Here is a 144,179-nt window from a genome sequence, read left to right on the forward strand (position 1 = left end):
CTTTTACTTTCATTTATTTCTCTAGGAAATAGATCAAAATGCATTTTGTGCATGTATGATATTACTTGTCACTGACATATAAAAACATGGCATGCTTTCAACAACTTGCTTCCAAGTCTCCCATACCCTCCATAATTGCTACAAGAAAAACCCCTCAGTATTTTGTCGTTAACCTTCATGGTATGGTAACATGACAAATTGCCCCTTTGGTAAGCTTGTTCACTGCATCCAGGCCTCATTTTCTGAGATGTTTTGGGGGGGTCTCATTTTTCCTCATGATAAAATGTTTTTATCCTTCTCTACCTTTGACTGCATTAGTGCTTGGAGGGAAAAATCTATAATTAAGAGACAGAAAATACTCTCACTGATTATCTGAGAAATGAGTAAACATTTTTTTCTCCAGGCAGAAGAGGTTTCTGTCTCTCAAGAGCCCTCACAGCACAAGAAAACATATTTTGAGTAACCCCAGAAGAAAGAGCTAGAAGCTCTGGGTGAGAGTTATAGGGATCCATTTTGGGTTAGATGTAAGGAAGAGCTTCCTAAAAATAGAGGTATGCAATAAAGGAATGGGGCAGCTAGGTGATACAGTGGATAGGATTCTGAGTCTGGAATCAGGAAGACTTACCTTCCTAAGTTCAAATATAGCCTCAGATACTTACTAGCTGCATGACCCTGGGCAAGTCACTTAACCCTGTTTGCCTCAGTCCCCTCAAAATTATCTAGAGAAGCAAATGGCAAACCACTCCAGTATCTTTGCCAGGAAAACCCCAAGTGGGGTCATAAAGAGTCCAACATGACTGAAACAAATGAATAGCACCTACATATGAATAGTCTGCTATATTTAGTACTAAGATCCCGTCACTAATTATTCCATCAAAGACTAGATGACTGGCATTGATATAGTAGCTCTAATTTCTGTATGGGGAGGAGATTGGACTAGATGGATCTAAGTTATGTTTATATAGCATTTTAAGATTTACAGTGCACTTTGCATACATTATCTCACTTTATCCTTATACTATCCCAGTGAGGAGGATTATCCCTATTATAGATGAGGAAACTCATTTCAGTCTCAAAGAGATTAAGTAGCTTACCCAAGGTGGTATAGGTAGTAAGTATTTAAGGGGAGATTTAAATTGAAGTTTTCCTGACTTCAAGTCCAGTGCATAATCTGCCCTGCAACCCTGTCTCAGTTCTCTTCTAACTCCAACATCCTATGATTCCCTGAATACTGGAACCAAGAGCTTCAGATGTGGCCAAGAGTAACCAATAGAACTGCCGCAATAAGAAGCAATACTTCTCTGGCATAACAACTGGTAGGGGAGCATTTCCCAGGGAGTTACTTTACTTAGGACTAGTCTGACAATTCAGTAAACAGCCTTATGATATGATTAAAAAATGGGAAGACTTTCCCACCAGCTTCCCATGCTGCCCCAAAATGTCATTGTTTCCTGTTTATGTGACTCTATGGTAGAATCAGGAGAACAAATTATACAACAGCATTATAAAGACATATACTTTTGAAATACTTGAAGAACTCTGATCAATGCATTGACCAACTAGGATTCCAGAGGCACCATGTTACCCAACTGCTGTCAGAGAAGTGATGGACTCAGGCTAAAGAATGAGACATACATTTTTGGTCATGGTCAATGTGGGCATGTGTTTTGCTTGACTATGAATACTTTGTACAAAAGATTTTTTCCCCCAATTTTTTCTTTGAATTTGGGGAGAGAAGTTGGGAAGCAGGGCAGAAGGAGCTATTAGAGATTGGGCAACCAGAAGAAGAAAAGAGGGTCTTTGAAGCATTATTTTAAAGTGCATGGAAGAAAACAAGATGGAGGACAGAAAGAATTACAGACAAGTAGGATGGTATTGAAAGTTACATATTAAATTTATTATATACTTAAAAAGAAAAGCAAGCTGTGCATAATAGAGTTTCATGTACAAAACAGTTTCACATAAAAGTCTCTTTTTACATTCTACCATGTTTATGGAAATGTCTATTTTATTTTGGTGTTAAGTGCAGAATTAAATTTTTTTTTAAAATATATCTATGTCCCTGTGAGAGATAACACATTAAGATATGTATTGACCATTAATAAATCAGAGTATAAGACCTTAAGAAAATAGGAGAAAAGACAGACAAATTTTAATGATGAGAGAGTATAATTGACTGACTTGACTCTTCTCTGGCATTCCTTTAGCTAGGGCCATGTTGACGATGCAAAGTATGGGTTTCAGGGCTCCTGCAGGTTTCTGGGGCAACAAGAGTCATAACATAGAAGCAAAAAGTATATTATTAGATAATAGAAACCTAAGCTCTCCCCCCTCCCATTAATTTTTTTTAACAACAAAGGAATGACCCCATCAAATGCCTACCTAGCTGCATGAGAAGTTCCTAAATCATGAGTCTAATGTGTATAGAAGCCTTTCTAAGGCAATAATTTTCATGGGATATTGAGTTCATTTTCTAGGAACAGGTTTAGCAATTAGATTTTCCACAGCCAGTCTATTGCCCATTGGTTCAATTTTATTATTGTTCAATCATTTTTAGTCATGTACAATGCTTCATAACCCCATTTGGGATTTTCATGGCAAATATATTGGAGCTGTTTGCCATTTCCTCCTCTAGCTCATTTTATAGATGAGGCAACTGTTTTGTCTCAAAACAGGGTTAAGTTATTTGTTCATGGTCATATAGTTAATGTCTGAGGCTAGATTTGAACTCAAGAGGATGAGTCTCCCTAAATCCAGGCCCAGTACTCTATCTATGTGCTACCTAATTGCCTGTTGGTTCAATATTTAGGGGTTATATAACACACAGGGATAAACAAAGGCTTTCTGTTGGCCAGGTTCAGGCAGAGACATGTTTTGTTCAACCTTCTGTAAAGTGACCTAAAGGCCACTTTAGTCTTAGCTCTGCCTCAGGTTCTGAGACCAATGTGGCTCCTAGGCAGAGGAGATATATTGATGCAAAGCTATATGGATCAATTGGATTAGGATCTAGTCATCCTAGATCATGGTTCTCCTTTGGACCTGAGGCATGGGAGAGTGAGGATAGGGTCCCAGGGACTTGTACTCAGTGAACAAGTTAGAGACTCTTTTGCTAGAACTAGGGAACAAAGTCCATCTCGGTATCCTCTCCTGGGAGACAATTCCTCTAGGATTTGGTCTTTTTCTCGTTGATCATTCTATAAATCACATCTCTGCTTCAATCTTCATCTTCCTTCAACTTTAATATTAATCTACTCAGACCTTAACCTTCCATCTTTCTCTAGATGACTCTGGCATCATATCTCCTCCTACCTGCTGGGAGACTTGTCCCAATAAATCTTACTGGGTCTTCCTGATCCTGACCACTTGCTTGGACCTCAATCTAGATGCCCCTACCACTCCGTGTTCTTGATCAGATTTTCTCTTAGCACTCTCTGTTGTCACTTTCTCAGGCTGCCTTCTCTGTCTTCCCTTCCTTAGCTGGCTTTTCTCCTTCCTATCTTTGGGTTCCAGTCAGACTATTAACAGAGAGAGAATAAAGAGAACTTCAGAGTATAGAGCCTTGCCAAAAGAGAGAGGAGTGGGCTTGAAATCTGCAGTTTTTCAGAGTGAGGGAAGGTAACCAGAAGTTAGCATGGGAACTCTGAAACCCTACAAGTAGGCAGTACCAACAGATGAGAGAAAGATAATGAAAATGAAAAGAGAAGTATGTCAAGGATAAATGTCACTGATTTTACAGTTTAGCTCCAGGATAGTCCAGGTTATAATTACCAGTACCCGGGACACAGGAGATAGTCAGTAAATGTCTGCTGATTGCTCCAACATTGAACTTCACAGTCTGAGAAGAGGGAAAGTGAGATAAAAATAACATAAAAACCAAGAAGGAATGTCCTTGTGAGCCCCAATAGGGAAAATAAAACTAAGGAGGTCACAGCAGATACTGAGCGCCCCATACCAGTGTCTATACTGAAGAACCCTGAATACCTACCTAATAAGACTTTTTTTCCCCTCATGAAATCTTTTGTGATCAAAATCAGAAGTCAACAGGTTTGTACACCAGATTTATGTTCAGTATTCTTCTGAAGCCTCAATTCATATCTTGACATCTAGAATCCTTTTACTTTTCAAGATGAGAATTAATCATTTAAATAGCAAACTACTTAGCTCCAGAGGCTACCTACTTCTTACTGCATTTGCAAATAGACACTCAACTTCATTTTCTCTGAAATTGGCCACAAGGGAAAATTAGACACTACTAGAAAAATTAATGTTATTTGCCATCAAAGTGTTTTCCCCAACAGACACACACAGCACTTCTACTTCTTTTTTTCCTCTACAACCACCAATTTATAGACTTTATGGATACTTTTGATGCTGAGATTATATTCATCTGCAGTCTTATTAGCCAGTATCAGTGATTTTTCTACATTTCCACAGAAAATGATTTCTACCTCAGATATACAGTCTCAAGTGTCTTGTTGCCTTTCAATCCCTCCATTACTTGACACTTTTCTTTTCTCTTGCAGATTAGATCATCTAGATCTTGGGAAGAGGTATATTTTAAGCAGTTACCGTCCTATGCACACAACTGTCCACAGACACTATTCAGAAATTTAGACAAATGCTTAATTATAGGATGACACTCAACAAATATTTCCTAAGTGACATCCCCTTAATAAAAGGATTCGTTCTGTAAAACTTGAGCTCCATCAAAGGGCCAAACTTGAGGACCTAGAGGGTCACATGTGGCCTCAAGGCTGCAGGTTCCCCACCCCTGAATATGGTTTGGACTTTCATTGCTATAGGATCTCATTTAGGTGAGAAACATTACAAAGACTTGAATAATCAGGAAAACTCAGAAAGGGGGTGAAGCTTGAACTAGACTTTGAAGGATAGATGGGATTTAGATGGATGGAAGCAAGAAGGGTGGCATTCCAAAGGAAAAGAATAACAAAAGCTAAGAGATTCCCCCCAATTATATTTTATTGGCATTTTGATATGAATTTCAAAGTCAAAAAAGAATTTTTGAAATATTGTCACAGGAAGAATTTGAACAAAGCAAGGATATGTTCCTGCTTGGAACACAGAACCATAGAATATTAAAGGTGAAAGGGAAATAAAGGCTGGATGACCACTTGAATGTATGCATGGGGGAGGGGTGGTGCTAAAGATGATTCTATAGGGTGGTTTATGTGGCCTCTGGGATTACTTTCAGCTCTAAGACTGTGTGAAATTCTAACCTTAGAAATAAAGTTTAACTCCCTCATTTTATAGATGAAGTGTGACTTGCTTAAATTTTCACAGTTACCAAGTGTAAAAAATTGATATCCTGACTCCCGATAAAACATTCATTTTATTTCACCTTGCTGTCTCCAAGGATATTGACAGGTAGCATTTGCCCTTTACCTTCCTCCCCACTCAAACTCACACCTTGGGTACCCCAGACAAGACTTCCCTAAGTTCAAAGTATTCAATGGTTCCTTATCCAATTAAAATAACAGCTCATGAACCCTCATCCATGTGTTTATCTTTGTTGTGTTTATCCTTCATTCTTGAAGAGGACCATGACAATAAGATGCTGACATGACTTGCAGTTGACTTTGAGTTGAGTGAGGGAGGGCTGTGCAAGGCCACCAGCCTCACTTTCTTCTTCTGAGCCATCTGGGTCCAGTAGCCTGATATTCATCAGAATGACTAGAGATGGCCCAGGATGCAATGGGAGACCCTGGCCCTTTCAGGCTAAGGTCATATAGCATTCTCACTTTGAGTGAATACTAAATAGTAATTGTTTCTCCTTTACTCAGGAACCCTGAGGGTCTTCTCCTCCCAGTTTGATTTATTTTATTTTTTGATTAAAGGTGCCATCCCTTGAGCAAGTACCTAAAGAAAGAAGTCTATTCATTGAATGGGTGTTTCTCACTCAAAGTGAGAATGCTTATCTTTATTAATCAACCAGAGGACATAATCCAAATGAAAGTCATTTAATGAAATAGAATAGTGAGAAAAATAGTAATAAAATAATTCCCCTATGAACCAAAGATACACATTCCTACAAATACATACATTATCAGTGGAAATAATGGAAACATACAAGAAGCATGGCCTTACAGACACTCACATAATGAACATATATGGCCAGGGCGCATGCATGGAAAGGCAGCTTTGCTTCTGATGCTGTAGAACCACTAATGTCTTCTGGTGATACCATCACACAGCTCCTCTTGAGCTGACTTCCTGCTCATATATAATTTCTTCCTTGCTACTCTACTGACCATGATAGGGTATATGGGATGTTCAGGGAGTACTAGCACCTCTCGTGTGAGGGCTTGCTGAGCCTTTTTAAGGGCTGCTCGTCCACCTTTGTTATCTATCTGGCACTAAACTCTCACCTGTGGCTCCAAGAAGCTGTAGCATGTACGATGAATTTGAGGGTAACCTAAAGGCCTCAAAACTGTCTGTGAGTTAGGGGAGTGTCTACCTTAAGCATGTGAAGACTTCCTCTGGTGGAAATTAGAACATTTTATTCTAATGGCTAGGAAAGTGGCTGAAAAGGGCTGTAGAGCACTTAGAACTTGGTTAGATATGGAAAATGCCAAGGTGATCTGCTGCATCCCGAGTCACTGCCAGTAGTCCTGACTTTTGTCTTGTCACTGGACTTGGATGACTTTGGAATAGAGAGTGAGGACAGGGACTTTGTGCAGCTTTATCTTAAATCCAGTTACCCATGAGTGGAGACATCACCCCATAATGTCATTGGTTTTCTTTGAAAATGAAGATAAATTATAACTCTCTCATCAAAACTGCCAAGGATTAAAGCTATCTATAGTCATATGAAAAAATGTTCTAAATCACTATGGATTAGAGAGATGCAAATCAAAACAGCTCTGAGGTATTGTAATAGTAAGCACCCCAACATATACAGACAGACCTGCTGTCACAGGTTTTTAGATCTGCATTCATAAAAGGAAAGCAACTTTCAAGGAGTTAACAATCTCCTTTAATCAAGCACATGTAAATCAAAGATCAACACACATGACTTCTAACTGTCTGGCCATAGCCAATACATATATCACAATTCAACAGGCAGGTCCAACTGTCTGATCATAGCTGCCAGAAAGGGAAGCACCAATATCTGGGTTTTCAAAGCTGGGGGGCTCCTTAGTGTCTTCCCAGAGTCTCATCTGGAAACAAAACACTTCCAGTCAGTAAGCCCCAAAGTAAAACCTTAACTCAGAGTATTTATACCTTTTTTAGAGCCAGAGGGCATCACAATTCTTGAGAACCAGTGCCTTATTAACAAAAGGCATAGTCTTTCTCACAAATCTTCCCTAATCAAGCTCTTCTTAATGGTCAGGCCCATTAATGGTCGGAGAAGATCTCTAATCACATAAAATAATTAACATTACATATACTATTTCTAGTTAAAGAAACTCTTGTTTCTGTACTTTACTCCTATTAAAGACTAGTGATTGATAAAGGCAAGATTCAATCCAAGGCACTTGATTATACTAAAACAAAAACAGCAAAAGATCCTGTTTTGCTTGCTATCACAGGTACCATATCACACCTATCAGATTGGCTAACATGACAAAACAGGAAAATTATAAATGTTGGAGAAGAGGTGGGAAAGTTGGAACACTAATTCATTGTTGGTGGTGCTGTGAGCTGATCCAAACACTCTGGAGAGCAATTTGGAAGTATGCCCAAAGGGCTATAAAAATGTGCATACCCTTTGACCTAGCAATATCGCTTTTAGGTATGTATCAGAAAGAGATCATAAAAATGGGAAAAGGACCCACATGTACAAAAGTATTTATAGCAGCTCTTTTTGTGATGGCCAAGAACTGGAAATTGAGGGGATGCCCATCAATTGGGGAATGGCTAAGCAAGTTGTGGTACATGAATGTAATGGAATATTATTGTACTATAAGAAATTATGAGCAGGAGAACTTCAGGAAAACCTGAAAAGACTTACATGAACTGATGGTGAGTGAAATGAGCAGAACCAGGAGAACACTGTACACAGTAACAGCCACAATGCGTGAGGGCTGATTTTGCTAGACTTAGTAATCCTTCTCAGCAATGCAACGACTTAAAACTTTTCCAAAGCACTCATGATGGAAAATACCATGCACATCCAGAGAAAGAAATCCAACTATAGAGTTGGATTGCTGAGTGAGGCAGACTCTTTTCTCTTTTGTTTTATTTTGTTTTGTTTTTTTTCTTATGCTTTTCTCCATTCATTATAATTCTTCTATGCAACATGACTAATGTGAAAATGTGTTTAATAGGAATGTGTAGAGCACATATAGGATTTCATGCCATCTTGGGGAGGGAGGAGAGATGGGGGGGGAGAAAATTTAAAACTTATGGAAGTGAAAGTTAAAAACTAAAAATAAATAAATAAATAAATTTTTTAAAAAAAAACTGCCAAGGACTCCCAAAATCTAGAATCCCTCTAATTAATTTCAAAACTCATTTTCTCATGCTAATGAATGGGAACAGAAGGCAAATTTAATAAAACAGACTCAAGGGTGAAGGTCATTTGCCTTTCCCCAGCCTTTCTGAAATCCCAGCCTTTCATATGTACATACATGGCTAGCAGAGACCATCACCACTGATCCTGACCTTTGCTTGCCACTGGACTTTGTGACTCTGGAGGAAAAAGTAAGGCTGTTGATTTTGTGCAGCTCTATTCCTTCCACTGGTATCCAATTTACTCAAAAGTCAAGACATGACCCTGATGACATCATTAGTTCTCTTTGCCAACAAAGGATGACCAACAACAACATGGCTGGCAGATCTTTACAGCCTTTGAGTCTGCCTTCCTGTATTTCTATTTCTAAATCACATAGAGTGGCTGTTGTTATACGTAGCGATTTTCTTCCTAGCAGCTTCTGGGGTCATTGTTTTGTATTTCTTCCAGAGACAGGGAGACAGTAAAAGCAGCTTCTAGCAGCCACAGGACAAAGTTTGTGTGCCCTAGACAAGGTTTGAAAAAATTTCTCCACTCACCATGCAACAAAAAATTGTGCCTCCTGTGGATTTCTGCCATATGCCTTTCTTCACTCCCTCCTCCTTTGAGCTTTAACTGGAATACATGCAATTTGATTTAGCAGATCAGAGAACAGACATCAAAAATAAATATCAGCATGCCATGGAAGTGGAAATTTCTGTCACTGAAAATATGTGCTAGTGTACAGCAGAGAACAAAAGAAAACTTACAAGGAAGCAAAGAAAAGATAGACAGCTTTGAGCATAATGCACAGTATTTAATATATAGGCTTTCTTGAAATGATAAGTTATTGCTATATATTTTGAATCTTCTCCTATATTCTGCTGTGCACATGACATGTTTTTTCTTTTCTTACTTTATATTTAAGTTTAATATTTGTTTACACTGTTTCTTTTTCTTTTCTTACTGTATATTTAAGTTTTAGTATTTGTCTAAAATTTAAAAAAAGAAAAAGTGTGCTTCTGTAAAAAGTCATACTAAATCATGTCTTTCCTCGCATCACTGTGTGTGTTATACCCTTAAAGATTTCTGTGTGTTACACCCTTAAAGATTTCCCTCCCTTGACTATGCCAAGGTCTATCTCTGGCTTGAAGGCAGATTTGGATCTGTTATGAAATTAGGATCGTTTAACTGGAGATGATAACCTCAGGTCTACACCAATAAACACTGATGGGGTTAGGAGGAGGAGAGGGAACAAGTATTTATTAAGCATCTTTTAAGCTAATCACTTTACAGATATTATCTTTTTGGTCCTTACAAAACCTGTGAGACAGGTACTGCTAGGAGCCATATTTATTTACAGGTGATAAAACTGAAGCAGACAGTTTCTCAGCTAGTAAGTAGGTGAGGCTGAATTTGAATTCAGATGTTCCTAAGTCCAAGACTAGCATTGGATCCACTGTTTCCCTAGTTCCTTCTATACTACTACTAATAATAACTTTTACGTAGGGAGCTAGGTGGCATGGTGGATACAGTGCCAGGCCTAGAGTCAAGAAGACTCATCTTTCCAAGTTCAAGCCTGGCCTCAGATATTTACTCACTGTGTGACCCTGGGCAAGTCACTTAACCCTGTTTGCCTGAGTTTCCTCATCTATAAAATGAGTTGGAGAAGGGAATAGTAAACCATTCCAGTCTCTTTGCCAAGAAAATGCCCGAAGGGGTCAAGAAGAATTGGACATGACTGAAAAACAACTGAACAACTGCAACAAATGTGCTAAATGTTTTATAATGATTATCCCATTTATCTGTAGACTTGATGCTAGAGTACGAAGATGAGGAGAGGAAAACGTCACTCTTCAAGAAGGTTAGAATCTAGGGGTTTGGGTGGAGGGGAGGAAGGAAATGGTTGTTGTCCCGGAAAAGAGTCTTGTGACTGGGCCACTGTCTTGGAAGTTGAGTTTGACTAGGGAGCACAGGAGGAAAAAGTCTCTCCATCATGAGATTTCCTGAGTGAAGACATCTCATTTAGTGTATGGGAGTAGAAATTATTTTAGGAATAAGAGGTACAGGAATTGAGAGTGAGCCTCAGAGCTAGAAGGATGAAGATGATTCTAGACTTCCAGTTGAATCTGGAACCAGGGGATGCTATAAACCTACAAGTGGGAGGCCACAGACCTTCATATACTCACCAGGGCTACCATCACCAAGTGACCAGTAACACCTCAATGGCTTGATATCTGGATTGTATATGGTAACTCTGGGAATCAGTAATTAGTACATGATAGTTCTTCTGGTACAAGATGGTCCTGTTCATACAAGGGAAATTCTACAGAGGTCAGCTTGTTCTTGTACCCAGGAGAGAGAGTTTGCCTCACTGGGGTCCACTCATGAGTTATTGCCAGGATCTTTGGACCGAGAAGACTCATGATCCCAGGGCTGAGGTGTGAGCCCCCATCACCTGCTACGGCTTCTGTCTTTATGTTTGTTCTTGCTGCTTTTAGCAAAGAGTATTAGAGATGATGATGACTTTCTGAGCTTCAAAAGGTCAGAATGAATGGTAAACTACCAGAGATTTCAGAGCTGGAGAACACTGGATTTTATGACTAGCCTAGACGCTGAGTAGTAAAATCCCAATTGATCTATTTGACCCAGTTAAGTCAATAAGCATTTATTAAGTGTTTACTATACTCCAAGCACTAGGCTAAGTATTGGGGATAAAAATAAAGGGGACAAAGCAAAAAACAGTAGTGCCTTGTCTCAAAGAACTCACGATCAAAGGGAGATAATATTCAAAAAGCTACATACAAACAAGAAACAGGATGGTTTAATTTGGAGGTAATCGGAGAAAAGGCAAGATCATCAAGAGGGATGAGGAAAACTTTTATGCAGAAGGTGGGAATTTAGTTGGGACCTGAAGGAATGCAGGGAAGCTAGAAGGCAGAGAGGAACAGGTAGGATTCCAGGTATGAGGGACAACCAGTGAGAATGCAGTCAGGAGTTGGGTTTTGTATGAGGAACAAAGCAAGGAGGCCAGTATTGCTGCAAAGTTTGGGGGAGCAAGATGTAAGATGACTGGAATAGAAGGAAGGGGTCATCTTATGAAGGGATTTCAAAATTACACAGAGGATTTTATAGTTGCTCCTGTTTCAAAGGTAGCCAAGAGAACTATAGCAATTCACCCAGCGGCTATGCCAAAGGCAGAGGCACATCGGTCATAGAAACTACTTTAAGTCTAGCAAACAAAGATAATATAGAGGTGGAGGGAAATGTTTGTAACTTCCATGCTGGTGCTATATCCTCTCAGTGAATAGCTCATTTTAAAAGAAAAGAAACTTCCATAATATACTGCATACATATCCTGGTCAAAGGACAGCCAGTGAAAACTTGACAGTTAAACTCTAAACCCTTCTCTGACTTCTTGACTAATCGAGGGTGAACACTTCAAAAAGGGAAAAATAGCTTAATTTTATAATTAGCAGAAGCAAAATGAAAGCAGAGTCAGTGGAATAATTCGTTGATCTCTGAGGTTCTTTCTTCACTGAACATTTTAGAAGATGTGTTTAATTCTGTTCTTAAAGATGTCTGGGGTGCAGTATCTTAATAATATGGCAAAAGAATTCTTCAGATTTAGACGAATGGCTTGTAATCTGTAAAATGGGAATAATAATCCGTCTACCTTGCAGAATTGCTGCATCTTTATAACTAAGTGTTAGAGAGTTGCCTACAGCATGGAGAGATCGGTGGCTTCCCTAGGGTCACACAGCCTGTATGTGTTAGATGTAAGACTTGAACCCAGGTCTCCCCAGTTCTTAGACCTGTTCTCTAACCTATTACTTAATCTTATACATACATATACATATCAATGTACATATATTACAAAGAGAGAGTTTGAAGTGAAATAGAAATCTGATTCTGACAAGCATTTGGTAGCAGGTTGGTTTTTTCTAACTGATTCAATTAGAGGCTTTTGCGACTGCCATATTCTAACTTTGACCAACTGCAGAGTTCCACCAGTAATTATAAATTTACACACTTGACTGGAATCTCAGCCCACTCCTCTTGGTGACTTTTCCTATTGAATACACAGGGTCTTCTATTGCTTGGTGGGGCAGGAAGGCATCTATTCCAATTAGTATTGAGTGACTTTGTAGGAGAGTAATCCTTTTGTTTCTTTTTCTGCCTTCCCCGGGCGTTGAATTCTTGTTGATGGATGATGCCAGTGCCTTTTCTTCTCATCCTTCTAGCAGAAGGGCACTGCATGATTCCAATCAGCTTCATTGTTCTTGAGGAAGCAACTTTCAGCACTCCTACGGAGAAGGAAAAATTGGACATGAAAATAGAGCTGCCTACATCCATTCTGCACCAAGAAGAGAACGGAAAGACCAATCCCCAGGTAAAAGACATGCTACTTACATGTCATACTTTGAAGAGTGGTCCATGACCCTAAATACCCTGGCAAAAGGTATGGTTAGAGACTTTGCATCTTCCAGGGAAGCAGTGACTACGATAGGAAAAAGTTCCAACTTTGGATTCAGAAACATGGGTTTGAACCTATTCTGTCATTTCCTATCTGAGATCCACGGACAAGTCACTTACGAGCTATTGTATGAACCCTGGATCTATTAGGTTGTCTAGATGAAAGAAATCTGAGACTTCATTTTCCCATCTATAAAATAGATTATTGTATTAACTCCTACTAAGGGTTGAGAGACTCAAATGAGATTAAGAATATGAAAGCACTTAAAGGAACTCATGCACAAGTAAGTAATATACACTATGAAAGCAATATAAAAAGGGAAACACCATCTCTAATAGCTCTAACAACACAACAGAAAAAACAACAAAAGGAAACTAGAAGTGATTGAATTTTGATCCAGCTTGGATTCTTTCATGACTCTTCCTTGTTTGCAGAGACACAGGATTATTGCATACTCCATCAGACTCAGTTAATGTGCTAGCTAATTTTGCTGAATTGTCTTTTTCCCCATTTTAAAAAAAAAACTTTTATAAATAATGACTCAATGAGTTGGGATGGAAGGAAGGGTTATAGTTGGAAATGAAGGTTTTATGAAAACAAAAAATAACAATACTTTTTCCATAGAAAAACATTACATGAAACAGATCATTTTCTCTTGTTATGTTTTGTTTTCATGGTTTCTCCAAGATGAAAATGTATTTAATAAGAATATATGTGTAGAACCTATATATGATTGCATACCATCTCAGGGAGGGAGGGGGGTAGGAAAGGGAGTGAGGGGGAAAATCTAAGATATATAGAAGTGATTGTAGAAAACTGAAAACTAATTTTTAAAATTTTATATATGTATATATATATATATATATATATGAAAGCATTACATATGAATGAATGACCATTTATTAAATGCTGCTGTGTTTCAAGCACTACAGTTGATGAGGAGGGATGTTCTGGTTCTCTGTCTTTTGCTGCTATTTTTATCTCTCTCCCCCACTGCCTTCTCCCTGATTTGAAAGTATGACAGATCAAAACCTGAAAAACTTTGTCTCTTTGTCTCCACTGCTCTCCTCTCTTGGTCTCTTCTCTTTTCTCCCCCTTCCTTCACTCTAGTTTTCTCTAATTACCAGGCCTATTTCCTGGCTGAGTTTTGAGGTCTCCAGCATGCATGATCTCCAGCTGGCACTGACCTTTTAAGTCAGCAGTGAGGAAAGGAAGATCTCAACTATGGTTAGACCAGCAATAGGACAGGGATAGGGGCCTCTTTGAGGAGGAAACTCTACCAATCCAGAGACAGAGAAGTTTAAAGCACTGAGAAGTTAAATATTTGCCCTGTTCCACATAGCCAGAATATATCAAAGCAGCACCTGAGCTTGGGTCTTTTTGGGGGAAACTGGGAGGGGAAGTCACCTCATGGCTCTCTTTAAAGCATGCCATGGTAGTGGCCACCTCTTTCACCAGCTCAAGAAACAAATCCTACTTTTCACCTTCTCTTTCCTGCTCAGGAAGAATCTCCAAAAAGGCTGTCCCTCCCCAGAACCAAATGTCACCCAGAAAGTAGCCAAATGAAAAGAGAAACATGGTTTCTCACTCCACTTGGATAAACTGAGAGTCACCAACTACAATTCTTCAAGTGCAATGGAGGACCACCAGTCCTTACAATCTAGAGACACACCTCAGCAATATTGTGGATTCAGTTGCAGACCACCGCAATTAAGTGAATATTGCAATAAAACAAGTGACATGAAAGTTTTGGTTGCTCAGTGCATATAAAAGTTATATTTACACCATACTATAGTCTATTAATTGTACAATAGTATTACATCTAAAAATGTACATATCTTAATTCTAAAATTCAAATTCAGTCATTTTCAGTAATTTCCAACTCTTTGTGACAGCATTTGGGGTTTTCTTCGCAAAGACATTGGAGCTGTATTCTGTTTCCTTCTCCAACTCATTTTATAGATGAGAAACTGAGGCAAACAGGGTTAAGTAATTTGCCCAGGGTCACACAAGTTAATAAGTATCTGGGGTCAGATTTGAACTCAGGAAGATGAGTCTTCTGGACTCCAGGCCTGGCAGTCTATCCACCATGCCACCTAGTTGCCCTAATTTCTTTATGCTAAAAAATCCTAACCATCACCTGAATCTTCAGCAAGTCATAATCTTTTAAGGAAGGATCTGGCCTCCATTTTGATGGCTGCTGACTGATCAGGATGGTGGTTGCTGAAGGCTGGAGTAGTCGCAACAATTTCTTAAAATAAGACAGCAATGAAGTTTGATGCATTGATCTACTCATCCCTTCATGAAAGGTTTCTCTGTAGCATATGGTGCTATTTGATAGTATGTTACCCACAATAGAATTCTTTTCCAAAGTCAGGGTCAGTCTTCCCAACCCCTGATTCTGCTTTATTAACTAAATTTATGTAATATTTTTCAATACTTTTGTGTCTCAGAGAATAGAGAGGTCTCAGGAAAGGAAGAGAGACAGGGAATGGCTTGGTCAGTGGAACAGTCAAAACATATATACAACATTTATTGTTTAATCTATTTTAATCTAATTTATTATTTAATTCCATCTTATGTGGCGGTGGTTTGTGGTGTTCCACAAAAATTAGAATAGTAACACCAAAGATCACTGATCACAAGTCACCACAATAGACTTCATAATAATGAAAAACTTTAAAATATCATGAGAATGACCAAAATATCACACAGAGACATGATGCAAGCACGTGCTGATGGAAAAATAGGCAATAACTGATAGACTTGCTTGATGCAAGGTTTCCACAAACTTCCAATTTGTTAAAAAAAAAAACCAGTATCTGTGAAGTGCAATAAAACAAGGTATGCCCATACCTTACCACTACATCTGAAGGCTTTCCAAGCTTTACCTATTCCCTATCAAGACTTCCTTAAGATATCTGAGCATTATTGTCTATCCTGGTGATGTACCCTAAGGACTTTGGATGTATACGTACATACATACAAGCAAACATACCTATACACATATACCTATATACACACATGTATACGTATATATTTACAAACATGTGTGTATACTAATTGTATATAGTATATAGTATATAGAGTATATACAATCATTGTGTATTGTGTGTGTGTGTATATACACATATGTATGTATGTATATATACATACTAACTGTATGTAGATTTATGGGGTGTTCAGGGAGGACTATTAACTGTGGTAAGAGGGCTTGCTGAGTTCTTTTTAGGGTTGCTCACCTATCTTTGGTGTCTGCCTGTCATCTGGCTCTGTATCATGAAGCTGTATCATGAGGAAGGACCATCCCCCAGAAAACCATCTCAGAGGACCAACATACAAGGTTGAGAGCAGCCAACAGGCCTGAAACCCATTGGTGAGTTAGGGAGATGCCTACCCCAAGCTTGTGAAGACTTGTCCCAACGAAATGGGTTAGATGAGAACAATTTGCTCCAAGGGCCATGAAGGCGGCTGAAGAAGATGCTGTGGAACCCTTAGAGTTTGGTCACACATCGAAGATGCCGAGGCCATCCATACATCATGGGCCATTGCCAGTTTTCTTAACATTTGTCCTGCCATTGGACTTTGATGACTCTGGAAGAGAAAGTGAGGCTGATGACTTTATGAAACTGCCTCACTTAAATCCAGTTCGTGCATAGGTCAAGGCAATCACCCATCATGATGTCATTGGTCTTCTCTGAAAATGTAGGATGAAAACAACACCAACAACATCTATACACTAATTGGGGCAATAATTCCCCAATTAGTCCTTGTTCTCAAGTCTGTCTCATTTTTTTTTAATTTTACCCCCAGTACTTGGCACACAGTGTTCAATAAAATGCTTTTTTTCATTCATTCTTGGCTTGAAGAATCACTGTACCACATGGTCTCTGTATACCATACATATTTATATTTCTAAATGTATTTTATATAACATAATGTATTTATAAATATTTATATAATATGTTTATATAATACTGTATATATTTGTATAATACTCTATATTTGTTTATTTTGTATCTATATTATATATAAAGTATGTATTTAGTTTGTATAACACTTTAATCTTTCTCAAATTGCTTAAAGGGGTTCTGCAAGATAATATTAAATTAGCATTTCGTCCTATTTGAACTGTGGAATAGTCATTATGTAGTATTATCTACATTATACAGATTAAAAATTAAGTGACTTGCCTGCACCACACATCTAGTTAGGGTCAGGGCTAGGACGAGGACCCTGGTAGCTCAGGTCCTGAATCGGGATACCACTCTGTTTCTCTACTTTGAATCAATTTATCAAAATGATTGCCTTTGGGACAAGAGGCTCAAAGGTGGGATGAAAACTCTGGGTGCTGGTGGAAGTGAGGCTTGAGAAACTAGTACAAAGAGTGCAGGTGGGTATAGAGAAAGCAAACTTTGTGTAACACTGGCCCTGGAAAGTCACTCAGACTGTTTTCTTCAGTTTCATCTACTGTAAAATGAGAATAACTTGTTTCCAAGACTTACTGTGCCTATCAAGTGAGATATTTGTAAAGTGTTTAGCATAGTGGCTGGCACATAGTTGGTGCTTAATAAATTTTTGCTCCCTTCCTCTCTCCCCTCCACCTGGACAGGTCTTCATGTTGTGTAGTGATGAGATTTAAATGATCTGTCCATCACAGGACCCAGTAAGCTCTTCACATTTCTGTCAGTTGCATCATTCAATAGTTCAATGAAAGTAAGAGCAAAACAGTTATTGCATGGAACACCTCGAGAAGCAGGCACTTTTTAGATAAAAATAAAAGATTTCAAACCAGATTCTCTGATTACAAAGCTAGCATTCTTTCCTGTATTGTCATAGTGGATGAAGACCTGGGTTCAAGTCCTACCTTTGATATATATTGACCCTGACAAGTGACTTAACCTTTCAGACCTCCTTTAAGACTAAAAGTTGGAGGAATGGTATGGATTTCTACTGGAAGAAGGAATTTTGTTATTGAGAGCTCCATTGAAATCCCTGGTCCAATTTTTATAAAGGAAAACACCACTAGCCAAATAGTACTTCCCTAGAAAATGAGGAGAAGGTACTGACTTCTTCTAAGTATAGATATTAGCCCTCCATCATCTGAACTATGAGGATACATAATGCAAAGCAAAATTTCCCCTAGGCCATAGTTTAGATTGGTGCCCAGAAGAGGGCTTGTCAACTGTGCCTAAGAAGTAGGTATTTGCCATTTGATAAGCATTTTATAGCATTTTCACAAAATCAGTCACACTGTGTTCAAGGGGAACTTTAACGGATCCATTATCAGATCAATGCCTTCATTTTGAATTCTTCCTCCTCCCCAGAAGATAAGAGTTTCAAGATGATGCCCATAAGGATTAGTTCATTCACATCAACAAGCATTTCTCAGACCTTATTGTGTGCCAGGCACTGTACCAGGTACTAGAGATATAAAGACACAAACAAAACAACCTCGTCCTCAAAGAACTTCCTATCATTCTAAGGAAATGGGGATTTGGAGCTTAGAGAGGAGAAGACTTGGGGATATAATCGTTGTCTTCATGTATTTATTTGAAGGGTTGACACAGGAAGGAGAACCATGAGCTCTGTAGGTAGATGTTACAGTGAGGCAGATGTAGCCTTCATGTATGAAATCTCCCTGCTATCCATTCATGGAATAACTTCCTGAGAGAGATAGGTGGATTTCCCCTCCCTGGAAGTCTTTGGGCAAGACTGAAAGACCGTTTGTCAGGAATTATGTAGGGTTTATGTACTGGTTGGGCCAGGTGGTCTCTAGGGTCCCTTCCAACTCTGAGATTGCTTCTTTTTGCAACATTCAAAGAATTTTAAACTCAGTTTACTATCTGAAACAAAATATTTTATTTGAAAGAAATTGATATATCCACTAATTGTCTTGAAAGCATAATATACATGTGGCATCTGTCAGTCTACGATGGGAAGAGCTCAGGTTTCAGCCCCCTGCTACCTTCCACTTCAACCCTGCTTTGGGTAAATGTCTCCATGAATTTTTCTTATAAAATTATTTTCACAGAGGTACAAGTCAAAGTTGGTCTTAATAAGATCCCCAGGGCTGGCCACAAGAATGAAAAGTGAGTGTTTCCAGGCCTGTAGGATTGTGGGTCACCTACAAGGATTGCTTTGACATCTCTGACATGTCTACTGCCTGTATTCAAAAGCATTCCTTCCATTCTGGGTTTTCACTCTGAACAGACTGGTTCCCTTACTTGCTGATTGCCCTCACAGTTAGCTCCCTAATTTCTAGGTCACTTCTGCCATGCCCAAGTCATAAACACAGCTGTTAACTCCACCTTGATGGAACTATTGAGAGGCAGTACAGTTTAATTTGTGGTTCGTTACACCTAAGGTCACAAAGACCTGAGTTTGAATCCTGCCTAGGATACTTTTTAGCTATCTGACCTTGAGCAAGTCATAGTCTTGTATGAGCTCCAGTTCCCTTATCTGTAAAATAAGGAATTTGGACTAGTATGATTCTATGATCCTTCCTGGGAATTCAGTTCTGTGTTCCATCTAAACTGGGGCTGTCATATATAGTTCTAGAAGTCATCTGCACCAAGATGTTAGATTATGCTAATTTAGAACTATGAGTCAGGACTAGTCATACAGGTTAGTAGAATAAATAGTGGTCTGAGGGTGTGATTTAAAAGATCTTTTCAATCCCAGTGTCCCCAGACATCTAGCCTATCCCTAGTGAAATTGTCTGAAATCCACTCCCAGCAACGAATTCATTTGGTCTCTCTTACCACTAAAATGCAAATATTCCTGGGAGGAGTAATCCTTTAAATTAATTCTCACTGGAGCATTAGTGACCCATCAGAAAAAAAAAATGTTCTACTAACAAGAGAGACTTAGGTATTAGGGAAGAAGGGAATTGGAAGGCAAAGTCTTTGAAAGGTTGTAGGGAGGAGGGAGATACCAAAACCAGTTTTTATCGGCTTCATAGTCTGCCTGTTTCTCATCCGCAATTAGCTAGAGGACAAGACCAGGTCTGCTAAAGCCCATTCTGACTAGCCCTGCCCTTAGCTTGCATTAGACACTTAATGAAAAGTGTAAGTGTTTCCATGCATTTTTCTCTAACCTTTAAGTGTCCTTATAAGTAGATTTCTTTTTCTAAACCAATATTTTCCTCTTCTATTGCAGCAAAATTCCTCATAATATCTTGATCCTTATGAAAGCACTTGATAGCCCAAGGAAATGCATAAAAATGCAGCAATTCTATTTTCTTAATGGTTAAAGTCAGGGTTAAAAGTACACATTAAATCGAATTGTTCCATCTAATCTAAGACCTCTCACATCTTACAGAATTAGTTCCTCAAATCCAATTTCAATTTAAATCTGTTTTCTTCTGTGCTCTATTGATTGAATGTACCCTCTGAGTTAAATGGTACTGGTACAATGTGTTTCCTGGGTGACCACAATAATCAAAATTACTAGCGATTCTTAACACTTTTATTTCTGTGTGGTAGTTACAAGACAGAGAAGTGTAATGGACAATATGAAGTTCATAAGATTATAAGGAAGAAAACAAGCATTTGTAAAGCCTCTACTATGTGCAGGACTTTACAAATATCTCATTTGATTCTCACAACCTTGTGAGGAAAGTGCTATTATGACTCCCATTTTATAGTTGAGAAAACTGAGGCAAATAGGAGTTAAGTGATTTGCCCATGTTCACATAGCTAGTAAGTACTTGAGGCCAGATTTGAACTCAGATCTTCCTACTCTAAGCTCAACACTGTCCATTGAGCCACCTAGCTGTCTCATAAGATTTAGATCTAAAGGTGACTTTGGCTCCAGTCAATAACATTTGCCCTATATAACTAAGAACCTAGATTTGCTTTCCTCTCTAATGTTTGCTGCCTATATAACCTTAGGCAAGTCACTTAGCCTCTCTATATCTCAATTTCCTCAAGTAAGAGATTTGAATGGATATTCCTTCAGTGGAAAGAACAGTGGCTCTGGAGTCAGAGAATCTGGATTCAAATTCTACTTCTGTGTGATTTTGGACAAGTCACTTAACTTCTATGAGACTCAATTCGCTTTTTAGTAAAATGAGGTGCTAGATGGTTTCTGAGGTCCTTTCCAGATCTAAATCTATAATCCTAAAATAATGATATCAAAAGAAACTTCAGTGACCATCTGGTTCAACTTGTACCTGATTTAGAATCCTCTCTGCAACACACCAAGCAAGTGGTTAGCCAGTCTCTGCCTAATGACCTCAGAAAGAACCCATTACCTCTCCAAAGGTATCCATCTTTATTTTCAAATAACTCTAATTAAAAGAGAGTTTGAGAGTTACACAAGGTAATATAGCTCGTTAAAATGGTCAGTTCTTCCTGACCCTAAGTCTAATGCTCTATCCTCCATGCCAGTTGCTTATTAATTCTTTCAGTTTTTCAACACATCCTGATATGGCAGAATCTTCACCATTCTGATTGCCTTTCTTTGGATATTCTCCATTGTATCAATGTCCTTCCCATAACTTGGCTTCAAGAACTGAATACAGTACTCCAGAAGTGGTCTGACCAGGAAAGAGTACAGTGGGATAATTAATTCTTTCTCCCTAGAAGGTATGTCTCTCTTAATGTAGCCTACGATCTCATTAGCTTTCTTGGCATATCACACTGTTGATTCATATTAAGCTTACAATGCACTAAAATCCCTAAACATTTTTCAGATAGCCTGCTATCTAATCATGCCTCTCCCATCTTACATTAGATTCAAAAACTGAGCTTCACAAGTATAAGACTTTACCCTTATCCACAATAGATTTTATCTTACTTGATTCAGTTCAATGCTCTAGCCTTTCAAGATGTTTTTGAAAACTGACTCTCATAGAGTGTAATAAGTATTTGTGTATCCTCCTGATTTCGTAAGCATCCTAACCACACCTTTATCCAGCTCATTGATTAAAAGATTGAATAGCACAGAGCCAGACCTCCAGAAAATTCCCTCCAGGTTGACATTGAGTAATTAACAACTACCCTTTAGTTTTAGTCATTCAACTAATAAGAAAGTGTGCTATCATCTAACCCAGGGGTTCTTAATCTAGAATCCGTGCAGACATTTCAGGGGGTCCATTAACTTTAATGGGAAAAATTACAATTTCATTTTCACTAACCTCTAACTGAAAATGTGCATTTCCTTCAATTATGAATATGGGCAACAAAACATAATGAGAAAAGGATTTACCAGACTACCAAGGGCGGCTCCAATTCAAAAAAGTTAAGAACCTCTTATCTACCCTGAATCCCTCCATCTTCTCCACCAGAATAGCAAACCTATTTTGTTAAATGCTTTGCTAAAACCTAGGGAAGCTGTTTCTGTATCATTATCCTGATCTACGAGCTTATCAACCCTACAAAAAAGAAAAGAAAGTGAGTCTGGCACATTCTCCATAAACCTATGCTCAGCCTTTGGAACCCCTGCTTCCTTTTTAAAATACTCATTAACCATCTTTTTGAGAATACATGATAAAACTTGTCCAGGAATCGAAATTAAGCTCTTTGGCCTGTTGTTGGTAGATACTGCTCTCTTGCCTTTAAAAAAATAGGACATTTGCCCTTCTCATGTAATACCCTTCCCCTTTTCCACGACATTTCAGAGTTCAGTGACAGTGGCCGAGTAATTATCTACCATTTCTTTCAGTACTCAAGAAGGCAGTTCATTTGAGTCAGATGATTTGAATTCATCAAAGAGAGCTTGGTACTCTCATATGTAACCCATCCTGGTCTGGTCAGTTAACAGGGATTCAATCCTGATTCAATCCTGACTCCAATATCAGATGGTTCAAGCCCCCTGTCCTGTGAGAATCACCTCTAGTACTGAAAACTGAAGAAAAACAACACAGACCAGAAACAAGCACCCCAAGCTTTGTGTCATTTCTTGGTGTCATGATGAAATAGAAGGAGGGTCCTTCCCCTCTCCTTGGTTCGGTTCATAATGTACATGCTGGACACAACAGGTAAGAGTTGTCCAAAAGAATGTAGCAGAGTGGCAGAAATGATTGCAACTGAGAAAAGAGTGAATGGATCAGGGTCAATGATTTTAAAGACAAAGGTAAAAAAATAAAACTACACCCATCCATGTGGTGGGGGACACAGGTCTCCATGTTACCCAAACTGGGCATGTTCAGACCGTCTTGGGTTATACATATTATCTCCTTATTTATCTTGTGAATCAACTCCCTATGGCCTATCTTGATCTTTGTCTTTTCTGCCATCTAGTTCTCAATGTCCAACATGTAATTGGCAATGTGGGACCGGGGCTAGGTAAGGAAATCTGGCAATCACCTGCATACACACACACACTCACCTGCTAATTGAATCCATTTTATATATATATACACATATGTATATGATATATATATACACATATGTATATGATATATCTATATATATACACATATATGTGTGTGTGTATGTATATACATATAATCACTTGCTAATTGGATCCATGAGATGTAATAAGAGTACCAAATGAGAGGGTAAAGAGAGAAAGAAAGGGCCCATCATCCACAGCGATTGGGCATGACAAAAATGAAGAGTCAGCAAAGCAGATGCACATTGATGCACATGAATATTGTGTCTATACAGATCATTCTGGGATAAGTCATGGCACCAGTGGCACCAATTCATATATCATCATCAATTTCCTCAAGCAGTGAGAGCTATTGATAATTACTGAATTCAGCTATATTCTCAACATTTTATAGGAATTGGAAATCAAGTTTCTGTCCTAATGTTTCAGAATTCAGATTAACTAGACAGGGTCATTATCTGCAGAGCTACTTCCAACTAAATTATTTACTATTCGTCTCTTTTGAACTTTTTTCTAACCTATCACTGATTTCAGAGCAATAATCTTCCTTCTTCTCTGGGGCCTCTGCCCCTCCCATCCTGCTTGAATATTTCTGGGTTTGACACTTAAGAGCCATTAATTCTTTTAATGTATTAATTAATTCATCCCAATACACTGCAAGGTTCATCTAAATTATTAACCACAAGTAGGAAATGTAATGAAGTTTGTAACTAACAAATCAATTCAGTTTGTAGATCTTTGCATTCTAAGTCTTTTGGGGAAATGAACTTGAACATGTTGTACTTAATTAGAGCATAAATATTTGGGTTTAATAGCACTAGCAATGAAGCTAATGGAAAAGAAGAAGCTGTCTCTTTTATGGATCTAATAGAGGAGCATCTCATTGATCTAGAACAATAACCCTAAATATAACGTCTTACTATCAGACCTAAAAGAAAAGGATTTTTCCCCCATCAAATCATGTTTATTAATTGCTTAATAGAAAAGTCCAGTGAGGGAGTTGACATTTTAATTACTGAATTGTGAAAATAAGATTTCCAATTATTGGAACATTACATTTTATCTTGATAGTCTGTCCCCATTAGCAGAACTAAATCACTCATGGTAGACAAATTAACCATGGGTAGCAAAAGTTTAACTGCTAATGAATTTTTGGCCTTTCTCTAGAAAACCCTGAAAATGCAATCAATCACCCATCAGCATCAAAATGAAATTAGACACATATCCACCAATATCTCAGAAGGATAGGATTTCACCACCTATTGGCATTATAAATAGAGATCTCCCAGAATCTTTGGAAGAAAAAGGAATTTCTAGAGATCATCTAGTCCACTGAAGAAAATAAACATAGCTAGGGAAATATAAACTTGATTTTAGCTTTTGTAAATCCAAAGGTAAACAAAATTTAAAACTACAAAAACAGAGCACAACTCCAGGCCCCTTGAGCTAGCAATGGAAAAATAGGGCAATGAATGGTGCAAATGTAGACGTAATGGAAGGAACCCATTCAGGAGTCAGAGGACATGAATTCAGATCCCACTTCTGATGCTCATCATCTATGTGGCCTTGGACAAATCACTTAATTTCCTTGGGCTTTAATTTCTTCATTTGTAAAGTGACAGGGGCTAGACTAGATCTTCTCTTGAGTTCTTTCCAATGCTACAGATAGGATCCTAAGATCCTACGGCAGATATATGTGGTCCCACACTATAAGTATCTCAATAAGGTTGAATGTCATCCAATATCCGTGATAGGTCTGTGACTGATACTGCCACTACATCCTTACTAATGTATTTGATAAAGAGATGATTTTCATCTAGAAGATGCATGTTCCACAGTGCAACTGTTCTAGTTGGTCAAAATTTCAAAGAAGCTCCTCTTAGCCATGGTACTACCATCCTGCTCTGCCTGGTGCCATAAGTATATCAACAGCCAGTCCTTTAGGGACTGAAGAAAGGGCTTGTAGGGGTTGGCCATGCCTATTTGGCTGTCTCCCTGTACCTCAGGAGTACCTCTAGTGGTATGCCTATCAACAAGGTGTCCTCAGGAGTGACCTGTAAGACATGAATGATCTGCTGCTATACTGAAAGATTGACTTTGTTCTTGTATAAGTTCTAATATATGTTCTCATAAAAGTATAGCCCTTGTCCGTGGGACAACATCACTTTATCACAATTGAATGTGCAGATGTCACACAAACTGCCAGTGTGAAGATCACTGACATGAAGGTAATAGTCCTCCAAAGGGGAGTAGGGATTTGGTAGCACTGACTTATTGTTGTGATATGCTTCACAAAAAGGAGGGTAAGGCTCTTCAGGGAAGTAAGTGGCTGAACCCACAATGACACAATGGTAGTCATCTGTGAAGAGGCTATAGTCACAATTTAGGTGTTCACCATTGGCAGCTACATTGGTAATACACAACAGGACAAAAAAATGTTCAAATAGTTGACCTCAGATGTTGACTGATCTCTGGTCATTGCTATTGATCAAAATTTCACCATCATAACCTTGAAGTAGGTCTTCTGCTGCATGGCAAACCTGGTACTCATAACTCTCCAGCCAAGTCTGGTCTGAAGAAAAGGCAATAAAATAGCACCCATCAGGTGAAAATTTTTTCAGGAAGCCAGGTGGTTTTTCCATGTTAACCATGGTAAAGTTGGGAAGGACATTCTGGTGGAAGACTCAAACCTGGTGCTAATGGGTACCAGTCTTGCCTGATATGCAGATGCTCTAAGTGGTAGATAACATTTTGGTTCTGAATTCTTTGAGGTTTGATGGTTGGAACATCATGATCCATCATCACAGCTTCTTATTTCCAATTGTCCCATGTCCCTAATTGTGCCAGAATCATGGGGCTGGGGTGAGGGGATCCACAGGCTGACATCTCCATGTTAGTCACATATCTTTGAAGGAAAACTGTTGTACCAGTAGAAGACATTGCATTCAATCAGAAGCAAAAACATACACATATATACTCTGGACAGACACAGATACAGCAAGAGAGTCAAGTGAGGGAGGAAGCAGTTCTAAGGAGCTTGTCTTGGCAATGAGTCATCCTGTGCTCCAGACCCTGGAACAACTCACTGAGTAGAGATGGGACAGCTGAGGGGAGCCTTGTGAATATTTTGCCATTAAAGTTTTCCAGGCTCCAAAATACCAGCAATTGTTCATTGCCTTTGCTGTGTGTGTCTTACACATGTGACTCACTCCCATTCTATGCTAAGCTTATGCCCACTCTTCCCATGGGTGTTGGGTATATTTGTGGTTAAGTTCATGCCAGATTTATTGGGGAAAGGTTTTCTGTCAAATATTCTTGCTACTATTTGAGTAAATGCCTATGCCAGGAGCTAATTGAGTCTACCAGCTGACAATTACTAGAAAGCATACCTGTAGTGGGGTAGGAAAGAATGAATTGTAGTGTTAGAAATGCAGAAACCAAGGTAGCAGCCATGGTCTGGGGAGCAAACCTACGAATCTCCAAGTACAATTTGGGAGGAAGTCACCAAAGAGATAGGGAAAAATATATGACTTTAGGCACATCTAAGATAAAAACACTTTCTATGATAAACTCTATAAGAATCGTAGCAGATAAACCTGTTGGCTGATAATCAGAGCTGGATACTTGCTTCTACTCAAAATGAGACATTGAGAAACTTGGTTCACAAATTTCATGAACACTCCAATTGTGTGATTATGGAAGCCCCTTTCCTCCCATCACATTGGAAATCTCTCCCTTTGGGTCATTTATTTTGGTTTTTGTCTCTCTCTTGGAGCTTGCCCAGTTTGTGCTAGAATGGGGGAGCAGTGTACACATGTGTTTCTCCAGTTATCTGAGATTCTTCATACTCCCAGCTTTGTAGTATCTACAAGTTTGATAAACATACTATTTATGCATCACTCTTCCAAATCACCCTATTATTGTTCCACCAGCCTTTCAGTCACCCAAGTTTACATGTTAGTATCACCTTTGACCACTCACTCTCCTTCATCCCACAAATCCCAATCATTTGCCAAATCTTGTGGTTTCTACCTCCAAAGAGATATGCATCTCTTTCTTTTTACTCATACAATCATGACCTTGGTTCAATCACTCATCATCTCTCATCCAGACTGCTTTGCTCCCCACTCCAATCCCTCCTCTATACAGCATCCAAAGTGATTTCACAAAGCATTGACTAGGTCACTTCCCTACTCAAATGCCAATGGTTCCAAATTCACTCTAGGAGCAATTTTTTTTTATCTTTATCTTGCTTTTAAAATTTATATTTTATTTTATGCACATTTTGCAATGTATGTAATATTAGTACAGTAACACACAAACAGAACAATGTATAAATAAGTAATGAATACACAAATTGAGGGGAGGGTACATGTTCAAAAATATTACCAATAAGGGTGTGTGATTTAAAAAATTTGGAGATCACTACTATCAACCTTCAATTTAGAACTGAGAGACTTTAAAGGGGAAAAGGGCAGATAAACAGATAATACACAATATTGACCTCAAATAATTCAGTCTCCCAAACTTCTCTTTTCTCTCGTGAATCTCTACTGACTATTGGTTTTCTATCCCCATTCATTGCGGTGCTAATGCTGGCTGGGCAATGAGGCTGAATGAATTCATTTCAGTAACAGATACTTTTGAATGACTGGGCAGGACTGACTTGCTTTACATGTCTGGTAAAGTAGGGAGTGCAGGGTTGGAGCTGAACAATTCTTCTTGCAGAGGAGGAAGTAGAAATAGAGATTATTGATTCCAAATGAACTGATGAGCTCGAGGGGAAGTTGATCAAAGGTTAATGTACCTTGAGATCTCTGCAAAACCCTACTCAAGTACTTCATGCTATCATGAAGGCACCTTTAGCTTCCTGGAGGCTTGAAAGTGTCTGAGGCCAGATTCGAACTTTGGAAGATTAGTTTTCCTGACTCCGTGCCCAGAACTCTATCTGCAGCACTACCTAGCTGCTCATTGATTTTTTTTTTTTACCTTTTTCCTAAATTAAAGATGAGAATAATGCCTTTTTCCCCTTCCATTTCCCTTGTTGTAGCATTGACAGCTTACATAAGTCAAGATTGTGAATGTAGGTGATTAGAAGGATGGTGATGTTCATGACAAGAAAACCTGTGGGACTAGGTTGAAAAGGAAAAAAAATGATGACTTTATTTCTAACATCTGTTTGCTTTTTAATATGTGTGATCTGCCTTTCTTTCTGTTTGTTGAAGAAAGAGCAATGATAATTTGCGTTATCTGTTATCCTAATTTTATTTTTTGTCTCATCATGACTCTTTTCTATGGGAGATGACATTAATTAATTCTGGTTTCATCTATCATGTACTTCAATTCCCAATTCATATCTATAAGTCAAATAAAAATATTATGCATCTAATTTTGGAATACTTATCTGAAGTGATAAAGGAGGCCACAAGTCTAACTAAAGTAGCTTCTTTTGTATATTTATTGTACCTTTCAGTAATAATAATAGCAAGCATTTTTATAGCACTTCAAAGTTTCAAAGCACTTTCCAAATATTAATCCATTTCATCCTCACAACAACCCTGGAAGGTAGGTTTAACCAATATTTTTGATGGCTCTCCACTTTAGAATTCTGAGTCAAGATATTCTGGGCATTTCTCTGCAGCAGGAGATATCTTCTCATTCGATAATAGAGACAGAGGTAGTCAGGTAGCATAGTGAACAGAGTCAGGATGATTTAAGTTCAAATTCCATATCTGATACTAACTCTGTAATCCTGGGCAAATCACTTAAGCTCTGTCTGGGTCAATTTCCTGTCTTGTAAAATGGGAATAATTTCAGGCATGGGGGATAGCTGATGAAAATGCAACTAACAAGCTACCCAGTGTGAGGTGATGAGGGTCTGCCTCAAGTGGTGACAGCATCAGATGAAATGTTTTATATAAATACATATATATATATGTATATATACATATGTGTATATATTTTCTATCTTTATCTCTACATTTGGTCAGGAGAAACATGATGCAAGTTGATGCTTTCCTTACAAGCCTGTGAGGGGGTAGTAAAAGCCCTTCTATCCCAAGACTGAATCTCTCTCAGACTTAGTTTCTTCTTTTTAAAAATGAGTATCTTATCTGTGGTCACGTAGCTAATAAGAATTGGAGACCATGTGTGCTTCCCATATATCAAAAAACTTTCTGAGATCTTTGGTTATAGGAGCTAAAATGTAATATCTTCTTTTTTCTTTCCTTTCAAGCTGTTCAGTTTGTAAGGTATCATCTTTTCCAAGACATATCCTAACTTGAACTAAATCTAACAAAATACAAAGCTTAAAAATGTATTTTAAATGTTATTTTTCTCTTTCTGATTTTTTCTTTTTTTTGTGACTTTTCAAGTTATAATTTTTTCATGGAAATTTTATCATGAGAAATGACATTCCAGGAGTTATTTTAAGAGCAAATGAATGACACTAATATCTGTACTGAATATGAATTTTTAGTTCATAAAAGTCACTCTTCAATACTCTGAAATGCTCACAGTCTCAGAATCATAGAATCAAAAAAAAAATTAAATTAGAAGAGATCTCAGTGACCATCTACTCTAATGCATACCCAGAAAGGAATACCCACTCTGACATATCAGACAAATGGTTACTCAACCTTTACGTGGAATTCTCTAAAGAAAAAGAAACTGCTACAACTCAAAGCAGCCAACTGGATGCCTGAGGATGTTCTAAAGAATGTATTATAAATTCTGTAAGCAGACAAGAGGGTTGGACTATCAGGGGTGGGGAACCTGCGGTCTTGAGGCCACATGTGGCCCCCTGGGTCCTCAAGTGCAGCCCTTTGACTGAATCCAAACTTTTGGGGGGGTACCACATCGAGGACTTAGAGGACTACATGTGGCCTTGAGACCACATGTTCCCCACCTCTGTACTAGACTATCTCAACTCTAAGATTTCCCCTTTATTTTCCATCCTTTTTCCACTATAGAGATAGCCTCACTTAGTAGATAGAGAACTAGCTTTGAATTTAGGAAGACCTGATTTCATGTCCAGCCTCTGACACATTCTTGCTATACGACCCTGAGCAAGTCACAACCTCTCAGAACTCTTTATGAATCTCTAAGACTATCAAGTTGCAAAGAAGGGGCCAACCTCCACAATGAAAAGGAGTTTTCTTGTCCACATCAAGTGAAAAATCCTCTCTGGCATTTAGAGTTGCTTTAACCTGGTCTTCTCCCACATTTCCAGTCTTTTTGCACTTTACTCCCCACCAAGTACACTACAATCCAGTAACATTGGTCTCGCATTCCTCACTTAAGACAATTCATCTCCCCAGTTTTCCATTTTCCATTTTCCTGGAATTCTCTCCTCCTCCTTTCTGCCTCTTGGCTTACTTCAAGTCCCAACTAAAGTCCTTCCTTCTATAAGAAACCTTACTTGATCCCCCTTAATACATTGCCTTTCCTATTGATTATCTCTAAATTATCCTATATTTGTACATAGCTTGGTGCATAACTTGGCCTGATGTCAGGTACATGAATCCTACTGAGAGCATCTTTAACAGGTAGTCACAGAGTATTCACTCTAAGTCAATCAATTGTTTATTAAGAATATTTATCAAGTATTAACTATGTGCCATGCACTATGCTAAGCAGTGGAAATAAAAATATGAAAAAGAAAACAATTCCTGCCCTCAAGGATCTAATGGGTAAAGATCACACATAAAAGGGAGCTAAAGCAGACAATATGGTGATGTACTTTGAAAACCCTGAAGATTCAACTAAAAAATTAGTCAAAACAATTAACCACTTTAGAAAAGTAGCAGGATATAGAATAAAGCAAATCCACACAAATCATTAGTATTTCCATATATTACCAACAAAACCCTGCAAGAGATAGTAAGTAATATTTTATTTAAAATAGTCACAGATAATGTAAAATACCTGGCAGTATACCTGCCAAGACAAACTCAGGAAGAATAGGAACATAATTATAAAACATTTTTATAAATTAAAGTCATTCAAATAATTAGAAAAATATTAATTGTTCAGGGGTGGGCTGAGCCAATACAATAAAAATTACATTTCTACCTAATGTACTTATTCAGTGACATCTCAATTAAACTAGGAAAAATTATTTTACTGAGCTAGAAAAAAATGACAAAATTAATTTAGAAGAACAAAAGGCCATGAATAGCCAAGAAATTAGTGAAAAATGAACTCTATAAACAAAAGAGGTCTATTAGTGCCAGAATTTAAACTATGCTATAAGGTCATAATTCAAAACTATCTGGTACTGGCTAAGAAACAGAATGGTGGATCAGTGGAACAGGGTAAATATATGATACACAGTAGTAAATGACTATGGTAATGTTATGTTTGATAAATGTAAAGATAAAAGCTTTCGGGATAAGACCTTGGGTTAAGAATTGCTAGGAAAACTGGAAAGCAGTCTAAAAGAAACTAGGTATTGATCAATATATTATACTGTTTACCAAAATAAGGTGAAAGTGGATACATGGCCTAGACTTAAAGAGAAATATCATAAGTAAATTAGAGAAGCATGGAACATATTACCTCTTAGATTTATGAACAGGAGAATAATTTATGAATAAACAAGAGATATAGAGCATTGTGAGATGTAAAATAGATAATTCTGATTACATTAAATTAAAAGAGTTTGTACAAATAAAGCCGTGATAGCTAAGATTAGAAGGAAAGTAGAAAATTGTGGGTAAGGATGGGGACAGATTTTACAACCAATTTGTCAGATAAAGGCTTCATATCTCAAATATATAGAGAATTGAGTTTAATTAATAAGAATATGAGTCAGAGTCATTCCCTAATTGATACATGGTTGAAGGATATGAACAGGCAATTTGTGGGAGAAGAAACCAAACTATAATCTTATGAAAAAATGCTCTAAATCATTATTAATTAGAGAAATGAAAATTTAAATAACTGTGAAATACCATCTCATACCTATTAGATTGACTAAAATCTGAAGGGGAAAATGACAAATGCTAGCAGAGATGTGAAAAACTGGGAGACTAGTATACTGTTGATGGAATTGTGAACCGATCCAACAATTTTGGAAGCAATTTTGATGCCCCAAAAGTTATAATACTGTGTATACTCTTTGACCCAACAATACCACTATTAGGTCTGCTTCCCAAGGTGATCAGGGATAAAGGCAATTTATATATGTTCTAAAATATTTATAGTACCTCTAACGTGGTGCAAAGAATTGGAAAGTGAGGTGATGCCCATCAATTGGGGAACAGATGGATAAGTTATAATATATGATAGTAATGGAATATTACTGTTCTGTAAGAAATGATGATCAGGCTGGTTTTAGAAAAACATGGAAAGACGCATAAAATAATGCAGAGTGAAATGAGCAGAACCAAGGGGACATTATATACAGTAACACCATTGTCTGAAGAGTAACTGAATGACTAAGCTAATCTGGGTGATATGATCATTCAAATCCACTACAGAGGATTTATGAAAAGAGATGCTATCCACTTCCAGGAAAGAACTGATATATATGAAAGTATGTGTTGTGTAGCTCCACATGTGTATATCAAATATATACTTTTCTAATGTGGGGTTGGGAGGGAGGGAGAGACACAACTTGGAATTCAAAATTAACAAAAAAATTTATAGGGAGCTAAAGGGGAGGAAAGGAAGGTGCTTGCAGGGTTTGGGAGTGATGGAGAAATCCAAAGGAGGGCAGCCAGGTGGGTGACAAAGAGATGGCTAACCTAAGTACACTCTTTAAATGGAGGCTCTCAAAGGAGTTCTCCACCCTCTGAGATTCAGAGGGAAGAATCCTAGGGAAGAGGGTAATTAATGATTTAAGTCCCAGAGGGATAGGATCTTGCAGAATGAAGAGGTTCCTGAGGCATGGTGGAGAAATCCAGAGGACGGCAGCCAGGTGGGACGTGAAGAACATTTTGGAATTAAATGTCCTACAATTAGAAAGTTAGGGAAAAGAAATGTGCATTTGCATGTGAAATCCAAAGACAGTTTAAAATGTGTTTCCCTTTGACCTTTCAAAACCAGCTACAGAAACAATAAGCATAATTAGTTTTTCTTTTAACTAAAGGGGCTGAGGTGCCTATTTAGACATTCACACTCCTCCTCCCAAGTCAAAAGATTAAGTAGTTTGCTTACTTTCTCTTCAAATGGAATTAATGATGGTTCATAATCTTCCAGAGGAAAAGTAATTAGTCCATGATGTATTACTGATGGCTTATTAAGAAGCTTTTGTTTGAAATGGGGCCAAACCCATTTTCTAGGCAACAGAGAGATGTGACTTTAATAGCAGTCTGGATGCTGAGACAGAAGTGCAATCAGTCTCTAAGGAAAAACTTGGAGAGTTCTTGGAATGGGGGAGGTTTTTTTTGACTCTAGGCAAAAGCTCTTAGGCTAACCTATTGTCAGTCAGGAAGAAGAAAAGACCAGAGATGGATATTATACAATTTTTAGCCTTAGGTTCACATCTGACCTGTTAATAAATGATTTTCCTTGAAAAATTCAATGAATAGTATGAATCCACCATAATAAGTAGAATATTGGACTCGGGATCAAGAAGATCAGGGAAACTTTAAAATTGCGCCCCCTACACTTACTGTGTGAATCTGGGCAAATCCAAGGCAGCTAGGTAGCACAACAGATAGAGCATTGGGCCTGGAGTCAGGCAGACCCAAGAATACAGCCTCAGGCACTTACTACATGTGTGATACTGGGCAAGTCACTCAATCTATCTGCCTTAGTTTGCTCATCTGTAAAATGGGAATATGTAGTAGCACCTATCTCCAGGGTTGATGGGAGGAGATAATGACAATAATAATAAATGAGATATTAATGATCTAGGGATAATAATATCTACCCCTCATAGCTGTAAGGATCAAATAAGATAGTGCATAGAAATCACTTGGTAAATTTGAAGTTCTATATAAATATTTTATTATTTCTTAAGCATTTGTATAGAACAGAATTGTCAAACATGGGATTTCATTCTTTAGTACAGCTGGAACCAAGCTAAAATGTAATTGGGAAATATTTAACACAATAAATAAAAATACAATAGAATACAGAAAATGTTAATATGTGGTTTTCTAAGTCAAAATACACCTAACAATCTGTGACTCCATTACTATTTGGGTTCAACAAACTTATGCCACTGGATGTGAATGTGGTTAAGGAAGGTCCACATATGGTAGAATTGGCCAATGATATCAAGGAGATGGGACACCTCATTCCACCCACTACCAATCCATCCATGCTCACTAATGTGTATAATACCTATTATTTTGAATAAAGACTTTGGAAGGAACATTGGAGGAGACCCGAGTTCTAGTCTGAGCTTTGTTATTAACTATTTGTATTATCTTGAGAAAACTGATACCCAGAGAGATATGGCAATTTGCCCATCTATAACATTTGGGTCAAGGATTATTTGGTTTGCTTCCAGTAATATTTGGAGCCTTTTCCAGGTCCAAATTTCTAGGATTCTGTGGTTTAACTTGAGATAAAACTTAAAAGACAAATTCTCATAGAAAATCTTACGTAATATAACTCCTGCTTTGACTTACTCCTTTAAGCTTATACTTACATTCCAGGATTGAGTCCCCCAAAGGCAATAACTAGGTTCTAGGATCTAGGGGTAGTTCTCTAGATCTGAAGTTTTAGACACTTGTCCATGACCTATCATCAGCATATTTCCCATTAATAATAAGCCAGTAGACTCAAATACTTCTTAACAAAGACTTTCATTCAAGTGGCATCATAAGAACAGTAGGTACAAAACATTCTGCCCCTCAACCTCCACTTTCTCACCAATACATGCAGCATCCATGGGAAAAGTGAGTTCAAACTGAGAGCACAATAGTAGAGATACATGTGTAGCAAAGGCAATTCACTCTTTCTAGTGCTACAGGACCTGGAAGTCCTTTCTTTCATTAAAATCCTTGGAAAGTTCCCCTTAGATCCTGTATGCGCTGGGTGAGTTGCTCAGGTAGATTCCCAGGAGGTACTCCTTTCCATGATCTAACTCTACTAGCAGGATTTGGGTTTCTTGAAGCTGTTTCCTCCCTCTGATATTCATCATCATCACCTGTATTCATCATCATCACCATCAGCAAACAGCAAGCAGCAAGCATTTATTAAATGCCTCCCGACACTCCATGCCACTAGCTCCCCTTCAAAGCTATATAGCTAATGGGCAGAGAGGAAAGAAAAAATCTCCTCCTCACTCCTCACTTCCCCCTAACCTTCACTCCCAACTCCTTACAGAAAGAATTGGTTTATAATATCTCCAAGTCTTTAACTCAAACTCTGAAATCTATATAGGGCTTAGTGATTAAAGTCCTCAGAGGTGTGGCTCATTTCTTTGCTCAGTTGATTAAGTTGTTCCTTTCTTGATTCAGTCTTAGAAGTATCTCTTCTCCCCACCCCCAATTCCCAAACAAACCTCCTCCATTAAGAGATCAGGAAGTGGCTGCATCTCTGTAGCATCAAGCACCCTGGCATACACAGGAGAGCCTGCTGCACAGGTTCTTAGATCTGCTTTTCTAAGGAAAGCAACCTTAAAAGGGGATCAACTATCTACTGTAATTACATTCACCAACAGAGAAAATAGAAGCAGAGAAAGAAAGACCAACTGACAGGGCTTCTAACTGTCTGACCATAAGTAATACATAAATCACAAATCAACAGACAAATCCAACTGTCTGCTTATTATGTACATACAGAGTTACCGGAGAGAGAAGCACCTACATCTGGTTTTCAAAGGGGTTTGGGGGGAAGGCTAACCAGAGTCTCACCTGGCACCGGAACTTTCTTCTAAGCCCCTAAAGCAAAACCTCACCTCAGAGTATATATATATACTTTTCAGAGGAGGGAGGCCCTCTTGACCCAGTGCCTCATAATTAACAAAAGGTGTGGGCGTTCCTACTAAACAAGCCCCCTAACCAAGCTTCCCTTAATTGGCTCCAGGTGAGCACTATTAATGAATGGGGAAGATCTTTAACTCTAATTCACATTACAGTCTCCCTAATCATTTTCAATTCATTAACTTCTTGTGACTTCTTGTAATTACATTCTGGGTATTTTCCTAATAAATAGTCTGAGGATCTTTCCTTATACAATGACTGAGATTCATACTAAGATTTAAATGATAGATAGGAAAAGAGTTTTTGACAATGTGGAAAGTTGTGCTTGTGCATGCAGTCAGACCACCCTGAACCATTAGGGATAGCATCAGAATTAGTAATAAGCAAGAAGAAAGAATAAAAATGAGAAAAAGATATGGCATCCAGTTAAAACTACTTAATCCTGTACTATTTATATAAGCAGCTGACAATCAAAAATAAAAATGAGTTCTTGAATGTTGTGACAATAGAAATCATCCTATTCAACAGCCTTCTGATAATAGACATCAGGAGAGGCACAAAAAAGGTGCTCACAATAGAGGTGATGTGACATAGTAGATGAGCTGGCCTTGAATTCAGACAGATTCAAGTTCAAGTCTTACCACTGATGTAACTCTCTTAGAACAGGGGTGGGGAACCTGTGACCTCAAAGTCACATGTAGCCTTCTAGGTCCTTGGGTGCAACCTTTAGACTTAGTCCAAGTATAATAGAACAGATCCTTTTATTAAGGGGATTTGTTCTGTCAAGTTTGGATTCAGTCAAAGGGCTGCACCTGAGAGACTAGAGGGTTATATGTGGCCTTGAGGCTGCTAGTAGACTATAAGATGTATGGACTATTTCGTCAGTCAACAAGCATTTATTAAGCTGCTACTTACTAAGCACCAGACATGGCACTTAGCACTGAGGTTGTAAAGAAAGGCAAAAAACAGACCTCCAAGGGACTCTTCAGGACCTCACAGTGTAATGGGGGAGATGTCATGAAAAGGCATTGATCTCATTGGAAGAAGACCTTGAGGTCCTTTCACCAAGTATATCACAGGTCCAGTTTTTATCCAACTCTATGTTTGTAAAAGGCGTTCAACACTGTGATGAAGGAAATTTAGCACAAAGTCCAAATTGAAGAGAGATTCCTCGTTCATCAAGGGGTCCTTGAGATGCTTCTGTTTGCAGATGACTCTGTGCTAGTTACATTGAGTTCCAGTTCACGACAGTCTCCTGGGAGAGATGCTTGATCACTCAGAAGAGTTTGGTATAACCAGTCACACAGGAAAGAATAAGTGGGTAAAGCATATCTATTGCTTAGGTTATGACATGAACTTTGATGGACAACCTATAAGACTCATCCATTACTATATATATCTGGGACAGAGAGTACAGATAGACCAAAAAAGGTGTGGGTGGGCAGGCATAGTTGAACAGGAGAAGAGTGTGCTAAATTGTCTTCAGGAAATTGTTGAATTCCTTTATTGACTCAGGAAATTGCTGAATTCCTTTAGTGACTGACTCACTCTCAAGTTTCCCGGAGGAGCAAAGGCTTTTTTTTTTTTTTAATATCAGTTAGAGCGATAGCTGTCATATAATAGTACAGATAGAATATTGGTATTTAAAAGATCTCTCTCTCTCTCTGATACATATGTATACACATACTTACATATGCATGTGCATATTTACATATAGTACTACAGTCTCCAAAATTTTTAAAATTGATGTCACACAGAGGGCACTGGTGAGATGCTTGGCAAGAGTGATCAAGCTATAACATATAACCAATGAGAAACTCTGAAACATAAGAGCAAAAGACATCTTCAAGGAACTGTAGGATAAGAAGTCACATGACAAGATGACAGGCAGACAAGACATCTAGAGTGTTCCACTGATACTCTTGGGATGTCAGGAGAAATCTAGGAAGACTTGCTAGCACATTTGATGACCATGGATAAGAGTCCCCCATGATGGACAGGCACAGACAGGCTACAATTTGCACCGATGGAGGGAACACCTAAATCAGTGAGATTATAGATTCATTTGGCTGTTATGTATATTTTCTTGTTTTAAAGAATGGGGACACTTCTTTTCTCAAGGTATTGTTGTGAGGGAAGGATTTTGTAAATCTCTTTGTATTTGGGAGGTCTAGACCTAGAATTTTGCTCATGTAGGGAATTCCTGGTATGGAAGATCCCTCTACTGATGCAGCAACTCAATCTTAAATTATAATTTTAGAGTTACTTGGGGCAGTTTGTACCTGAAGTTACAAGTCTCTGTTACATACAACTTGTTTTCCTTTATAAATGTATAAATTCAGCCACTAACTTTCAAAGCTCTTCTGCATGTCTGTGATTCTTTCTGACCTTCTTTCCATTCTCTTCTCTGCATTTTAAAAAGTAAGCCTCAATAACCCTCTTTTTTCCTTCCTTCCTTCCTTTCTTTTTTTTCTTTCTTCACTATTCCTAATTCCCTCTCCTCCTGAAGACTCCTCCTCTTGGGGAAAAGAAAAAGAAAAACTATCTCTTGTGACAAATATACATTATTAAGCAAAATAATGTCCCACTTTGGCCATGCCTAAAAATATGTTTTCTTCTGCATCCTGAGACTATCACCTCTCTGTCAGGAAGTGGATAGCATGCTTCATCAAGTAAAGGTCCAAGATGATAGTGAAATATCTATTCATCAATCCCACAAAGGATTTTTAACATGGGGGGTGGAAGAGGGAATATAATGATTATAATGAACTATATGACTTTTTGTTTCCTATGTTTGTTCATGTTCCTCTATGAGTTTTTTGCATCTTGAGAATTTCCTGTGATGAAGAAAAAAATAGCTGTCCTCTAGCTGTACATTTAGTTTACACCCATTTTGTACACTGAGCCCTTTTGCATGAGGGGATCCTGTTACCTTTAGGAAGATCCTAGGCTTATTCCACCTAAGGCAGCTAGGTGGTATAATGGAAAAAGTGAGGGACTTGAGGTCAAGAAGACTGATTTTAAATTCTGCCTCAGACATTTACTAGCTGTATGACCCTGGACAAGTCACTTAACCTCCATTTGTCTCAGTTTCCTCATCAGTAAAGTGGGGAAAATAAAAGCACCTACCTCCTAGGGTTGCTGTAAGAGTCAGATGAGTTACCATATGTAACATGCTTTGCAAGTCTTAAAGTTTGCAAGATAAAGCTTGCCAAAGAGCTATACAATGCTGTCATTATCATCAGTATTACTATGTCATAGATGTTCCCCTGTAGTTTTACACTAAGGTGAGGATAGAATTAAAGGGAGAACCTATCCCTTCCAGGGGAAGAGGAGTCAGGCACTCCAGAACAGATCTGGTTTGGTATAAGCCACGAGACTAGATTCCCATTAATGGAGAGGACATGATCTACCACATACATTGGGATTTAGAGAATAGGTCTGAACCTACAGAAGAAAAAGGCAAAGACTTGCTCTCTCTTCCCCATTGTTCCTTTACCTGTGCTCTCATTCTGCCTCTGATGCTTACTACTCTGTGACTATGGACAAGTCATGGAACCACCCAGGACCTCAGTTTCATCTGTACAATGAGAGGTTTGGGTTGATTGAGAAGAGGACTTCACCAAGACCAAAGAGGTTCATGAGAGCAAACAAAACAAAAACCTTGGTTTAGAGCATATAAGTAAGCCACTGTGGGACCTCTCAGAGGGACATTTCCATGTGAGTCCCAGTTCTTCGCTGAAGAACAAAAGCTTTTTCTCCAGTTTAAAAGGTATCAGTTAACTGGATAGGGATGGCAAGAGACCAGTCACTGGCACAACTTTCTTTAGTCGACTGTTAAGGTTACTTGAGAATTAGACCAGTTGTTAAGAAATGTTAAGGAGACCCCTGAATTTGTCTTTTCGAATTTCCGTATTTTACAGAAACACCAGACCCAGGGTATACAGAAGGCCCTGAATGTGTCAAGAACAAAGCGTCACTGCATTAATATAATATGTTGTTTGTATTCCAAGCTGGACTCCCTGTTTGTCCTCAGAAGTCAAGACAGACACTAGACAGTCTGCTCTAGGCTTGTGCAGCTGGGACCCTTGTAGATAAGAAGATCCTCCTATTTTCATGGTTCCCAAGGGAAAAGAATGAGAGTTTTTGCAGTCACGTTGCTCCTTCCCTTCTATAAGGGTTTTGTCCTTTTCCCACCTTTATTGAGCCTTACTCTTCCCATGCCATGCCTCTTTAGTTGGAGATTTGTGTTTCCTCCTTTGTTCTAGTGTCTATAAATACGTGAACTTCTGTATGAATTGTGAACTCTTTGGGTCCCACACACATGTTCATTTCTCTTGGAATAAGTCTAATTTTCATGTAAGCTTTGTGAAATTATGATTTACCTGTTGTACCTTCTAACATACCTTCTAATCAGTCCTAAGGAGCAGCAGAAAGCATGTCCCCTAGACTCCTGCCAGTAACTTGCTCAACAGGACGGAAACCACGCAGTCTTTCTGTTGAAGACTTGGAAATAATTTTTTAAAAGCCTCAATTTCTAGCCTGAGACATAGGGCCTAGGCCAAATCAAAAAAAAAGGTGACTGACTCTCGGCTCTCAGTTCTTACAGTTTGAAACATGTCAGAGTCCTACAGCCTGGGAAGTGATGGCAGATACTCCCCCACCTCCACCCCCAGCTCTCCAGCCTCCTCTACTTTTCTACCATAACACATTTGAGTCTTCTCAGAAGTTGCCTTGAGTTACAAACCTGAAAGGCTCAGCAATTGGGCTGCTTAGGAGCTTTTGAAGAAGAACATCCATTCACATTGAAATTATGTTGAAAAGGGCTTTTTCCCCTCTGCAGCACTCTCTCTGAAGGACCATTCTTCTCCAGGCAGACAGCAATTACACAGTTTCAAAAAGTAGAAGCAAAGCTCACAGTCAAGAAGGGACAAAGGCAATAATTCCCCACTTAGGTGGAGGTCAACTTTCTGACGCCCTCAACTCTCCAGGATGTGATCCCCAACCAAGAAAAAGTAGAAAAATTTCCAAAATAGTTGCCACAAATTCCTCAGCATGACAGCTGCCTGTTAGACCATAGGAGAAGCCTTTAGGCTCTCACTCAGTGCATATTTATTCTTATATAAAACACAAAGGTAAACAAACTTGGCTACTTTGGGAGGCAGTATGATCTAGGGCACATCATTCAGGACTCAGACAATGGAAGACCAGGTTTCAAATCTTGACTCAGACTTGTATTCACTGCATGACCCTGGGTGAGTCACTTCACCTCCCTATGCCTCAGTTTCCTCACCAATAAAAAGAGATAATAGTACGTACCTCCTGATCAATGTGAGTGAAGTATTTTGCAAATCTTAAATCACTATATCAATGCTAGTTACCATTATTGCAGCATGGTTTCCCTGCCTGATACAGCCCAAAAGCAGCAGGGTAGGAAGACGTGGGTGGCTGTGAAAGGTTGGCATGGTGACAGCAGCAAGAAGAGGGAGTTGACAGTCTGACATGGAAAGAGGAGATGTGAAGTGGAAACTGAAAAGCAGACACAGGACTTTGCTGATGAATGTTAACAATCATGTTTGAGAAGGTTTGTTGTTTTTTTTTTAAGATATTCAACTGAGCACAGAATATTCTGTTTATAAAAGTGGGAATGCATACATTTTAAAAATATTTCCATTTAAATAGTTAAAATAAAGCAAAATTGTTGGCACTTGCAGTAGTAAAGTTTTAGTTTTCTGGAAGATTCACTTCCATTGGACTCCTTGTTCCAAAACAATCCAGGAAAATTAAGAGTTATTATTTTGCCCTCCTTTCCATCGGGAAGAATTTGCACATAACTGGAGAGCCTGGACAAGTGAGATCCCCTTAAGAGAGACCTCAAAGGAGAATTGGAACTGTGCCCAAAGGGTTGTAACACTGTGCATACCCATTGATCAATATCACTAGTAGGTCTGTATCCTGAAGAGATCAAAGAAGAAGGAAAAGGACCTATATACAAATGGTGTGTGTGTGTATCAGCTATTTTATTCTGGTGAACAATTGGAAATTGAGGGGATCCCCATCAATTGGGGAATGGCTGAACAAGTTATGGTATATGAATGGAAAGGAAAACTATTGTTGTATAAGAAATGACAAGCAGGATGATTTCAGAAAAACCTGGGAAGACTTGTAGGAACTCATGCAAAGTGAGCTGAGCAGAACTCAGAGAACATTGTTCTCAGTGAGAGTAATGATGTGGAGTAACAATCTTTCATAAATGATCAAGATCAAGATGATCAAGATAATGATCCAAGACAACTTCAAAGGACACATGATGAAAAATGCTGTCTACCTCCAGAGAGAGAACTGATGAATCTGAATGCAGATTAAAACATATTTTGTTTTATTTTATCTCTATTGTATTTTCTTTGGCTACATGACTAAAATGGAAATATGTTTTGCATGACTACATACGTATAAACAATATTATACTGCTTGCCTTCTCAAGGGGTAGGAGAGAGAGAATTTGGAACTCGAAATTTTTTTAAATGAATGCTAAAATTTTTTAAAGTATAATTAGAAAATATTTAATGAAATAAAAAAAAATTTTTTTAAAAGAGAAAGGCTTCAAAGTCTATCATTTGCACCAGGTAAAACAGGTTAAATTCTCACTAACCTCAAGTTTTCTAAAGTTATCATTGGATTTGATTGTAGCACCCAAAATAAATAACTCCAGCTGGGCTCTCATTATTGCCCAGTATTACAAAATCTCACAACTTTAAAATTGGGAAGAACCTTAGTGACTGTCTGATTCAACTGATACCTGACAGAAATTCCTAGACAAGAGGTCATTCATCCTACCCTGGAAGTCCTCCAAAGAGAGGGAACTCTCTACCCGCCTCAGACCAGTTGTGAGGTCAGGTTAGACTTGATGTCAAACAAAATATTCAGTTTTCTGTTTCTACCCTTTACTCTTGGTTTTGCCTTCAGAGGCCAAACAGCACAAACTTCATTTCTTTTATATATGATAATCCTTTAAATACTTGATCATGTTGTCACATTCCCCAGTATCTTATCTTCTCCAGATTGAACTTGCCCATTTCTTTTAACTGCACCCTATATGGCACCCACTCAACATTTTTTACCATTACATTGTCCTATCGATTCTTATCCAAATTTCAGACTTGCATTATCCCCACTATCTGCCACCTTCGTGTCTATTCCTTCGCTGCTGAACAGAGCTGAAAAAAACCTTGAAACCATGCCACCTAAGTTCACTGCAAACATATATGAAATAGTCTCATCCAGTCTCTCACTGTAGCAAGGCAATATTTTTACACCTGCCTAATCAGTTTATTATCTTATTCACCACAAGGACTACTCTTTCAATCAACAAATATTTCATATATATTCCAGTAAATATTTCCTAATTATATGTTAAAAATGAACATTCATTTTACAAAATTTTGAGGTCCAGATTGTATCTCTCCTCTCCTCCACTCCTTGAGAAGATAAGCATTATGATCTTGATCATACATGTGAAATAATGTAAAACATATTTTTAAATTAGCCAAATTATAGAAAAATGCAAATAAGGAAGAAAAATAAAATTTAAAAAGTATGATTCAATCTGTACTCAGAATGCATCAGTTGCCTCTTTGGAGTTGGATAGCATTTTTCATTGTGGATCATCACCTGGATTAGAGTAGCTAAGTTTATCACATTTGCCCATTGAGACAATATTGTTGTCACTGAGTACAATGTCATCCTGGTTTTGCTCCCTTTATTTTGCATGTGTTCACACAAGACTTTCCAGATTTTTCTGAAAGCATACTGCTCACCATTTTTAATGGCACAATAGTATTTCATCACAATCATACACCAAAACTTGTTCAGCCCTTTCCCAACTGATGGGCATTTCCTCAATTTCCGATTCTTTGCCACCACAAAAAAATTGCTATAAATATTTTTGTACATATAAGGTTCTTTTTCATTTTCTGATCTCTTTGGGATATAGACCTAGTAGTGGTATTGTTGGGTCAAAAGGTACGTAAAGTTTTATAGCCCTTTGGACATAGTCCCAAACTGCTCTCCAGAATATATGAATCAGTACACCACTCCACTATTAGTGCATGAGTACACCAGTTTTCCCATATTTCTTCCAATATTTGTCATTTTTCTTTTCTGTCAAACTAGCCAGTCTGATAGGTGTGAAGTGGTACCTCAGACTTGTTTCAATATGCATTTCTCTAATCAAGTGATTTAGAGCATTTTTTCATGTGACTATCGATAGCTTTGATTGCTTCTTCTGAAAATTGCCTTTGACCATTTATTAATTTATATCCTTTGACCATTTATCAATTGAGGAATGAGTTTAATTCAATTCTCTATATATTTGAGAAATGTAGCCTTTAACAGAGGAACTTGCTATAATTTTTTTCCAGTTTCCTGCTTTCCCTGTAATCTTGGCAGCACCAGTTTTTTGTGTGCAAAAGCTTTTTAATGTAATGTAATCAAAATAATCCATTTTACATCCCATAATACTCTCTCATTTAGTCATAAATTTTTACTTTATCCATAGATCTGACAGGTAAAATTTTTCATGATCCCCTAATGTTTATGATATCACTCTTTATGTCTAGATCATGTACTCATTTTGACCTTTTCTTAGTCGACAGTGTGAGATGTTGGTCTCTACCTAGTTTCTGCCAAACTGCTTTCCAATTTTCCTAGCAATTTTTGACAAATGTTGAGTTCTTGCCCCAAAAGCTTGGATCTTTAGGCTTGTCAAACACTAGATTACTATGGTCGTTTAGTACTGTGTATTGTATACCTGATCTATTCAACTAATCGACCACTTGATCTCTTAGCCAGGACCAAATTGTTTTGATGATTAACACTTTGTAATACAATTTAAGATCTGGTGCTGTTAAGTCACCTGCCTTCACATTTATTTTCACTGAGTTTCTTAATGTTCTTGACCTTTTGTTCTTCTAGGTGAATTTTGTTATTGTTTTTTCTAACTCGATAGAATAATTTTTGGTAGTTTCAATTCTTTTAAGGATGATAAGTTTACATATGCTTAATACATTATTTCCCAATTACATATAAAAACAAGTTTAAGCATATTTTTTTAATTTGAGTTCCAAAGTTTTGAGTGTCCTACCCTACATGATCACTGAGAAGGCAACCAATGTGTAATCAATAAATTTTTTTAAAAAATTCCAGAGGATCAATCATACAGTTTGCCACCCACCTCCTGATAAAGGATGGACTCAGGGGCCAAATGAGACATAGATCTTCTTGGGCATGGCCAATGAAAGGACTGGTTTTGCTTGATTAGGCATATTTATTTCAAGAGTTTTGTTTTTCTTTCTCTGTGTGTGTGTGCGTGTGTGTATGTGAAAAGGGAAAGTAGAAGGGAGAGGAAAAATGTTTGCAGGTTGAAAGGAAAACAAAGAAACTTTACTTTTAAGAGAGAGAGAGAGAGAGAGAGAGAGAGAGAGAGAGAGAGAGAGAGAGAGAGAATGCCACTGTGGAAGCCATAGTAGAATTACAAGATTGTAAATTTAGTGATGGAAGGGATATTAGAGTTAATCTAGCCCCACAACTCTCATTTTAGTCTTTCTGGGCTAGCTGCCTTGCATAAGGTCCAACAGCCATTAAGTGGTAGAGATGTGATTATAATCAAGATCCTCTTATTAATACTCTTTCCGCTTTCTGATGCATCCCCTAGGATGTGAGGCTCATGCTGCAGCTCCCAAGCAGCCTGTGTTCTTGGGGACCAGCAAGAGACCTGAAGACCTTAGAGCTATAACCCCCAGGAATCCTGACATGGAACCACAAGAGAGAGAGCCAGTAGTGCCAGCACCAGTGGCAGAGACCAACTACTAGACCCCTGAAACTAATGCTCCCTGATGATCTTCAACCTAGCAGGGGCTGCACACATCCTCCACTTACTATAACTATTGACTGTCTTTTTTCCTGAGGAGATCTGATACAAAAGAAAAGTTCTCTGTCATACCAATAAAACTAACAAATAAAATTTCTTATGAAGCTAGAAAAAATAACAAAATTCATCTGGAAGAACAAACAGTTAAGAATATCAAGGGAATTTTTTAAAAATACCAAGAAAGGTAGCCTAAGAATATCAGATCTCAAGCTATACAATAAAGCAGTAATCATCAAAACTATCTTTTACTGGCTAAGAAATAGAGCGGTAGATCGATAGAACAGATTATGGACACAAGACACAGTAGTAAATAACCATAGTAACCTAGCATTTGATAAATTCAAAGGTCCCAGTCTTTGGGATAAGAACTCACTACTTGACAAAAACTGCTGGAAAAAATGGAAAACAACAGGGAACAAAGTAGGTATAGACTAACATCTCACACCATATATTAAGATAAGGTCAAAATGGGAAAATGATTTAGGAATAAATGGCAACATCACAAGGAAAATAGAAGAACCATGAATAGTCTACCTATTAGATCTGCAGGGAAAGGAAGGACTCATGACCAGACAAAAGATAGAGAGCATCACAAAACATAAAATGGATAATTTTGATTATATTAAATTAAAAAGCTTTTTCACAAACAAAATCAATGCTACTAAGATTAGAAGGAAAGTGAAAGCTAGGAAATGATCTTTACAGCAAGTGTCTCTGATAAAGAATTTATTTCCCCAAATATACAGAGAAATGAGTCAAATTATAAGACTACAATTCTTATAATTTAGAAAGACTACAAGACTCTTTGACCCAGCAATATTATTTCTAGGACTGTATCTCAAAGACATCTTAAAAATAGGAAAAGGTCTCACATGTACAGAAATATTTATAGCAGCTCTCTTTGTGGTGGCCAAGAATTGGAAATTGAGGGGATACCCATCAATTGAGGAATGGTTGAACAAGCTGTGGTATATGAATGAAATGAAATACTATTGTGCTATAAGAAATGATGAACAGGAGGACTTTAGAGAGGCCTGGAAGGACTTATATGAACTGATGCTGAGTGAAAGGAGCAGAACCAGGAGAACATTGTACACAGTAATAGCCACAGTGTGCAAGGACAGTTTCTGATAGACTTAGCCCTTCACAGTAAAGCAAGGACCTAAAACATTCCCAAAGGACTCCTGAGGCAAAATGCCATCTACATCCAAAGAAAGAACTATGAAATCAGAACACAGAATGAAGCAGACTACTTTCTCATGTCATGTTTTGTTTTTTTCATGGTTTCTCCCATTTATTTTAATTTTTCTATGCAACATGACTAATGTGAAAATATTAAGAATGCATGTGTAGAACCCATATAAGATTGCATGTCTTCTCAGGGAGGGAGGAGGGAGGGGAGGGAAGAAAATTTAAGACTTATGGAAGTAATTTTTGAAAACTGAAAACTAATTATAAAAAAGAATACAGGTGATTCCCCTTTGAAAAATGGTCAAAGGATACTAACAGGCAGTTTTTCAGATGAAGAAATCAAAGCTATCTATAGGCATATGAAGAGGTGTTCTAAATCACTTTTGATTAGAGAAATGCAAATTAAAACAATTCTGAGGTACCACTTCACACTTATCAGATTGGTTAATTTGACAGAAAAGGAAAATGGTACATGTTAGAGAGGATGTGGGAAAATTGGGACACTAATGCATTGTTGATTGAGTTGTGAACTGATTCAACCATTCTGAAGGACAATTTTGAACTGTGACCAAAAGGCTACAAAACTGTGTATACCTTTTGGTCTAGCAAAACCACTATTATATCCCAAAAAGATCATAAAAAAGGAAAAAGGATATACATGGGCAAAAATATTTATAGTAGCCCTTTTTGCAGTAGTAAAATAATGGAATTTGAGAGGATGCCCATCAGTTGGAGAATGGCTGAGCATGCAGTGGTATATGAATGTAATGGAATACTATTGTGCTATAGGAAATGATGAGTAGGCAAATTTCTTTTTTTTTAATAACTTATTTATTTTTCAGTTCTCAATATTCCACAAGAATTTGAATTCAAAATTTTCTCCCCATCTCTCTCTGCCCCCACCCCAGAATAGCATGCACCCTATCCACCCCTTCTCTCTTCTATTACCCCCCTTCTTCCATCCCCTTACCCTCTATTTTCCTGTAGGGCAAAATAGACTTCTATACCCATTGTCTGTATATATTATTTTCCAGTTGCATGCTAAGACAATTCTTTAACACTCATTATTAAAGCTTTGAGTTCCATAATTTCTGCTTTCTTCCCTCCCTACCCATTTTCATTGAGAAAACAAGCAATTCAATGTAGGTCATACATGTGTGACAATGCAAAACACTTCCATAATAATTATTTTGTGAAGGACTAATCACGTTTCCCTCTGTCCTATCCTGCTGTCCATTTATTCCATTCTCTCCCTTGACCTGTCCTCCCACAATAATGTTGCTTCTGATTATCCCTTTCTTCAATTTGCTGCCCTTTCTATTATCTTCCCTCTCCTATCCCCTTCCCCTTTGCCTTCCTGCAGGGTAAAATAGATTTCCATATCCAATTGATTGTGTGTTATTCCCTCCTTAAGCCAAATACCATGAGAGTAGGGCTCACTTATTTTCTTTCATCTCCCCCCACTTCCCCTCCATTGTAAAAGCTCTTTCTTGCCTCTTTTATATAAGATGATTTGCTACATTCTACCTCTCCCCTTTGCTTACCCCTAGTACATTCCATTCAATAGTAAATTTTATTTTTTAGGTATTCTCATATTAAGCTCACCCTGTACCCTCTATCTATGTATATTTATGTACATACACACATATACCCATGTACACATACAAACCTACATCTATATAAATCTACATATATACACATACATACCCATAGATACCTAAATATATGTGTGTGTACAGATACATACATGTATATATATATATATATATATATATATATATATATATATATATATATATATATATATATATATATTCCTTCTAACTACCCTAATACTGGAAAAGGTCTCATGAGTTACGAATAACATCTTTCCATGTAGGAATGCAAACAGTTCAACTTTAATGAGTTCCTTAATGATTCTCTTTCCTGTTTACTTTTTCACATATCTCTTGATTCTTGTATTTGGGAATCAAATTTTCTATTCAGTTCTGGTCTTTTCAAAAAGAATGAAAATTGGAAATCCTCTGTTTCATTGAAATTCCATTTTTTCCCCTGAAGTATTATACTCAGTTTTACTGGACAGGTGATTCTTGGTTTTAATCCTGTCTCCTTTGACCTCTGGAATATGATATTCCAAGCCCTTCATTCCCTTAGTATAGAAGCTGCTAAATCTTGTTTTATCCTGACTGTATTTCCACAATACTTGAATAGTTTCTTTCTGGCTACTGGTAATATTTTCTCCTTGACTTGTAAACTCTGGAATTTGGCTGTAATATTTCTAGGAGTTTTCCTTTTGGTATCTCTTTCAGGAGGTGATCAGTAAATTCTTTCCATTTCTATTTTACCCTCCATTTGTAGAATATGAGGGCAGCTTTCCTTGATAATTTCTTGGAAGATGATGTCTAGGCTCTTTGTTTGATCAAGGTTTTCAGGTAGACCAATAATTTTTAAATGATCTCTCCTGGATCTATTTTCCAGGTCAGTTGTTTTTCCAATGAGGCATTTCATATTTTTTTCTAACTTTTCATTCTTTTGGTTTTGTTTTATAATTTCTTAGTTTCTCATTAGCTTCCATCTGCTCCATTCTTGTTTTTAAAGAACTGTTTTCTTCAGTAAGCTTTTGAACTTCCTTTTCCATTTGGCCAATTCACCTTTTTAAAGAATTCTTCTTCTCATTAGCTTTTTGGACCTCTTTTGCCATTTGAGTTAGTCTATTTTTAAAGGTATTATTTTCTTCAGCATTTTTTTGGGTCTCCTTTAGCAAGCCATTGACTTGCTTTTCATGATTTTCTTGCATCACTCTCATTTCTCTTCCCAATTTTTGCTCTATTTCTCTTACTTGATTTTCAAAATCCTCTTTGAGCTCTTCCATGGCCTGAGACCACTGCTTACTTTTTTTGGAGGTTTTGAATGGAGAAACTGTTACCTTACTGTTTTCTTCTGATGGTAAGCTTTACTCTTCCTTATCCGAAAGGATCAGAGAAAATACCATTTTACCAAGAAAGTAACCTTCTATAGTCTTATTTTTCCCCCTTTTTCAGGCATTTTCCCATCCAGTTACTTGACTTTTGAGTCCTTTGTCAAGTGGAGAGTATATCACCTTAGGCTTCAGAGGTTTTGTGCAGCTGTTCTCTGAGATATCTCCAGGGACCTGTAAGTTCTCAGTTCCTCCAAGGTGGCAGATTTAAGGGAGAGGAGTTTACTCCTCTCCTGGCTTGTGCTCTGGTCTATAAACAACCACAAGTACTCTTTTCTGCCCTTGAACTGCCAGTAGGATTCCCTCTCCACATCAGCCACCAACTCTGCCATGGCAGCGCTTGTCCTCACCCCAGGATCGTCATTCAGGACTGAGACTCAGATCAGCCTCTCAGTTCACCCAGGGTCTTTAGGCTGAGGGCTACAAAAGTGGAAACTGCTGCTGCAGTGGCTGCTGCTGCTGCCCTGTGGCCAAGGCTGGGGCCAGACCTCACTCCTCTCTCACCCAGCTGAAAGAGCTTTCTTACTGACATTTGAAGCTGTCTTTGGTATTTGTGGGTTGAGAAATTTGGGAACCCACAGCTGCTACTCATGATTCCATGCCCTGAAGCCTGCTCCAGTCATGTCCTTGTGGTGTCTCAAAGCCAAGACTGGGCTGCACTCTGCTCCAAGCCTGCCAGTCTGTCTTGGGTTGGAAATCTGTTTCAGTCTGTCATTTTCTGTCTTCTGCTGCTCTAGAATTTGTTTAGAGTCATTTTTACAGGTATTTTATGGGATATGGGGGGAGAGCTATAGGAGGTCTGTCCTACTCTGCCATCTTGGCTCCACTCCCTCATCTTGACTCCACCCCCCTGAGTAGGCAGATTTGTAGTAACTGATGCAAAATGAAATGAGAAGAATTGGAAAACATCATACACATTATCAGCAACATTGTGTGATGATCAACTATAAATAACTTAATTCTTCTCAGTAATACCATGATCCAAGGCAATTATGAAGAACTCATGAAAGAGAATGCAATGCTAATGGACTCTGAATGCAGATGAAACATACTTTTTTCACTTACTTTATTCCTTTTAATGGTTTTTTACCTTTTTTTAATCTATTTCTTCTTTCTCAATTGTGACTAATATGGAAACATATTTTACACTATGACACACATATAACCTGTATCAAATTGCCCACCATTTTCAGAAGAGGAGTGGGGAGAAAAGGAGGAAGAAAAATTTTAAACTCAAAATCTGGCAAAAAATGAATGCCAAAAATTGTCTTGGCATGTAATGGGGAAAAAAAATACCATTCATAAGAAGAAAACACCCTCTCTACTCTTAGTTTTGCTCACTGATTTTAAACCTGGTGTTTCTGGAAAGGTTTCTTGCTACTGATTGTAACTAAGGTCATTAATATCAAAACTGAAATCCATCCATAACACATCCATTAAGAAGCAACCTGCTCCAGTCTTGAAGTATTAGCCAAGCTGACCAAATACCAGTAGGTTGACAAGACTCCCTTGTAAACAAGTGAAAGTTTTTTGTTGTTGCTGTTTTCTGACTGAGGGCAGCTGGATGCCCCAACGGATAGAGTACCTGGCCAGGAATCAGGAAGAGTTCAAATCTGGCCTCAGACACTTAAGGCAAGTCACTGAATCTCTGTTTCAGTTTCTTCAAGTATAATATGGAAATTATAAAAGCACCTACCTCTCAGGATCAAACGAGATAATATTTGTAAAGCACCTAGCACAGTGCCTAGTGCATAGTAAGAAATTTATAAATGTTAGTTACTACTACTGTTATTATTAAAGAAAGTATAAGTCTGAGAGAAATGATTGTTAACAACCAATGATTTGGAGAAAGCCAGAGCTCTCTCCCTTTTTCTAGTCCTCACTTCATGACTCAGTAAGAAAGGACTGATCACAGCAGACAGGATTATCATTCCCCTCAATCTAAGTATTGTTACTGCACCCAACCTTTTAAATATATTTCAATAACTTCATTTGAAAATCATTGGCTACCTTTGTAATCTTAAATATTTTATTTTAAGTACTTAAAAATATTGTTCAGAGAAGGGATGCAGTTCATCAGATTGCCAAAGGAGTTCATGACACACAAAAGGCTAAGAACCTTTACCTTAAGATATCAGATTCTGAATGGATCTTTATTCACTCTCTAACTGTCCCTCTCAGAGTTATTTCCAGGATCAGAAGACTTCATCTATGGGAATGTGCTTTCTAAGAATATGAAGTGGTAAGGAATTCAGGTCTAGCTCAATATCAGGAAAACTATTAGCATAGTTGACCATATAAGTAACAAAGCCAACAGAAATCATATAATCATTTCAATAGTCTCAGAAAAATTTTGACAGAATGCAGCACGCATTCCTATTAAAAACACTACAGAGCACAGGAAGAAATGAATCTTTCCTTAAAAAATGATAAGTAGTATCTGTTTAAAAGATTTAAAAGTTTAAATCTACTAGCATTATCTGTAATGAGGATAAGCTAGAAGGCATACCAATAAGATCAGGATGAAATAACAATGCCTATTGTCACCACTATTATAGACAAACATCTCATACCATATACCAAGATAAGGTCAAAATTAGTACATTAGTTAGACATAAAGGGTGATATCATGAGCAAATTGGGAGAACAAGAAATAGCTTACCTTTCAGATCTATGGAGAAGGGAAGAATTTATGAACAAACAAGAGACAGAGGACATTGTGAAATGTAAAATGGATAATTTTGATGATATTAAATCATAAAGTTTTTACACAAATAAAAGCAACACAACAAAGATTAGAAGGAAAGCAGAAAGATAGGAAATAATTTGTACAGCAAGTGTCTCTTATAAAGGCCTCATTTCTCAAATATATAGAGAATGGAGTCAAATTTATAAGAATACAAGCCATTTCCCAATTAATTGAGAAATGGTCAAAGGATATGAATAGGTACTTTTTAGATGAAGAAATTAAAGCTATCTATAGGCATATGAAGAAATACTCAAATCATTTTTGATCAGAGAAATGCAAATTAAAATAATTCTGAGGTTCTATCTCACACCTATCAGACTGGCTAACATGACAGAAAGGGAAAATGATAAATATTGGAGAGGATGTGGGGGAAATGGGACACTAATGCACTGTTGCTGGAGTTGTGAACTGATCCAACCATTCTGGAGAGCAATTTGGAACTATGCTCAGAGGGTAATCAAACTATGCATACCCTTTGATCCGGTAATACCACTAATAGGTAGGCACCCCAAAGAGATCATAAAAAAGGGAACAGGGCCTACGTATACAAAATTATTTGTAGCAGCTCTTTTGGGGGGAGCAAAGAATTGGAAATTGAGGGAATTCCCATCAATTGGGGAATGGCTGAACAAATTGCAGTATATGAATGTAATAGAATACCATTGTGTTATAAGAAGTGATGAGTAGGTGGATTTCAGAAAAACCTGGAAAGACTCTTATGAATTGATGCCGCATGAAATGAACAGAACCAGAAGAACATTTTTACGCAGTAACAGTAACACTGTGTGACGATTAACTATGAATGACTTAGCTTTTTCTCAGCAAGACAATGACAACAATTCCAAAAGACTCATGAAGGAAAATGCTATCCATGTCCAAAGAAAGAACTATGGACTCTGAATGTAGATTGAAGCATATTATTTTCACTTTTTGGTTTGGTTTTTGTGGCTTTTCCTTTTCATTCTGTTTTTTCTTTTACAACATGACTATTGTGGTAATATGTTTCCATGATGGCACATGTATAACCTATTTTGCTTGCCGTCTTGGGGACAGGGGAGGAAAGGGAGAGAGGGGAAACATTTGGAACTTAAAATTTTATAAAAATGAATGTTGAAAATTATCTTTACATGGACTTGGAAAAAATAAAATACTATTTACAAAAAAATGAATATGAAGTGGTGTACAAATGTATGTGTATAGTTATTATTATGACAATCTTTAAGAATCACATAGAAAAAAAAAAAGAATCACATAGAAAAGTGAGTGGAGTACTATGGGGAAGGAAAGCAACCAGCATACATGTGAGACAGGAGGCAGAAAAAATGTGGGTAAAGATAAGTTCTTGTTTCCCCGTTGGGGAAACAATTCCAGGCAAGAGAGTTTAAGGCAAAATTTTCTTTATTGAGAGTCAAATTCTGTAGCTTGAAACAACCCCTGTGTGTGTATGCACACACATATAAACAAACATACAGGTACAAATACATATGTGTGAGAATATATCAAGATGTCCCATCTTGCCCCATTTTCATCCCTTTCCCCAGCCTCCAGGCCCAACAGCAGGAACCTACGGGAAAAAGTGAAGAGGTTTGGGTTAGTGAATTATAACAAATATTAGGCAACACCTGAGTGACAAGGTAAACAAAAGGGACTGTGTGCAAAGGACAAATTATTCAGAAATCTGTCTGTCTCTCTCCTCTCTGTTTTTTCTGTGTCTCTCTGTCTCTCTCTTTCACACACACACACACACACACACACAAACACACAAAATCACACTGCCCTCACAATGGTCTTCCACTTCTAAAGGTAAGAAACAGATCTAGAAAACAGATCCCCCCTGGATATCCATTATGCTACTGGCTTGCAATGTAAGGTGTGTAGGGAGGAGGAGATGGCAAGAGATGAATTCAGTCCAACCATTACTTTGGTAGCTTCCTATTACAACTAGTCATCTTTGCTAGGCAGTACTTCTATATTACTGAAGGATTATAAGTGCTGTACTAAATTTCATGCACTGGGACAAATCCCCAGTTGTCTCACTCTAGTTAAGACTTTGTCCCAGGTTGCATTTCAAAGCTGTTTACTTCATAGTTTCCTCCCCTCCACTCTCCTTTGTGTTCCCCTATCCCTAGCCTTACTCAATTTCCTGCCTCTCTCAATCAATCAAGAAACATTTATTGAGAAACTGCTATGTGCCAGGCATTGTGTTGGACACCAAAGATTGAAAAAATTGAAATAGTTCTTCCCCCAACCTTCACAGTTCCTTCTTTCTGCGTGTGTATGTGTGTGTGTGTGTGTGTGTGTGTGTGTGTATGTGTGTGTGTGTATGATTCCACAGTTCTTCTGTGGCATGAAGTTCTTTGTGCATAGACTCTAGTGTTTGTAGCTAGGTCAGAGGTGAATGTGAAGGTCATGGCTGTGAAAGTTTAAAATATGGGCATTTGACACATGGTCCTGATCTCTCCCCCCAGGAATGTGATGAAATGTAAATATGCAATGATTGGCTGGGAGAGAGGGGAATTTGTATCCATGACACAATTTTAAGCTTAATATACATTATTAACATTTTCTCCATCACTTTCTTAAATCTGGAGAATAAAAAAAACAAGACCAACAATTAATCAAACCCTGATCTGTAGCTTGTATGATTTCCAATGTGTACTCACAATGAAAATTTAACAATCAGCTCTCCAGAGCTGGTTCTAGTACTCCCACACCACAATTCTCTCTTCCTCTTCCTTCCTTACTGACATCAGGGAGATGATCATGACATAACTAGAACAGCCTACATAAATGGAACATGCCTCCTACATTTATTTCTGCAACCATGGAAGGATGGAATAGATTCAGGATCCATTAAATCAGGTCGATCAGCCCAAACTTTGGAAATCCTCCAGGGACTGACAAGAACTGAACAATCAATGACTTATGGAAAGATCAGGGGAGGAGGTGACTTTCTAGTGGTACTTAAAAAAAAATAAAAAGACCTGAGGCTCTTTCATACATATCAAGAATTGACACACACACACACACACACACACACACTCACAAGTAAAAGCAAAAGGTAGGACATTATTTCTCCCCTTTTCTACTTCCATTATCCACCCTTTGGCTGTCTTTGCATGGCCCTTTTCCATCCCCTCAATGACTTCCCTAGCTATCTATTTTCACCTGTTTTCACCTAAATAATGAAGATGGAGGGGAGATATGAGATATTTACTAACTTTGCTAAGGATCCTTTTTCAGAGGGACTTCCTTGATTGGATGACTGACCTTCCCCAATGTGAGACTTGACACCATTTTAGGAAGGAAGGTCTTCTTTTTGTCTCTCGATGGAGCAGTGAGAACACAGCACCAAGAGGTCAAAATGTCAGTACAGTCAGAATCCCACATGGGGAGGTGTTGGAAACCAGAAATCAGACCCTCTTTGCTTTATGCAGCTCCTTAGTTTTTCCTCAGATGCAAATACCCAGGGCTACAATACAGAAAATGAAAGAGACCCGTGTCAGGGTGCAAAGGGACAGTGAACCCATGAGTTAACCATGGTGCTCCTGTACAGGTCCACTGAGAGTCTTGTCCAAAAATGATCATATGAAAGATGAGGTTCCACAAGTCAACTACTGCTTTAAAAAATAAAATAAGGATCCCAGAGCCCACTTGCTCCAAACACTCCACCAGTCGTTTCCTCGCTCTGCCAGAGAACTCATCCCAGATGCAGTGATTCCTTCTCTGTGGTCTGTCGAAAGACTACAAGGTCTTGGTCTCTGTTGGGTAGTTCTTGTTTAAAGCAGTAGGCTTCTTCCTTTGACTGTCAGTCCCATCTTTGGAATTACCCTGAAAGAAGAGCCTTGGTATCCATAGAAACAAAAGAATTTTTTTGTATTCCTTCCGAAAATTTCGGTTGAGAAGACCATATATAATGGCATTCAGGCAGCTGTTGAAATAGGCCAGGAAGTAGCTGGTGGCAAACAGGCCATCAGGGACCCGAGGAGCCATGTCCAAAGGGTTGATGGCCACAACAAGACCGATAAAGTTCAGTGGAGCCCAGCAAATGGCAAAAATCACAAAGACCACAAACATGGTGAGGAAATTTCTGACCTCACTTGGTTTCAGCCTGGGCTTCATTGTCAACTTGACCTTTCTCCTGGACTGAATCACCAGCACCCAGATCCGCAGGTAGCAGTAAGTGACAATGGTGATGGGGACAAGGAAATGGATCACCACCACCACAATGGTGTAGTAGGCACTGGTTGCCTGGTTAAAGGTGCAGGAATAGATGCGGGGATCATATTGTAAGGAGCCCACAAAAAAATTGGGCACCAGGGCAATAACCGTGAAGAACCAGATGAGGCAGAGGTAGAGGAAAGTGTTCCAGGCCCCATAGATCTTTTTGTAGCCAAGGCTGTGGCAGATGCAGCAGTACCGATTAATGGCAATTGCAGTGATGTTGAAAACAGAACCAATGACACTGAGGCCCATCACAAATCCACTGGCTTTACAGTGTATCTCTCCCAAGGCCCAGCCATTGTGGAGAATGGCCATGAGGATCAGGGGGTAGGGGTACAAAGCAACCACCAGGTCTGCCAAAGCCAGATTCACCAAGAACATATTACCTAAGGCAGGAGAGAAAAGAGATGACAGTCACTTGAGACTGAAACTATAATTAACACGTGGTAGACACTCGATCAATGTGGGTACTTAAGTGTCAAATCAGTGATTAACCCAACTCTCCCCTCCTCCAGCACATCAGTCATATAAAATTATGTTCTATAACCAAAGAATTTACTCATTTATTCAAAAAATATATCTTCAAGTCCTATATTGAATCTGCAAGACACTTAGTTTCTTTGTTGCTCTCTCTACTTTAGATCTAAGAAATTCCCATAAGAGGATTTAATTTCGTCTTAATTGAACAAACTACTTTCTGCTTCCATTTACTCTTAGGGGAAAGAATAGGGACTGCTCTTGTGATGTCATTGGCATAGGAAACTCCCAGATGAAGAAACTCTTTCTACCAATGCAGGTTGGAGCCTTTTCTACAACTAATGATCTTGGAGAATTGCTTAGAGTGCTGAGGGATTAAGGGACTTGCCTGGGGTCCCACAATCAGTACGTCTCAGATGTAGGGTGTGCTGATTCAGAGGAGCCATATATCATGCTGATTGATCACAAATGGTGATAGTGGGACTGGGATTAGCAAGAAGTGGTGGAAGTAGAAAAAGATGGGGCAAGGGTAGGGGGAAAAGCAAAAAGGAAAAGAGGAACTATGGGATATTAAAACTGGATGGGACAGTAGAAATCATCTGATTCAACTTCATCATTTTATGTATGGGGAAATTAAGGATCAGAGAGGTAATTACTCCTACCCAAAGCTAGACCTATACTTTAGGAAAACCACTTTGGTGCATGTGGAATATGGTTTGGAATGGGGAGAGACTTAAGGGATACCAATTAGGAAGCTATTGAAATGTTGCTGTGTTCATCCTTCATTTTCAAAGAGGACCATGACATCAGAGGAATGATGATAAGACTTGCACTTGGCTTTGTTTTTAGTGAGGGAGGGCTGTGCAGGTCACCAGTGTCACTTTCTCCTTCTGAGCCATTTGGATCTAGTGACTAGATATTCATCAGGATGACTAGAGACAGCCCAGGATACAATGGGAGACCTTGGCCTTTTAGGCTAAGATCTTTTCAGGTACTCACCTAGAGGGAGGTAATGCCCATTCAGTGAATAGGCCTCTTTAAAAAGGAGTCAGGTGGATGGCCCCTTTAATAGAAAAGAGAAAAACTAGTTAAATCATGGTAGGACGGGAAGGAAATTCAGGGAGAAACTGTTACCTTTGGCATTCACTGTAGGAAGGAAGGAAAAGAAGGAAGGAAGGAAAGAAGGAAGGAAGGAAGGAAGGAAGGAAGGAAGGAAGGAAGGAAGGAAGGAAGGAAGGAAGGAAGGAAGGAAGAAGCTATGGAAATAGTCCAAATATGATATGAAGAGGGTCTGAAATATAACGATGGCTAAGTGATTAGAAAGAAGGAAATGGTTGCAAGATGTGTATAGGTAGAAATGACAGGATTTGGCAACTGAATAGATATGTGGGATGCAGGAGAGTAAGGTGCTGACTATGATGCCAATCACTGGCAAAATAATTTCCTCTGGTGAACTGGATGATAAAAATGTCCAGGTCACTGGCCCCTTCAACTCTTCAAGAAGCTTTAGGGTCCTCTCCTGCTTTGACCTCAGGTGTTTCTTCTCACAGATTTCAAGTTCTTTAAAATAAAAGAATGAATGACTAGAATACTGTCTCACTCATCATATATGCCTTTCCTAGTGGAATGGTGGTAATTGACTGACCTTTCCCCTTTTCCCCCCTCTTTACTGCAACCTTCATCCACTCTTTAAGATAGACTTTTAAGGAGTAGATATCTCAAGAGTTCAGGAGTTACTAAATCCCTCAGTGAGTGTACAATAGGAGGTGTTCTCTGCAGTTTCTTGGAGAAAACTACTAGAGGAAAGGGAAGAGCCCCAACTTCTGACCTGACCCATCAGAAGACATTCCCTTGAGATAGCTATTCAGGCTGCCATACTTGGAGAAAGAAACACAAAGCAGAAGGAGAGGGCAGAGGCTCTAGGTTGCCTAGGAGGCACAAATGTTCAAACCTGACACAAAGGAGGGGAGGAGGAAGGTGCCCTCATTCCACCCCTCACTAAAGTTCCAGAGATTAGCATGTTCTACTGTAAGGGAGGAAGGAAGAATGTAGGCCGTGAATTGGAGTCAATTTCTTTTAAAGTCTACTAAGTAAGTGGCTTTCCTCTTTCCGCACAATCTGCGTTGACACAAGCAGGCTTTACTGACATAGCTGGACCATGTTGCTTCTGAGTCATTCTGAAGCATCAAGTACTTCAGCAATTGGAGGTGGCAGGAGGAGAGGGACTATGTCTCAATTGATTGCCCCATCTTAAAATAAAATCCAAGAATTTTAAGAATTTCTTTAATCTTAGAACTTTTGCTATTTGATTGATAAAATATTTACTATATACTTACTGTGTACCAGGTACTTACTTCCCCATTCATGTTCCATTGGTCATACATGCCTTCTTGGTATTAGTAATATAGGGCATTAGCAATTATCTAGTACTGAGGTTATGAAACAGAGATTATAAGAAAGTAGTATCTTTGACATAGATATGGAAATTTAGAAGGGGTAGGTTAAGCAGGAAGGGGAGAAAGTAATGAATTTTTGCTATGGATATGTTGAGTATGAGATATCTCTGGGACATCCAGTTTGAAATATGCACTAGGTAATTTGTGATGTGGGACTAGGTCTCAAGAGAGACTGGGGCTAGATATAGAGATCTCAAATCATCCGAATAACGATAATTAAACCCATGGGAGCTCTTATCAAGAGAGACACTATAAAGAGAGAAGAGAAGAAGCCCCAGAATGGAGCCTTAGGGGACTCCCCTAATTAGAGAGCATGATATTAATGATGAGCTAGCAATGGAGACTGAGGAGAGGTCTGAGAGATTGAAGTAGGGGTCGAACCAGGAGAAAATCACATCATGAAAACCAAGAGGGAAGAGAGTTTCCAAGAGGAAAGGCTGGTCAATAGCATTAAATGTAACAGACACATCATCAAGGAAGAGAAAGAAAAAGATACCTCCCCATGTGTGCCTTTTGGGCTGACCTAAATGTCAGGTCTACTTTAGTAGATATTTAACAATAAATTCATATGGGGTCAATAACAAACTTACGTAAGTTAGCCCTTGAACCACCCTCATCTTCTGAAATGTTTTTCCCCCAAAGCACTAGTGACCTACAGTGGGACTATCTTCTAATTTCACTCTTCTTTCATTAAATTCCGCTGTCAGATCCACACTTTCTGCACAGTGACTATAAGGTCAAAGGCTCTCTCCTGATCTCTTCAACAAGTTAAAAGCAAAGCCCCTACCGGATCTTTGATGGGAACTTTGTTTGCAGACAACATGAAGAGTTATATAACAGCAGCTTTATAGCAGCAATATTCCAAAGGTCAATGGAATAAAACAGACTTTCCTTGAGTAAAGTCATCAACTCTGTTAATGATAACTATAGATCTTTACTGCCACCATGTGTCTGAGAGGCTCAAGGAAGTCAGGAAATGGGAGAAAAGTTTGTCATAAAGGGAAGAAAGCAAACTTTAGCTGGGAAAGAGTTTCTTTGTGAGGAATATAAATTCATGAGTATTAATAGGTAGGTCCTTACCATTTAATAACAGTCACTTGGCAATCCTCTCTGCACTTGAATTTTTACGCATGGAATGCTCATATAGTAGAGAAACTACCTACTCATTTTAACGAAGTCAAGGATGGATGTGGCTCATTGTATCCATGAGATGCATAGTGAATACAGAATTAGTCTTTGAGTCAGGATGACCTGGGTTTGAATCATGCCACTGACATTCTAAATGCATTATCTTGGCCAATTCACTTAGCCTCTCAATGTCCTGGACAACTCTCTAACCACTAAAAGTTGTAGAAAAAGCCGAGTTACTTTGGTAAAGAAGAGAACTCCCTATTAGTGATGAAATCACAAAGTGGTAAAAGAAAAAAATCATGAAGATAAAAGTCTGTGTGGCACCATGGATAAAGAGTTTCCCTTGGAATCAGAAAGGTCTGGGTTCAAGTTCTGCCTCTGGCACACACTGCTTTGTGACTATAAAACTCTTCACCACTCATTGCCTCCAGGTAGCCCTCCAAGATTGTTAGTTAGTCTGTAAGTTACAGAGAGACTTCTCATCTGTATCAGTGGAGGGAGTTTTCATACAGGGAATACGATGAACTCCACACTGAAAAACTCCCAGATCTTGACAACTTCTCCCTCCCACTCCCCACCAAAAAATCATTAAGACACTGGACTCTTTGCTGTTTCTTTCACAAGATACACTGGACATTTTCACTGGCTACTCTTTATGTCCAGAATGCTCTCCTCATCTTCACAATTCAACTTCCCTATTTTCCTTAAGGTCCCAGTTAAAATCCCACCTTCTACAAAAAGCCTTTCCCAATATTTCTTTTTTATTTTTTCTCAGTTACATGTAAAACAAATTTTTAACATTTGTTCTTTTTAAAATTTTGAATTCCAAATTCTCTCCCACCCCATTTTATCTCCTCCCTCCTTGAGAAGGCAAGGAATTTGATATAGGTTATACCTGTGTAGTCATGTGAAACATTTCCATATTTATCATGTTGTAAAAGAAAACATAGACCTCCCCCCAAAAAATGAAGTACAGTTTTAAAAAAGCATGCTTTGATTTACATCCAGATTCCATCAATTCTTTCTCTGGAGGTGAATAGCATTTTTCATCATAAGTCCTTTGGAATTGTCTAGGACCATTGTATTATTGAGGATAGCTAAGTTATTCACAGTTGATCATTGTACCATATTGTGGTTACTGTGTACAATGTTTTTATGGTTCTACTCACTTCACTTTGCATCAGTTCGTGTCGATGTTTTCAGGTTTTTTCTGAAAGCATCCTGTTTACCTTTCTTGTAGCACAATATATATTGTCTATCACATTCATACACCACAACTTGTTCAGCCATTCCCCAATTGATGGGCATCCCTTCAATTTCCAATTCTTTGACACCACAAAACAAATTGCTATAAATTTATTTGTACATACGTGTCCTTTTCCTGGGTACAGATCTAGTATTGCTGGGTCAAAGGGTATGCACAGTTTGATTGTCCTTGGGGCATAGTTCCAAATTGCTCTCCTGAATGGGTGAATTAGTTCACAATTCCACCAATGGTGCATGAGTGTCCCAATTTTTTCATATACCCTCCAACACTTGTCATTTCCATTTTCTGATTTTTTTCTAATCAATAATGATTGTAACATTTTTCATGACTACAGATAGCTTTGATGTCTTCTTCTGAAAATTGCCTATTCATAGCCTTTGACTATGAATTGGGGAATGACTCATATTCTTATAAATTTGACTCAGTTTTCTATATATTTGAGAAATGAGGCTTTTATCAGAGAAACTTGCTGCAAATTTTCCTCCCAGATTCCTGCTTTCCTTCTAATCTTGCAACACTGGCTTTGCTTATGCATTTTAAAAAAATTTAATGTAATAAAATTATCCTTTTAGTGCTCACTCTATCTCATTTGGTCATAAATTCTTCCCTTATCCATAGATCTCACAGGTAAAATATTCCACACTCCTCTAATTTGCTTATGACATCATTCTTTATGTCTAGATCATATACCCATTTTAACCTCATCTTGGTCTATAGTATGAGATATTGGTCTAGACCTAGTTTTTGCCAGACTGCTTTCCAGTTTTCCCAATAATTTTTGTCAAACAGTGAGATCTTGTCCCAAAAGCTTGGATCTTTGAATTTATTTCCAATGCTCCTTAATGCTAGTGCCTTTCCTCTAAGTTGATCTTCAGTCTATCCTATCTATATTGTTATTTGCCTGTTGTCTCTCTCATTAGATCATGAGCTCCCTGAGATTAGGAACTATCTTTTGCTTTTGCTACCACAATGTCTGGCATATGCTAGGAACTTTAAAATGCTTGATGACTTGAAAGCAATGAAGAAATGGAACCAGCTGTGTATTGGTTTGTTTCAGTGGATATATAGATACAGATATAGAAGTATATGTATACCTACATTTATGTATATATACTTACATACATATGTACACACACATTATATTACATATAATTTTTGTATATATTACACGCACACACACACACACACACACACACACACACACATACACTTGACCTCAGCCAATCAGGACCTAAAGTTCTGAAGTTCTGACCTTTCTAAGGGTTTCATAGAGTAGTGGGTAGCTCCTCAGACCACTTTGGACTCTAACAGACTCCTTGGAAGACTTTTCTCCTGACTTTCAGAGTGAACAAGTCTGATATTATATTTTGTTTTGCTGTAAGAGTAGGCTGAATTGTTGTCTCTGCCTGAATATGTCAGTTTAAAGCAGTATTGATGATAGAAAGAGGAGAACAGCTAGTAAATCATGAGATCATATCAAAGGGCACCTTCCCACTGTCCTGTAAAGATAAGGGACAAGTCAGATTAGGAAAGGTTCTCCTATGACATTAAGATCACCAAGGACAATTCAGAGTGGATAATCTACCCAAGAAAAACTGAAATCCATGACCCACATGGTCATCTCTGTTTTAGAAACTAGGGTCTGGAAACTGTTTTGCTCAGACTTACAAAGCCCATTTAGACAACAAGCTTTTAGTTTATGAGATCCCAGGTAAGATGTCAGATACCAAACTGCTCAGATTTACAGTGGTCAGGTGAAACCTTTCCCAATTCTCCTTAACTGAAGTGCCTTCTTTCTGAGATTACCAATGTATCAATTAATTAATCAATAAATATTTCTTAAGTGCCTACTATGTACCAGGCACTGTGCTAGGTACTGGGGTATTAAAACAAAAAGTCAAAACACAGTGCCTACTCTCAAGGAACTTATAATCTATATAACGGCAAGAGGCAACAGGCAAACAAATATATAGAAGGTATCCTGTATGTATTTTACTTGTGTGTAGTTGTTTGCATGTTGTCTCCATTAGAGTGTGAGCTCTTTGAGAGCTGGAAGTGGTTTTTGCTTTTCTTTGTATCCTCAGGGATAAGCACACAATATGTGCTAAATAAATTCTAGTTGACTAATTTTCAAAAATCACATTATACAGCCTTTAATTAGTTAAAAAAAAAAATACTATCTCAATTATTTCTACCTCTTCCTCTTGTATGACCCTAGGGGCATATTAGGTTGTCTATCCTGATGTCTCTGTCTCACAGAAATAATTCTGCTTGGGGATGAACTTCACAGTGTGGAACTGTCCAACCCATTTGTTCTTTAAATCCAGGAAAGCACCAGAGAAGAGCTAGGAAAAGGTATTCTAAGGGGGTAGAGAGGCAGCAGCCAATCATATTTGTTTTCCTTCCTGACAAAGTCTTGCTTCCTTGGACAGGACCTTACCACACTAGTCAGTCAGAGAGACAATAAAAATTTATTAAATGTCTATTATGTCCCAGGCACTGTGCTAAGTGCAGAGGGTACAAAGAAAGGCAAAAGACAGCACTTGCTCCCAAGGAACTCAAAGTCCAAAGAAGGAGACGACATGCAAACACAACTATGTATATTCAAGGTACATACAGGATAAACTGGAATAATCAATAGAGGGAAAACACTAGCATGGGAGGAGGGGGGATTGGGAAAGGCTTCCTGTAGAAGGGGACATTTTCTATTAAGATGGACAGATCGAAAAAGGGAGGAAAAGTCAAAATAGCCAATATGAGCATTATAACAATGTTGACTCTTTCACACAGCTTTGGTCAGTGATTAAGAATCACATCTATAGGTAGCAGGCATTTTTCCAGGACTCCCCTGGTCAGGGTTTTGATGTCAACATCCAAATAGTCAGTGCATTATTTACCAAGAGTATTTTTCAAAATGTGATCACTCCCTGGGCAGTGTGGAACAATGGAAAGTGACCCCAATGGGGCATTAGAGTACGTAGGTTCAAATCCTAGCCCTACTAATTATTACCTGTGTGACCTTGGGTAAATACTTAACCTCTCTGGACTTCAGTCTCCTTATCAGAAAAATAAGAGGTTGGACTGGATTTCTGTGATCTCTTCCACCTATAAATATATGATGTTATAAACATATAGGAGCTATGGGAGAATTTGGGGGGTTCAGATGAATCAACATCTTCATTTTCTCTCCAGAGTTAGGAGACTTTTAAGAATTTCCTTATTTAGGGCAGCTAAATTGGTACAATGGATGGAGTACTGACTCTAGAGTCAGAAGCACCTAAGTTCAAATCTGGTCTCAGATACCTCAGATACTGACCCTGCGGAAGTCACTTAACCTGATTGCAAAAAAAAAAAAAAAAACAACAAAATTCTTAAATCTTAGCACTTTTGCTGATTAATCAGATATTACTGTATACTTATTGTATGCCAGGTACTTCCTTGTCCATTCATGTTCTATTGCTCACAGATGTCTTCTTGGAATGTTCTGGCCCCATCTACTCCATAACACTGTTTTTGGAAGTTACTTGAAATGTTATTCTTTTCAACACATGGCAATCAATGCAAGAGAGGCACTTCTGTTGTCTCCTTTTGGGTGACTAACAGACTTTGTATGTTTGCTAGAACATGTCCTGTGAAAGTCCAACACTTGTAGGAGTTATTGCCAACTCTCTACCAGCTGTTTCTCTTGGGAAGAGGTCTTAAGTTCTAAAAGCTGCCTTATGTAAGAATGAGGCCTTGCAGGGCTAGAAACAGCATGGGGAAAAAGGCAGAAATACATCAGTTTCTTCATGGAAATTGATTTCATTATTCTCCTGTAATACAGTGGCTGTTCCTAGCAGACTCAAATGAACTAATTATAGCAATACATTCACCTCAGTCTTTGAACAGTTCTGGGCGGAAGAAGGAAAAAGCCTTGTTTTGTTTCCAAGACAAAATCAGGTCCAGCCTTCTTGGTCTATAGTCAAGGAGAAATCATTTCCCCATATATTTCTTCGCTAGACATAACAGGTTTAAATTAGGTTCCACATGAGATTGCTAATAAGCTTTCTCAGGGGCATCTCATGAATATTTATAGTATAACCCATGAAATGATGCCTCTATACCTGGGTCAGATGGGGAAGGATTACTATGGAAGTAGCAATAAAAAAATAAGATTTAATAGCTTATTAATGGACGCTCACACACAGCCCAAAACCTAAAATGTATTTACAAATGAAAATGGCAAATAGTGTCTTCTGGGTCAACATGACTTGGCCAAATTTAGAAATAATTGGAAAAATGTCAGTTACAAGACTTATGAAATTGACTGGCATAAGATACAATACAAAGATCAAGCCATTCTGAATCTTTAAGACCCACCATCACCTCCCCCACAGAAAAGGAACCAGCCTAAGAAAGGGATAAGTAGAATATTGCTTCTTAATTCTTTTCTCTCTAAAGTTTTCTCCACATACTACTCTTAGATCTTGTCATTTTTTTAAAGAAGATCTGGCTTTGGGTTATCTGGACTTCCTGGGGAAGACCCAGGCAGGGAAGAGCTATAATGAGCTATAATGACACAGTAACTGGTAGGACAATCGAATACTGGAGAATATTAGAGTGAATATTGAAGGCAGGGAGACCAGTTAGAAAGCTAATAAAATTTCCCAGAAGAAAAGTGTTAAGAATCTGAACAAGAGTGGTAACTGTGTGAATGGAGACAAGGGGAAGTATACAGGAAGTACCAAAACAAGATTTAGATCATTGCATTGTGAACGTGTGCACAAACACATACACACAATAACCCAAAATCTAAAATGTAATTATAAATGAGTTACTATAAAGACAGAAATGACAAATGAGGTAATATATTCGAGAGTACCCTGACAAATAGAAAGCAATGAAAAAAGTTTTATTATACTGAAAGAAAAGCTAAATCAGGAACTTCATTCTTTTCTGCTTAGCTGTTGGTATCTCTTTTTTTATAACATGCAGATAAATATATAAAAGATATAAAATAAAAACAAATTCAATAGATACATAAAATAAAATTATGAATATATAATGTAAAATAAGATGGATAAAAATAAAATAATAAAAATAAATACAAGATGCAAATAAAATACTTCATAAATATGGTTATTGGTATTCAAATTAAGGCATTTTCCAGAAAAAAAATGTCCTTCCCTGAGAGTGTTCATGGGAAATGCATGTATAAAAGGGTACTGGCCAATAAGGCCAGACCTTGTGAACCTTCACAGGGTACAAGGAAGGCTGGGGAGCCTGCTTCCAGAACAGCCCTGTTGTGTAATGGAAGTACCTGAGAGAGACTTTGCAGCATGTATAAATATCCTGTAGCTGGTTCCCATCTGCTAGACATAGTAGTCTTTTCAGTTTATTGTAGTTGTAGAACAAGCTAGAGCATCTTTAAAAGGTGTTGTCATCCTTAGGCACTACTCTTGGTTTCCCCTTTGCTCTTGGTTTGGATCTTCTGCTGATGGCATCCAATGAGAGACAGTGTTGTAAAGAAAGGAGCCTGAGTCTGCCTGCCTGCGTGTCTGTCTCTGTCTCTCTCTCCCTTTTCCTCCCCAAGGCCAATATATGGACCAACATATATGAACTTCAATTCTATATGTGAATCAGAGGCAGCTAAGTGGTGTAATGGATAGAACACTAGGCCTATTTTTCAGAAGATCTGAGTTCAAATCTGGCCCCAGATACATACTAGCTATTTGACTCTGGATAAATCATTTAACCTCTGCCTGCCTTAGTTTCTTCATCTGTACAAAGGAGATTATTCTATCTTACCTCCCAGAGTTATTGTAAGGAATAAATGAGATGATAATTATAAAGTGATTACCACAATGTCTGGCATATAATAAGTGCTATAGAAATGTTAGCCATTATTATTATTTATCTTTCTTCATTTTACATGAAGGATGTTGGCAGCAACACCTTGTTCATTTTTTAAGGTCAAGAAAACAAGTCACCCAAGGTCCAAGAGTCAAATGTATGCTGCATTTCGTAGCTAGCCCAGAATTTGTGACCCAGAGAGTATCCTTCAGGACAAGCCTAGATAGGATGAACTAGTAACTGAGATGATGCATCTGGCAGCAGTCGCATTTGGATGTGAACTTGATGAGACCAATACTATGTTGAAATTGTGCTGAGTCTGAGTCAATTTTCCCTAGAAACTGAGGTAATATAGGAGGAATGTGCCCCTAAGGTGTCGAGGTGGGGAAATTTTTGTCCTTTTCTGTTCTTTCTATATCTTTAAAGGAAATATCCCTATGTAAAAGCTAACTTATACTAATTGATTAAATAGACTAACAGTGATAGGAACATGCCCAGTGGAAACTCAAACTGATAGTATTAGAGAAAAAGATTCTCCTAACCATGGATGTGTTGGAGCCAGTATAAATAAAATTATAGAAGTTATGTTTAAAGAAAATTCATTCAAGCATTTTAAGAGCAGCTATTTACATAAAATAATTGATACAATCATTATAATTCATTTTTCCCTAACCATTAAATCAGGATGCCTAAGAACCTCAGGCAGGAAATACTTCATTAACAAAATTATATATAATATTGAGTTTTCACTAATTCAAACCAGCCTTCTTTGCATGAGATTTAACAATTTCAAAAACTCTTACATTCCAAGTATTCACATTTTACCCTCAAACCCTCAACCCCCATCAGGTGCACATTTCTCTAGGCAAGTAAGGCAACTAGTACACAGATTTTTTTTTTGATTGAGCAAGGTATAAAAGACTTGAGAACTGTTATTCTATTTGACTAGCCTATTAAATTTCCCACTCAAAGATTATCCACTAATCTTTGAGATTGTGTGATAAAGAATACTGAACTTGGAGTCAGAAGACTCTTACTGGAACTCTGATTCTGCCATTTATTGATTAGCTGTGTGACCTTTGTCAATTCACTTCATCTTTTAAAGCCTCATTTCTTCATCTCTAAAATGGGGGTAGGTGGCAATATTGGCACTACCCTGTTCACAGACATTGTGAAGATGAAATAAGATCATGTGCATAAAAAGAGTACCAGATGAATTTGATATCAGAAAACATAGGTTCAAAATCTAACTGCTACTTATTCCTTACGTGACCTTGGAGAAATAACTTAATCTCTTTGGGTTATACAGTCTTTTAAGTGAAGGGGTTGGATTATGTAAGAACTAAGGGCAGATCCAGAACTAAATCTATAATTCAATTTATCTTATGATTGTCATCATCATCACTGTGCCTATTACAGTTCTATTGAATTATTTCAGTCATGTCCAATTCTTTGTAGCCCCCAGTTGAGGTTTTCTTGGCAAAGATTCTTGAATGGTTTTCCATTTTCTTCATCAGTTCATTTTACAGATGAAGAAATTGAGGCAAGCAAGGTCAAATTACCTGTCCATAGCCATACAGCTAGTAAGTGTTTGAGGCCAGATTTGAACTCATGAGGATGAATCTTTCCAATTCCAAGCTCAGTGCTCTATCCACTGTGCCATGTAGTAAGATTTAAGAATGCTGATCAACCCAGTCACCAACCATGATTCCATAGGACCAATGATGAAGAATGTTTCCCACCCCCTTACAGAGAGGTGATGGACTAAATAAGTAGAATGAGACACATCTTTGCACATTTTGAAAATTGCTCTAATCCATCACTCCTTTTTTGTTTCAAGGATTTTGTTTACCTGTTTGGGGGAGGGTGGTGAAAAGGAAGAGAAAATAAATGCTTATCAATTGAAAGAATAAAATTTAATTTCGACTAAATATTAATAAATTTTAATTTATTACACAATAAAAAATAAGAGCTTCTTGATGGATTAATCATTAATACAACAAATATATAAGCATAGAGACAACTTGGCATAGTGAGTGGATCAAGCACTGGATTTGGATTCAGTTCAAATCTGAGCTCAGATATTTATTAATTGTGTAACGTTGAGCAGGTCATTTAACTTCTGTCCACATAATTTAACTCATCTCTAATATTAGCAAAATAATAACACCTATCTCACAGGGTGGATCAAATTACTGAACAATTACACTCATTTCACATGCCAGCAAGGTTATACTTAAGATTCTACAAGCTAGGCTTTAGCAATATGTAAACTGAAAATTACCAGAAAAGCAGAAATTTTCAAAGAGGCAGCGGAATCAGGGACCAACTTGTCAACACTTGCTGGATTACGGAGAAGGAAAATGAATTCCAGAAAAACATCGACTTTTGCTTCACTGACTGCACTAACTCCTTTGTGTGAATCACAACAAAATGCGGTAAGTCCTCAAAGAGATGAGAGTATTTTCTGAGGAAGTTGTATGTGGGTCAAGAAGCAATAGTTAGAATTAAACAAGGAACAACTGATTGTTTTGAGTGCAAAAAGAGTACAAGGCTGTATATTGTCACCTTATTTATTTAACTTATATGCAGAGTGCATCATGCAAAATGCCAGACTGGAAGAATCAAAAGCTGAAATTAAGGTTGCTGTGAGAAGTATCAACAATCTCAGAGATGCAGATTCTGATGGCAGAAACTGAAGAGGAATTAAGAAGTCCCTTGATGAAAATAAAAGAGTAGAGTGTAAAAGATGGCTTGAAGCTTAATATTAAAAAAAACTCTAAGACCTTGGCAACCAGTCCCATCACTTCTGGCAAACAGAGCGAGAAGAAATAGAAACAGTATCAGATTTTATATTTTTAGGCTCAAAGACCATTGCAGATGGCAATCACACTCATGAAATTAAAAGAGGCTTTCTCCTTGGAAGGAAAGCTATGCAAATCTGGACAGAATACTAAAAAGCAGAGACATCATTTGGCTAATGAAGGTTTGTATAGTTAAAGCTATGGTTTTTCCAGTAGCAATATATGGCTGTGAGAGTTGGACTATAAGGAAACCTGAGCACCATAGCATTGACGTTTTTGAATTGTGATGCTGGAGAAGACTTTTGAGTTCCCTGGACAGCAAGATGACCAAATCAGTCAATACTTTAAAAAATTAGTTTAGGCTATTTCCTGCAAGGTCAAATGTTGAAGCTGAAACTTAAATTCCTTAGTCACATAATGAAAATACAGGACTCCTTGGAAAAGGCTATAATGTTAGGAAAGATTGAAGGCAAAAGGAAAAAGGGATGACAGAATATGAGATGGATAGCATCATGGAAACGATAGATATGAACTTGGACAGACCATGGTCCATAGTGTCACGAAGTGTCAGATATGACTGAAGGGCTAACCGACAACAACAACGTAGGGTGAGTTCCAGGATCATGGGAGATAAAGTAGGTAAAGTGCTTTGCAAATCTTAAAGCATTTTTGAATGTTAATTGGAATGTTAGGAGCAAACTGAATGTTTTCTCTGGTAATTTTTCCTAAGTAACAAAGTTCATATCCATAAACTTTTCAGTGATACATTTTTATGCAGAATTTCACACAGGTCAGAAATGATTTCTGGAAACCACAGCTTCTGTTAACAGAATTAGATTGCAAAGACCTAAACTAAGTTTTGTGCAAAAGTCAACTGTACCATTGATGTTGGATATCACAGGTTTAGAACTAGAAGGAACCTTAGAGGTCATCACATCCAAACCTCACCTTTTACATAGAAGGAAACCAAGATCTACAGTTGGTAAATGTCTTACCCAAAGTCATGCAGTTCATAAATAGGAAAGCCAGAATTTAAACTCAGATTCTTTCAAACTCGAAGTCAGTTTTTGGCTTGCATCCAGGTTTCCAATAAATCCTGCAAATCCTAATGACCTAAATTGGCCAATCCCCACCTCTAGGATTGCTGTGGATTGTTTCTACTTCCAGCCATGTTGCCTGAATAAGCCTGAAGTTGTGACAACCTTAAGCACCATCTATAGGTCACTTCTATCTTTTATTTTTCTGATTTTTTTTCACACCTTTAACAAATGTTCATTCAGACTAGCAAAAAGGTCCAATAAAGCATCCACTTTTTTTTTTCTGAATAGGCATATGTTATCGTTAAGTCTAAATAGTGAGTCGGGTATCTATGAATAAAGGCAAGAAACATGAAAGTCTTTATAACCCTTGTCTACTGGATGTTGCAAAAAAAGAATTAAAGAGGATTACAAGCTTTTCTGAATATCCAACTAAAGACATAATTACAGGATTTATAATTAGTTAATTTTTTTCTGGGAGGGAAGATAATAAAGTATTCACAATTGAAGTGAGAAGTTGGAAAGCTTAGAGAACATTAAGGAGTGAAGTCCAAGGCTAATGAATTTGAACTACAACAGATAACAGCCACCCAAAAACTAGGAAGGCTTGGAAAGGCCATGAGGCATCTGGCCCTCTGGAAACATGAAGTAGAATTTTGATGTGATAATGAAGGATGGCAAAATGTAGAAGCTAGACCACTTGTGAGTGAGGGGAAATATAATGATCCCTCATATCCATGTGGTTCCCACCTAAGTTGCTTTATGAAATCTATATCAGATAAAAAGTTAGGGGTATAATACAACAGCAGAGAGCCCCCAATTAGGAAAATTCTTAATATTTCGACAGAGATCTGACTCTCTAGCCTAATTTAAGCTTATACTTATCTCTAGCTAACCTTTGGTCTCTTTATGTTTGAAACAAAAATCAAGATTCAAGAAATGTTTAGGTAAAAGAAGTAAGCACTGAGTATATTATAGTATCTGTTACTGGATAGGCCTGGGGAGGGGAAGTTGGATAAAGAGCAGATTTGGTAGGTTTGTGTAGAGGGGGACTTCAGAATCTTTTTAAGGTATATATAACCTGATGGCGTTAGACAGAGGCTTGTGCTCCTAGATGCCTGTTAGGGTCTGAGGTCCCCCTCAGTCTTTTTGTTCTCTGCCACAGCTCAGCTTGCCTTTGGCAATCTCCTTTGCTTTCAGGTTCAATTCCCTTAAGATTGGAATCTACAAAGCTATTCATGTCTGCTCACTGGGCTTTGAAGTGTTTTTCACTTTCAGAATATAGAGGGCAATAATGGGAAACGTGGGCAAAATTCTGAGGAATTACTCCTCTCTGAAGCTATAGGTGGTGCTAAAAAGCAAGGCAAACAAGGCCAGATGTCTCTTAAAGCCACCTACCAGCCTCTTTTCTTCCAGAACTCAAACAGTAGTGCTTTTTATTCTTCAATCAGATAGGCTTCCGAGTGTCAACTTCAGAATCTATTTCTAATCATCTGGGCTCTTCTAGAATCACTTTGAAGAACCTTCTTTTACTCTTTCTTCTCTGTTCTGTTTCTTTGCATGTGATGGCTTCTTGGTTCCATTGACTTCTGCCTTCTGTCTTTCCATTGCTGATTTCCTGGTTTCTAAACTTCTCATGTCTCCTGTGCCTCAAATCAAGGTCTCCTTATGCCTAATAACCCAGGTCTATTCCAGGTTGAAAAACCTAAAATCTATATTTCTGTTAGATATGATACAAATAGGCAAAATACAACTGTCCCATAATCCCCCAAATAGTTCTTGGTGTTTATAACCAGAAAACTCTGAATCAAAGTCCTAAAATGGGTGATATATAAATTAACCACTGGGAAATAATGCGCTGCTGCCATCTTTACTATCAGTAAGTATGTTTGTTTCTGAGGTTTCTCTCAGGTCATCTCACAATTATCTGTGTCTCTCCTCAAGCACTTTTGCTCAGCTTTTCACCAAAAAAAAATCTTTATTTTACCTCTTTTGGCGAATAAAATGTCCATATAAAACAAGGGCAATACCTTAAACACATCTGGAAATTTACAAACTAGATACAAGGTATTTTGAGAGGAAAGGCATTAGTAACTAAGAAGATAAACAAAGATCTCATATAGAAGCTAATTTTTGAGCGGAACCTTGGAGGAAACTAGGGATTCTGAGAGATTGTGGGGAGGAGGGAGTGAATTCCAGGAATCAGGGATAAAAAATAAAAAGGCACTGGGAAAAGAGAAGGCATGTCTGTTATCATCAACTGTAAGAAAGATGTCCATTAATAACGGGTTAGTTAGACTATAGGGAATGCATTTTCTAAAAGGGTCAATGACATCAAGGGTGATGTCTTGACTTGCATATGAATTGGAATTAAGGTAGGCAGAGCTGCAGTTATCAGCCTCATTCTCTCTTCCAGAGTCATCAAAGTCCAGTAGCAAGGCAAAAGTCAGGATAACTATCAATGACCTGGGAGGTAATGGATTGTCTTGGTGTCTTTGATGCCTGACCAAACTTTAAGCACTCCGCAGTGTCTGCTTCAACCACTTTCCTGACCACTGGAACACATTGCTCTCATCCATTCCACTGGGGGAAGTCTTCATTCTCTGAGAAAGAAAGAAAATAAGCTTGGAGATTTTGGAGGTAGATTGGGGTGTGGAGGGACCCGAGGAAGGGAGACCATTTAGGAAATGACTATAAAAGGTCAGTCAAGAAGTGATGAGGGCCTGAACTAGAGTGGTGACTGTGTGAGTGAAGAGAAAATGATGGATGTCAGAGATGTTGTAGAAGTAGAAACAACAGGATTTGGCAACTGAGTGGGGTAAAAGTGAGTAGTCAAGGTTGACAATAAGGTTACGAACCTGGGACGCTATAGGATTAGCGGTATCAAAAGAAATAGGAAAGTCTGGAAAGAGAATGAGTTGGCTTTGGGAGAAAGAAAATAAGTTTTCCTTTGGACATGTTAAATTTGAGATGCCTTCATAATGTCCAGTAGGAAATTCTAATAGGCAATTTTTAGTGATTCAGGCCTGGAGTTCAGGCATAGAGTTGTAAGAAAAGCACTGTGTCACCTTTAAGGTCCTAGATGTTTTTACTGAGCAGCTAGCACAGTAGCACATGTAAGTTATAAAGTGCCAGACCTGCAATCAGACAGCCTCATCTTCCTGAGTTCAAATTTGGCCTCAGATACTTACTAGCTGTATGATCCTGGGCAAGTCACTTAACCCTGTTTGCCTCAGTTCCTCATCTGTAAAATGAGCTGGAGAGGGAAATGACAAATCACTCCAATATCTTTGCCAAGAAAACCTCCAAAGGGGTTATGAAGTGTCAGATATGACTGAATAATGACTGAACAGAAAATGTTGTTGCTATTATCTAGTCCCATTCCCTGAATTTTTACAAACATTTATTAAGTTCTTATCCTGTGCCAGGCACTGTGCTAGACATTAGGGAAACAAAGACAAAAATAAAAATAGTCCCTACCTTCAAGGAGCTTATATTCTCTAGGGGATTAGGGAGAGGAGGGAAATAGCATGTGTAAAATTAAGTACAGTTAAAATCCACGCTGAGCAAACACAAAGTAATTTGAGAGATGGGGGGGTGGTGCACTAATATTTTTCCAGATGAGGACACTCAGATCCAGAGAACAAGAAACAACTTGGCCCATGGACCTCCGTTAACTAATGGCAGAGTTGGAACAAGAACTCAGGTCTCTTAAATATGGATCCAAATACAGTTTCAATTTTACAAAATTACAGATACTAACAATTGAAAAGAATTTCAGAGGCTATCTAGACCGTGCTGTACCTGACCAAGAATGAATCCTCACCATAACTTAGGCATGCCTAGGGAGTATAGGTGGGGAATACTTGGAGTTCCAATTCCACCTAGAGAGGAAGGGGAAGGGTCAATGATAGTAGAAGAGGTAGGTTGTGTGACCCTTATTCTGCGCACAACTGATGACTCCACTAATAAATGGTTAAGGAGTTTCTGTTTGAAGGGAGTAGTAAGCCTAATGCAACCTACAGGAGCATGGAGTTGCCAGGAAATGTTTCCTTCCATCAAACCTTGTTCATACACTGACTTCTAATGAGTAAGCTGTGTTCTAGGTGCTGTGAGGAATGACAAAGTCAGAAGACTGGGTTTCTCTTCCTTTCAAGAAACTTAAGAGTAGCAAAGGGATAGGATTTGCATAAAGTAAGCAAGCAAACTGATTAAGCACACAGATGTTTGACCACATTCCAAAACAGTAAGAAGAAGAAATGAAAATTAAAATCTCTGGTGTTTCAACTCACACCCTGCAAATTGGCAAAAATGACAATTAAAAAGTGAGCTGGAAATGTTAACAGGGTTGAGTATAGGCTGACATATTTACGCCCTGTCAGTGGAACTGCAAATTGGTCCAACCATTCTAGACGTAAATTTGGAATTATACAAGAAAGGTGCAAAACTTTCCATATCCTTTGACCTTTTTATCTGCTTCTGCACATTTATCTGAAGAAGTCAAACATAGAAATAAAGTTCCTATATAAAACAAAATAGGCTGAGTAGCCTTCCTTGTGGTAGCAAAGGAATGAAAGCAAAGTGGGTACCCATCAATTGGTTAATGGTTGGAAAAACTATGGTATAATAGAATATTGTATAGTAATAATTTATGAATACAAAGAATTCAGAGGAACATTAGATTGTATTAACTGATACAGAATTAAATAACCCAACCTAAAAGAATATACATAAGAATAGCAACATAAATGAAAATATCACTAAAAGGATGCTAAGCTCTAAGTACTTGAAAAACAAATGAAAGAGGGAAGTTATATATACATATATATGTATATATTATATATTAGTACTCATAAAATTACCTTTTTTAGAGAACAGTTTATTGGTAGAGTGTACTTTAGTTATTAATTAATAATGGGTATGCTCTCATTCTCATGTTCTCTAAGTCCTATCTTCTTAATATTGCTAGATTGTGGGGTAGAATATAATGGGAAATAATCATCAGTATTTTTTAAAAGACTTAGGAAAATATCTTTTCACTTAATATGAACAGGAACAGTAGATGAAGAGATGAATAAGAACAGACAGGGATAGGAGCAGCCTATTCAAAGTGCTAGGACCAAAATTTCTGTTTGTTTTGATACCTTTTGAAAATTTTTTATCCTGTAGCAGCTGCTCCAGGGTAACCATTTTGGTGGGGTTTTTTAATAGTATTATTTTTTTTCATTACATGTTAAGACAATTTTTAGCGTTCATCTTTATGAGATTTTGAGTCCCCAAATTTTTCCCTCCCACTCTCTCCTCCCCTCTTTCTAAAATGGTAGTCAATTTGATATAGGTTATACATGTGCTATCATGTAAAACACATTAGTCACAGTGGCGAAAGAAGAAACAGATCAAAAGAAAAAATACCATGAAATTTAATAAAGTGAAAAAAACATGCTTCAGTTTGCATTCAGAGTCTACTAGTTCTTTATTTGGATGTGGATACCACTGCCTTCTCTTTCACAAGTCCTTTGTACTTGCCTTGGATCATTGTGTTGCTGAGAAGAGCTGAGTCCTTCATAGCTGATCATCACACAATGTTGCTGATACTGTGTACAATGTTGTCCTAGTTCTGCTCATTTCACTTTGCATCAGTTACTACAGGTCTTTCCAGGTTTTTCTGAAATCAGCCTGTTAATCATTTCTTATTGCACAATCATTTTCCATTACTCTCATATACTGCAGCTTATTCATTCTTTCCCCAGTTGATGGACATCTCCTCAGTTTCCAATATTTTGTCACCACAAAAGGGCTGCTATAAATATTTTTGTACATGTAGGTCCTTTTCCCTTTTTTATGACCTATTTGGGATATAGACCTAGTAGTGGTATTGATGGATCAAAAGTATGCTGTAACAGCAAGCACCCTGACACACATCCAGGATGACCTGCTGACACAGGTTCTTTTTTCTTCTTTTCTAAGGAAAGAAACTTAAAAGGGGGTCAATAATCTACTTTAATTGCATTCACCAACTGAGAAAATACAAGCAGAAAAATAAAGACCAACAGATAGGGCTTCCAACTGCCTGACCATAAGCAATATATACATCACAGATCAACAGACAGATCCAAGTATCTGACCATTACATACATGCATAGTTACTAGAGAGAGAAGCACCAACATCTGGGTTTTCAGAGCCAGAGAGCTCCTTAATGGCTACCCAGAGTCTCATCCAGCACAGGAGCCTTCTTCCAAAGAGTAAGTCCCAAAACAAAACCTCACCTCAGAGTATATATACACTTTTCAGAGCCAGAGGGCGTCACAACCCTCCTGACACAGTGCCTCATCAGAAATTAACAAAAGGTGTGGGTCTTCTTACAAAACAAGAGAGTCTAATCAAGCTTTCCTTAATGAGCTCCACCTCAGACCTATTAATGGGTGGAGAAGATCTTTAACTCCTATTAACATCGCATACTCAAAGTTGGGTTGCCTATTAGGCAGAGTTCCAAATATTCTCTGGAATAGTTGGATCAGTTCTCAACTCCATCAACAATGCATTAGTGACCTAATTTTCCCACATCCTCTCCAACACATCATTTTCCTTTTTTGTCATATTAGTCAATCTGAGAGGTATGAGGTGGTACCTCAGAGTTGCTTTAATTTGAATTTCTCTAATCAAAAGTGATTTTGAGCATTTTTTCATATGCCTCCAGATTGTTTTGATTTCTTCATCTGAAAACTGGGGAATAGCTTGTATTTTTATAAATTTGACTCAGTTCTCTGTATATTTGAGAAATGAGGCTTTTATCAGAGATACTTACTGTAAATGTTATTTCACAGCTTTCTGCTTTCCTTCTCATCTTGGTTGCACTAGTTTTATTTGTACAAAAGTTTTAATTTTAATATAATAAAAATTATGTATTTTACATTTCATGATGCTTTCTCTCTCTTGTTTGGACATGAATTCTTCCCCTTTCTATAGATCTGACAGGTAGACAGGCTCTTCTAATTTGCTTATTGTGTTATTATTATTTGCTTTATGTCTAAATCATGTACCCATTTTGACCTTATCTTGGTATACTGTGTAAGATGTTGACCTATGTTTAGTTTGTTCCCTATTGTTTTCCAGCTTTCCCAGAAGCTTTTGTCAAATGGTGAGTTCTTATCCCAAAGTCTGGCATTTTGGGGTTTATCAAATATTAGTTTACTATGGTCATTGACTACTGTGCCTTATATGCTTAATCCATTCCACTGATCCACCACTCTACTTCTAAGTCAGTACCAGATGGTTTAGATGATTACTGCTATATAATATGGTTTCAGATCTGATATGGCTAGATTACCTTCATTTGTATTTTTTTATTAACTTCCTTGATATTCTTAACCTTTTGTTCTTCCTGAATTTAGTTATTATTTTTTTCTGGCTCTATCAGATAAATTTGATAGTTTGATTGGTATAGTACTGAAAAAATAGACTGATTTAGGTAAAATTATCATTTTTATTATACTGGCTGGGCTTACCCATGAACAATCGATACTTTTGCAGTCGTTTATATCTGACTTCATTTGCATGAAAAGTGTTTTGTAATTGTTTTTAAATAGCTCCTGGGTTTGTCTTGACTCTCAAGTATTTTATATTATTTACAGGTATTTTAAATAGAATTTCTCTATCTCTTGCTGGTACGCTTTGTTGGTGACATAAAGAATTGCTAATGATTTATGTGGGTTTGTTTTGTATCCTGCAACTTTACTAAAGTTGTCAGTAATTTAAGTAGTTATTTTTTAGTTGATTCTCTAGGGTCCTCTAGGTATACCATTATATCATCTGCAAAGAGTGATAATTTTGTTTCCTCATTGCCTAGTCTAATTGCTTCCATTTCTTTTTCTTCTCATTACTATAGCTAACATTTCTAGGACAAGATCAAATAATAGCGGTGATAATGGCATCCTCATTTCACCCCGATCTTATCCTGGGGAGGCTTGTAGCTTATCCCCATTACAGATAGTACTTGCTGATGATTTTAAATAGATACTGCTTCTCATTTTAAGGAATGCTCCCTTTATTCCTGTGTTCTCTAGTATTTTTAATAGTAATGAGTGCTATATTGTGCCAAAAACTTTTTTAGCATCTATTGAGATAATTATGTGCTTTCTGTTGGTTTTGTTATTGATACAGTCAATTATGTTGATAGTTTTCCTAATATTGAGCCAACCCTGCATTACTGGTATAACTCCCACCTGGCCAGTGTTCTTATAATATATTGCTGCAATGACCTTGCTCATATTTTGTTCAAAATTTTTGCTTCCATATTCATTAGAGAAATTAGTCTCTAATTTTAGCTCTTCCTTTTGTAGGTATCAGCACAATATTTGTGCCATAAAAGGAGTTCGGTAGGAGTCCACCTATTTTACCAAATAATTTATATAGTATCAGAATTAATTGTTCCTTAAATGTTTTGTAGAATTCACTTCTGAATCCATCTGGCCCTGAAAATTTTTTCTTAGGGAGATCATTAATGCTTTGTTCAGGGGAATCACTTTGTTAAAAGTCACTACTAAATGATTTTCAAGAATACCATCATTTAAACACTATAGTCAACTTAGAATTGAGTAAATCATAAGACCAGGGGCAGCCACTAGCATTTCAGAAATAAATACAACTTAGATTAGAGAACTATTGTTCTTTTGCTCAAATGAAGCAGATGCAAGAGAGAAAAGGGAATTAGAATAAATGAGGTGCCAGCAATTCAAATACATTTGTATTACTCCATCATATCAAACACTAGGAGCACTCATAATGCAAGGAACTCAAAGGAGTCTGAAAGGGTGTGAAGCACAGAAAGGTAGTGGTAGATATAGCCTCAGACACAGAATCAGGAAGACCTTCCTAAATTCAAATCTGCCTCATATACTTACTAGTTATGCAATTCTGGGCAAATCATTTGACCTGAGTCTTAGTTTTCTCTTTAAAATGGGAATAATAACAAGACCTATAAGGATTGTTTGGATACTCAAATGAGATGACATATGTAAAGTGCTTTGTAAATCTTATAGAAGTAATAATAAATAGCATTTATATGGTGATTTAAGATTTGTAAAGTGCTTCACAAATATTATTCCATTTTTTCTTCACAACAATTCTGGGAGGCAACTGCTACTATTATCCCCATTTTACAGATGAGGAAATTGGCAGAGGGGAAGTGATTTGCACTATATAAATATGTGTTATTATTGTGCAGGACTGTTTCTCACAAACAGAAGGGGAACAGCTGGGAGTACGGGAGATCTCACTTTGCACACAACTAGCCAGGCAGACTCACAGCTCAGATGCAGCAGAATCACATTTCTTTATGCCCTTCTAATGGAGGGAGATAATTTTAAAAAGATGTGTTAGAGCAGACAGATGCATGCCAGCTGTCAACCACAAGAGAACCATTTTCTCCTGGACTAAACATAAGGAGAGAGTGTAGAAAGAAGGGGAAGGAAGCTGTTCTTCCTTCTCAACTTAGACAATGACAAATCTTCCTTGGCATGAAGAGAATCCAGATAAACATTATTATTAAATATGGTTTTCTGAGTGTTTATTTTTCTTTCCCAATACTGGCATATAAAAACAGGGACAGCAGCATAATGAAAAGAACATTGGACTTGAAGCAAGAAAACCCATTTCCTGGAAAGATTTAAATTAATCAATGCTAAGTGAAGCGAGCAGAACCAGGAGAACATTGTACCCAGTAAACAGCAATACTGTATGATGACTAACTTTGATAGACTTAGCTCTTCTCAGCAATACAAAGATCCAAGATAGTTCCTAAAGACTCCTAATGGAAACTGCTATCCACATCCAGAGAAAGAACTATGGACTCTGTATGCAGATCAAAGCATACTATTATCACTTTTACTTTTTTGTTTTTTTCTTTCTCATTGCTTTTCTCTTTTGTTCTGATTCTTCTTCCACAACATTACTAATGGGGAAATATGATTACTATGATTCTACACATATAACCTATATCAGCTTGCTTGCTCTGTTGGAGAGGTAGGAAGAAAAATTTGGAACTAAAAATCTTATAAAAGTGGATGTTGAGAACTTCCTTTACATGTAATTGGGAGAAAATACTATTAAGTTGGGGGACAAAAGAAAACCTAGTTTCCAAATCAGGCTCTATAATGTATGAGCTATGACCTTAAGGGAAGTCACTGTATCTCTCTGAGCCTCAGTCACATCATCTGCAAATTGAGAATAAAAATTTTTGCACTATCTACCTTGGGCAGCGAGACTCATCTTCATGAGTTCAAGTTCAGCCTTGGATACTTTCTAGCTATGTGACCCTGGTCAAGTCACTTAATCTTGTTTGCCTCAGTTCATCATCTATAAATGAGTTATAGAAGGAAATTATAAACCATTCCAGTATCTTTGCAAGAAAACTCCAAATGAGGTCATGAAGAGTCTACTATAATGCAACAACAATAACATCTACCTCACCAAGCTGTTGTAAGAAAATCACTTTGTTAACTTTCAAGTGCTCTATAATTGTGACTTGTTATGGATATAAAATGTTTTTCAAGGCTTAAGGCCTTGGTTCTTGTTTGTAATTTTTAAAAAGAAATACCTATGATTTTTCTGTAAAAATGTTTTAATATAATTTTCTTTGGGGAATTATTATGGTACTGCAAACAAAATGTAAACATATACTTCATTTTTAAAAGCTATTGTAGCCACAAGAACTTAAAAGAACTTTTAAATCATTGAGGTAATACTAAATCATATACATAACTACAGGTCTGGTATTTTTTTGAGTTCCTATGAAGGAGAACACTTTCAAGATGATCTGACAGATAGTACCTAGATCTTAATAAGTGCTTAATAAATGCTTCTGGGTTGATAACACCTGTAAGAACTTGCCATCAAATTTCCCAATGGTTCTTCTGACATGAAAATCCTGGATCCAGCTAGACAAAGAAAAGAACATTTACTTTAAAAAATAGTCTCCCTTATGGGATAGATATCTTGAGCAACATTTCTAAACTGTATAAGCTGTTCGATGTTGCTGGTTTTTCCATTTTAATAACTTTGTTTATGTTTGACTTATACCCTGAGGAAAGCAGCAAAGAAAAGATATTTCAGCTCTCTTGACAATGTGGTGTGAGTGGAAAAATTCAGAGTCAGAGGTTCAAATCCCACATCTATCTCTTACTACACGTGTGACTTTAGGCAAAGCACCTACTCTCTCTGGGCCTCAGTTTCCTAAATTATAACATAATGGAGGTGGAGCGGTCAACCTCCTAGCTGTAAATCTATGATGCTAAGTAGCATGACATAAGCTTTATAACCAATCAGAACAGGTACATGGTGTGTCCCCTACTCTGTTTTCTTTCTTCCAAATCTTGTGCACAGAAAGTCTGATGGTCTAGACCATGAGAAAATTTCAGAACTATAAACTCATGAATATGAAAGGGAATTATTCCTTTGTCTTCAAATATTTCCAGTAATCCTCTAACCTCCAAAGAGACCGTTTATTTATATGTTCCAATATTTATTCAATTTCTGAGACCAATAAAGTTTTCTTATTTGGTACTAGGTCAACTGGCAATATAAAAAGACCCAGATTTTCCCAGCACAAGGGAAAACCTCAGAAATTTGTTAGCAAATATTATTCTCTAGAATTGCTCTAAGTGGGAGTCAGTTATGGAACATATTTCTTGGCAAAAAGCACATCCTCGAGGGCAACAGCCTCAGAAAGTGAATGAACAGAACTTCTCCACTTGGTTGTTGAATCCAGATGAATCAATACAAGGGACTGAACTTCCCAGACTTGACCACAGCAAAGTCCTGACCCAACTTTTAGGTTCTGGGTGAAACTTGGAGAAAACAAAAGTTGTGTCGGAAAGATTTAAAAGCTGTGGTGATGGAATATCTTTCTAAACCAGATTAAAGAGTGGGGTTAAAATGTAGACCGGTGGGACAGGCGAGTGGGTGGAATGAGATGCCCACGCTCCGCCCACCTCCCCTACCTGTATTCCGGAGTTTGCGGTTTCTTAACACCGACAGGATCACCAGTGAGTTGCCCACGAGGTCTACAACGGTGGTGACGATCAGCACACTGGACAGCACCGGGGCCACCCAAAAGGGCCGAGAGGGCTGCGCCCAGTCCCCAGCCTCCTCCTCCCAGACAAAAGAGCTGCTGGATGCAGCCAACTCACAGCAATTGTGGAGAGAGCCATTCTCCAGCATTAGGACCTCTCCTTCCCCAACCTGCCGCTGTCTCGGCTTCTGCGTTAGCTGCCGCATGGACCACACAGTAGCAGCAGTAAGTGATTGGGGCACACTCCCCGGGAACCTAGGCTCCGACTTCTTTCTACTTGCCCCACCTCCCCGGCACTGGTCTTTGCTTTTATTCTGTCCTTGCCTCTGGCTTTTCTGGCTCTTGCCCAAGCCACCAGTCTCACAGCTCGGTCTTGTCCCCTCCTGGCTTCAGGAGAGTTTATAATGAGGTTCACCCTCGCCACGTACTCTCACTGCCACTTAGCTAAGCACTACCTGGACTAGGGTAGGGAGGAGAGGAAGTGGTAAGAGGAGGACTTGAAAGAAGAAAATTAAGGATTAGAAAGGAAAGGAGTGAAGAGGGAAAACCACTGAGTGAGAGACACCACCGAACTGTTCTCTAGGGAGTCCATGCTTCAGTGGCTGCTGTGACAGTAGTCAGGAACCCCAGGACAAAGAGCTTCACCCATTATCTCATTTTATCAGTTCCTTGAAGCACTCTGATCTTGATCTGGGCAAGGAGAGAGGAGAATCAAAATGGGAATGTCAGGAAAAAAAGGAAGGAAAGGAACATTGTTTTGTACCAGGCATTGCGCAGGTTTAAATAAATAAAAAGATCCCAGTCAAGCAAGAACAATTAACTAAAAAGAAAGAAATTAGCAATTAAAGTTAAAATTAAAAAATTAAAAAATGTTTAAGCTTAAAATACATAGCTAGTATATAAACATCCCATAGTTACCAAGGCATGGAATTGAGAATGTTCTTTTCCCTTCAGTATTATTTGTGAGGTCTTTTCCCCATCAAGGCTATCCTTCATGTTAATGTTCAATTAACAACTAACCCAATTTTACTTGTGTTGTTTGCCCAACTGTATCCTCTTAGAATAGTCCTAGGTACCCCTATTTCCCTAGGCAAGGCCCTCATTATATAGACCAAATCATCTATTCTCCCTACTCTTGTCCTCAGGCTATGAGTACTTGTAGGTCTGTTCTCCTCACCAAAGTCTGACCATGCCTCTTCTCTTGGCCTCAGTAGCTCTCATTTTCCAGTGCTGACAAAAAGTCTTACTCATTTTATTTAGTCACATTCAGCAGCTCTTAGTTCAGGGCAATGGAGGCTGTGAAATGTAGTTCCAGAGCTAAGTCAATGCCTCCTCTTAAACAATCCTGAGGGAAAGAGGCCTCACCTGATCCTAAGTTGGGCATCAAAAAGATGCCTCCCTTTAAGAAGGAAGGCCCAAGCCCAGGAGAGTCAAATCTAGGTCCAAGTGGAGCAAACAACTAGAAGAAGGAAAAGGGAGGCAACTGCATCTGGAACCCAAGTAGAGTTGAGGGAGAGATGAGGTGGAAAGAGTCAACAACCTGATGATTAACTGCTGAGTTTGAACTAGATATGAATTCAAAATGTACCAGCTAACCCAATCAATGTCTCTCTTTCCTGGTAGTAAGAGAGGCAATAAGAAGTAGGGTCGGGAGAACACTAGTGGCCTACTCACCCTCTCAGGCTTCTCAAACACAAGGCCCTGCCATAACTTCAGTCTCTCTTGTCTCCATTGTTTCTTGCTCTTAGGTTAAGGAATATTGAAGATGTCTCCACAGTATCAGGTCTAGAGTCAGGAAGACCTGAGTTCATATATACCTTCACACACTTACTAGCCATGTGACCCTGGACAAATCACTTAATTTTCTTATCTATAAAATGGGGATAATAATAGCACCTCCCTCCCAGAGCTGTTGTGAGGATCAAATGAGATAATAATTGTAAAGTACGCAGGATAGTTCTTAACATATAGTAAGCACTATATAAATGTTAGCCAGTATTAGGAGAGCAAGCTTTCAGAAGTCTGTCAACAAGGATTTATTAAGCACTTACCATGTGTGAGGTACTATACTAAGTGCTGGGCATACAAAAAAAAGGCAAAAATAGTCCCCACACTCAAGGAGTTCACAGAGTTTGTAGGCAAACCCACCAAGTCAGGGTCTAGCAAAGTCCTGATGGGTGAACTATGGGATTCAATCCAACAGTGAGTCAACCAGGTAACTGAGACATTGAATCCTTCAACAAAGGAGTCACTGGTCCACTGGTCATAGCATATTCAGAAGTGAATTTGATGGGGTAAATGCTCTGTAAAACCCATGTTAAGTCTGAGTCCACTCTCCTCATGGACAGAGGTGGTAGAAGGAAGAGTATGATCTTAGTTGGGGCAAACATGTTCTTGCTGTATCTTCTTACAAATATCCCTTTATAAAAGTCAATGGATGTTAGTTGGTCAAATTGGTAGTGTGGCACTAATAACGGAGCAATCAATGATATAGGGAACATATTAACCATAACTGGTGATTTATATTGGGAAGAACTCACCATAATGGAAACTCAAGCTACTAGCATTAGAAGAACCCCTCTTCCCTTAAATTTACCCCTAGACGTTGGGAGCAGGGAAATATGTAATGACTAAGTACTGGGGACCCAACTTGCCAATGAGATTAGGAGTTGGGGTAAGGATTCCCAGAGCTACATGCCAACCTTAGTATTGTTGTTGAGTCATTTCATTCATGTCCAAGTCTTTGTGAACTCATTTGGGGTTTTTTTGGCAGAGATACTGGAGTTGTTTGCCTTTTACTTCTCCAGCTCATTTTACAGCTGAGAAAACCAAGGCAAGCAGTGTTAAGCGACTTGCCTGGGATCACAGAGCTGGTAAGTATTTGAGGTCACATTTGAATTCATGAAGTTCAGTGTTCCTGATTCCAAGCCCAGTACTCTATTCACTATGTCACCTAGTTGCCCTATCAACCTTGCTACAGACAGGGTAAATAAAGATGATAACAACAGTAATAAAATCATTATTCTAATTTCTATAGCACATTAAAAGTCACAAAGCACTTCCCCCACAAATATGCAGGAAGACAGTGAATTCTTATCTCCATAGGACCAAAGTATTGGAAAAGAGCTGTAGATTTGTAATCAGATGTCAGTTAAAAAAATCTCAGCCCTGATTTTTACTGCTTGTGTGACCCCGAATAAATAAGTCTCTCTGAATTTCAGTAGGTCATCTTTAAAATGGGAGGGAAAGGGAAAATCAGGCTAAATAAACTTCATGACCCCTTCTAGTGCCAAATCTATGATTCTCAGGTTGATAAGTGAGGTGTCTAGAGGAAAGTAATCATAGCAGGTAAAGAGCTTCAAGTTCATACACATGAGCATCAGTGGATGGAGGAGAAGAGATAACTTACTGGAAGACATAATAGCTATCTTCAACATTTGAAGATCTCTTCCATGGAGGAATGCTTCCACTGGTATTGTTGTACACCAGAAGGCAGAACTAGAAACAATGATTGGAAATTACAAAGAATAAATTTTAAGCTTATCAAGCTTAAAGCTTCCTAAAAGTTAGAGCTATGCCAAAGTGGAATAAGTAGCCTTGGAAGATTGGATGCCTTCCTCATAGGATTTCTTCAAAAAGAGGCTGATTGACTACTGATAGAATCTATCCCCCCTTCCAACTCTCCACAAACATATAATTATATTTTATTTACTTTGCATATATTTTGTACTTATTTATATTTGCTCTTTCCCTAGAAAGGATGTACACTCATAACTTAGCACAGTCTCTGACATATGGTAGGCACTTGTTTGATTCTTGTTCAGGTATGGGTTGGACAAAAGTACCCTTAGATTCCTTTCAATCTGAGCTTCTGTGATTTTTACAGAGGAGGAAAACGAAGCTAAGAGAATATTAGTCCATGGTCACAAAACAAGAATGACTTAATATTGCCACCCATGTTGTTGCCTCTAGAAAGAGAAATAGACTAGTTGTTTATTCAGACATTTGAATCTATCCCAGTTCCATTTCAGTATCGGAAAGTTTCCACTTCAGTCACTGTAGCAAGCAGTCTTTGACTATGACAACCATACACAAATGGACTGCTGATTGCTTTTAGCCTTCCAGGTTGCTGCATTCTTATCTAGAAAGAAAGGATTCTTTCACAACAGACAAAAATATTAGCTGCTACTTATGGTGAGATGAAATTACATGGGAGGAAAAATACTAAGGAAGAATAGAGAGAGAAACAGAGGTTCAAGAAATCCAGCTGTTTCTTGTCATTTACCTTTCATTATCCTCAAATTTAGACCAAAAGCCTGCTCACAAGAATATTGATAAAAGAACAAATAATTTAGAAAAGAAAATCTCTGGCAAAAACAGCATCAACCTTTAACAAATGAACACGCACATGTATACATATGGAACACTCACACACACACGTATACACATATACAAAAAACCCTCCCTAGGCAGAGTCATAAAATTAAGAGATTATAAATTTTCAAGAAAGTCATGCTTCCAGCTATAACATCCCCAGCTAGTCACCATCTAACCTCTACCTGAAGACCTCCAGTGAGGGAAACTGCACTCCAATTATAGCCCATTCTACTTTTGGACAGCTTTCATCATTAGGAAATGTTTTCATATGTTGGATTGCCTCTCTGTACCTTCCAAAGCATCTAGTTCTGCCCCCTGGGGCCAGGAAGAATAAGGCAGCTAGGTGGTACAGTGGCTAGAGCACTGGGATTAGAGTGGAGAAGACCTGAGTTCAGATCTAGCCTCAGATATTTACTAGTTGTGTGACCCTGGGTAAGTCACTTAACCTTTGTCTACCTTGGTGTCCTCAAGTGTAAAAAGCCTTCTAAGATTGTTGTGAGGATTAAATATGATAATATTTGTAAAGTACTTTGTACATTGTTGGTATGTAATAAATGCTTGATTCTGTCTTTCCTTCATTTTCCACATGAAAACCATTTTAATACTTGCATCTCTTTCATCCCAATAAGTTTTTTAAATACAAGTTAAACATAATTAATTAATTCAACCACTTCTCATGTGAAATAGTTTCAAGTTTCCTCATCACCCTAGTTAGACTCTTATAAATACACTCCAACATGTCAAAATCCCTTTGAAAATAAAGCATACAGAATGAGATTCTAAGGAAGGAAGACAGGAAGGAGAGAGCAAGCAGTTGGATTATACTGATCTGAGTCAGAAAGAACCAGCAGCCTGGGGGCAACCAGAGAAGGGAGTAAGAAGAATCGTAACCAAAGGGAATAACTATGAGAAAGAAAAAAAAAGAGAAAAAAGTATGCTTTGATCTACGTTAAGACTCGATAATTCTTTCTCTGGATGTGGATAGTATTTTCCATCTTTAGTTTTTTGGAATTGTCTTAGATCATTGCATTGCTGAGAAGAGCTAAGTCTATCAAAGTTGGTCATCATACAATGTTGCTGTTGCTGTTACTGTGTACAATGTTTTCTTGGTTCTGCTTATTTCACTTAGTATCAGTTCATGTAAATCTTTCCAGGTTTTTCAGAAAGTTGCCTGCTCATCATTTTTTGTGGAACAATAGTATTCCATTACATTCATATTCTACAACTTGTTCAGCCATTCCCCAATTTATGGGCATCCCCTTAATTTCCAATTCTTGGCTACCACAAAAAGAACTACTGCAAATATTTTTGTGTGTGGATCCTTTCCCCATTTTTATGATCTCTTTTGGATACAGATCAAGAAGTGGTATCAAAAAGTATGCACAGTTTTTATGGCCCATTGGATATAGTTCCAAATTGCTCTCCAGAATGTTTGGATCAAGTTTACAACTCCACCAGCAATGCTGTAGTGTTCCAATTTTCCCACATCTTCACTGGCATTTATCATTTTCCTGTTTTGTCATGTTAGCCAATCTAATACGTGTGACATGATACCTCAAAGTTGTTCTAATTTGCATTTCTCTATTCAATAAACAATACATTATTTTTAAAAATAAAGAATTACATACATATATACTTTTAATTTGGAAATATAGTGATGAGAGCAAGGCCCTAGTGAGATCATATCTGGACTATTCTGTTCAGCTCTGGGCACCATATTTTAGAAAGCTAAAGTGTGTCCAGAAGAAAGTAACTAAGATGATGGAGAAATTTGAAAGCATACAATGTGAAAAATCATTAAAGAAAAGAGATTTAGCCTGGAAGAGAGAAGACTTATGGGGATATATCATCTTGATATCTATTTTCTGATAACATTCCAGAGTTTACAATTAAACGATGGTTTATCAGTTCTTGGAAAGAGTGAACTGTTCAACAGTAACTTGGATTCATTAAGAACAGGTCATGAGAGATTAACCTCATTTTCTTTTTGGATAAAATAATGTCAAGTAACACTGTTCAATTATTTCATTAAAAAGCTCATGGTTAAAATGACAGTATGAAATGAGAAAGTATATGAATACAGAACTTTTTACTTACAAAATCATACCAATATTTTCTAATAACTCTCCATTAGCCAGCCATTAGAATCTTATTTCTCTTTCTGAATTCTGTGTCCAAGTCAACAGTCTAGAGTACTATGTAGGTGTAGTCAATCCATATGGTTCACATTTTAAAGCAGAAGAACTGATCTTGAGGGAATGCATTGTTCTGAAAAAATTGTCTTTCCTGGTACTGAAACTGGCTTCACCTCTAGTATTCCACTAAATTACAGCTCTAGAGGACTTTTTTTCTATTTCTAGAGTAAACAAAGAGAAAGGGGCCTTAGTTTTCAGTCCATCTGAAGAATAGGTAAAATCATTGAGCTAAGTGATATTTCACACTTATTCAGGCTTGTCAGATCCATTCATTTGCTGAGTCCTTGGATTCATAGGTGATTTGTCATAGATCAAAGAACATAGAAAAGTTAAGAATGTAATGGATACTAATGTAAACTAACAAGGACACCATTTCAAAGAAACCTGGGAAGGTTAGGCTGTACTGACATAGAGTGAAGAGACAGAATGAGAATAATTTATACAATAACGACCTTGTAAAGACAAACAACTTGGAAAGACTTAAAAATTCTGATAAATCCAACATTCAGCTATTACTCCTGAGATAAAGAAAACTTAAGGGGATACAAAATCTTGATATCTCTTTCCTGATAAAATTCCAGTGATGAAATGTGCTGTGATGAAAAATGCTATCCACTTCCTTGCAAAGAGGTGATGGATTAAATATGTAGAATAAGGCACAAATTTTTGAACATGGTCATTATTAGATTTAGTTTTCTTTGACTATGGATATATGTTACAGGGGTTTTGTTTTTCTTTTTTTCTTTTTCAGTGGTCAGGGGCAGGAGTGGAGAGAGGAAGAGATAGGAAGAAGAGAATATAAATTTTTATTAACTGAAATAATAAAATTTGGTTAAAATGGAAGTTTCAGGTGCTTGGAATCATATTTCTTATAGGAAAATAGACAAGTGTTCAGGTGGTGGAATGGAAAGATAATTGGGTTGGGCATCAGTACTCCTAGGTTTTTGTTTTAACTTGGCTGCTAACCAGATGTGTGATTATGGACAACTCAATTCTTCTGTCTGAATCTCTGCTTCCAAATGTATAAACTATTGAAGTAGAACCTGAGTGCACAAAGGGACTTTAGGGATCATATAGTCTAATCCTGTCATTTTGCAGATGAGGAAAGTGAAATCCAGAGGGATAAAGGAACTTGCCCAAGGTCCAACAGTAGCCCTGAGGTCGCATCTGGCTTTAAAATTCTATGACTACATGAGGTGATATCTCATTTTAAGACTATCTCCTCTAACAGTGATATGATGTCATAGTTGTAGATTAGCAATATTCCAGTAATTCAAACATATAGTAATAATACATAATTTCTGCTCAAAATAAGAAAAATATGGTTGCAGGGTTTAACTGGGGGAGGGAGACATTCTACTACCAAATCACTTATGGAGTATGAGATAATTGTAGGAAGGCATCCAGATTTTTATCATCTGCCCAGTGGTGCTAGAGGAATGCTATTAGCCTGCCATATCCTTCAAACACTTTCCCTTAGCTGACTAGAACATGATCATAGTTTGACAGTTTGTACCTTTGTGGTACCTTTGTGGTAGGTGTTAAATTCATCCCTTAGGTAAAATTTAAAAACACAAATGATTGAGTGTCTTCTGTCAGTTGTCAACACTGAATTGCTTTCCTCAAGCAAAATTTATTAGGCTAAAGCAGACTCTTGCTTTCTTTTCCTCAAGAGCCAGTGTCTGTGGTGAAGCTAAAGGTTTTCTCATGCTGCAAGTATTAGACCAATCTCCTACACCTCTCAAAGCTTATCTTCATGCTGAGAGCTAACACCCAAATTCTACATGGGGAAGAAAAGGCAGCACTAAGGATAAAGTTCTGGATTAGAAGTTAAGAAGTGGATTCAAATGCTGTATTTGATTTCTATTAGCTTTATGACTATGAGAATAGCTTATCCAACACTCAACTTTTGCATTAGTAAAAAGGGAAAATATTTGGAATATCCACCTCACAGAGTTGTCATAAGGCATAAATGACATAATATGTATAAAGTGTTTTGCAAACACTACAACCACATCAGTTTTCGTGATCATTATCATCATCATTTATCTGAATGGTGGCAAAATATGTCAGTCCAGATTGGTTCCATTATTCATTAAAATATGAAAGTAAAACAGGACAAAACCATGCCGTTTCAAAGAATTGTTCATCACCATCTCATTCTAAGTGACTAAAAAGCAGATGGACAGTTTACCACTTTGATAATGTGCTCTGTTCATATTTGTAATGCTGGAGTTGTAGATTTTATATCTTATGGGTTTATATTTTCTGAGACCCTGTACTACTCTGAGTATATACAAAAACATGTGACTTAAGCTGCCAATAGGGCAGCTAGGTGGTGCAGTTGATAGAGCACCACATCTATAGTCAGGAAGATGAGTTCATATTTGGTCTCAGAGACTTACTAGTTCTGTGACTCTGGGCAAATCCCACTTAACCTTTGTATGCCCCAGTTTCCTCATTTGTAAAATGGTGATAATAATAGCACCCACCTCCCATCATTGTTGTCAGGGTCAAATGAGATTACAATTATAATGTACTTGGCACATAGTAAGTGCAATATGTATGCTAGCTATCATCAATGGTGGAATTTGTTGTTGTTTAGTCATATCTGACTCCATGACCTCATTTGGGGTTTCTTGGCAAAGATACTGGAGTGATTTGCCATTTCCTTTTCTAGTTCATGTTACAGATGAGGAAACTGAGGCAAACAGAATTAAGAAACTTGACTAGGGTCACAAAGCTAGTGTCTGAGGCTGGATCTGAATTCAGGTCTTCCTGACTTCAGGACCAGTGTTCTATCCACTGCACCATCTAGATGTCCATGTTAATTAACTAATATTTAAATGCTTAATAGATCTCTGATCTCATTGATTTAAGATTACCCTTCAATTATGTGGACTCATGCCTATTCTGCGTGACTACTGTCCATGTCCATATGTTAGCCACAGGAAGTCCATCTATCCCTTACATCCTCTTGACAGCCTAAGGGTATCACTGGAGCTGATTGCTCTAGTTACTCATCTGCTGCCCTTTGAACTTGCCATATGTCCAGCCCATCTTGTCTTCCTATCATACATCTTCTCAATGGCATGATTTATGCCTGTTTTTAAGTTCCTTTTCAGTTATATGTTGCAGCCTTCTCACATCAATCATGCTCTTATCCATTGTTCTCTTTTGCTACTCATTTTATTCTTCATGGACTTATAATCTCACCTTCATTGCTTATATTAACACTGATATTAAACAATGGACCATTGTTTCCATGGAGTCATTAAAAAACTTTTTCAGTTTCTCAAAGGTTGCCTAGTCTCCATAATTCCTCTTGTTTGACTTTGGACCCAAATCACTGTCTACCTCTGCTTTCTATCCCACATATAAATACGGATGAATGCTCTCTATAAGTTGCACATATAGTTACATATGTTCTTGCTATCTCCCTTGTTTAGAATGCAAGCTCATTTTGAATATAGATTGTTTCATTTATTCATATTGTATTTGCATGTATCCACAGTGTCTGGTCCATAGTTGGTACTTAATACTTATTGGTTAATGGCACAGTAAACATTCTTCATCCACTCAGTCTTTTCTGTGTGATTAGAGAGACCACACTGTTTTGATTGGTTACAGATTTTTTTCCAGAAGACTCTGCAGTGTTCTGGGATTTCAGTTAACCTCTACAATGTCTTCCACTTACATTCACATCAGAAGAATCTCACCATCCACGGTGAATCCCTCTCTAGCTTTGGTTCTGTAACTGTGATGTAGGAAATCTAGCAAACACTTGTTGCAAGTATACATATCCCTCTTCTATATCATGACTAAAATTTATGATTTGAGCTTCACTGAACAGAGTTGCTTCTTTCCTATGCATTCCAAAGAGTCTTGAATGATTTTGATGTCTGAATGGGAGACATTTTATTGGAAGAGCTTGTAAAGTGATGCTGTTTTACAAAATTAAGTGTTTTTTCATGATCAACAAACAATAAGCATGGCAGGATCTTGTATTTTATTCATCCTTCAGTCAGTTGTGAAATGGTAATTATAATTGAGTATTCTTTGTGAAAGCCTGCTTCTTTTTACATCATTGAAAATGTCCTCAATTTACATAAACATTTTGGAGAAGCAGGAGAGTAGGCAGACTGATCAGGATTTGTTGATGCTTTCTTGGTCATCTTTGTTGATGATCAAGATTTTTTCTATGCCTTTAATAGCTTTCCTTCCTTTAGATACTTTCAAGAGAATATTGAGTGGTGGCCAAAAACTGGAAGTCAAGGGGATGTTCATCAATTGGGAAATGGCTGAACAAGTTGTATATGCATGTAATGGAATACTATTGTGCTATAAGAAATGATGAACGGGAAAGCTTCAGAGAGGCCTGGAAAAACTTATGTGAACTGATGCTGAATGAAAGGAGTAGAACCAGGAGAACTTTGTACACAGCAACAACCACGGTGTGCAAGGAATTTTTCTGGTAGACTTAGTGCTTCATAGCAATGCAAGGACCTAAAAAATTCTCAATGGACTCTTGAGGCAAAACACCTTCCATATCCAGAGAAATAGCTATGGAATTGGATTGCAGAATGAAGCAGAACATTTTCTTTTGTATTATGTTTTGTTTTATTTTATGGTTTCTTCCATTCATTTTAACTCTTCTATGCAACATGACTAAGGTGAAAATGTATTTAATAGGAATGTATATGTAGAATCTATATAAGATTACACACTGCCTTGGGGAAGGAGTGGGGAAGGAAGGAGGAAGGAAGGGGAGGGAGGGGGAAAATCTAAGTTATATGGAAGTGATTGTAGAACATTGAAAACAAATAAGATAATTTTTTAAAAAGAGCATATTGATTCCTCAATACCTATACAATCATGTCTTCTCCAACACAGAGTTCCTCTATATACATTTAATCCAATCCTGCTCTTTGGATCTTTTGGCATGGGAATTCCAAAGATGGGATCTTCCCATCTTTATCCTTCTTAGTGATGCTTGATATGTCTATAGGCACATCCCAGAGACTGATGTTACAATCCAAACATGTTATTTCCACTATCCTTAATGATGAAAATTGTTTATTATAGTAATCTTTAGAGATATGTTTCATTTTTCTTCTATTTGTTGTCCACCTGTTTTCCTTTTTAAATGCAAAGTGATCTCAAGAGCATTCAAGAATGAAAATAGTGAGAGAATAAAAAGTCTTCTTTAAATTGATTTCATCCTTCACTGACTAAAATCTTTTTAGGAATTCTTCTGATCTTCTTGTAACAATAGACTTGCAATGGTTGAATGTCAATATAGAGATATTATAATAGGTTTAAATACAATTTCTATTGTTCGTTTCTCATTTTTTCATTCCTATTTACTTATATAACTAGTTCATGATCAAGTGGTTTCAGTTGGACTTCATATCCTTTTCTCATTATTATTCTTTCTTCTTGTTCTTGATTAATTCTGATCTTTGCCTTGATAAGTCAGTAGTCTAACTATACACAGATACCTAATTCAGGGATATCTCCTACGTCAATAACAAGTCTTTTCCTGTCTGTTATAATGTAATCAATTTCATAATATTACTTGGTGCTAAGTTCAATGCCAATGAAGTATTTTATCAAAGAAGGAATTCATGATGCAAAAGCCTGGGGCCTCTCTGAAGTCTACAAGTCTTTAGCTTTTCTGATTTGTTTTTCCTGAACAATGTTTTCCTGTATATTTCTTGTTATCCTTACCTTTTCCTACTTTTACACTGAAGTCCATGAATATCAAAGTGCATGGTAATTTAATTTGGGGAGTTTTTTCAATCCTTCTTTTGTAGTACAAGACAGCCAAAGTTAGAGCAGCCTGTGTGATGCTATCACCATCAACCACAGACATTCTCTAGTTCTCCAGGTGTTGGTGGAGGGATCTGGCTCTTCCCTATATAAGTAATAGTCAGAAAAATTAGAATCAGCTTAAGAAACTGAGGGCAGAAACATGATCAATCCAAGGAGTAGGGGAATATATCTTCCTATTTAACTGTCTTTGATAATATTGAAATTATCAATTGATCCCATCCTTACTTTTCACATCATCTTATATCTTTTTGCCCCTCCTACCCTCTCCTCCACATGCAAACAAATGGCCTATGATTCAGTGACACTGACTTCATTGCTATTCCTTGAAAGAGACATTTCATTCCCAGTTCTTGAGTATTTTTACTGGCTGTCTCTCATGCAAATAACACTCTCCTTCCTCATCTCTGCCTCTTGGTTTCTCTGGCTTTCTTCAACTTCCAACTGAAGTCCTACCTTCTATAAGAAACCTTCCCTGGTCCTCCCTCCTTTGCTTATTTCCAGTTTATCCAGTACATAGTTTGATTGTACATAGATGGTTACACATCAGTCCCCCCTCTTTATATAGGCAGCTCCTTGAGAACAGGGAGTACTTTCCATTTCTTTCTATAATCTGCACTTAGCACAGTGCCTGGCACATCGTAGGCACTTAATAAATGTGTATTAATTGATTACCCTCTTGTTGCCCTCTAAATATCTGGAATTGAGTTCATGAGTGAGATAATTAGACCCTCCCCTACTCAGGTTCAGTCACAAAAAATCTCAGGAAAAGGGAGTCACGTGTATCATATTGACTAGATAGAGACTCCAGCTTTATGTTGTAAACAGGGGTTGAACTTTCTTGACTCAAAACAATGAAAAGGGGTAACACTCCAAGTGACCCTCAGATCTGACCTAGAACTTGGAATGAAGCTGTGATATTACCTTTAACCAAATGGATGCCAAGAAACAGGTTATCAAGTCAAGCAAGAAAGAAGGTAACATGCTACCTGGACTAGAACAGATGGATAGGATTTAAAGAGCCACAGTGTTCCAAAAACTCTCTTTTTTAAATCCTGAAATTGATAAAGACCTTGGAAATTTACAAAGAACTTCACAAACATTATCCTATTTGATCCTCCCCAACAACCCTGTGAGATTTAGAAAACAAGCTTAATGATTTACTTGCCCATAGTCACACAACTGGTAAAGTTCTGCTTCTGTCTCTCTCTTTGTGTCTTTGTACCTGTCCCTTTGTCTTGCTACCTTTGTCTTTTTCTCTCTCTTTCCCTTCTTCCCTTCCCACTTCTTCTTTTGAAACCTAAAAGTCTGCATGGCCTTGGGCCAAGTAAAAACCAAATGGACTCAGGAGAGGCAGTCAAATTTCATCCTACGTACAATTATATTCTTAATTCATAGACAATATGTGCATGTAGATACATATGCATATGTGTGCTTGTATATGTGCATGTGTGGGTATGTATGTGTGTGTATATGCATATATATGTATGAATAAACAGAGAGACAGAGACAGAAAGACAGAGAAAGAAAAATATAAAAGTGGAATGTGCTGTCTTAGGAGGCAATGAGTTCCCTTTTACTCAAGGTTTTCAAGGAGAAGTTGGGTGACCCTTTATTAGCAGAGTTGTAGGAGAAATTCTTAGATGAGTACAGGTTGGACTACATGGCCTCTTAAGTCTTCTTCAGCTCTAAGATTCTGCATCTCTATGATGCCGGGCTTTTTTTTGTAGATTTTCAAAGATGTAATGAGCTAGAAATGTCCTTGAAAGTCTATAAGCACAAGAATCTTCATGAAATATCTCTCTATGTTCCTCACTTGATTAAAACTGTCTCTGATTTTTCAGTGAGGATCAACCAAACAAGTGCTTTATTGTCTGATGCTTAAAAATCCTGAAGGATACTGCCCAAAAAGGAGTGGTGGTCTCAGTTGTACACACACACACACACACACACACACACACACACACACACATGCACACACGCATGCACACACATACATACACACCTTCTCAGAGCAATTTATTAACAGATTTTTAAAAGTAGAGTTTAAAGTTGAATGATGCCTTTCAAAACTATGCTCTACATTTTCAAGCACACTTCTCTACTAACACAGGATAGAAGTGACCCCTGAAAGGATAGAGCTGATAGAGCAAGGATTTGAACATTAAGGTCAACTGGACAGATTTGCACAGAGAACACTCTAACGTCCAGTCACTCTGAGTTTCCCACATTCTACATCTCCTGCTTCCATTCTTTTGCACTGACTGTTCCCAGAGCTCTCCATTCTCACCTCTACTTTTTGGGATTCCTGGTTTCCTTCTATACTCAGCTCAAGCACCAACTTCTGTGTAAAATCATTCTTAAGACACACAGCCCTGCCTCCAGCTGCTAGAGCACAGTTCCCTAAATTTTATGTATTTATTTAGCATATATATATGTATATATATATATATATATACATATATATATGTATATACTTATGTAATTCCATCTGTACGTGTCATTGTCTTCCTGATTAGAATGTAAGCACTTTGCTTATTATTTATTGTTATTATTTCATTTTTGGTTTTGTATGGTTTTCCCAGCATTCACCACTGAGTCTAGAATATAATATTAAGTGCTTAAACAATGTTTGTAGAATGAATAGAATGAAATTTGAATAAGGTGGTGGCCGTCCCTTGACCTTCTTCCCCTTACTACGTTTCTCTGTTATCTTTTCCTTCCGCTCCACTGCTTCAAACCACACCTTCTCCTCTACCCAGTCAAAGCAAGTTATTATTATTGCTGCTGTAATAATAACATCTGTGTTGTATTTTATTCTTTGCCCAGTGTTTTGATATCTATGTGCTCATTCGATCTTCGTAATAGACCTCTACGGTAGACAATACTGGCAAGATGCTTTTCATTTAGCAGATGAAAAGTTTGAGCCTCAGCTCATGAGATGTACAGCTGGAATTAGAACACAGGTCTCAACTCCTAATCCTATGTTCCTTCCAACACAGGCAACAAATTTGTTGTCAGTGATATTCCTGCTGTGCTGTTGCCTTATACAAAGTGTACATGGGTTGGCCTCCCTTGGGAGACCCTAATTAACAACTGCAGGATTAGTGTGTGTGCACAAGTGAATGTATTGTTCTGTGTTGGCCCAGTGAGACCTCTATAGGTATTTTAAACGTAAACTTAAAGAAAGCGAGATGCTCATTTCCATCAGGCAGATTGGCTGAGTGCTCCCTAGATCACGTAGCCTAAAATGGGGATTAGCTTAAGACAGGGTTGGAATTTTCTGAAAAGTGGGCAGCATAAATTGCTTTGATCAGTGAGCTTTAAATTACTGCTGTCTTCTTTACAAAATTACAGAAACTCAGTGTTGGATGGGACCTCAGAGGTAACTCAATACGACCCATATCAAAACAGGAATCCTTTTGACAGTGTCCATAATATGATGTCATCCAGCCTTCACTTGAAGTCTTCTAGTTATGAGAAGCCCACTGTCTCCTAAAAAAGACCATTCTGTAGACAGCTCAGATAAGAAGATTTTCCCCTGCCAGAAAAAATATATAAATTCTTTAAGACAAGAATGGTTTCATTTTTATCTTCAGAGCTTCAGGGTAGAGTTGTAACTAGGGTGGGGCAACTATGACTTTGGCTAGAAGCACTGAAATTTAGTAGGCACTGATAGCACTCGTATATCATCTGCACCTTCCTTACAACCCTTGTGTAAATAATGAAATTATTATATTCCCCATTTTATGGATGAAGAAAAAAGTTCATAAACATGATTTGAATTACTTTTGTCACTCAGCTAGTTAGTGTCAGATTCAGGACTCTTTCAACTATCTCATAGCTGATTATTATCCATTAGTTTATATATCCTCACAGATAACATATGGATTAGAAAGTTCAAGCATTATCATTCACCCCATTTTCCAGATGAGGAAACTGAAGCTTAGAGTGGTCACATGAATTACCCTAGGTTATTAATATTGTTTTCTAATCCACAATACCTTATAGTGACAGAACCTGGATTTTAATTCAATTCAATTCAATTCCCCAAACATTTACTAAACATTTGTTATATTGTAAGTACTGTGCTGAGTTGTTTCCTGAGATTATATATATATATATATATATATATATATATATATATATATATATATGTTAAACGGTACATTTTTTTGCACAGTTTTTCAAGCATGTCCAAAATATAAATAAGCAATTCTCATAAGACAGGGAATCCTTCTTTCAGGCCTCTACCACCCAATGGCTCCTGACATAAGAGTTGAGACTTCATTATTTCCTTTGACCACCATGAAGATGCAGGCTGACAGTGAACCTCTGATTTCATTGGGATGTCCATACTCCTCATCAGTGTTTCCACCAGATCACTTGGTAGGTTCTGTCCTTATCTATGGAATTTGGAGCAGGACATTCTTAAAAATGTGTCTGTGCAGCTGCCTTATTATAGTCCTGGGAAGGATTTGAGCTTGTCATAAAAATGTAGCTTAGCTTTAAATTTGGATCCAGGCTGCAGCCAGCTGGGAAGGGGACAGTAGGGGAGATCTTAACACAGCACCTCTCCCAAAACAATCTGCCTGTCACAGTGTTACTAAGGAGCACATTTGAGAAGATTGACCCACTTGCGCTTTTCAGCCCTATTAGCTTTCTTTTCTTTTTCCATTTTTTTCGGAGGTACTTGGGATTAAGTGACTTGCCCAAGGTCACATAACTGGTGTCTGAAGTCAGATTTGAACTCAGGTCCTCCTGATTCCAGGGCTGTGCTCTATCCACTGCACTATCCCTATTAGCTTTCTTTTCCAACTTTCTGTTACATGTGTGACTTCAACCCCTACTTAGCAAGTAAGTCCTTTACAAGCACAAAAATTACAGGAATGTATGCAGTTTCAGCTATGTATGTAACCAGTTTTTCATCTTAGATCTTGGGCAAGGATTTTCTATCTCAGAGAATGACCATCCTCAGGGTGTTGGTGTGAATGGACTATGAGTATGATGGATAGTATAAAAATCTAAGATAGTAATAGTATAAGATGTAAAGACTGTTTCACTTTTGTCTTTGTCTCTGAGTGTCTAGCAATATTAAGTGCCTGGGAAATAATAGTCCCTTAACAAATATTTGTTGATTAATTGATTGATAGATTGACATTGTCCCACTAGGCACATAGTGCCTACTATGTGCCAGGCATTGTGCTAAGTGCTTTACAAACATTATCTGTCACTTAGTGATGATGATCTTAGAGAAGCCATTTGATCACTCAAGTCTCAGTTTCCCCATCTGTAAAATCAGAATAATATCTGTCTATGTCAGTGACTAGAGAGCTGACCCTGAAGTCAAGAAGATCTGTGTTCAAGTCTCACTTCTTCTTTACTGTGATTTGACCTTGGGCAAGTCACTTAACTTATTGATGCTCTAAGCAAATCTCTAAGACTATAAATTGCAGAGAAGACTATTATTGTTCAGTCTTTTCAGCCATGTCCAGCTCTATGTGACCCTATTTTGGGTTTTCTTGGCAGAGATATTGGAGCAGTTGGCCATTTGTTTCTCCAGCTCATTTTACAAATGAGGAGCTGAGTCAAATAAAGCTAAGTAACTTGCCCAGGGTGACACAGCTGGTAAATGTCTGAGGCTAGATTTAATTCAGGTCCTCCTGACTCCAGGTGCAACATCCTATGCACTACATCACATAGCTGCTCAGCTAGTTGCCCTAACTGCAGAGAAGGTAGGGATCTGTGTTGGCAAAGGAAAATTCTCCCCTCCCTGTATCAATGAAATCATTTTCCAGTTGCTGTAGTTTGTCCTTCATTGCCAAAGAGGACCATGACAACAGGGAAGTGATGCCATGACATGCAAGTGAATTAGATTTAAGTGAGGGAAGGCTGAGAAAGGTCACCTGCCTCACTTTCTCCTCCACTAAAAATAACAACACCACACATACATTAAACCATCAAATACAAGTGTTACACAGGAAGAGTGTAAGAGATCACATACATGTGAAAATACTCAACCCAAATGGTCAGACTGGATATTCCTTCCAATATCTCAGATTAGGACCCATTCCTCGTCTGCCCATTGATCTCATGCCACCCTTGTTCATAGTTTTCAAAGACCTTCCTCACATTTTCTTGATATGGCAAGGGTATCAGTGGAATACAATGGCTGTGCACCTAGTAGGCTTCACATTCACCACATGACCAGCCCATTTTCTCTTCCTCACATACATTTCATTGATAATATTTTTAGCCTCATTTTTTAAATTTCCTCACAACCTGCTCACACCCATCATATGCTTCTCCATCACCCTTCTGTGGGACATTTATTTTCAGTTCTTCAAAGGCAGCTTTATTTTGTGAAAGGAAACAAACATTTATTAAATGCCTACTATGTGCCAGGCATGTGCGAAGTGCTTTACAAACATTATCTCATCTGATCCTCACAACAGCTTTTTGGAGGTTTATAATAATATATATTATTGTACTCATTTTACAGTTGAAAGAACATAGGCAAATAGAAGTTAAGTGACTTGTCCAAGGTCATTTATCTGGTAAGTGTCTAAGGGTGAATTTGAACTCTGATCTTCCTGATTCTGGGTGCAGCAATCTATTCACTACATTTTGAAAAGTCACAACTATAAAGCACCACTATTTTTTTTTTACCACTCCCTACCATAAACAAAGTGCAATTCTAAGTAAATGAGATGAATCCATGAACACAAGTCTATTAGAAACATATCACATTACCTTGATTATTTCATTTTATATAGAATCATATACTGTTAGGGCAAGATCTAAGAACAGGTATTTCAGAGAGACAGAATGATGTAGCATAAAGAGTTCCATATTTGGAGTCAGAGAACATAGATTCAAATCTCAGTTCTGCCACATCATTTTGACTGATTTTGGGAAAGTCAGTGCATCTCTCTGGGTCTTGGACTAGCTAAACTAAGTTTTCTTCTAACTCTAGACCTATAAGCCTAATGCCATTTAGATTAGTGCCCACACTTTATTTTTTTAATTTTTAAAATTTATTTATTTTTCCCCCAATTACATACTAAAAATTTTTTTAAAATTAAGTTTTCAGTTCTGAATTCTACTTCTGCTTTTCCCCCTCCCTGAGACAGTAAGCAATCAGACATAGGTTATGCATATGCAATCATGCAAAACATTTCCATATTAGTCATTTTGTTATAGGAAGGCTGGAATAAAAGAAAAAGAATGAAAGTGAAAAAATTAGCAGTCTTCAGTCTGTATTCAAACAATATCAGTTCTTTCTCTGGAGGCAGATAGATAGCATGTTTCATCATTAGTCTTCTGAGTTCCCACACTTTATAAATATGGACATCATACATACAGAGAGGTAAACCTAGTGAATTTCTTCATAATGGGTCCAATTTTTATTCCGTCCTATAACTCCTCAACACAGATCAAGAAAACGTGCAAGGAGAAGTCCTGGTTGAGAAATCCAAGAAAAAAATGACTGAGTCATTTTTCCAAGGGAAAGGGAGATGGAAAGAGAGGTCTGCAGTCGCTGGGTAGAGAGTTTTGCTTGGAACAGCTTTAAGGAACATTTCGCTGCAAGGAGAGGCCGTGCACCACAGCAAGAAAAGGTCCAAAACACACATAGATGGGTCTGAACTTGGGCAGGGTGGAGAACTAGGTGCCAACTGGCAGCTCTGTTGTTCTCTTCCAGGAATGTGCTCAAGCCAGATTGTAACAGCTCACAAAAGCCAATCATTAAATTCTCAGTGTAAATATTTACACCTTGGAAATCAGCAAATGCTACAAATCAGGCCTTGATTTATTGTTTTATTTCTTGTCTAGACCTAAGAATGTAATGGAAAAATGTTAATAAAGCAGATTAAGTTTGAAGTGTTTTATATGTACATTTTCTAGGGGGCTAGTTGTTAAACATTTAACAACACACTCCTACTCAGTACTTAGTTCCTGGTCACAGAGGCAGAGTAGAATGAGAAAGAGACCGGTACATAGGGGTGGTATTTCAAGGTGAAGAGTGACCACATGTGTCCTAGTCTGCGTATCTTGCAAGAAACAAATTCAGAAGCAAGCAGAAGCTGTGGAGCTCTGATCCCAGGAACTGAGCCAAGTCTTAGTTCCAACCTCCAGCCCAATCTAAAGCCTGTAGAAAAATAATCAGAGCAGGAATCCCAGACCAGAAGGGAGCTGGAAGTTTTGTCACTGATAACTGTCAGGGTTTTCTAGCTGGCTGATAGTAGCTAAGTCCAACAACGGTCTTCTGAAACTCCACCTGGAGTTAGCCACAGGTGTGTTGCTCAGATGTAAACCTAGGTTAGGAACTTACTGCAGTAAGAATAAGTTTATCATCTTGATATAACTGAATCTATGTGGTTTGAAGCTTCCATTTTGTGATGGAATAGCTGTTACATAAGTATTATGTATTAATAATTAATACATATTTTATATAATTAATAAGTAATGTTAATATTATATGTTATATAATATTACATATAAATAATTAAGATACTTAATTTTAAAATAAGGACTTAAGTGATATAGTTTGGCAATGATGTGTTTGTTCAATTTAATAAATAACTCCTAATGATATGTGTCTCTGTAATGGTAATTTAAATGGAAAATCTGTCATATTTATTAATAGGCCTTTGTGGCCTGCCTGGGTCACATGGAAGCCTGAGTAGCCTGTGGTGGGAGGAGTTTGCTGAATGGGTGGAACACTAAGAGGCAGAACTAGAGCAGAGCTGAAAAGAAATTTGGTCAGAGAGCAGGCAGAGCTGAGAAGGGTGCAAGCTGCTGGCCGTCGTGAGTGAAAGATTTGTCTGTGATTTTGTTTAATGGAAGTGGCTTATGGGAAGTCTAGCACGGGAAGGCTTGGGGCTGGTGTTGTCTTCTGCATTGCTATTGTGGATAGATTTTTGTTAATATGATGGATTTGGCTTTCTGGTGTCTGAATAAATGTTTTTGCTCTGCCTTCCATGTGGAGAGTGTGTGATATTTCACAATTCAGAATTGTGTTGGCATATTCATGGCCACTGTGGGAGCTGTGAATATTACACTGATGCTGCAGTCCCCCAAATCTGTTGAACTGGCAAATACTTGCTAATAACATTAGCTCCGTTTGATAGTTTCTCTTCATCATAAACTTAAGTAATAAATCACCAATCAGAAACTGAGTAACACCCATAGCCAAAACTATAAGAAATCCACCAGGGAACCCTAGTCTTCAACCTTGGATCATGACTGAGGTTGGTCCCTGTGTTCCTTTGCCCTTGAGATCCAAGCAACCCTGTGTTGCCTTGAGGACAATGCTGATTGACTGACGGAGATTTCCTGACTTGTCAGGCAACCACTTTGGAGGACCTTCAGCTAGGCAGTGAGAGAATCTTATCATTCACTACCAATATGAGACATTCTTACTATGAAATCCTAGAAAATCAGGCTGATCATTTGTTCCTAGTGGGGCTAATGTTTGCATTATCTAATAGATAGTATAAACCAACATTTGCATTTATTTGATAAAAAACATTTGATTCTTAGCCTTAAGAAGTGTAAATCTAATTAGTGTTTCCATGACAGTAGTTTGCATAATTAATTGTAAATAAGTTTCGTGCATGTACTTGCAGAGTTCAGATCAGGAGATAACACACAGACTTCATCAAACTCTTTTGTGTACAATGAAAGCCTCCCAGTACCTGGGCTGAATTGTCTGAGATTCTGGTATTACACAATACTCAATATGCCAAGAAACAGCAGGACCCAGCAGGACAGAGGATAGGCCCAGAAATTCCAACAGTTAGTGCACAGGGCCTGACCCTCACATAAATCCCATAGTTCGGAAGTAGTCTGGAAGCTATCAACAACAGCAAAAAAGAATCCCATCATTACAAAGTATTATAGCAACAGAGACACTAAAGATACAAACCCAGAAGAAAAGAATGATTCCAAAATATCCTAAACCAAAGTCTCAAAGGAAAACATACATTCTAGACCAGTTCGACTAAGTTTCCTGGAAGACACAAAACAAGGGTTTTTTGGCAGAGATTAAAATGTTTTATAAATAAAATGAGAACACAAGGGGGAGGGGGAGGGAAGAGAATTGGAAAAGAAATGAAACCTATGCGGAAAAAGGAGAGTTGGAAAGGGAATTAACAGCGTGAGTCAAGAAGGTGCAAAACCTTGTCCAAACAATAAACTCACTAAAAGTTAGAAAGGGCCAAATAGAAGCCAACGATTATGGAAAACAAGAAATATTAAAACAAGTCAAAAAGCTACAAATTTTCAAAAGAAAATGTAAGGTATCTTGTGGCAAAATAATTGACCCAGAAAGGAGATAGAGAAGACTCATTTGGATTTCCAGATATCCATGACCAAAAAAGGGCCCAGACAAAATATTTCAAGAAATCATAAGAGAAAACTGCCTAAATGTCTTAACCAGAAGGGAAAGCAGACATAGAAAGAATCCACCAGTGACGTCCTGAAATAAGTATCCAAATAAAAACCATCAGGAACAGGATAGCCAAAATTCGGAGTTTCCAAGTAAAAGAAAAAAAAAATACTACCGTCATCCAAAAAGAAAGAATTCAAGAACTGAGGGGCTACAGTTTAGCAATCACCTCCATATAAACAGAGCAAACTTAGAATGTTAATTTCCAGAAGGCAAAGGACATAGACTTATAGACACCCAGAATAACTTATGCAGCAAAACTGAGTGTAATGCTTCTGGGGTAGTAGTCTTCTTCTGACCTCTAAAGAAATATAAGCATTAAAAACATTTCCAATGAAAAGAACAGAACTGAAAAGGAACTTTGGAGTGCGTACACATGAACTGAGAGAAACGTAAAAAAGCAAATGAACAAATAATCATAAGTCATAAATTATGAAAAACTGTTCACATTCTAATATGGACAGATGATACATTTGTCTCCCCAGAATCTTATCATCCTAAGGGATCACAGAGGGAATCTAATTGGACAAAGGTGTAGGACTGGTTCTGTTATGTTCTGGTGATCTTAAAAGAATGGAAAGAGAGTGAAGAGGGATACACAAGAGGGGAAATAGGTAAAAGAAGGATGGGGTTGTCTTTTATAATTGGGGTATGCAAGTAGAAGTATATATAAAGAGGAAAGTATGGGGGCAGTGAGTGATCTTTAAATTTCATTCTCATCTGAATTGGTGAAAGGAGGAAAGAACACACACAGAGCTGAGTAGGAAAATACTTTTGACTTAACAGAGAAGCAGGAAAGAAAAGAGAAAAAGAAGAGGGGGAGATTAAAAAGAGGATACAGTAAGTGAGGAATTATTCCTAAGCAAAACAATCCCTAACTAGGAATGTATAAAATTATAGTAACTCATTAATAGTGATCAAAAATTGGACACTGAGCATATAGCCATCAATTAGGGAATGACTGAACAAGTTGTGGCATTTGAATGTAATAGAATACTATTGTGCTATAAGAAATGAAGGGAATTATTTCAGAGAAACCTGGAAGGACTTGTATGAATCGATGCAGAGTGAAATGAGCAGAGCAAAGAGACTAAGTTGTGTAATAGCAATAATATTGTAAAGACAAACCACTTTGGAAGCCTGAGCTACTCTGATCACTGTAATGACCTATCATGCTTCCAGAACATGCCATCTATCACTTGATAAAACAGTCCATAGACTCAGAGTGCAAACTGAGGTATATTTTTGGATATGGGAATTTGTTTATGTGTGACTCTACATGTTTGTATCAGACATTTTGGTTTTCTTTCTTTCTCAGTTGTGGGGAGGTTGGAGCTGGAAAGAGAGAGAGAGATGGTGGATTTTCAGTAAAAAATTCTTAAAAATTCTAATGTGTGAAGATCCACAAAGACTTGACATCTTACCCTTTTCTTGGAATTTTTAAGATTCCTACATGCATAGACACCTTGCCTTTATCTAATCGTGTTTTTCTCAGATTCATCTCCACTGTACCATTCATTGGTTCATTATCTTCTCAGCAGCCCAAGGAAAGTTGCTATTATGGAAATAGTTATAGACTCCAAAGTCTAAGGGACTTCTCAAAAAGAATGAAAATTAAAAGGTACCCAATGTACAAACATGAATTTTATATGGAATAGGTCATTTGTTTCCACACACAAAGGGGAACATTATGCATAAAAAAACAGAGTGATTCGAATAGAATTACAATGGGTCACTGAATGGATCAGCGAACTGCTGTCTTTTGGTATTAATTTACATTACCAGGGTCGCTGTGTGAATTTCTCTGATTATCTTGGTACACTCTGCATCATTTTATACAAACTGGGGTATTTTGTAATGGTGCAATAGGAACCATAACTTACATAGTACTTCTGTAAATTTTACCTCCCCCAATGCACACAAAAATGCTTCTAACTGGATGAATGCCAAACAGAAGCATAGCTGTGTCATAGCTAAAACTTCTGCATTCCTCTTTTCCTTTTCCTCTTCCAAGCCCAAGTACCTATGACCCCTCAGGCCAATGGAGGGAAAAAAGCCCTCCATGTCATCTGGGATAATCCAAGTTTGTTAAGTCCCCTTCTTCTTAAAAACAGTGGCTGAATTCAAATCACTAAGAAATTCAGAGGAAATGATTCAGAAAGGCCAGACAGCATTTTTCTTATGAGTCATAAACTGACAGACAATGGGAGAGAGAAATAAATCAGTAAGGTGCTCCATGCCAAGTGCAAATTAGGAGTGAACAGTCCCTGCATCTGCAGAGCAGCCAGATTACTCTAGAGGCTGATTTACAATCTATTAAAAGTGTGAAGGGCTGGCCTCTCTCAAAGAGAAGACACTTTATCCTAGCTCCTAGAGCCCAGGGAAAGTACTGATGGGAAAGCTAAATTTATAGCAGTTTGCTGTGTAAGTACTTCTTCCCACAATTCTGAAGACTTTAGGCAGCAATGTCAGTGATGGAGAACTAGGTGGGAGGGTATTAGTAGGAATCTCATATCTATGAGGCTATTTTAAAATTTTAATTTAATTTATTTTTGTTACATTTTAAGTTATGAACTGTCTCCCTCCATCCCTTCCCAACCCACGCTAGAGAAGGTCACCATTTGACACAGACATATGTATGTATACACATACAGATGGATAGATACGGATGTGTAGATATATCTATGTCTATGTCTATATACATATATATACACATATGTATATGTATGTATGTATATGAAATCATACTATCCATACCATTTCTTTCTCTGGAAGTGGATAACATCTTCCTTCATAGGTCCTTTGTAGTTGATTTGAGTATTTATAATACTCAGAATAACTTAGTCATTTACAATTATTCTTTCAATAATATTGTTACTATGTAGAACATTCTCTTGGTTCTGGTCATTTAACTCTTCATTATTTCGTTCAAGTCTTTCCATGTTTTCTTGTCCCAAAATCAACTTGTTTGTCATGTTTCACCATAGTGTTCCATGAATCACATACCACAACTTGTTTAGTCATTCCCCAATTGATGAACATACCTACAATTTCCATTTTTTTGTCGCCACAAGAAGAGCAGCTATAAATATTTTAGAACGTTTTTTTCCCTGAACAGCTTGGGAAACAGATCTAATAGTGATATTGCTGGGTGAAGTCATATATACACAGTTTTATAACTCTTTGGGCATAATTGCAAATTGCTTTCCAAAGTGATTGGATCAGTTCACAGTTTTGCCAACATTGTATAAGTGTCCCAATTTTTCTATAATCCCTTTAACATTTTTCATTTTCCCCCTTCTATTATTTTAGCCAATCTGATAGATATGAGATGATATTTCAAGGTTTTTTTAATTTGCATTTCTCTAATCAATAATAATTCAAAGCATTTTTTCATATGACTACATATAGCTTTGATTTCTTTGCTGAAAAATGTCTGTTCATATCCTTTGACCATTTATCAATTGGGGAATGACATATTCTTATAAATATGACAGTATTCACCATATATTTGAGATACGAGATCCTTATCCAAGAAACTGTCTATAATTACCCCTGCCTCAATTTTCTGCTTTCCTTCTAATCTTGGCTATCTTGGCATTATTTGTACAAAAACTTTTTAATTTAATATAATCAAAATTATCCATTTTATATCTCACAGTGCTCTCCATTTCTTGTTTATTCATAAATTCTTCTCCTATCCATAAGTCTGACAGATAATATGCTCCATTCTTCTAATTTACTTATGCTATCTCCTTTTATATCTAGGTTATGTATCCTTTTTTACCTTATCTTGGTAAATGATATAAGATATTAGTCTATACCTAATTTCTGCTAGACTGCATTCCAGTTTTGCCAACAATTTTTACCAAATAGTAGTATTTTACCAAATACTACAAGCTTAAGTCTTCACATTTGCCAAACACAACATCACTATAATCACTTAGTACTATGTATTGTACGTTTGCTCTGTGCCACTGATCCACCTTCCTATTTCTTAGCAAGTATCAGATAGTTGTAATAATTACTTTATACTACTAATACTGCTAAGCCTTTTTCCTTTATATTTATTAAATTAATTCCTTTGGAGAGGCAGAGCCAAGATGGCAGAGAAAAAGTGGGGACTTGCCAGAGATCTTTCCCAAACCCCTCCAAATACTTGTAAAAATGACTCTGAACAAATTCAAGAGCTGTAGAACAAATAACAATTGAGTGAAACAAATTTCCAACCTAAGACAGCCTGGAAGGGCAGCAGGAAATGTCTATCACACCAGGCTGGGAATGGAACACAGTCCAGCATGGGCTGGGCCAGCACAGACAGGGTCTGAGCAGGCCTCAGGGGATTGAATTGCTGGCAGCTGTGGTGGTGTTCAGATTTCTCAACCCCAAAATGCCAAGGGCAACATAGAAAGTCAGTAGAAAAAGTCTGTCGAACCAGTGTGAGAGAAGAGCATGATCTGGTCCCAGCCCTGGGCAACAGAGGGGGCAGGGGAGCCTGTGGTGGTCGCAGCAGCAGCTGTGGCTGTTTCTGGACCTCTAAGCCCACAGATTGTGGGGGGATTGAGCCATTGATCTGAGTGGAATTGTAGGGATCTCATTTCTGGTGCTAAGGTGGGATCCTCTTGCCCTGCTAGGATCTGGATTGTAGTCCTGGGTGGCAGTCCTGGGGCGAGGAGGAGCACTGGCATGGTGGAACTTGTCAGAAAGGTAGAAAGGGAATCCTCCTCATAGTTGCAAGGCAGAAAAGAGAGCTTGAGGTTACTCACAAACCAGAGCACAGACCAGGAAAGGAATAAACACCTCTTCTTTGATCTTATAACCTTGAAAGAGCTGAAAATTTACAAGTCCCTAGAAGTATTTCTGAAAACAACTGCACAAAACCCCCTGAAGCTTGGGACAGTACATTACCCCCTCCCTCTCTTTCTTTCTCCCCCACATTGGAAGCAGAGAACTACCTTGAAAAGAGCTCAAAAGTCAAATAATTGCCTGGGGAAATGAGCAAACAGTGGGGAGAAAAATCAGACTATATAATCTTACTCTGGTGACAAAGAAGATCAAAATATACAACCAGAAGAAGACAACAGAGTCAAAGCTCCTACATCCAAAGCCTCCAAGAAAAATATGAATTGGTCTCAGGCCATAGAACAGCTCAAAAGGGATTTTGAAAATCAAGTAAAAGAAATGAGCAAAAATTGGGAAGAGAAATGAGAGCAATGCAAGAAAATCATGAAAAATGAGTCAACTGCTTGTTAAAGGGGCCTCCAAATGCTGAAGAAAATAATACTTTAAAAAATAGGTATGGCAAATGGCAAAAGAGGTCCAAAATGCCAATGAAGAGAAGAATGCCTTAAAAAGCAAAATTGGCAAAGTAGAAAAGAAAGTCCAAAAGCTCATTCAAGAAAATAATTCCTTAAAAATTAGAATGGAGCAGATGGAAGCTAGTGACCTTATGAAAAATCAAGAAATTATAAAACAAAACCAAAAGAATGAAAAAATAGCAATGTGAAATAACTCATTGGAAAAACAACTGACCTGGCAAATAGATCCAGGAGAGACAATTTTAAAATTATGGGACTACCTGAAAACCATGATAAAAAAAATAAAGTCTAGACATCATCTTTCACAAAATTTTCAAGGAAAACTGCCCTGCTATTCTAGAACCAGAAGGTAAAATAGATATTGAAAGAATCCACTGATTACCTCCTGAAAAAGATCCCAAAAAGAAAACTGCTAGGAATATTGTAGCCAAATTCCAGAGCTCACAGGTCAAGGAGAAATTATTGTAAACAGCCAGAAAGAAACAATTCAAGTATTGTGGAAACACAATCAGGATAACACAAGATCAAGCAGCCTCTACATTAAGGGACTGGAGGGCTTAGAATATGATATTCCAGAGGTCAAAGGAGCTAGGATTAAAACCAAGAATCACCTACCCAGCAAAACTGAGTACAATACTTCAAGGGAAAAAATGAATATTCAGTGAAATAGAGGCCTTTCAAGCTTTCTTAATGAAAACACTAGAGTTGAATAGAAAATTTGTCTTTCAAATAGAAGAATCAAGAGAAGCATGAAAAGGTAAACAGGAAAGAAAGATCATAAGGAACTTACTAAAGTTGAACTGTTTACATTCCCACATAGAAAGATAATATTTGTAACCCTTGAGAATTTTCTCAGTATTAGGGTAGTTGGAGGTATAAATATATATACACACACACATATATGATATCTAAAAATAAAATTAAGGGGTGAGAGAGGAAAAATTGGAAGAAGGAGAAGGGGAGAAGTAGAAAGAGGTAAATCATCTCACATAAAAGAGATGAGAAAAAACTTTTACAATGGAGGGTAAGAGTGGGCAGATAAGAGGGAATGAATGAAGCTTACTCTTATCAGATTTGGCTTAAGGAGGGAATAGTATACACATGCATTTGGGTATGAAAATTCCTCTTACCCTACAGGAAAGTAGGGGGGAAAGGGATGGGGGGGAGATGATGGAAGGGAGGGCAAATGGGAGGACTGGTAATCAAAAGTAAACACTTTTGAGGAGGGACAGGGTCAAAAGCAAGAATAGAATAAATGGGGGGCAGGATAGGATGAAGGGAAATATAGTCTTTCACAACATGTGTTATGGAAGTGTTTTGCATGACTAAACATGTATGACCTATATCAAATTGCTTGTCTTCTCAGTGGGGGTGGGTGGGGAGGGAGGAAGGGAAAGAATTTGGAATTCAAGGTTTAAAAATTGAATGTTAAAAATTATTTTACATGCAACTGGAAAATAAGACATGCAGGCAATGAAGTATAGAAATCTGTCTTGTCCTACAAGAAAATAGTGGGGAGGGAGGGGTGTGGTAGAAGGTAGAGCAGATTGGGGGAAGGGGTAATCAGAATGCACTCAATCTTGGGGTAGGGGGAGGGGAGAGATGGGGAGAAAATTTGGAATTCCTAATCTTGTGGAAGTGAATGTTGAAAACTAAAAATAAATTTTAAAAATTAACTCTTTTGATATTCTTGAGTTTTTGTTGTTCCAAATGAATTTTGTTATTTCTAAGCTTAGTAAAATGATTTTTTGGTAATTTTATTGGAATGGTATTGAATAATTGGATTGGTTTAAATAAAATTGTCCTTTTTGTTATATTGGCTCTGCCCATCAATGAACAACTAATATTTCTCCAATTTCTAAAAATCTACCTTTATTTTTATAAAAAGTGTTTTATAATATGTTCATGTAGTACCTGGGTTTGTCTTGGCAGGTATATTCCCTGGAATTTTATGCTGTGTACAATTATTTTAAATGAGGTATCTCTTATCATTTCACGTAGAAATGTTGATGATTAATAGGGGATTGTTTTATATTCTACTACTTTGCTAAGATTATTATTTCAACTAGTTTTTTAGTTGAATCTCCAGGATTTTCTAAATATATCATAATATCATCTGCAAAAGAGATAATTTCATGACAAAACAGGAAGATGATAAATGTTGGAGAAGATGTGGGAGAGTTGGAACACTAATTCATTGTTGGTGACTCTGCGAGCTGACCCAGCTATTCTGGAGAGCAATTTGGAACTATACCCAAAAGGTTACAAAACTGTGAGTACCCTTTGACCCAGCAATATCACTTCTAGGACTGCATCCCAAAGAGATCATAAAAATGGGAAAGGGTGCCACATGTACAAAAATATTTATAGCAGCTCTTTTTGTGGTGGCCAAAACCTGGAAATCAAGGGGATACCCATCAATTGGGGAATGGCTGGACAAGTTGTGGTATATGTATGTAATGAAATACTATTGTGCTATAAGAAATGATGAACAGGAAGACTTCAGAGAGACCTGGAAAGACTCATATGAAATGATGCTGAGTGAAAGGAGCAGAACCAGGAGAACTTTGTACACAGCAACAACCCCAGTTTGCGGGGAATTTTTCTGGTAGATTTAGCCCTTCACAGCAATGCAAGCACCTAAAAAATTCTCAGTGGATTAGAGGCAAAAGGTGGTGCAGTGGTTAAAGTACCAATGCAGGAGTCAGGAGGACCTGAGTTCAAATTTCACCTCAGACACTTGACACTCACTAGCTGTGTGACCTTGAGCAAGTCACTTAACCCCAGTTGCCTCAGATGGATATCTGGTCACTGGATTCAGATGGCTCTGCAGGAGAAGTGAGGCTGGTGACCTGCACAGCCCTCCCTCACTCAAAACAAAGTCAAGTGCAAGTCATGTCATTATTTCTCTGATGGCATGGTCTTCTTCAGCAATGCAGGATGAACACATACCCTTCCACATCCAGAAAAAGAACTATGGAATTGGATAGCAAAATTAAGCAGACCATTTTCTCTCTTGTGTTATGTTTTGTTTTGTTTTATGGTTTCTCCCATTCATTTTAATTCTTCTATGCAACATGACTAAGGTAAAAATGTATTTAATAGGAATGTATGTGTAGAACCTATATAAGATTGCATGTCTTCTCAGGGAGGGAGTGGGGAGGGAGGGAGGGGTAAAAATCCAAGATATATGGAAGTAATTATAGAAAACTGAAAAAAAATAATAAAAAATTAAAATAAAAAATTGCAGTCACATTTGCTACAAATCATTGCAAAAATAAAGAGTTTTATTATCTCATTGCCCATTCTGATTCCTTCAATTTCTTTTTCTTCTCTTATTGCTATTGGTAGCATTTCTAATACAATACTGAATATCGGTGATCCTGGGCATCATTGTTTCACTCCTCATCTTATTGGGAAGGTTTCTAGTTTATCCCCATTGCAAATAATGTTGGGTGATGGTTTTAGGTAGATGATCCTCATAATTTACAGAAAAATCCCCTTGTACCTATGCTTTCAAGTGTTTTTTCATAGGAATGAGTGTTATAAATTGTCAAAATGCTTTTTCTACTTCTATTGATATAATCATACAATTTTTGTTACTTTTGTTATTGATATATTCAATTATGTTAATAGTTTTTCTTATGTTAAACCATCCCTTCATCCCTGATATAAATCCCACTTGGTCACAGTATATAATCTTTGTAATATATTGCTGTAGTCTGTCAGTCAGCATTTTATTTAGAATTTTTGCAAATATATTCATTAGTGACACTGGCCTATAATTTTCTTTCTCTGTTTTTGCTCTGCCTCATTTAGGTATCAGCACCACGTTTGTTTCATAAAAGGCCTTTGGTAGGACTCCTTCTTTGCCTATTATTCCAAATAATTTATTTAATATTCAAATTAGTTAATCTTTAAATATTTGATAGAATTCACTTGTCAATCCTTCAGGTCCTGATACTTTTTTTCTTAGGAAACTCATTTATGGCCTGATCAATTTCTTTTGCTAAAATAAGCTTATTCAGATATTCTATTTCCTCTTCTATTCATTTAATATTTTATATTTTTGTAAGTATTCTTTCATTTCACTGAAATTATGAAATTTTTTGGCATATAGTTGGGCAAAATAAGTCCTGTAAGTGCTTTGATTTCACCTTTATTAGTGGTATGTATCTTTTAATTTTTGATACTGTTGATCTGGTTTTTCTCTCTCATTTAAAAAAAATCATATTAATCAATGGTTTACCTATTTCATGTTTTTTTCATAAAACCAACTCCTAGTTTTATTTATTATTTCAATTGTGTTTTTACATTCAATTTTATTAATCTCACCTTTAATTTTTAGGATTTCCAATTTGGTGTTTAATTGGGAATTTTTAATTTGTTATTTTTTCAGTTATTTTAACTACATACCCAATTCATTATTTTGCCCTTTCTCTCTTTTATTGATGTAAACATTTAGAGATATAAAAATTTCTCTGAATACTGCTTTTGCTGCATCCCCTAGGTTTTGGTATGTTGTCTCTTATTTTCATTCTCTTTAACAAAATTATTCATTGTTTCTATGACTTGTTCTTTAACCCATTCGTTCTTTAACACTGTTAGTCGCTGATCATTTTTTAGTTCATGTTCCATGGTCCTTGTTTATTGTTTTATGATCTGAAAAGGACACATTGAATATTTCTGCTTTTCTGCATTTAACTATAAAGTTTTTATGCCATAATATGCAGTCAATTTTTGTAAAGCTACCATGTATCACTCTCTAGATATCTATCATATCTAACTTATGTAGGATTCTATTGATCTCCTTGACTTCTTTCTTATTTATATTTTGGTTATATTTATCTAGTTCTGAGAGGGGAAGGTTGAATTTCCCCATTATTATAGTTTTGGTATCTGTTTCCATCTGTAACTTATTAAGCTTTTTCCTTAAAATTTGGATACTATAGCATTTGGTGCATATAATTTACTATTGATATTATTTCATTATCTATGATACCTTTTATTATAATGGAGTTTCCACACTGATCCTTTTTAATTAAACCTATTTTAGCTTTAACTTTGTCTGAGATCCTGATTGCTACTCCTGCTTTTTCTTTGTGCCAGCTGAAGCATAATAAATTCTATTCCAGTCTTTTATTTTACTTTATGTGTACCTCTCATTTTTAAATGTGTTTCTTGTAAATAAATTGTCAGATTCTGGTTTTTAATCTATTCTGATATTCATTTCCATTTTATGGGTGAGCTCATTTCAGTCACATTCAAAATTATAATTATTCGTTGTGTATTTCCCTCCATTCAGTTTTTTGCTCAGTATTTATTCTTCTCTTCTATCTTTTTACCCTAACTCTCCCCAGACATCAAATTTACTTCTGACCATTACCTCTTCAATCTATACCCTTTCTAAGAGTCCTTCTCTTATCCCTTTGCCTTGATCTCCTATTTCTTGATCTACACATTTTTCTAAGAGTTTCTCCCTTATTCTCCTATTTCTCTGTAAGTTAAGAAGACTTTATATGCTTTTAGATTCATGTCATTCCCTCTTTAACCCAGTTCTGATAAGAATAAGGTTCCTCCACTGCCAATCTTCCATCCGTTCCCCTTCACTGTAACAGTTATTCCATTCATGTCTTGTCTGTATGAGATGATTGCTCCATTTTACCTCTCCCTATCCAATTTATTTTTTTAGGATCATCCCATCATATTCAACTCAACTCCAAGCCTTCTATCTAGGTATGCTCTTTCAAACTACCCTAGTAAATGATAACATTCTTAAAAGTTACAGATAATAGTTTCCTGTATAAGAAGTAAACAGAAAAAGAGAATTATCGACCAATTTCATTAACGAATATGGATGCAAAAATCTTAAAGAAAATACTAGCTAGAAGACTACAACAATATGTCACCTCTGCTATACTAGAGTATAGAATGCAGAAAGTATGAAATTACCCACTTGATGACTTAGTTTGGTGCAGTGGAAAGAGAACTAAATCTGAAGTTAAAGAACCATGATTCTTCTGCTTACTAGTGGAATGACTTTGGGCAACTCACCTAACATCTCCTTCAGTTTCCTCAGTGTAACACGGGGGAATGGGGGTTGCTATACTAGATGAACTCTGAGGTCCCTTTTAGTTCTATGGTCTTCGAGAGCTAGGCAATGAACAAGCCTAGGTCCTAGCAGGAGGGGTCATGAGGGCTTAGACCTATTTTGCATTAAACCTATATTGTCCAGAGGACAGTAGGGCCCAAAGACGGCTTTTCCTGAGAAGCCTTGAGCTGGGCACTGACGCATTTCCTTTTTCTTCTTTGTGAGTAAGGGAACAAAAATCATTGTTCTTTTCATGCTCTCTGTTCGTTCTAAGGGAGGCTCTACTGGATTTAGAACAGGTATTGATTAGTAATTGATGTCCATCCTCACTTCAAGAATATTTACTCCTGTATCTCTAGAAGCAGCTCTAGGTTGTACAGCGAATACAGCAGGAAGACCTAAGTTCAAATTTGGAAACTTACTGGGTATGTGATCCTGGACAAGTCACTTAACCTCTGACATGTGATCCTCAAGCTCACAGAGTTGGTGTATGGATCAAATGAGATGATATTTGTAAAGTATTTAGCACAGTGCTTGGCAGATGTTCAGTTGTGTCCAACTCTTCATGACCCTATTTCTTGGCAAAGATACTGGAGTGGTTTGCCTTTTCATTCTCCAGCTCATTTTGCAACAGATGAGAAACTGAGGCAAATAGGGTTAAGTGACTTGCCCAGTGTCACATGGCTAGTAAGTGTATGAAGCTAGATTTGAACTTACAAAGATGAGTCTTCCTGACTTCATTTGTCATTAGATAGGCACTCTATCCATTATGTCACTTAGCTGCCTTGCTTGGGAAATAGGTACTTAATTAATATTTGCTTCATTTTTCCCATTTTTAAGGTTACTTTTACCATCTCTTTGCTTAGGCAAGCTTAGTAATGTGATTAAATGTTTGCTGAATGAAATGGTTTCTAGGCTGTTTGGTCTCCTCATTATAGGACCTGTTTTATATGTATGCCATTTACATCTGAAACATTCTTCCCCTTCAGGCTGTTGATGTTTTCCTTGTGAATTTTCAGTATCATTAGGCACCAAAAAGGGATGAAAATACAGATCTGAATAGTATGGGTCTAGGTAGTGGTCTTTGAAAGACAACTCTCAGGGGTCTCACTGGTCATCGTCTTTGGTAGGACTTTTTAAAATGGAATAATCAGAATACTTCATGTATATCTGAATCTGCAACATAGCAAAAGGAGATACAGAGAAAGTTCTGGCCATATAGGGAAGCCTGGTAACAATTCCCTAGGCCTATGCCATTGGAGTATGGTGCAAACAGCCAGCCAGGAGTTATATGCAGTCTCTATGGAAACAGCAAGATGGTGTGAGGCACTTGTAATGAGGCAGAGACCAACAATGCTTGATAGTGCTTCTCTACAAATAGCCTTTGGGTGGAAACAAGGGGAGAGAATGCAGAAAAGAAAGTGAGTGAGCTGGAAACTCAAATTGCATTCAGTTGTGCTTTGGATCCTGTTGCTATCCTTTACTTTTATTCTCCCTATAGTAAATACATTTAACCTATAAGCCAAGTAAGTGAATTATTTGAAAATTATAATGAGAAGTGAGAAAGTCAAGGATTTAATTGACTGAAGGCATGAATTAAGAGAATTGAGTTTGTTTGTTTGCTTTTTAGGAATTAACTCAGTCTCTTAGGCTTTAAACATAACATCCAGGATATTTGAGAAAGGCTGAAGAGATACTAGAAGGTTATCTGTACAAGTTCCTTCGGTAAAGAGCTGGTACTTCAAGGTTAGAACTGTTGAGTACTTTCAGCAGAAGTGCAATTGAAGTTGACTAATCTTGAGTTTTGAGCTACCTATTGGCTTGAGAAGACATAGTACACCCTTCCCACACCCACCCCCCAACACATACACAATTACTTTCACCAACATTGTCCACATGGGAATTTAACTTCCTGTATGAGGGGAAAATGCTGTAAACCACTATTGATTAGAGAGAGGCAAATCAAAACAACTCTGAGGTACCACATCATTCCTATCAGATCAGCTAATATGACAAAATAGGATGATGATAAATGATGGAGAAGATGTGGGAGAGTTAGAACACTAATTCATTGTTGGGGGAACTGTGAGCTAACCCAACCATTCTGGAGAGCAATTTGGAACTATGCCCAAAAGGCTACAAAAATGTGCATACCTTTTGACCCAACAATGTCACTTCTAGGATTGTATCCCAAAGAGATCATAAAAATGGGAAAGGGTCCCATGTCTACAAAACTATTTATAGCAGCTCTCTTAGTGGTGGCCAAGAACTGGAAATCAAGGGGATGCCTATCAACTGGGGAGTGACTGAACAAGTTGTGGTATATGAATGTAATGGAATACTATTGTGCTATAAGAAACGATGAACAGGAAGACTTCAGAGAAGCCTGGAAGGACTTATATGAACTGATGCTGAGTGAAAGGAGCAGAACCAGGAGAACTTTGTACACAGCAACAACCACAGTGTGCAAGGAATTTTTCTGGTAGACTTAGCCCTTCACAGCAATGAAAGGATCTAAAACATTCCCAAAGGACTCTTGAGGCAAAATGCCATCCACATCCAGAGAAAGAACTATGGAATTGCATCGCGAAATGAAGTAGAATACTTTTTCTTGTGTTACATTTTGTTTTGATTGAGTTTTTCTTATGGTTTCTCCCGCTCATTTTAATTTTTCTGTGCAACATGACTAATGTGAAAATGTGTTTAATAAGAATGCATGTGTGGAACCCATATAAGATTGCATGTCGTCTCAGGGAGGATTGGGGCAGGAAGGGGGAGAAAATCTAAAACTTATGGAAGTGATTGTAAAACACTGAAAACAAATAAATTAACTTAAAAAGAAATAAAGATAATTGGAGACAATATCTTTCTTTTTATGCATTTTCAATTTTCAGAGTCAATAGTTTATTGGAATTGGAATTGGAATTGTAGGTTTTAAAAATTATTATTCTTTTTAATTTGGTGCTGGTTTTAATTAGTCAATGATCTGACTGCACATAGACAATGGATTCTGAAATTATAACCTCCTAATTAACTATAGTTGGTTGTATGTTTTGTAATACTGTTTGGGGTTTCTTATACCTTTCTCACCCTTTTCTTGAAGAAAATATTAATGGCACAAATGTGAGTCTTTAACCTCTTTTATTTTTTCATTTTGAACCATATTTTTCAACATTTTTTTCCCTTTTACAACTTTCAGGTTAAAAATATTAAGTATTAAGATATTTCTTGACTTGACCTAGAGGATCTTCCCAGCCTTTTCTTCATTGTTTGCTTTTTGGCACTGGTTTCCATCTTCCACCCACCAGAACTTTAGACTCCAACTCTGGAATCCCTGGCCCTACTAGACTAAGTGAGATTTTGCTTTACCTTGCCAGAATCTGGGCCTCCACAGTCCTATGGTTGTGTGCTCCCCATTCTTCTGTCTTCCACTTTCTAAGATTCATCTCTAAATGCTATGTTCCCATATTAGCATGTAAGCTCTTTGAGGGCAGAGTTGTATTTGTGTACTAGTACTTAGCCCAGCGTGTTCATGATTTTCCAACCCACAGTATAAATAAATGCTTTATCCATCCATTTATCTATAAGTGTGTGCAATAACTCCCAGACATTTTGATTAAAGCAACCAATCAAGAGTATGGACTATGTGAGAACAATATAAAAATAAATCTCCACTGAATCAAGGTCATGGGATGGAGAAATCAACTGATTCTAATAAAAAATGTATTTAGTACCTACTATGTGTCAGACAATTCACTAAATGCTGGGGATACAAAAAGAGGCAAAAGAGTCTGTATCCTCAAGGAACTTGCAATCTAGTGGGGGAGAAAATGTAAATAAATACAAACAAAGTAAGCTATATACATGATAAACAGGAAATTGAAAAAAAAGGAAAAGCACTGGAATTAAGAGTGGTTAGGGAATGCTTCCCCTAGAAGGTAGGATTTTAGTTAGGACGTAAGAGTCCTTGAAAGTAGTTGGATATGGATATAAATCTATATACTGGTATTGACTAAGGAGATTCAATCATGTCCTGAGGGGATCTTCTATAAAACAATCATTTCTTTCTCCTTAAGGGAAAAAGCTACCAGGTGAAAGAATTTGAGTTCTTCCATTTGAGACTTTTACATGCATACTCAGCTCCAATTAAAAGGCTTTTTAATCACTGTGAAATAAATCATTAGAATACAGTCTGTATATTTATAAATAAAATGCTCTAAATTGGGGATAGAGACCTTCCATTACGAATCATTGAGTATTTAGAGAAGAAGGTTCCCCAAGCTTCCCCACATATTGGCACAAGGCTGATCGTATGTGCTCAAAGAGAGGACTGCCTTTGCTGGCCAGTCCCCCATTACTTCCATGCAAATCTAATCTAATTCTTCATAGAACTACTCAATTTCTTCATCCCTTGTAATAATGCGAGCTCATGAGCTATGAATATTTTCAGTGTCCTTTTTTTCTCATAACTATTTTGGTCATTGCAATATAAATTACCAAGTGTTGTATGAAGTAATGTTTCTTATTTCTTTAGGGTGAATAATTAAACCAGCTTCAACTATTTTTTTTAAACTCCTAATGATCAAAAAGTGAAGAGAATGAAATTGGTGATCTTCAGACCACTAGGACTGACTTCAACTTCTAGTAAAATTCGAGAATGTATTATTAAATATATGATTAATGAGAAGAGGACTGTAATCATACAGAGTCAACAAGCCTTCAGCAAGAAGAGACCATATCAGGCCAACTTTTGTATCACATAGAAATTCTAAGGGTCCTTATCCCTACTCCCCTTCGCACTGATGAGTTGGGCCTCTAGAACAAGGTTACTATATTTCCCCTCCAAATCTAGGGATAGTACTGAGAGGTTGGGGCTGTACTGAACTGCTTTTAATGTTATACTTCACGAACCTCCATTGGTGTGCTACCTGCCATGATTATGGGTCAATTATCTATGAACTAGGCAGACTTAAGGAGCTTTTTGAAAAGTGCATTTTGTTGTTCAGTTGTTTCAGTTATGTCTGACTCTTGGTGACCCCATTTGGGGTTTTCTTGGCAGAGATGCTGGAGTGATTCACTATTTCCTTCTTCAGCTCATTTTACAGATGAGGAAACTGAGGTAAGTAGGATTAAGTGACTTGCCCAGGATCGCATAGTGAGTGTCTGAGGCTGGATCTGAAGTGAAGTCATCCTGACTCCAGGTCCACTGCCCCACCTAACTGACCTAAGGTGTGTTTACTCACCCCACCCCCATCCCCAATCAGTGACACACTCTCACAAGTACTTACAGAGGCCAAGGGAAATTGAACTCATGCTTAGAGAACACATATAGCAAAGGAATGACTTGCAACTCCTGTTTGCTTCAAAGACATTTCTCCCTTTCATGGGGTGTCTTGAAGTTCTTCTTAGGTATAGTGTAAGTTTTCTACTGGACTCCTGTAGAGCTATGAATCTTTGACCAGTCTGTTCTTGGCTTCCTGCCATCAGCTGATCCAAAGACATAGCTAGGAAACCAAGGGGAAGATGGGAAGTCATCCAGGTCTTCTAAGTCCACCAGGTCCTCTGATCAAAGTGGGAGGAAGAGAAGGAGATGGGGACTTAGACTTAAACTGGAGGCTTGGGACAGTGATTCTTCTCCCTGCCAACTGAATCCTTCTCAGGAACTCTATCTTTATTTCTCAGATGTCTTACATTCCAAACTAGTTCCCATTTGCTCCCTGATTTTATACAAGCCCCATAAATCATTACCAAACTTCCTCAGCTAATCTGAATAGCCTCCTGTGCACTTGGTTGTCTAAAGTCCATGGTTGATGGTTGAGATATATTTTACTTGGTTGACTAAGACAGGTTCTCATCTGACTAAAGCAGCAGGACCAGAAATCCCAGACATCAGGAAGGTGGTGTCATGACTTGCAAGTGAATTGGATTTAAGTGGGGGAGGGTTATGCCAGGTCACCAACCTTACTTTCTCCTCCAGAGTCATCTGGGTCCAGTGGCAAGATTTCGATCAGGACAACTGGAGGACTGGAGATGGTCCCAGATACAGTGGAACACCTTGACCTTTTTGAGCTATGGTCTTTCTGAATTCTTACTTTGATGGAGGCTTAAAACTTGAATGATATACACAATCAATCCCCACCTTAACATTTTGTTTCCCTTTTTGTCAGCATTAATAGATAGGTAGAACATAGGAATGCTGTACATAAAATTTAATTAGATTTTTAACAAAGAATTTGACAAAAATCTTTTACGATATGCTTGTGGAAAAGATGGGAGAAATTTGAGCTAGACAACCATGCAATTGGGCAGATTTGGAGCTAGTTGGAAAGCTAGACCCCAAAATAAATCATTAATTGTTTAATATCATCTTGAAAGAAGGACCCTAGTGTAGTGCACCAGATAACAGTACTTAGCTCAGTTTTGTCTCACATAAATGACATGCTTATCAGATTTGCAGGTGACACAAAACTGGTGCACAATAACTAACATATTGGATAGCAGTCGGGATCCCTGAAATCTTAAGACACTAGAGCATTTGGCTCAACCTAATGAGATAAAATTTAATAGGGATAATTCAAAAATCATGCTTGGTTTCAAAAAATTAACTTGACAATATTAGACGTTATGGAATGACTAGCCAGCCACAATTTATCTGAAAGGTAAAGGCTTTCGGGGACTTCAAGCTCATTATGGGCATACAATGGCCAAAAAAAAAAAAATAATAAAAGCAAATACAAGCTTATGCTGACTTGAGAGAGATTTAATTTTAGGACTGGGGAGACTGAAGTTCTGCTATATTCTGCCCTAGTCAGATCACACATAGAGTATTCAGTTCAACTTTACATACCAAATTTAGAGAAGGGCCTTCACAATATGGAGACTATCCAGAGAAAAGCCAGGATCTTAAAGGCACTTGGGATTAAACCATAGGACAACCAAATGGATGAACTGAGGGCGTATAGCCAGGAAGGACACAGTAACTGCCTTCTTTGATGTTCATTAAAGAAGGGATTAGACTTGTTTTGCTTGGCCCTAAAGGGCAAGAGAGATGAGAGGGCTTTTAAATTTGAACTGAGGGAAAACTTCCTAATATATAGATACATAACTATCTGATAGAGATGTGTGCATATAGATATACATAGATTCATATCTATCTACATATGTATGTGTATATGTCTATAAATAGGTATGTGTCTACATCTGTACCTATACATATATAGCAAGGGTTTCATGGAATACAGTCTGGCCTCCAAGCACTAGAGATCTTTAAGTCAAGAACAGATGACCACTTTTATGTTATTGAGGAAATTCTTACTCAGATATGGATAAGACTTGTTGGCCTTAGAGAGTCTATGATTCCATGATATTTTTTAGCACCTTTTCAGGATCTTGGATAAGACCACAAAGTAAGATGGCAGCCAGTCAGTCCAGTTCCTACAATTTCTTTTCTAAAATTTTGAAGAAGCTTTGTACTAGCAGCACTAGTACTAACAAGCACTAGGTCTTGGGCCTGTTGGTGTTTTAGATGATACATGTAAAGAAATCTCTCTTCTCTCTCCTCCTTCCCCACCTTCAGGTTGCTACCTGCTGCTGTTCCAATGTTAACCTTGGACCTATTTGAACAAAAGATAGAATATTTAGACTCAAACCCACCCCATGGATCCTTCCCTCCCTCCTCCCTACTAGCCTCTGTACAACAGCCACGCTAGTGATCCTTCCATACAATTATCCCCACAAAGGTCTGTTCTGAATGGTCCCTCCTCCTTGGTTAGTCCTTTGAGAACATGGAAGTAGAGGGTGCCAGTCTTTTTAAAGAGATCAATAGGGAAGAATACCTGAAGCAAGGTAAGCATCCAGAGCTTTGGAAAAATCCAGAGATGGAAAAAAAAAAGCCCAGTCAAGAAAATACTGGATTCCCCAGTTGATAAATGGTCAAAGGATATGAACAGGCAATTTTCAGAGGAAGAAATTAAAGATATCTATAATCATATGAAAAAATGCTCTAAGTCACTTTTGATTAGAGAGATGCAAATCAAAACAACTCTGAGGTACTATATCACATCTATAAGATTGGCAAACATGATGGAACCAGAAAATGATAAATGTTGGAAAGGATATGTAGTTGCCAAAAACTGGAAATCAAGGGGATGCCCATCAATTGGGGAATGGCTGAATAAATTATGGTATATGGATGTAATGGAATACTACTGTGCCATAAGAAATGATGAACAAGAAGACTTCAGAAGGGCCTGGAAAGACTTATATGATCTGATGCTGAGAGAAAGGAGCAGAACCAGGAGAACTTTGTGCACAGCAGCAACCACAGTGTGCTTTATATTGTCCTTGTGTGTAGAATAAATGTTAGGCTAATCTTAATTTGATGTGAAGAGTGCTTTCTGTACTGTGCAACTGGATCCTGAAAGGTACCTGAAGCAACTGCACATATCTTCTTAGTGATACAATAACATAACCTGGAAGTGACCATTAGTCTTTACCTGAAGTTGTTAATTTGTTGTTGAACCATTTCAGTCATGTCTGACACCACTGGGGGTTTTCTTGGCAAAGATACTGGAGCGGTTTGCCATTTCTGTCTCCAGCTCATTTTTATAGATGAGGAAACTGAGGAAAACAGGTATAAGTGACTTGCCCAGGATCAAACAGCTAATAACTGTCTGAAGTCAGATTTAAACTCAGGAAGATAAGTCTTCCTGACTCCAGGCCCTGCACTGTGTTACCTCCTGTTTTCATTGCTAAATTCACTGTCCACACCTCCTTCTGCTTCCTGGCATGCTAAGGTAAGAGAAACTAAGGGTCTGTCTCCAGTAAACTTAGAGTTCATTCCACAGTCATAGGGAAGGAAGTAGTGAAAGGGGTAGAAAAAATGAAGCCAGTGGAAGTAGCAGAATCTGATGGGAAACTATCCTTTGCAACTTTCTGTTGTTGGGAGTTTGGGGTGGGGGGCAACAGGTTACAGGGTAATGATCTAAATGAACTGCCCAAGAAGGGTCAGTAATAGTGGTTGAGCAGGTTAATAGAAAAGTCCTTCAGTGAGACAATCTCATCTTGTTGAGGCATGTAGACATGCCCTGTTCTCCCTAGCCCCAATTTCTGAGGCTCTCTCAGCAAAGCCTCAAACGAGGTTTTTGTTGTGGGTACTTGTGACACCTAGTGACAGAAATTGGAAAATACATCCAGTTTATACCCCCTCAGTGTTTCTACTTGCAACTTAAAAGCAGCAAAATAAACCCACAGCTTTACATCTCTGGTTTGGGGCATTTAAAAAATCTTCACCTAAGTTTAATCTGGTTGAATAAATCTTTACATTCTGCACAATTAAGTATGAATAACAGAGATTTCAAATAATATTATTATGAGTGGAGTTTAAATCTGTCTCTGCTACTTAACATGTCTCTGACCTTTCCCTAGGTATCCACCTATAAAATAAGAAGGTCAAATTAACAATACCTGAGGAAACTTAATAATAGCAGTTTGAGATTTGCCAAACAATTTACAAATATCTTATTTTAGACTCACAACAACTTTGGGAAGTCGGTGCTATTAATCATCCCCATTTTAGATATGGGGAAACCAAGTCAGACAAAGATTAAGTGACTTGCCCAGAATCACAAGGTTAGTGTCCAAGGCTGGATATGAATTCAGGTCTTCCTAACTCCAGATCCAATACGCTGTTCACTGCTGCCTCCTTGAGACATTGCCTTACTGCTTCTTTGCTTGTTTGTTTGTTTTTATTTAGAAATCTTAGGCTTGTATACTTTATAATTTCCAGAGTGCTTTCTTATACGTAATCTCACTCCATCCTCCCCAAAACCCTATAAAACAGGTATCAACCCCATTTTACAGATTACTCAACAGAAAGATAAAGTGATTGTCTGAAGTCCCACAGCATGCCAGGTCACATAACTTTCTGACTCAAAGCTGGCACACCTTCCACCGTGCCAAGATCCCCTCTAGTTCTTTATCCTATGTTCTCCATGCACCACAATTTCCAACAGAGGCATTCAGGTAGCACAGAAACTAGTTGATAGAACACTTTACAAGTATTATTCAATTTTATCCTCATAACAACCTTGGGAGGTAGGTGCTATTATTTTTCCCCATTTTACAAATGAGGAAACTGAGGCTGGGATAGGCTAAGTGACTTGAACAGGGTTATATAGCTAATAGGTATACAGGACTTTAACTCATATCTCCCTAACTTCAGCTGTAGACCCTGGCACTTTTGCTGGGAACTGTGGTACAGTAGAGCTGAGAGCTGGACCTCCAACTCAGCGTTCTAATCCCAGGTTTTCTGATTTCCTTTCCATGATACTGTGCCACACTGCTTCCCATACAAACGCATATATGTGTGGGTCCATTTTTACCTGATGTGAGAAAATCAGTGGTATAAATTGAGTGCATATCTTTATACTAATATTTTAAAACAAATTGCATCATTCACCACATAGTATAAAGGAATGAAGATCTGGGTAGCCAGGGTGTACTTCAAAGAGCTTTGGGCCTGGGTTTAAATCCTAACTTTGACACTTGTTCATTTGATGGTCTTGGACTAGTCACTTTGTATTTTAGTGACTGTTCCTTTATCTGCAAAACTGAAGGCTCAAAGATGCCTTCCAAGTCCTTCCAGCCCCAAATCCTATGACCTTGTGGCTAAGAACCCCCTATCCTAGCGGCATAACCTCTTGATCCTGGGATTTCATTACTCACTTTCACCAGTGCAGAAGACAACCTCACTTAAATTTAACTGGAGGGCTGAAAAATGCTCCTTTGTCAGGCCAACCTGGTAATGGGCCTTATCTTGTGTGTCTTGGCTGGTCCTCAGACAGCAAATACACATTTCTTCAATGAGTTGGTAGCCAAGGCTTCTCCAGTTTGGGAGGCCCTTCTACAGCCTGTGTTCTGCTAGCAAAGCCTTTAAGAGCCCAATATTAGCTATACACATACACACACACACACACACAGAGCTCTATATACATATTTATTTAGACCTATATTTATATCACAGTATATTCTATGTAGAATATATTTATGTAATAAAATATTGTATATGGAACATATTGTAACTGTAACAGAATATATAAAATATAGTATAAATGTATAATTTACTAAATATAGTATTTTATATTATAACTTATACTCTAGTAAAATATTAATTATAATATATCATATTATATATCATAAATATAACACATTACATAGTATATTATAAAAACTATAGTATTTCTAAATAAATAATACAGTTCTATATATACACTCCATATATAAGGATATCCTTGAATAGAACATCTATGTGTACATATATATAGTATATGTGCACATGTATATACATATATATATATTTATGCATGTATATACACACACTCATGAAAGTAGGACTAAATTATCCATCTCAGATAGAGAAGCTCTTCAACTTTGAAGACCTTCAAAAATGGAAGGAATCTCTAGGTTCACTGAACAACCCCATGGATTATCCATCATACATATCACTGTTGAGTACAACACAGTAAGTCTCTTTCCTTTTGATCTTAGCTTCAGCAGGGATGGATTAGATCTTTTTATCACCCCAATAATGGATATGGTGCATGACTCGATGGGATAGCTTTGGATTCTTGATCTCACACTTGACTTTCATTGAGACAGTCAGCCAATCAGTCCCTACAGACCAGCAATCAAGCCCAAAATAGGAGTGAGTCTAGCTCCCCAAGCAGGCCATAGGAAACTCCAATGAACAGGCAGAAAGAAGACCTCAGTGGGTGCCAGGGATGAGGGTTGGAAGGGGGGGGGTGAGACTCCCACAAAGAGGGACAGGCCACCTGGAAGGAATTTGCAGACTCAACATTTTTGAGGTCAAGGTGAAGATTTATTATGCTTAGGGGTTGGAGCCAAGATGGCTGAATAGAAAGATGCATATATTCTAGTGCTTCCCCCACAACCCACAAAATACCTGTAAAAAATGACTCTCAGCAAATTCTACAGCAGCAGAAGCCACAGAACAACAGAGTGAAAGAAGTTTCCAGCCAAGGGTAACCTAGAAGGTCGACAAGAAAGGTCTATCTCACAGGATGCTGAGTGGGGCAGAACCCAGCCTTGGCCATCTGGCACTGGGAGGAACAAGACCTGAACAGACCTCCAGGGGTCCCAGATCCCTCAAACCACAAGCAACAGAGAAAGCTCCAAAGGTCAGTGTGGGAAGGGCTTTCACAGCTGGGTGACAGGGGAACTGGGTTCCCAAAGCACTGGCCTTAGGTGGCGGCAGAAGCAGCCAGCAACAGCAGGAGGCAGGCAGCTACAGTGGCTAAGGAAGCAGCCTGGGTCCATTGTCCAGTCAGCTCAGCTTAAAGCCTCTGGCAAAATTGAGAGGCTGATCTGAACCTCAGTCCTCAGTAGCGGCCCCATCCCCACCCAGAGCCCCGGGGAACTGAGCAGCTGATTTGAATCTCAGCCTTGTACTGGGGAGAGAAGAAGCACTAGGACCCTCCTCTTGACAAAGGATTCAGAAGTCAAGTAACTGGTTGGGAAATGCCCAAAAAAGGGGGGAAAAAATAAGACCATAGAAGGTTACTTTCTTAGTGAACAGGTGCCTCCTTCTATCCTTTCAGGATGAGGAAGAACAAGGCATAATGTCAGAGGAAGCCAAGGTCTCTGCCTCCAGCACCGCCAAAATGAATATGAAGTGGGCTCAGGCCATAGAAGAGCTTGAAAAGCGAGTCAGTAGCCTGCTAAAGGAGAACCAAAGAAATGCTGAGGAAAATAACACCTTTAAAAAGAGGCTTACTCAATTGGAAAAAGAGGTCCAAAAAGTCAATGAGGAGAAGAAGGCTTTAGAAAGCAGAATTAGCCAAATGGAAAAGGAGATTCAAAAGCTCACTGAACAAAATAGTTCTTTAAAAAAGAGAACAGAGTTCAGGGAAGCTAATGACTATGACATAAAGCAGTTAGAAAACAAAACCAAAAGTTTGAAAAAATAGAAGATAATGTGAAACATCTCATAAGAAAACAACTGACCTGGAAAATAGATCCAGGAGACACAATTCAAAAATTATGGGACTACCTGAAAGCCATGATCAAAAAAAGATCCTAGACATTATCTTCCATGAAATTATCAAGGAAAACTACCCTGATATTCTAGAACCAGAGGGAAAAATAAATATTGAAAGAATCCACCAATCACCACCAGAAAGAGATCCAAAAAGAGAAACTCCTAGGAACATTGTGGCCAAATTCCAGAGTTCCCTGGTCAAGGAGAAAATACTTCAAGCATCTAGAAAGAAACAATTCAAGTATTGTGGAAATACAATCAGGATAGCACAAGATCTAGCAGCTTCTACATTATGGGATTGAAGGGCTTGGAATAGGATATTCCAGAAGTCAAAAGAAGAGGGATTAAAACCAAGAATCACCTACCCAGCAAAACTGAATATAATGCTTCAAGGGAAAAAATGATCATTCAGTGATATAGAGGACTTTCAAGCATTCATGATGAAAAGACCAGAACTGAACAGTAAATTTGACTTTCAAACACAAGATCAAGAGAAGCATGAAAAGGTAAACAGAAAACAGAAATCATAAAAGACTTTCTAAAGATAAACTGTTTACATTCCTACATGGAAAGAGAATATTTGTAACTCTTGAGACTTTTCTCAGTACTTGGGTAGGTGGAGGGATTATACACATACACACACACACACACACACACACACACACACACACATATAGACAGAGAATACAGGTTGAGTTGAATCAGAAGAGATGATATTCATAAAAAAATAATAAATGAAAAATGAAGGGGTGAGGGAGGAAAATACTGGGAAGAGAAAGGGAGAAATGGAATGGGGCAGACTATAGCTCATAAAAGAGATAAGAAAAATCCTTTTCAATAGAGGAGAAAAGGGAGAAGATGAGAGAGGAAAAGTGAAACTTACTCTATTCACATAAGACTTAAGGAGGGAATAACGTGCTCACTAAATTTGGTATGAAAATCTATCTTACCCTACAGGAAAGTAGGGGAGGAGGGGACAAGTGAGGTGAGGGGGATGATAGAAGGGAGGGCAAATGGGAGAAGGGAGTAACTAGAAATAATCACTTTTAGGAAAGGACAAGGTCAAATGAGAGAATAAAAAAAGGAGGGACAGGGTAAGGTAGAGGGCAATGTAGTTAGTATTACACAACATAATTGTTATGGAAGTCTTTTGCAAAATGATACATATATAGCCTGTATTGAACTAATTGCATTCTCAGTGGGGATGGGTAGGGAGGGAGGGAGAGAAATTCAAATTCAAAGTATTAGAAATGAATGTTAAGAATTATTATTGAATATAACAGGGAAAAAGAAATACAGGTAATGGGGCATAGAAATTTATCTTGCCCCACAAGAAAAGAGAGAAGATGGGGATAAGGGAAAGGTGGGATGTGCTACAAGGGAGGGTACATTGAGGGAAAGGGTAATCAGAATGTAAGGTATTATAGGGAGGGGGGAAGGGAGAAATGGGGAGAAAAACTGGAACTCAAAATTTTGTGGAAATGAATGTCAAAATCTTAAAATAAATTTTAAAAAAAGATTTATTACGCTTTTCAGAGGGCAAGAGTTCTTAGGGAACCTTCAAACTTAGAAGAATACAAGTAAAGTTTATATAGGAAATTCTATAGGAAACATATGGCAAATATGCTACCTAGGTGATTTAGGGTAGGATTAGGGAGTGGTTAAGGAGTGGTTAGTTCTTAAAGGAATATGCACTTTTGATATCTACTGCCCAGGTATTTTATCCAGAGTTCATCAGGAAATAGCCCAAGGGGAGGGGGACTACCTGGAGGTGTGTTTTTTGGCCTGAACCATCACTAACCAATGGTTAGGGCTGGCTCAGAAATATCAGGTTGCTCTCAACAGTGTCTTGCTAGACAAGATAAATGTAAGGGAGTGTATGTATGTCTAAGTCTAGGATACATATGACTGGTCAGTGAGTAGTAAATGTTATGACCCAGTGCACAGCCTGTTCAGCCAGTACACAGTTGGTTCAGACTAATAAGTTCTCTAAGTGTAGCTGGCTGCTGTAGCAGAAAGGGAGATAATAGTTGTTGCTAGGCAGGATGTATACTTGGGCTGAGGAGAAACTGCCTGAGATAGTATTTTGAGGCTAGGGAGAAATGTGGTTTTTAAAGAGAAATATGATTTTAGAATTGGGGCCCAAGTACATGTAACCAAGCACCCCATCACCAGGGCCAGGAAAACGGAATCAGGCAAAGTAGGAAGGGTAGGGAAAACATAAACAAGATGAGATAGGAATTGCTCCCATTTTATATAGGTTAAACTGGTTTCCCTTTAAGGGGTCAGGAGGTCAGTCACAGGATCATCTTGGTTTGGGTTCTTGTGGCCTGAGGCAGGGAAGTTCCAGCTTGTGAAGAACTAGTATCTGAGGTGTTAACTTGACCTGCAGAGAAAGCAATGCAGAGACAGAGGGTAGCAGCCATTTTATGTAAATTGTTCTCTTTTTAACCTTAAAAAGCACATTCCTTTTCTCTTTTCTATTAGCAGTCATTTTTGTTGCATTTTACAGTTTACTAGTATTTCTCCGCCTTCTTCCTCTGAGCCTGAATTATTGGACTTGGCTGAATTAGGTATGACCCAGAATGGAAGGGTGAAACTTAGATACCTGAAAACTTCTTTTTTGTAACTAAACTGCCATACAAAAGTTGTGAGCATGCCAGCCATTCTCGGTTAACATGGCATTTACCTTATGTCAGTGTCCCCAAGGACCAATACCAAGAGAAAGAAGATATTTATGAGAAGGAATCAAGAATCCTTCATGAAACAGAGAGCAGGGTGGTGATGATTATATTAAGTAAAAGGGAGCAAGGACTTAGCAAACAATCCTCAAATCCACCCAAGGAACTTCACATGCAATATGTCAATCTCCTATACCCACCAAACAGATTACTGGGGCACAGTGCTGGACTGTGGGACCAAATCAGCAGAATGGCAGGAGCTGTCGAATGTGCCAATTTGAGGTGACTCACTTTTCTAAAACAAAGGCAATGTGGCACATTTAAGCTACCGAGACCCAAATAACAAGAGGTCATAGGTGGGTGTTGGTGGGGAAAGGGTTCGGGAAGGGGGGTGATGTACCGATAGAGCAAAGGACGATCATCAGGGAGACTCAAGAGGAGAAGGAATATCTTCAACTACAGAAACCCTCATAGAAAGCATCCCCTTTGAAGGGGAGAGAGAATGAGTTACTGCTATTGCCCCAGGAAGACAAAAGCGGAGGAACAGGCTGGCAACATGTCAGGAGGGATTTAGGCTAAACAGAAGAAGTGCTTTTTAAACTCCAGTTCTGTAAACACATCAGCCAAGCCCGAACCCTGGGGGAGTTCACTCAGAGTCTAAACACATAATCAAATTAAGCATCTCACTACATTATTTTCCTAAATACAAACAGCAAAGATTCTGGACAATTACTTCCAGTTCATGAAGTAATAAGTCAATGAGTCACCAGGGAGATTGTGCAGCCTCCTTCCTTGGAGAGGTTTGAAAGCAAAAAGACACTGAAGTGTGTGTGTATGAGTTTGTGTATATTGGGGGATGGGGTGTGTGTGAGGGAGGGAGGTTCTGCTTATCTCTTGTTCCTTAGCAACTTTGGTTCAATCATGATGATGACAATGAGGCCAGAGTCATGGTCATGGATTCAAGGCTTGCACTGACTAATTAGAATGTTAGAATTAAAAGGGATTATTTAGTTGAAACTTTTCATTTTATGGATGAAGAAGTAAAGACCTAGGAGGTGACTTGTTTTGCCTAAAGGACACTAAACTAGTGAATATAGCAGACCAGGGACCAGAAGCAGATTTTCTGATTTCCATGTAGTCCAGTAGTTTTGGTGATGGGCTTCTTAAATAGCCACATAATACAGAGTATATATTGACATAGAAATAAGGGTATACAATACCTTTATATCTAGATGTCTTCCAAATTTAACCACCAGATGGCATGGCATTAATAGCCACTCACTGCTGAAATCCACACTCATCTAGGTGGTTTGTACCTTCCCTGCTGGATATAAGTACTGAGTTTACAGTATATTCTTTATAATTCTCAGAGAATCAGTGACTTTCTAATCCTCAGTTCCACCTCCCATGACAGAGCGGTACTAACTGATTTTCAAGGGGCAGGTAGATTCATGGATCTACACAACTAGAACTTAACTCTGAGCCCCCATCCACTGAGGAAGGCCTTCTCTTCTTTTGAACATTCATTTCAATGAGTACTAGACATGTGACTTAATCATAAGAGAAATAACTCTACTGAGAAGGCAACAAATGTTTGAACGCTACATATAATTGTTCTTCTTTCGTTGTTGCTTAATCCTAGGATAGAATTTACAAGCAATATAAATGTAAGGATGAGGGACAAAGCCCATTTCAGACTTTGCCTTACTCAAACATATAGTAGTCAATTCATGGATTGAAAAAGTGTGAAACTCAGGGCCCATTCAAGGTTTGTAAAAGAAATGAAACCTTGAGTGACTATTTGCATATGAAAAGGTTAGGAAGTCTGAAGGTTAGAATGAGCTTTAGACACTGAGAGTCTGTTGGAAATTTGGCAGTGGGTTGAGCAAGAGAGTGAAAGGGGTTGAGAATTCAGCACTTTCATAGAATAGGCCTGACCCAAGGCAGCCCCACGATAGTTTGGGTGCAGTTTTGGAATGATATGAAACACTCATAAGAAATCTGATAGTTAATAAGAGATTTATTAAACCATAGCAAGGGAAGGACACCACAGTAATTCACCTGATTCTGTTCTTCTGCTTCTCTACATGGCAATCCTCCAATCAAGCATCAGGAAAGAGCTAAACTACTTCATGACTTTTTATATTCGGTTGATCAGGAAATGACATCATCCATGAGCTCTAGTCTCATGAGCCAATCAAGTATTAAGAATAGCTTCAATACCTTTTAAGGAAAAGAAGTGGTCTAGCCCACATAAACAGGCATTTCTCCAACCACAGTTGTCCAGAGCTGGGATCTTGATGGCCTGAAGGTGGGTACTCCAGGTCTTTCCAAAAGTGTATAGCAGTATCCTAAGCTAAGATGTCAGCTGAACTCAAAGCTGGGGCCTCATCATAACTCCAGACAAGCAGTGAAGCAGCATCCATCAAAAACTACAAAACCAAATTTGACTGAAGCAGTACAAGGACATCAGCAGCCTTGCAACTCTATGGCATCAGACATGGGCTACCCTTTTCCACATGTGTTTTTAATGGGGTGATGGGACCTGGACTCTGAATTTTCCCATACACTGCAGCAGCCTGAGACCAAGGCATCTGGTCAATCCCAGTCCACCTAGAAGCCCAATAATCCTTTTAACTGCCCTTTCGCTGTCTGCTCTTGGCCCACCCTTAATTCCATCTAGACACTTTCTCTGTTGCCCTGGGCCACCCCAGGCAATTTACCATTCCTTAATCCCACCCAGATCTTCTCACAGTCTTTTCTTGTATATGAATATTAATTTTACCTCCATTAAATTATGCAGATTCTTAGAATCTTGCCCTCTCCTATTGCTGTCACAAATAAACCTTGCTACCTTGACTGAAAGAAGACTTGAGTGATCGAATTCTTTTGAGGTAGACCCTCTATACCCTTACCTTTTGGGGTTCCCAGCACCCCAAACTGCCACACATTGGCTCTAGGTGTTCCTTATGCATACACTTTGTATGCTGTACATATGTATGCTACTTATATGCTCTACATGTGTGTCCACTGTTCCCATTGATGGTTTGTGTATTTGTGGGAAAGTGCACCCAAGTTTTTTGTTGGGATGTTCTGTTGCTCGTATTCTTATGCTATTCCAACAAATGCCTTTGCTTTGCTGTAATTGGGTTAATTACTATTAAAGGCCAACCTATAATAAGGACTGTGAATTGTAGTCTTAAGAATACCTTGGACCTAGAATACTCTTGCCATAGGGAACCAAACTTGTGAGTATGAGTTAAGGGAGCAGCTTGGAGGTGGTGCTACAAAAACATTACTTAGCAACAAAGAATCCATAACAATAAACACATCTACCAAGCAGCTGTTCAGGCACCCCTCTGCCAGACCCCTGAGATTCCTCAGAAAGAGGACTGATCTAGAACCAAGAGTTCTAGGAAATACAGTTTGAATTCGCTTAGTTTCTCATAGCCATGTCATCTTTGAAGCAGCAAAATACTGTTTCCTACCATGAAGGGCTGTGGAACTCTGACATTACAGTCATGACTGTGCTTTTGGAGCAAGGATTCTTAACTTGAGTTCTGCAAATATTTTTTTAAAAAGAGAGAGGCAGAGATTTACCTTCTGGGAAAAAAAATAATGTTTCCACTGTTTGAGCAAGATGTTTGACTTATACTTCTGATAAGACTGGTCACCAAGTACTGACACCAAACTGTAGGAACTTTGAATCACAGCATATGGAATGGACTGGGAATCTGGATGAACTCAGGAGAAAATGAAAGCCTTTTTTGGTCTGGTCCTGGACATCATTTGGTAATGTTGAGGTCTGGAACCATAGTGAGGTTTGGGGTGCTCAGGACCCCAAAATACCAACATGCTGAGTCCTGCCAAATGAATTGGACTCAAGACTTCTTCCAGTCAAAGTAACACAAAGTTTATTAAAGGTTCACCATGTTGAATTGACTCTTAAGGAACCTAACCATTTGTGACGCTTGTATTGACAAGTCAGCCAGATGGAATCTCAGCTAGACAGTCAGAGCTGGATTGAATCCGAGAACTTTCACCAGAGGCAAAATGGAGTTTATATACAGATAGTCCGTGGGAAAGATCTAGAGGTGGTCTAGTACTCTGGGATGAGGGTCTAAGGAGGATCTTGATGTGAGTGGGGTAACTAGTGATGTAATCAAGGGTAGGATACAGCTGGAGGCAATTGGGAGGTATCAGACAATGGAGGGCTTGGGTGAGAAGCAAGTAGGGCAATCCTGAGGTAACAGACAGTGGAAGACCAAGAAGCTTACATTTGAATGGTGAAAATAACATGTAAATACATAGGTACATACAAATTATTCACAGAGCAGATGGAACGTAATCTCTGAAGGAAACGGATGAGTGGTCGGGAAGGGGGACAGGGGAGGGAGGGGCAGGGGGGAGAGAACCAGGAAAGACCTCCTGTAGAAGATGAGATTCAACTTAGCCTCAAACAAAGTCAGGGAAACAGAGATGAAGGTAAATTAGGAAAATATTCCAGGCATGGGTGCTAGCCAATGCATAGACAGGAAACTGGAAAATGGAATTTCATATTCAAGAAACTGTAAATAGGTCCATGTTACTGGATGGAAGGGAATATATCAATGGGAGTAAAATGTAAGAAGACTGGCAAGGTAGGAAGGTGTTAGGTTATGAAGATCTTTAAATGTTAAACAGGGTACTTTATGTTTTGGTCTTGAAAGAACCTGATCACTTCTCCAATATTTGGAATTAAATAGCTTCATGTACCTAGGACACTATTGATTCTACTTTGTGATAGCTTAGTTGTAGTTAGAAGAGGTTGGGTATCTTTATTACCAAAATGATGTTCCTGTAGTTCATTAAAGTAGTGACATAGAATAATTAACACTTCGGAAAAATCCCTTCTACTGAGTGGAGAATGTCTGGACCCAGGAGAGACTTGAAGTAAAGAGACCAGTTACTAGGCCTTTGAGTCCAGGTGAGAGGTAATGAGGATCTGAATCAGGGTGATGGCTGCAACAGTGGAGGAAAGAAGCCATATACAGGAGATGTTATGGAGGTAGAAATGACACAATTTGGCAATGGACTGAATATATAGGGTGAGTGAGAGTAAGGAGTCAAGGATGGCACCAAAGTTGTAGCCCTAGGTGACTGAGAAGATGGTGGTACAGTAATGAAGCAGTTGGGAAAGGGGAAGGATTTGGGGGTAGTTTATTTTGGAAATTTTGAACTTGAGGGACATCTAGTTCAAGAAGTCCAAGAGGCAGTTGGAAATGAGTGACTAACTCAGAAGAGAGATTATTCTGGATAAGCAGATCTAGGAACCCTTTGCATAGAGATAATTGAACCCATGTGGTTGTTCAGTCATTTTTCGGTCATGTCTGACCTCTTCATGACCCTATTTTGGGTTTTCTTGGCAAAGATCCTGGAGTGGTTTGCCATTTCTTTTCCAGCTCATTTTGCAGTTTTAAGTGACTTGCCCAGAGTCACACAGCTAATATCTGAGGCCAGATTTGAACTCAGGAAGATGAATCTACCTGACTCCAGGCCTGGCCCTCTATGCACCTGCCTTAACTGAACCCATGGATGCTGATAAAATCACCAAGTGAGATAATATAGAGCTAAAAGAGAAAGGAGCTCATGGCAGAGCTTCAGGGGACACCCATGTTTAATGGGCTTCAGGTGATGAAGAATGAGCAAAAAGAGACAGAATAATCTGAAAGGAGGCAAAGAGTGATGTGATCATAGAGAGGGTATCCAGGAGAAGAAGGTGATCAGGAACATCAGATATTGGAGAGAAGTCAAGGAGAGACAAATCTAATTAGATTTAGCAATTAAGAGATCATTGAAGAGGACAGTTTCAGTTGAATGATGAGGTAAGAAGCTATATTTTAGAGGGTTTGGAAGAGACTGAGAGAAGAAGTAGAAGCCACTTGCATAGATGACTTTCTTAAGGAGTTTAGTGGCAAAGGGGAAGGGAGATTCAGGGAAATGGCTATTGGAGGTGGTACCATCAGATGAGGTTGGTTTAAGGATGGGAGAGGTGTAGGTCTGTTTGTAGAAAGCAAGGAAGATAGATAGTAGATAGGAAAGATGTAAAATAAGAGGGTGGAGATGATAGTGAGGGCAACTTGCTAGAGAAATTGGAAGGAGTTGGGATTAAGGGAATGTCAAAGGGTTTGCCTTGGCAAGGAAAAAGGTCACTTCTTCAACTGAGACCAGAGTGAAGTAGGAGATAATGGAAGTTGGTGATGGAGGAAATGTCAAAGGGATAAGAGGTAAGGAGTAAGGGAGAAGGGAAAACTCCCAGGAAAGGTCTGAGAATATTAGGTGAAGTCCTTTGCCTTGATACAGGGAGAACCCACTTGAGGTTAGATACATTTGTAGTGGACCCAGTCAAAACAGTTTTGTGATTTCCTACAGTTCTATTCAGTATCATGTGAATAGAAATAAAGGAGACATGATCAGAGAAATCCAGAGTTGGGCTTGGCAAGGCATGTCTGGCAATATGAAGGAGACAAGTGAAGTGAGGGTTTAATCCATCAAGGGGTCAAGATAGGGGAAGGAGGAGAGTGTAACCAGTTTGGAAAAGAACTGAGGGATATGGGAAATGGATGTCACCATAACTAGAAAAAACAGGATGAGGGGTCATCACACATGAGGAAAGATGGAGTGATAAAAGACAATGATCAGATGAAGGAATTTCAGAGTTGGTAAACCAGGAAATTGTATGCGATTATAAGATCAGGGTGTGTGGTCATCTCCAAATACAGTTGGGATGGAATAGAGGAGTAGGTCATGGTATTAAGATAGACTTAGGAAAGGCAAAATATTTTGGAAAAGTTACAAGGAAAACACACCTTTAAAACTTTTAGTATGTAAATGTATAGCTACAAGTAGCTATAGTTCAAAGAAAAATATTAATTTTTAACATACCAGCTAGAAAGGATTTCAATAAACTATTCTTAATTCAAATGTTTTATCTATTTATGAAAGGAGCCCCCCAAAATTAAGCTTATACTTGTAGTTTCTGTATACAATAGGTGATAAAAGTACAAAAATAAGGATAGGAATACTGATATCTCTCACGTAGTCTCATCACATAGTCTTTTCAAGACAGAAATTTATGTATCAGTAAATACTTGGACTCAAGAATGGGTCACAGCCAAGAGTATGCTGAAATCAGCTTAACTGATTGTTAAAATTTCAGAGAGAGCATTTACAACTTGGGAATCAGCAAATACTACAAACCAGAGCTTGAGTTATTATGATTCATTTTTTTGATTGTCTAAACTTACAAAAATGATAGAGAAAATGTTAACGATTAACTTAGACGTGTGTCCGGCACACATTTTTTCTTATTCTTGAGAGATTCCTTTGCTAAATATTTACCAGCACGTCACCAGTCAAAGTAATCAAAATAAGAGGCAATATAAACGTTTAAATGCATCCCCAGAGCCGCAGAATAATTATCTACTATATAGTAGGCAAGTAGAATGTTTGACTATAAAGAGTACTATGTTTCCTTTTTATTGTCACTGCCTGCCAACAATCCTTCCTTCTAGCCTATGAGTCTATATCTCAATTTTACTTGTAGGTTCAGGAGGAGGAAACCCTCTTGTGTATCTCCTCTGTTAACATTCCCTTGAGCATAGTAAGCTGATTTTTTTTTTAAATAAGTCTGAGCCAAAATATATGGACAGTAGGCTATCCTCAGTAATGCTGAGGCAGACTTTGTTCTGTGAGAGAAAGATAATATGAGTTCTATAAGCTTGGGATGTATGATTAGTAGGCAGAATGACTGATTCTTCCATAGGGAAACATTTCATCCAGTTTCTACATTCAATTTCCTTTCTTGGGTTTATAGGAATCAGATGGTAAGACAAAGAGCTTCTCACAATGAAGAAAGTTATTGGATTTTCATTAACTGACCATGACTCCATGGGGGCTACATAAGGAAATTGATCATAGCTCCTTGAAGGTGAATTTTTTACATCCTGGAAACCTTAATTAGCAGTGTACCAACTTAATACAAATACTCTAGTCCCATCCTGATGACACCTTAGTGTACAAAAGATATTAAGCTTGAGGTGGGAGAAGAAAACCCTGAAGCAGGAAAAGAGTTTAGATACCTGCTACCTATTCTGGATTCTCCCATTCTCCATTCAACCCAAAGACAATTCCTCCAGGGCCATTAAAATCCTCCCACTGATAGTACATCCCTTAGAATCACACACTTTCCTGATTTGGGACAAACAACATCTTCTCAGTGAAGTTCCTAGATGATATCCAAGGTATTCCCTTATGCTAACCAAACCAAGGTCTACAAAGGCATGGGAGGAAATGGCACCATCTCAATGAAGAAGAAAATGTGAACAGACTGAAACGAGTGGGAAATGGGGCAATCATGACAAGACTTTGTTCACTCAGTTCTTTCTCCAAGAGTCAAGTGACTCCATTCCAAATCAGAGCAATAAACATAGAGGGGGTCAGTTTTGGAAGTATTTCCCCCCAGGATCCCCAACTGTGTAATTTAATCAAGCCTTGGCCATAAAATTTTTCTAGACAAATAGTATTTCTCACAGTAATTATTTCCCACTCACAAAGCAATTTTTTTCATTCTTCAGGCGATGATCTGGAAGTTTCACCTGGGAGTTTGTCTTGGTAGTTGTCTCAATCTCTCATTGCCATCTACCCCTTGGGAAGGTATAACTTGCTTATCATTTTGCCATTGTGTCTGACTTTCCAATCTTCCTGTTGAACAACTGTTTGCTCAAGTAAACTGTTTGGTTGGGTCATAACAGATGAAGACAGTGTTGTGGAATAGCAAATAACATAATAATAAAAGCCTCATATTAGGACTTAAACTCTGGCCCTGGCTTGCAAGGACTAATGTAGAAATTTTGCAATAATGGGGCCCTGGAAGTAGTTGTGGGGCACCAATAAAGACAGGAGGACAAGACCATAACTTAACCTTCTTTTAACCAATGTCACTAGTTAACTGGGCAGGCAATTGACCCCAGGCAAGTTAATGCAAGGACCCTGATGAACACAGGAGGGTCTGTGCTGTACAGGTTCTAAAATCTGCTTTTCTAAAAGGAAAGCAACTTTTGAGGGGTCAACAATCACTATAATCAAGCACATATATCATTTACTTAGTTCAGGGGGAAAAAGTCAGAACCTTGAACTTCAGAGAAAGTACAAAGAAATAATAATCAACAAACATGTCTCCTAGCCCCCAACCATAAGCAGTACATACATCATAGATCAACAGACAGATTCAACTGTCTGACCATACATGCATGGTGACCAGAGAAAGAAGCACCAATATCTGCATTTTCAAAGCCAGTGGCTTTCCAAAGTCTCACATGGCACACAAACCTCCCTCCAAAACTAAGCCCCAAAGTAAAACCTCACCTCAGAGTATTTATACATTTTTCAGAGTCATAAGGCATCACAACCCTTGAGAACAAGTGCCTCATTGACAAAAGTGTGGGCCTTCCTACAAATCTTCCCTAATCAAACTCCCCTTAATGGGCAGGCCCATTAATGGGTAGGGAAGATCTTTCATCTCATTAGCATATCATAGTTTTAATTTATTGTTTTCTGGGACTCATTTCTGGGACTCCTGTTTATTGACAAGTAGGCAACAAGCATATATTAAGTGCTTACTATATGCTATGCACTGTATGCAGCCATAAGAACAAGTAAAAAGAAATATAATCCCTGTCCTCAAAGAATGTCTTCTTGACTCCAGGTCCAGGACTCTATCCACTGTACCACCTAAGGGCCTCATAAAAGGGAGCTAAAAAAGGGGAGGGGGAAAATGAAGTACCCATGCTATGGGAGTATAATTGGGGGAATTCTATAGAGTCAGAACCATAGCTTAATGAGG

At 38.0% G+C, this 144,179-nt stretch overlaps 1 protein-coding gene, 1 long non-coding RNA gene and 1 pseudogene across 2 annotated transcripts; 1 reads left to right on the forward strand and 2 right to left on the reverse strand.

The window, feature by feature from the left end:
- Positions 1-24,721: 24,721 nt before the first annotated feature.
- On the reverse strand, positions 24,722-26,291 carry LOC140508968 (DET1 homolog; annotated as a pseudogene).
- Positions 26,292-54,391: 28,100 nt separating this feature from the next.
- Positions 54,392-84,755, reverse strand: MTNR1B (melatonin receptor 1B). Its single transcript, XM_072611399.1, has 3 exons — positions 84,225-84,755; positions 56,221-57,609; positions 54,392-54,563 (listed from the first exon to the last, which is right to left on the reverse strand). Exons 1-2 carry the CDS (start codon positions 84,499-84,501, stop codon positions 56,744-56,746), a joined length of 1,143 nt encoding a protein of 380 aa, XP_072467500.1. The 5' UTR covers positions 84,502-84,755; the 3' UTR covers positions 54,392-54,563; positions 56,221-56,743.
- On the forward strand, positions 84,436-105,064 carry LOC140505422 (uncharacterized). Its single transcript, XR_011967491.1, has 3 exons — positions 84,436-84,520; positions 100,946-101,088; positions 104,135-105,064. It is a non-coding gene; the product is annotated as an uncharacterized lncRNA (long non-coding RNA).
- The last annotated feature ends 39,115 nt before the right edge of the window (positions 105,065-144,179 follow it).

The sequence above is a fragment of the Notamacropus eugenii genome, chromosome 5 (genome assembly GCF_028372415.1).
Source record: "Notamacropus eugenii isolate mMacEug1 chromosome 5, mMacEug1.pri_v2, whole genome shotgun sequence".
NCBI classification, from domain to species: Eukaryota; Metazoa; Chordata; class Mammalia; order Diprotodontia; family Macropodidae; genus Notamacropus; species Notamacropus eugenii.

What these genes read in the sequence shown, in the direction of transcription:
- MTNR1B (XM_072611399.1), bottom strand. Translation starts at nt 84,501, where the DNA reads ATGCGGCAGCTAACGCAGAAGCCGAGACAGCGGCAGGTTGGGGAAGGA. An exon ending in CCGCAAACTCCGGAATACAG is followed by an intron (nt 57,610 to 84,224) that starts GTAGGGGAGGTG and finishes CTCCTGCCTTAG; the next exon opens with GTAATATGTTCTTGGTGAAT.